The sequence below is a fragment of the Thunnus maccoyii genome, chromosome 11 (genome assembly GCF_910596095.1).
Source record: "Thunnus maccoyii chromosome 11, fThuMac1.1, whole genome shotgun sequence".
NCBI lineage: Eukaryota > Metazoa > Chordata > Actinopteri > Scombriformes > Scombridae > Thunnus > Thunnus maccoyii.
The window spans coordinates 28,459,489-28,603,667 of record NC_056543.1 but is presented as its reverse complement, the minus strand read 5'-3'; the positions used below and the strand labels follow the sequence as shown (position 1 = coordinate 28,603,667).

At 39.8% G+C, this 144,179-nt stretch overlaps 2 protein-coding genes across 4 annotated transcripts; both read left to right on the top strand.

Annotated features, from left to right (window-relative positions):
• The first annotated feature begins 37,322 nt into the window (after positions 1–37,322).
• On the top strand, positions 37,323–65,004 carry wars2 (tryptophanyl tRNA synthetase 2, mitochondrial). 2 transcript variants are annotated; one of them, XM_042427238.1, is made up of 6 exons: positions 37,323–37,452; positions 51,801–52,061; positions 56,894–56,974; positions 58,764–58,846; positions 60,049–60,167; positions 63,537–65,004. In XM_042427238.1, exons 1-6 carry the CDS (start codon positions 37,351–37,353, stop codon positions 63,983–63,985), a joined length of 1,095 nt encoding a protein of 364 aa, XP_042283172.1. In that variant the 5' UTR covers positions 37,323–37,350; the 3' UTR covers positions 63,986–65,004. The 2 variants fall into 2 exon arrangements, with proteins under 2 accessions (XP_042283172.1, XP_042283171.1); XM_042427237.1 differs by having other exon boundaries at positions 37,323–37,464.
• Positions 65,005–65,584: 580 nt separating this feature from the next.
• On the top strand, positions 65,585–109,787 carry tbx15 (T-box transcription factor 15). Of its 2 annotated transcripts, none has more exons than XM_042426582.1 (8): positions 65,585–65,643; positions 78,560–78,767; positions 82,514–82,615; positions 91,176–91,347; positions 98,330–98,497; positions 99,005–99,069; positions 104,281–104,378; positions 107,773–109,787. In XM_042426582.1, exons 2-8 carry the CDS (start codon positions 78,676–78,678, stop codon positions 108,606–108,608), a joined length of 1,533 nt encoding a protein of 510 aa, XP_042282516.1. In that variant the 5' UTR covers positions 65,585–65,643; positions 78,560–78,675; the 3' UTR covers positions 108,609–109,787. The 2 variants fall into 2 exon arrangements, with proteins under 2 accessions (XP_042282516.1, XP_042282515.1); XM_042426581.1 differs by lacking the exon at positions 65,585–65,643 and adding an exon at positions 70,801–71,265.
• Positions 109,788–144,179: the final 34,392 nt, after the last annotated feature.

Here is a 144,179-nt window from a genome sequence, read left to right as displayed (position 1 = left end):
CTGACAACTGACTAACTCTATCTTCTAATAAAGACAATGAGATGCTGCTGGATTTAGTTTTACTTACAGTACCGAAGTCATCCTGCTACAGTCACTAGCTAACCCTAGTATCTAACCATCACTGTACATAAACATGTGATAGTTGAAGGAATACAGTAATAATTTTGGAAAATGCACTTACACTACAGGTCAAAAGTTTTAAAACACACATTTTTCCAGTTTTTGTTGAAATTTAAGCAGTTCAAGTCCAATGTGTAACCTTAAATGCTACAAAGATAAGTGGTAAACTGCCATTTAGGTTTCCAAAAGAAAGATTGTGGGTAATGAAATTTCAGGGATCAAGTACTGGGCTAACAACCCATTGCTTTTGCAGCAATGGCATAAATTAAACTCTGGAAGTTGATGCAAACAATTCCAACAAGTGTCCCAACTTTAGTTGATTACTTACAAACCCTCTGTGTGTATGAAAGCATGGAGAGGGAAGCCTGATGGTCTGGGGCTCTTTTGCTGGATCCAGAGTTGGGGACTTACACAGAGTGACTGGAAAGGGCTACTGCAGCATTTTGCAGAGCCATGCAATACCATCTGGTCTACACCTAGTCAGGAGTTCTTCATACAGCAAGTTAATGAGCCAAAAGAAACCTCCAGGGTGTCACAACTACCTTAGAAGAAAAGAACAAGAGGCTTCAAATCATGAGATGGCCAGCACAATCATCGAGCTGGTTTGGGATGAACTGGACAGAGGGGTGAAAGCAAAGCAACTTATTCATGGGAACTTCTGCAACAGTGTTGGGAAGAACTTTTCCAACAATATTTGATTTCCATTGTATCTGCAAAAGGTGTCTGTTTTGATAGGGTGACCATATTTTCAACCCCCTAAACCAGGACTGTTAAGTATACCACACGTTCATGCACACACACATGTATGCATTTAGGTGGATTGGGGGACAATTATTTCAGCACTTAGCACACCTTCTGAGCACACCTTTCAACACCATGGACAGCACATCAGCAGACAAAATTATGTTTTGTCTCCCAAAATTCATCAAGGTATTTGTCAGTGTGCACAAGCGCAGGCTGCTGGCTAAATGGCTGACTGACACATTCTCTGCCAGTTATTAAAAAACAAAAAACAAAACAAGGTACAAATGTCTTTATGGCCTATAAATAACTTTATAGGCTATAAGATAAAAACAACTTTAACTTACAACTTCACAACACTATGCCACAAGCTGGTCACGAGTTTACAAAGATTAAAACACCAGAACATTAAATCACAATTGCACCCCACCAATAACAAAACCGAGAATGAGCCTTTAAAGAAAGTTACCTTTGAGAAGATTGCCGGGTTTTTTACACGTTGCAGTCTTTCTTCTTAGAGTTTCTTTTCTACAGCTCTCAGCTCTCAGGGAAACCACTGCTTATGTTTGGCCGTCTTTCCGCCGTTTCCACCGTGCGTGACTGAAAATGTACTCTTGCAATGTGTGCAGAATGCAGCAATTTCGTTGCCAGGTACTTTACGAAGGAAGGAGTAAACCTCCTGGAGCTCTTTAGAAAAGACTGGCTCTCTCTGTGGCTTGACAGCCAACCATTATCATACTGACAGGTTCTGTCAGTATGATAATGGAGCTGCAGGCGTCATAGGCTAGCAACAGCCTTGACAACAACACATTGATTGATTGACACACATACAGACAAATCAATGTTGAATTCAGACGCATGGCGCATCGTTTATGTTTTCATATTGAGTTAGGTAATAACGAGTGGAACAGAACATGATAAACGTCTACGTAAGCACTGAAATATTATAATTATTATTTTAATTGTGGTGAAAACAGGGACACTTTGGTAGTGAATGTTGAAAACTGGGACATTTTAGTCTTTCACAGATATTTGTTGGGACTTGGGACACCCAGCTTGAAACCAGACAATCCCGGACAATTCGGGATGTCTAGTCACCGTATTCTTTGATTAGTCAAAAACTTATATCAAAAAGTTTCCATGATTTCTTGTTTTTTCTCCAACTGTTCGTACACTGAGTCATTAAACTAAGTAAATTTCAATTAAAACTGAAAAACTGAGGTATTCTAAAACTTTTGACTGGTAATGTATTCACTTTCTTATTAGGACTGAGATGAGAGAATGGAATTAAGATTAGTTAGCTTAGTTTAACATAAACACTGGGAAGAAGGGGAAACATCAACTTAGCCTGGCTTTGACCAAAGAATAAATATAGCCTTAAAATTTGACTTCTTTAGCCTGTAGATGAACACAAATATAATGATTTTTTTAGTTACATGTCTCTACTGTTTCTTGACAAACAACAGTTTACGCCTTCTCCCAGCCCTCCTGTGCAGCATCTGCTATAGTGTGGGTTGTCACATATAGTTAGTGAGCACAGCTTTTGGTTTTGGTTGCTGTACAAGCACCATTGTATCAAACTTGGCAACCTCACAGTGATGACAAAACTTTGGGAACTTTGGGACTGTTGGTCGCCAAGAAATAGTTCCTGTGTGTAACTCTCTATAAAACTCAAATTTAAGTTTTTATATTTCTATTTGTGTGCAGATAAACAAACAAGATATAACACATTAATTTGTGAGCTTCTGAGGTATCCGTAGGCATATTTTGACCATACCCAAGTAAAGCTGTTTTCCCCTGTTTCAGTCTTGTATGATAGGCTTGGCTAAACATGTCCTGACTGATATTTTCATTTCACTGTTGGCAAGCAGCAGATAAGAGATAAATTTTGCAAAATGTTGAACCTTTAGCTGCCACCCATTAATACTGAAGAAATATCCTATTAACTTTTGAACCCAGAATGTTCTGTGAGTCAAACTAAAACCAAACAAACAAATGGTAATATTGGCTACAAAATAATGCAAAATAGTTTTCTAAGGGATAATGCTGTTATAGAGGCTTAAAGTTTATGGGCCTTCTGATGTTATACAGTTTTTTCTCACATTTATCCGTTTCTGTATCTCAGTTTGAGGTTTTTATGGCAAAGCTCACAAATGTGTCAGACACTGCAGCGCAGCAAAATCCCCCCAAAAACTCACATCTCCACTTCTCTGTACTGGACTCTGTTGTTCTGAAATACTGCTCCTGCTGCTCTCTCCCTCTGTTTCACACTCACGCAGTACTTCAGCCGCGTAGACACACCAGCATCCATACATCTGTACAGCAGGTTTGGTATCAGGGCTACATGTGGAACATCAATCTGCCTTAGAAGTCTGCTCCACATGTGTGAGAGATGTATCGGGTGGTGTTAATATGTGTGTATGTGTTTGTGTGTGCGTGAATAAAATTAGGTGTGTGTGTGTGTGTGTGTTGGTGTGTGAGAAAAAAGAGAGAAAGACAGGAGGGATTGTGTAAATGATGCAGATTGTCATTTAAAAATATTACCAGAACATTATGCTATGATTATGAAAGTTAGGATAAAACACCTGTTGATGCACTGTTAACGGAATGATTTTTTGTTTGTTAGTGTTTTTGCAATTCACAAAGAAGTATGTCTAATAAACAGATGATTACTGATATTTCTTCCTAGAATGGATTTGTATAATTAAAATTAATCAATTTTAAAGTCATTAATACTAAATACATAGTACATTACTGTTAACTACAAGGAGATTCAAATTATTTTCAGGCATATTATATTCAAGAAATATAGAATGCCATTTCATTCTTCAATATATTTACTTCCAAATAATTTCATTTTCATTTACAGTCATACATTTAATAATTTTTCTTAAACTCTGATTTTTAAATTTATTTATTTATTTATTTTTACAGTTTTTCATAGCAATGATAGAGCTTTCCATCTGAGATCAATAATATTATTTAATTATTACTTCATGAGTTCTTTTAATGTTAATTCAAAATACAGGAATCAAAACAATTTTCATTTATAAACTGATCCACTGCTCTTTTAGCGACGAGGGCATCAAAATTAATCAACTAATTTTCTCAACAAGGTGACTCTGTGTCAAAGAGGGCCCAGCAGAAGCAGGCTAGTAAAATAACAAACATCACTCAGTTTAGAACTAGCACACTATCACAAGTTATTTAGAAGTTATCCTCATCACACAGGACCCTTCTTTAACCCCCTTCATAACAAACTCTAACTCTTCATAACGGCTTATCAAAATACAGTCCTTTGTGAGCCACATTAAAGACAAATTCCTATCACTTTGTAATGGACAGCCAAGTTTTTCTGATTCAGATTTTAATTCACATAACTTTGTCTAAGTCATTTAAGTTGTTAAGTGTTTGTTTACATCTGTAAGTGTAGTTAATTATGATTATATAGCTGTAATTTATACAGTCAGACAAATCACTGATTGGGTCAAAACATCACTACGTGGCATTTCGATCATCAGAGAAACTGTAATATCCTGGTCTCTGTAAATACCGGTAAGACTCGCTGTCTCTCAGAATCATCTCTCTTTCTCTCTGTCAGCACAAAGACGTCAAATTAACAAGTCGGCGTATAATTTAAACCAGGAGGGAGGTCAATCTCGACTCATTTACACTGCTAAGGAGGGATAACCACCGTGAGAATCCTGGTTCCCCCTGCAGAAAAAAAAAATCTCCCCCTTGTCCTGGTCCCTGAGGGGTGGCCGCCCCAGTGAAGTGAAGAGAAATGGTGGAGATTGAAGCTGGCACCTCACACTCAGAGGGAGCTCCATGGGGAGGAGGCCCAGCCCCGGGCGGTCTGCTGCCAGCCGAGGTGAGGGATTGTGGGGGAAAGGAGACATGGCAGCTCCACTTCCTCTTAGCTCTGCAGTGCAAGCTAAATTAGAAAGAAAGAAAGAGAGAGAGAGCGGAGCTTTGCCTCATCTGTCATATGCCTCTCATCTCTCACTCTTTTTGTCTTCTTTATCTCTCTATCGCTTCCACCCTCCTCAGCCCCACACCTCCCTCCTCCTGCTCTCCTTCTACTGAATTACAGTGCAGAAATATAATCCAGATGATGGCTAACCACAGATCATTGGAGAAGAGAGGGAGACAACCAGAAATCACCAAGTCTGATAATCAGTGTGTGTGTGTGTGTGTGTGTGTGTGTCTTGATTACACTGGCTTCTAAAGTTTGTGTTGATGTTCATGGAGGAGCTCTGACTTGTGGAGTTTTGAGCCATGCAGCTCACTTTGGTTCATGGGCTGATGGTGCTGCTGACAGGTCGAACCTCTGCAATGAGTTGTGGAGTTGTGGACGTATTCCAGGCTCTTGCTTTCTTCCTCATGTTATCTCATCTTTGTCTTTTCATCATTTTCTTTTCTTTCTTTCTTTCATCCATTTCCAGTTGTGTACAAGTGCAGGATGAAAAAACTAGAGTATGAGAATATGTGCGTAGCCCTCTTATGGACTTCGCTATTGGTTTATCCTACAAGGCACCACCTTGGCACCCTGAGAAAAGATTTTTTTTACTCACCACACAATCGGGGGGTAGCAGGCGTCCAGCGTCCTCCCCCTATATAAGCCCTGCACATGTGCGACTTGTCTCCCTTTGGAAACTCAGCCGCAAAGGAACTGGGGCCAGCTGAGCTTGTAGTTAAAGGGCTACGCATGTACTCATAGTACTGGAGTTACATCCAGGTTAATACTATTTCTATGTCATACGTGTTCCGCCCTCTAATGGACATTGTTATAGGTTAAAACCTGAGGCGAAGGCTGTAGGGATAAGATGTACCCCCAGCTGTGCCTGAAACATTACCAAACCCACCCAAAAAAACGCCTCAGTGTGTTCCCGACAAGATCCCCCCAGAGAGTGCACCAAGCACTGAATGAGACACTGAACCAGCAGTCATGTCCCTGAGATACGACTGCATAAAGGTCGACATTGAGGACCAAGAGGCAGCCAGGCAGATGTCCTCCACTGAGACACCCCTGAACAATGTCATTGAAGATGCGATGCCCCTGGTAGTGTGCCCCCTCAGACTCTCTGGGGGAGGGCAACCCACCGTGTCATAACTCCCATGAACTGCATCACCGATCCAGTGAGAGAGCTGCTGTACAGATATAGAGGTTCCCTGAGTCCAACCACCATGGCAAATGAATAGCTGGTCGGTCTTCCTGAAGGCTGCTGCACGCTCCACATAACATCTGAGCATGCACACTGGACACAAATGTGAAGATGCTCCTCCTCCGCATCAGTATAAGGAGGGGGCAATAAAGCTCTCAAGTGAATAACCCTCGACCTGAATGAGGAGGTGATGACCTTAGGCCTAAAGGCCAGATTTGGTCGAAGTTCCACCGACCCCTTGGTATGGAGATCTACTGATCAATGGTCAACTCATCAGTGAAGAAAGTGACCAGGAACTTTTGATGTCTTATGCTGACAATATTTATTGAAGCTTGGCCAAGGAGAATGGAGAAATGAATGTGCATGATGCCACTTCAATTCTGAGGATTCGGTCCCCAGTGGTCAATCTTTAAACCCCGACAGATCAGGCCACAAATACTATACACCCAGAAATTGTACAACTCAATGCATCTACAGTATGCAAGGTTAGTCTATTGGCTCGTTAGTTTCTAAACAAGGAAATGTTTTTACTCATGTTAGTTCAGGTCACGTTGCATGGAGCTTCAGGTCACTGTCAGCGCATTCTGGTCTCAAGCTGCTGTTGTCTGATCAAGCCAAAGGAATCTGCACAGTCACCTATCTGTGGTGTCTAGGGAGTCACAAAGCCATCTCCTTTGACCTTGGTAACTGTGGCAATGCCAATTCACTCTTTATCAGAATGGCTCCTGCTTTCTCCAAACATCACAGACAGCTGCTCTGTGTCTCAAGGAGAGGAGTTGTCTCTTTCTGCTGAGATTTACTGCTGCCTGCAAGGCCCATGTTTGACTCAGTGTAACCCAATTTGCAGACACTTAAGATAGAAAATTCCATAACACCCCTATCATCACTGCAACACAAGCATGAGGGGTGCACCAACAATGTGCACAAGTGGCCTGCCCTCTTAGCTTAGCTTAGTTCTGATTAGCTGATGACAAGGCTAAGAGGAGCGCCATCTTGATAGACAGCATCTCTAGGTCCGTCTGATGCAGAGGTTTAAAAGGTGGACCTACTAGGCCATCCAGCACCATCTGGAGGTCCGATTGAGGAACCAAGCAATGAGTGGGGGGCCTCAGCCTGTGGACCCCTCGTAGGAAGAGCTAAGGGGTGGCTCCTGGCTGTGAAGTGATCTAGACCATCATAGCACAGCTGCCACAATCACTGCCACAAACACCCCCAGGGTGGATATAGCACAACCACTATTGAATAAATCCTGTTGGAAATCCAAGATACCCAGAACACGGCATGTACCGCAAATACCCACCAATAAGTTGAGTAAGCCCTTCAGGTGGAGGGGGCATGTGTGTTTTGAATCATGAAGTCACTCAGTCTCACCCTCTCACCCTCTCAACCTTCAGACCATGAGGTGTGAAATAATGGATCCCCCTGCTTGATGCAAAGCCATGGGCAGGTCCGGTACTGGCCACAGAGCCACGATCGCTAGTTGAGCCAAGTTTGGGAATCACCTGATGCCTGGACTGTCTGGTGCCACGACTAGCACAGACAGATGTTGCATCCGGATTCTGTAAAGCAATTGCATCATCAGACGCATTAGGGGGAAGGTGTACAGCAGGCCGGAGGGCCAAGTCGGGTGGGCTAGTACATCCATCCCCGGTGGAAGAGCGTTGATTGCCCTCAGAAAAAATTTTCTTCCGAACCGCTGCCAGATCTGTACAGCTATGTCTGGGGAAAGGCCTCACTCCTCCTGGAGTGGACCCCCCCTGGGGGTCCCGAGAGAATGTGTTGGGTTCTCAGAGAGCAGATGTGTCAATCTGCCCAGGTCAGGACAGACGCCTCCGCCCTGTGCAGGGCCAGGAATCTGACACCCCTATCTGTTGAGGTAATCTACCACAGTGGTGTTGTCTGACCTCACCATGAATTGCTTTCCCCTCAGCTGTGGGGTGAAATGGTACAGCACCTTCTCATACCACTATGAGCTCCAACAGGTTGATGTGATAGAGGGAGCTCAGCCACATGCCTTCCACCCTGGCCTAGCTGAGGGTCCCAACCCATCTGGCCAATGAGGTGTCTGTGAAGACCTGGATATAGTGAGGGTCATACCCCAGCTGCACCCAGCTGGATACAGCTAGGTGAGTCCCAGAACAACACATCTCTCTGCACCTGTGCAGGCATGTGGAGCTTGCACCTTATGTCCTGACTCAGATATTGTGCAGAGCAGCGTTTGAGATTTCTCATGTGCAGCAGCCCCAGGTGCACTACTGGTTTTGCTGCTGACATCATCCTGAGGAGCAACATGATGCTTCCCGCTGGCACTGACAATGCTGATCCAAGGCGGTGGGCCAGCTGCAGTATCACCTCCACACACTCCTCTGATAGGCATGCTGTCATGGTGTGTGAGTACAGGAGCAGCCCAAAGTAGGGCATTTGCTGGCTTGGCCACAAGGCGCTCTTGCTGTGGTTGATGGCGGTGGCTACTGCTCGCTTACATACGCAAGGAATGGTGACAAACAGCCAGCCAATGACGCATGAATATCTCCTTGGTAGACCTCTGACCCCCTGTAATCACTTGCTGAAGATACAGCTGCGGACCTCAGTTGTGGGCAGGTTGGCTCTGCAGCCTGCCATGATGCAAGAGGACCTCTTGAGTTGGGGCAATAATGCCAACCCACCACGGTGGGTCAGGACAGTGTTATTAGTGGCACCACTTGCCTGTGCCTGCCCCACCTGGGTTGAGCGTGATGCAGAGCAGCAGAGTGAGGGGGCCCTGTTTGTGATGTGGGGACCAAGGAAGAGTGGGAAGAGTGCACCCTCTTTCCCTTATTCGCCTCATCCGGGGAGGATGGAGGACCAACCTCCCCGACCCAGGTGGGACGCCTCTCATTGCTAACATGGCTAACAGTGCTAACAACATAGCTGACAGTGCTAGCATGGTAGCTACTGTAATAGTGCTAACAGTGCTAACATCATGGCTAACAGTGTTCACAAGTGATACCACCTGAGTTCCAGGGAGTGCAGTGCTGAGAATAAAGCACACACTGGGTGAGGAAAGGGGGCCGGTCCCTCCTGCCCAGGTGGAGCTAACATGGCTAGCCTGGCTAATAGTGCTAACATCTGAAACATCCTTTGTGTCAGAAGGTGTAGTGCTATGAAGGTCTCAGAGGCCATGTAATATCTACACCCTTATTAGACAAAAAATAATAAGGATACTGTACTGCCTGCCAGTGGCAGCAGGATGAGCAGGTCTGAGACCCCCACTGCAAACAGGGCGCTGGCGGTGGGCCTGTTGCTGGATCTCTCCCCAGGGCAGCAACGGCGGCTGCTCTGCTGCTGACGAGGCTGCTTTGGGTGCTGCTGCTGCTGCTGTGGGCAGAGGTGTGGGATCAGCTGCTCTGATGCCTTCTTCATGGCTTCCAGCCAGTCAATCATGGACTGGAGGTCCAACCCGTACAGCGACTCAGAGGAGAGAGGCGTTGCTCATGGTCTTTCAGGGAGGAGAGGCACAGCCAGAGGTTCCTTTGCCCAACCTGAGCAGCACACATGATCCAGCTGATGGAAGTGGAGATCACCACCTCAGTGATCTCCACTTCAATCAGTTGGGTCCTCTCATGGATGAGCTTGTCGAGAGACCCCGCCAAAAAAGCCATATTGTTTGCAAGTGCTACACCCTTAGCAGCTACGGTGTAACAACAGTTGTATATAGGTTGGCTGCGACTTTGTCCCTCTCGGACAGAAGTGACAGCGTAGCCCCTGACCAGAGGGAGGCTGATGGGAAGAGACAAACCCTGACTGAATCCTCTGTCATCGGCACACCCTTGTCCCATTCCCAGCCCTCGACAGTTGAGTATGTGCCATATGCTGCTGCCCGAGGTCTGGCAGCCAGCAGAATAGCCCACTCATGCTGCGTGAAGGAAAAAGATGGGCGCCATCTTGGGACAAACCACATGCATGCAAGATTTTCCATGGGGCTGGGTGCTGAGGCCTGGGGTGAAACTCTCGTTGGGAGCCCGAGAGGAGGAGGATGGCTGTGGCGGCAGGGGGTCGAAGCAAACAGGCTGGGTATGTTGTCCTGTGGGTAGCAATGGGCTGCCTGCTGCTTGTTGTCCTTGAAGAGAGATGTCGGGTCATAGACTTGGTGGTCATCCTCCTCATCATAGTCGGCCCAGGACCTAGGTGGAACCTTCACACCTTCTGCCGCCAGTGCCAGGCCAGGGGGAGGGCAGGAGGGCTTGATAAAAATATAGCCTTCACTTGCACTCCCTGGGGAGTGAAAGAAAGGCAGCACAGCACATATAGGGGAAGGGGCACTGGACGTCTGCTACCCCCCAACTGGATGATGAGCAAAAAAGAGCCTTTCTCAAGGTCCTGAGGCAATGCCTCGGAGGGTAAACCAATAGCAAAGCCCATTAGAGGGTTGAGCATGTACGACATAGGATGGCATTTAAAAGAAAAAGTAGGGGTTGTACGTACACTGGCATTTTCAAGCACCCCAAATTTTAATTGGTGCAACGTCTCATCTACAAGTCCAGGACAAACTCAGGGAAACCAAGCAAATTTCAGTGTGCGGACCTCTCCTTTTTGTTTTTCCTTTTTTTCTCTTGCATAATTTCTATTGATTGCACCATTTCAGTTCAGTTCAATTTCTTGAGTATGTAACCTTTTCCCCTGTTGTCAATCAAGTTAGCATCTCTTTATTAATTTGTGCACGTTTTGTTTAATTGATTAAAATTCTTATATCTTTTTGGTATTAATAAACATTTTAATAAGGGATCCTTAAATTTGGTTAGAATTGTGATAAAGATATGCACTAACAAGAACATTTTACTGTTAAAAATAAACTTTTCAGTGCTCTGTGGTGGACAAACTATGTGATGGTGACACTGTTCCTAAATGACCTTCTGCATTGCATTTTCGTGTTGCTTACTGGTCTATTTTGATACCCAAATACTTGTAAAAAGCTCTTTTTTTATTACATGTTTTAATATTTTATTTACTTTTTTTGGTAAGATGTCTTGGGAAAAAGCTGCCTCATAGCCTGTTAACAATACTACAATATTAAGTAGAAAAATGTGAATGCAACTTTTATGGAAAATTTCAAAGTTCTCTGAATAGAATCAGTAATTACTTACTTTCAACATTATGTTCTGGTACAATCTTCTCTTTATTAAAAACAAATCAAAACTTTCGTAGATTATCAAGCAGGCTAGTAAAATAACAAACCCTGTTCTAATAATAACATCTCTATACCAATTTAGTTGGATGGGAAATCACGATCATCACACACACCCTTGTTTCTTTGAAATTTTTCCATATAAGTTGCATGAATGATTTTCACCCAGCCAACTCATCTCCACTGCATGCACTCCATACTTGTATATGTATCTTCACTGCATTATCACAGGTTAGTATGCACCACCACCACTACTACTAAACCCTGACCCTGCCAGTTGAAAACAATTGGTTGTACCAACTCGCTGCTGCCTTCTTTTTCTTATTCAGATATACTCAGCCAAGTCAGTGGATTTGTCCTTTCTTGTAGTAGAAATTTTTAGTTGTTGCAGCAGGAAAAGCACAGGTGTTACTAATAATAACATTTATAATGGCTCTGTTGCAATTCACTTTAATGACAACACAGTGTATGGAATTAGTTACCATCAACATCATCACTCAGCCAAATGATTAAATTACAGCTAACACAAGGCCCCAATATTCATTAGATATTACCTTCAATATCACCACAAATACAAACACAAAAAACAACAGTTTCATCAAGTGTAAGTTGCTCAGTACTAAAAGAAATTCCAGAAACATTAGACTAATCATTTCTAGTGTCAAAAAGCTTTCATGAATTGGATAAAGTTTAAACCATGAAGAGAAAGTGTGTCAGATCAGTGTGTTACATTCTTGCATTATAACATGGAGTTGTTTTGTTCTCTATCAACATCTTTCTCCCTGCCATGTTCTCTTAAACATACACTTAGCAGCTTTACACAGTATTTTCTCTCTTATTTCTCATCTGGCAGTTTGCCTCTCTCTTCTCCATCTCTTGATGACTCGTCTTTCCTGGCGTTGACACACACATGGGGATGAGGGATTTGAGGTCCACAGCCTTCTTCAGAAATCAACACAAGCTATCTAGTCATATTATACTCTCGGGCTGGAGCCAAGATTACCTGATGACACTGTGTCAATTTTCTAACTGATGGTGCTAAATTTGTTGTTAAACAGGTACCTGATTTACTGTCTTTGGTGTTAGTGTCACTTTTTGTTATAGCACTGTTATGTTTGTAATAGTCATCATGATACCTATTATTTACAGGCAGAAATGATTTACAAAATAATAAAATAAAATGATAACCTCAGCAGACAAAATGGAAGCAAGATATGAAATATAAAAGCAAGGCGCTAAACATAATAAAATGATTGATGTTAGAGCTCAAATATAATTATCAAATTGTACGTTATGTAAAATCAAGACTATTAAAGTCACTCTAGTGGACACATGGAAACTCATTTTGGTCTCTTGCATGTCTCTTAACTATAATCTGATAACAATTATCCAGTTTTAATTAAAACAAAAACAACAAAACAAAGATGTTTCTGAAACAGAAATTGGTTAGTTGAAACATCAGGTTATCAAATACCAACTAAAATTCTGTTATACTGCAACAAAACATCAGCGTCCATTAGTTTGAATAAATCCACTAGATGGCAATATATTGCAGGCCTATACCAGCCTCTAACACATGCAATAGTTTGCCAGGCGAATGTTGGTCGCAGAAGTGCATGTTTCAGAACGGGGACGAGCCACCAGATTTGTGGTTTGGTGCCATTTTGAATGTAATTAAGTATAAAGAAAACCCCACAAAACTCAAATGCATCATAATTGCCATAATAAACATCAAAGATGTCAGAGAGAGAGTCGCCTTAAAAACAACTAAAAATACCACAGCTAGCATGATTGCAGAAAAAGTGGTGAGCCAACAGAATGTAGCAGTGTACTTTAATAAAGCTGCTGTGGTCAGTCAGCAGAGGACAAGAAGAGACAGAGGCTCCACTGCTGACAGGGTCTGTTCAACAAGCGTTGTCTGCTAGTTTTGATACAAAATACCCTTCTCACTCAGAATATTTTTTTTCCAAATTAAACTGAAATGGTATGTAAGATAAGAAAAACTAGAAACTAGAAAGTAGACCTACTTGCAATAGTATATATGTTGTATGTTTAACTTTTTTATTTAATATATAATAATAATATAATTTAATATATATGTATGTATTTTTTTCTGTTAGTTTTTTTTATCATGTGATTCAATTCTGTTATTTCCAGTGTATTGTCAGTACCAGATGTAGACAATCTGTTTTTACTATCTCTGGCTTGATGAAGATTCTGCGAGGTTGAAAGTGATCACTTTGTTAACCAATATGCCTGACTAAATAAAAACTTTACTTTTTTTTTGTTTTTTTTCGATCCCCATTAGCGGTTTCCAGTGCAACAGCTACTCTTCCTAGGGTCATTTTCTTCTGTGTGACCAAACACCTGATTTTGGAGAAGCAATAGAAATATTTGATCTTTAATCTTGACTTTTGGAATAGCCAATACCTGACTGAATATTCTTAATAGTGCTTAATAGCACTGATTACAAAATTCTGATTACACCTATCCAGTATAAAGACACATGCGATCATGACCAAAGTAACCATTCATCTGTATCTCTCTTTGCACCCATCCATCTGTCTGTCCCTCCATGCCGATAGATTTACAGCTGTGACATCACTGGTAATGATGAATGATTGGTTGACGTGACTCCTCCATTTCACACACACAACCACACACACAGACACACACACACACACACACACACACACACACACACACACACACACGCACACAGACACACACACACACACTGCAATATGTTAGGCTCATATTAACATAATTACATATACAATATTACTACCTCTAATTTCATGGCAGAGATAGTACTGGAGTAATTACTGTAACATAGCATGAAGAGATAAATGTGGAGAGAATACCAAAGGGCTGCTAAATTGTAATGGAAAAAACGCAATGCTTGTACTGGAAATGTTACACCAAGATTTTCATCAAGGTTGTTGCATTTTTATTCTTTTCCTGTTATGTGATTTCCACCTGGTGTTTTGTATTCCAGATTTTTTTTTTTATTTATTTATTATAACAATTTTACTCTGTATACAATATAGTGGATGTGAACAGGGTACTAATCTTGTTCTGCTGAACAGTGGAGGAGAAATACTACAAATACATAAGGGAGTCTTTCACATTGGCTACTGCTGTACATGAAATAGACAGGTAGGCATGGTGATGACAGAGATGAGGGGATTAGAGAGAGAGAGAGAGACTAGACTTGGGCTACAAAACACTTCAAAGCAGGAAATTAAGAAACCATACACTTCTACATCTCTCCCACTTTCTTTCACACACACACACTCACAGTTGTGAGGCGTCCTCCTGATTAGATTCTTCATATATGTTAACAATCCATCTATAATTCAGACATATTGTTTGTCCAGGCTTTATTTCTGTAATTTGGCTTTCTCAGTCTATTCTGTACACACATCTTTTGCATGTTTGTCCATCCTGGGAGAGGGATCCCTTCTGTGTTCTCTTCTTGAGGTTTCTTCCATTTTTTTTCCCTGTTAAAAGTTTTTTAGGGAGCTTTTCCTTATTCAAATCAAGGGTCTAAGGATAGAGGATGTTGTATTGCTGTACAGATTATAAAGCCCCCTGAGGCAAATTTGTGATTTGTGATATTGGTCTACAAATGAAAATTAACTTGACTTGACACAATAGCGGGAAAGACAGAGAGGTGTGCACAGTTAGTTGGGGACAATTTTGCCTTATTCGAAGGTCAAAAGTAAAGAGGTGACAGGAAACACCTCTCTGAAGTACCAACTGGGCAAAGCAGGCAACTGCTGCGGGGCCCCAAAATCCACAGGTTCATTGTGTGATAATAGTAATTCTATTACTTGCAAATTGTTTAGGGAATTTGCACCACTAAAGTACAAGGTCCTGCATTATTATGTAATCTAGCAGCCCTCTCTTATAGATGAGCCCTGTTTTAAAGGGTTAGGGACAGTTCTAACACCTTCATTATTTAGTTTATACTCACTGGTGCATTTCCTTAAATAAAGCTGTGTTCAATCAAATTACTAACTGACATATAGAAAAACTGGATCCAGGTCATATTCCAGTATAGGACTACTGGCTAATTGCTGGGTCTCTGTGCAAAATATAATGAGGCAGCCATCTATAGAGAGTTGAGTAGGGATTTGTGGCACAACTTCACCTACTTCCAAGGTGCATAGAGAATGAAAGAAGTAACACTTGTAGTATGAAGGACAACGTTTTTCTTTTTTCAAGGTGAAACTATGTATTTTGGACCAGTTTTTAAAGATAGTAGGAGTGAATGGGCTGAGTGCCACAGACAAGGTAGGGAAGTTGGAAAAGTATTGAAAAATGGACTAACACATTGTCGGTTTTGGTCTTTTCAGGTGATTTGTTGACAATAAGAAAAGAAAATAGATTAACACCAGCTTTATCCTTTACAGCTTTGGTAAACACACACACACACCGTCACACACATATTTCTTCCTTCGTCTCTCGCTGAATCAGGCTCAGGGTCTCCCTCTTCCTCTCTCACTCCAATATGTAAGTGTTTTAAAGCTATGATAAATACTGATCTGGCCTGCTTCCTCTTTCTCGCTGCACACATAGCAGAAGAGCCACGCTCCTCTCTACGGGTCTGGTTTCAATTTCTGGAAAATGAAGAGGATGTGAGAAGGAGAGAGGAAAAACCCCTGCCTTGTAAATCCATTATTGTTCAGGATATATCAGAAATCCAGCTTTAATAACACTGTTTGTGTAGGATCTACTCTCAATCCCCCACTACATAATCCTATTCGCGGACCAAGGCTTAGCTGCACAAATAAACACGGTAATGGATCCCCTCACATATAGCAAAGAGAAGAGGCAAAGACTGAGGCACCCTTCGGCCCAATCTTTTCCAGATGGCACCAATAGATCACATTATTTACATCGGCTGTGTTCGGGTTCCCAAGGCAACGCTGCTCTGTTTTACAATTGTTGGTTCAATGACCCGAATCCTTTCTTTTTTTCTCTCTTACCGAGCCTTGATTAGCGCAGGATCCGAAGAAGATGGATCTATTTCGTGGAAGGCTACGCTACTGATGCACAGATGTGGTGTCACTCCAACGCACCTTCTCGAGAGGATAAACCTCCAGTCTCCCACCTCCCCCCATATGGGTTTCCTTATGATATTCAATCCTCAAGCTGAGTGCGCATTATGCACTGATCAGCGCGCATCGTTTCCATTAGCGTAGCTCGCTCCCCTTCGTTCACCCGTGACCTGCGGTACAATCTTTGAGACTCATTACCCCTCTACTCACTCAGTGCGGTTACGGATAGTTAGCTCTGTTCATGATCCTTAATTGTTTCTCCTTGTCTTCTCTGTTCAGAGATGAGCAGCCGGCTGGTTGAGGATGTACGCTGCAAAATCTGTCCAGCAGGCGGAGACCTCTACATGAGAAAAAAAACATCTGGTTGTACACCATTTGTTGTTTGAAAGTTAACTTCCACTCTGCTGGCCTGTGCCATTTTAATCATACTAACAGTGAATCTGTTTCCAGAGGTCAGGGACATAGTGCCAACTGGTGGTAATGTAGGAACACTGACAGCAGGATCTCACATTGAGCACAAGAGGTCAAGGGACATACAACAGACAGATAAGTTTTCATTGCTGGTAGCAGGGAGGGGATTCCTGTGAGGATTTCAGCTGCCAGAAGTATCTCTTGCTTGTTTATCAAAGGTCAGTCAGCTGTGGGGTCTGGACACAGCATCTCTGAAACCTTAAAAAACAGCATGAAGGTCGTTCAGCCTCATTAGAATGCTTCAAAGCTGTCGTATTTTCCCTTCCATCTGAACTGGAAAGGTGCAGTACTGTAGTAGTTGATGCCAGTTGCCGCGGTTGTGAAGATCTCTCTGCTTCTGCCAAATCTCACTGTCTTCTCTTCCTCTGCCTCTTCCTGGCCAGGAGTCAACCCCTCAGGCTGTTCGCCTCATGCATCTTTCCATTTCTAGCAGAGAGAGAGAGACGGAGGAGGCTGGCGTCGGCTTCTGACATGACGGAAGATTAAAAAAAATACCGAAAAAACAGAGAGGTCGAGGGATGTTAAGACCTGGTTGTTCTCCAGAAAGTCTGTATTTTTTGAGTACAGCTTGTTGCCGTGTTGCTGCCAGGTACACTGTGTGCATATGTGTGTGTGTGTGTGGGCATAAACAGTTTATGTATGAAGCAGGATTTGACTGATACGGGTCTGTAAAGGCCAAGATTCCAGTGCTTTGAAAGTTAGAAGCCAAGACCTTTTTTATAGCAGCGCTTAATAGGTTGAAATTTGATGATTTAAAAAAGTATCAACAATAACACAAACTAGAAATATCGCCTCGCGGTTGTATTCCTCCGCCAAACAGTCAACTTGCAGTTTACATCCATGTCTGTCCAGACTCATATAATATTTATAGTGAAGACTTTGAAGGAATTTAATAAAAGGTATTAAGTGTACTTTCTTTGTATGTGTCCACATGCTCGGCCAATAAAGCTGATTCTGATAGAACACAAAGTTGTAGCCATAACAGTAGACGATGCTTCAGATATGAATGTTGCTGCAAGGAAGCTACAAATTCTACAATGTGGATGCTTCACAAACATCTTCAACCCGGCAGCAGAGAAGATCTAAACAATCACCACAGTTTCAAGATGGACACCCAAGATTAGTGTCACCAATTCAGTATCCAACCAAATGTGAAATATGGTCACAATCTCCCCTCCTGTTCCTGAGTTATGGTGTTGAATAATGGCCAGAAAAGTGTTTCTGCAGAACATGTCAAACTGATGTTCACCTTTGACCTTTTGCATATAAAATAAAATAATCACTTTATCATTTTATCCTATTGTGTGAAACCATGTCATAATTAGCATATAAATTCTTGAGTTCTAGCCAAAAATATGTTTTGTTAGGTCACAGTGACCTTGACCTTTGACCACCAAATTCCAACCAGTCTGTCCTTGAGTCCAACTGGGCGTTTGTACCAAATTCAAAGAAATTCCCTTAAGGTGTTCCTGAGATATTGCATTCACAGAAATGGTGTTTGGGATGCCAAGATTCCTGAATAAGGAATTTTTAAACTGCAGCTCTTCAGGATCATATTATAACCCACTGCAACACTGCAATTTAATTTATTATTTTCTTTGTCAGGGATGATGCTGATCAACAGATAAAGCCAGAGTTGACTTAGAATGCAAGCAGATGTTAAAAGACCTAAAAATCTAATTTAAATGACATTTGTTAAAGAGTTTACAAAGCAACAAACATGCACAAAATATAGAAGTTATTTTACTTCCCTAAAATTCTTAACAAAGTGAATAATGACATGAATATGTGCAAAAATATTTTTACAAATTTGAGGTGTGGACTAAAAGATGTGTTAACCAAGCAGGGAGTAGCACTATAGAAATATAGGATCAAGCATTTTTGGAGCTTGACCCATGCTAGGGACCAGAAGTAAGGATATCTCCAGCTCTGCAGCATCAAATTTGACTATTCTCTTTCAAATCTGTCTGTATGAGTCCCCGACTTTCATGAAGGTGCAATACAAAAATTGTTGGAGTACCCCTTTAATTTAAAAAATTATAAAATACATATAATAATACAGCTCAATGGATATGTGCAGGAAAGGAAGGAAGCCAAGGGGCTTCTATGAAGTCCTCCCCAACATTAAAAAAAACAAACAAACTGAGATTGAATCAATGTTGATGGGTTTTTTTGCTGTATGTATCATAGGGAAATAGACGACATATAATAAAAGGCCAGACCACATAAGCGTAATAAGCACAACTTGAGATGAACATTGATGCCTGAAGAGGACATTGAGCAAAAATTAAGGATACTCTGTCCTCATTACGCTGATATAGAGCTCCTGTGGGTTCAGAACAACTCTCACTATTGACAGATTTACAGAAGAACATGTGTTTGCAGTTTTCAGATATACAAATTAACAGTCCAGTACACGAGCAAATGTGCATCACTGGCGACCTTGCAACTAGAATTGTGAAACCTTTGACGAAGAACACACTGATGAGCCTGTGCTGAAACTCCCAGGTCAGTGAGTCAGTCCAAAACTGACCGCACAAGTGTCGTTTCCCCCCGCTCTCGCCTGGAAAAATGTACTCTGACTGTGTGTGCTCGATTCCTGGCTCGACCTGTGCTGTCATATTTCTCTCACTCCACACGTTCCTGTCTTTGCCGCGATAAAAACTAATAAAACATTGCCGAGAAGTGGCTGCCCACCTTCCCTCTTCCAAAATACTCAATTAAAACAGAGCAATGAGTAGTTTTTGCACATTATTCATTCTGGAGCTCCCTGACAGGGATAAATCATTGTCTTTAATGACATGTTGGTGCATGATTCAGGCAAATATATGAAGTGACAGTGAGTTGTTTTGAACAGATGTAAACTGAAGAAGAGGAGGAGGAAGCTGGAAATGTAATTAGAATTAATGTGGGTGGGAGGCCGGTGAGTTCAGACAATAAGCAGAGGCTCCTCAGTCTTCCCCCGGATGGTTGCGGGTGCGAATCCCTTGTTGCTGAGGCTGCTGAAGGCAGCTGTATAAACTCTGCAGAAGAATGTAAAGACTCGAAACAGGCATTAGAAATCATTAGAAGAATTCACTGTGATTTTGAGGATCTGTCTATCTATTTTCCTATCTATGCACTTATCTAGTTATTTTATGAAATTTCCACTTTCATATTTCCAACTTTTAAATTTACACTCACCATCAGTCTGTGGAATAACCACCTGTGTCTTTCAATCACATGTAAGTAACCACAATTCTGAATTAAAAAATATATTTAATAAATTAAATTGAAGAAACACTCACATAATAACTTGTTTTTTAATTGTGTTTGTTTAATTATTTTTCAATTATAATGTTATATTATAATTAAAACATACAAACAAGCGTAATTTGTCACAAAATGTATGTATGTATAGCATTTATATATGTATATATATGTATATATATTAATGCTATATATAAACAATAAAATACAAGTGAAATATTGAATAATATCAGAAAAATACCCCAATTTAAAAATGATTCTTAATTCTTAATTCTTAATAGCATAATAAGAATGATAGTCTACAATGCCAAAAATCAAAGGAGTCCTGGAGCATGCTAACACAAGCACAAGTGTATGACATGCAAGATTCCTGCATACACAAAAATTGATTTCTTCAGTCAGTCTGAGGTTAAAATCTATTAATCCACATGGGATGAAGCTGAGCTAATGTAATTCTGGAGCAGATGTTTACACAAGAAATTGGTAGTTGCTTGTTTAGCAATATTTTTCATTTAGCACCCCGAATTGAAATAGGTGATGTCGCAGCAGATGTCAGCATTCTGTTACATCCTAGAATAGTTGCCATACAACAGTCATTCAGGGAAAATCAAAAAAGAGTGCAACACCAACTGGGAGTTAAGTAGGAAGGTCTGCAATGGGAGTGCCGCCTGAGAGAAAAGAGAGACACAAATGAGAGGAAGTTCCCGGTGGACGACCTATAATTTCACAGATGAGGAGCATCTTTGTGTCACACCATCTCATATTAATCATAAACATGTCTGCTGGGAAGCACTTGTGTCTCCTCTCATGGCAGTGTGGCATTACTCTGGTCTTTTCATGTCCTCGAATGTTGTTTCCAGATGGAACCACGAGGAAAATGCCACACTGCTTGGCAAAAAAATAACTTGATATTTTTATATCTTTGATGGCTAGTTGGCCCTTCTGATCTACACACTGAAAAAATGGCATATTGCCAACAATTACTTTGAAAGATTTGCTATACTAGTGATGATTGATGGAAAGAAATCACATTGTATTATGCCTTAAATAACATGGTGATGTTTTATTTAAAATATTTATCAAATTATCACACCCTAACCGGCAGAATGTGTAACTTTCTACAACAACTAGAGCTGGTTGGGATATAGTATTCTTCAGTGTGTGCCTCCATCTGTGCGTGGCTCTGTGCTCAGTGAACCTGATCCTGACTGTGGCGCTTCATGCTCGTTAGTGTGTTTGCTGCTCCAGCAGGACTTGACCCAACATCCATCTGGGGCCAGATCCCCTCGGCCTGGTCTGCAGCTGGGGGGCATAGACACACACACACACACACAGACACACACACACACGCACACACACGCACACACACGCACACACGTGCACACACATACACACACACACACACAGACTTAGAAAGATGACAGACATACACTGGGTACACTAAGCTTCTTTCTTCTATTTAAGCTTCTTTCACCTATTTAACTTATTATGTAAAAAGTATGAGAAACTGTCTTATGATTATGAGTTATCATATTCATGATACTTTTTTATTGTAATTATGATTTTCTCATAATTTTGACATGATAAACAATGCACATTATTTTTTTTATTATGAACAGCTTTTCTAGTCATTATATGTCAAAATTGGATTTTCACAAGAAAAAACACATAATGAATGGGCTTCAATACCATACACCCACAGACAATATCACTCCAGTCCTGTTTTCACCTCTAACGTGACAATGTTGATGGTCTCTTGGACAACCTTCACCTGTACACCACTAGTCTGACTCAAGTTTCTGAAATTATGCATTTTTAACTGTTTTCCTGGTTTTATATTGAACAAATAGTGATACATTATGACCCTGTTTTACAGTATATGCTCTTTGGTGTATAAAACAGCTGTCAGATCTGGAGATTTAGTTTCCCTGATCCCAATCCAGCTCTGAAAACCAGTGGTGGAATGCACATTTACTCAAGTACTGTACTTAAGTACAATTTTGCATAATGAGTACTTTTACTTGGCGACTTTAAGTACATTTTGTTACCAGCACTTATGTACTTTTACTTAAGTAAGGTTTGGAATGCAGGACTTTTACTGTATTTTTTCGTTCTGATATTGCTACTTTTATTTACAGTACCAGTCAAAAGTTTGACACACTTTCTCATTCAAGAGAATTGGAAGGTGTGTCTAAATTTTTGAATGGTACTGTAGCTAAAAGTTCTCAGTACTACCCTACCACCACTGCTGAAAACACTATATAATTGTCCTCCTACCCCACAGAAATCAAGCAGAACCCCTGAAACACACTGCATTAGTCAACACAGTCATACTCCATATACACTCTTACATACATACATACATATATACATACATACATACACACACACATACATACATACATACATACATACATACTCATATATGAACACAAACACACAGCAGACAATCAGACAGTGAGCGAGCAAATTTTTGGATTCGCTCACTCAAAAATTTAAGCTTGAAAACACTACTTGCTGCATTTTTTCACTTTTCCACAGAGAATGAGAGGGCGGTTCGGCTGAAATGCAAATGAAAATGAGTGGGTGAGGTGGAGAGACGGAGGGTGGTTCCAGCTGTATGACTTCAGTAAAACAATCATCTGTCACACATGCAGAAGATCCGACGTGCTGACAACAGTGATGAGGTCTTGGAACAGATATTACACATCTATTACACATGTGAGCAGACACATACACATGCACTAGAACACACACACACATACATATCACTGTGCCTGTCTCTTCCTCACATATGCACGCACACATGGAGAATGCGAGGAAGAGGCTGAGGTTGGGGGTTAAAAGGAAAATGGTTTACAGTGTGTACAGCCTGTGTAAATGTATCTGATTAGAGGACTGTCAAGTTACCCATCAACCAAACAGAAAAAAACACATGACAAGAATGGATAAAGCACCAACACAGTTATCTAAAAGTTTAATACATTTTTAGTTGGGTAATTCTCAGATAGTGGCCTTTATTGAATGTATGTCAACTGCAAAGAGATATTTGAAACAGACATTTATGCCAATCATAAAATAAGAATAGCAGAAACGTCAGATAGGTTGGACCACCGTGTTTAACTATTTATCTCTAAATGTTACAGTTACAGCTGAAAATGACAACAGAAATAAACAAGTTTGCCAATTTCCCATACCTCCACAATTCAAATCAACTGCCATTTGTCTACCCAGAAGTGCCTGTTGTTGTTAGCGCAACATCACAGTGATTCGGTCTATAGATAGTAGCTTGACACCAAACTGAACGGAAAAATGGCAAAGTAGAAGTAGTGTGTTGGTAATGGTTACTGGACCTTTTGATTTGGCACGCATAAAAAATATGGACGACATGTTCCTTCATTGCAATCAATGTGGCAAATAATAGTCTTGTAACTGTATTGCTTTTTTATGCATTTTTAGTTGTTTGTTCTGTGACAGTGAGGCTATATCAGGCTATGGCTACATAGATGACACTTAGCGTCATTCAGCAGGATACATTAGTTGTTGATACTGGTGTCTTCAGAGGAAAACAAAAAATAATGCCAGTCTTGTTTTGATATATTTAATTATATTTACTTACCGTATTTCAGTCAGCCAACTCACATGGAGTAGATTATTATTTAAATGTAGAATATGTACAGCAGTACCAGCAGAGAATTGGGGGCTGTAAGATTATTTTATTTCCAGTATCATTTTCTGTTTGCTTAAAAAATGAGGCTGTTTACATTTGGTTTTAAAGTGTGTTTTGGTGATCCGAACACAAGTGGACAGCCAAGACACATCGCTATTCACACCTGTGTCTATCATGCATCTCCAAGGTGTCCAGCTGACCACTTGTGTCCAGTTTTCGTTACTGCCTACATCACTTCCGCTAGAAGGTCCAAGACCCCCATGTGTTAGTCCGTCACCAGACAAGCGCCAGATTTGTTTTGCAGGGGCTAGCTAAGAAAACAAAAATGCTTAAAGAACTAAAATACATGTACGGGCTATTCCAACTGTTGAGATTGGCAGGAAGTCATTTGGTGTTGGCTCACTGTCACCAAAACAACTACCACGTCCTGCATTGATGACATATTTTCCTGTTCTGTCCTTGATGGGGACACATCAGGATGCATTAGTGTTTACACTACAAAAGATATGTGGTCAAATGTGTCCCAGACTACCTCGGCAAGTGGTCTGAGTGATTGGATCACAATGCATCTTGGCGGTATTTTACACTTGTATTTAGTGCTGTCCACTAGTGATCCGATTGCCCAAGACGCATTTTAAAACCAAGTGTACAATGTTACAATGTTGTGGCTTACTCAGATTTGGTTTGTATTGGTCATATCAGGCAATGCAGACTTTCCATTGGAAGTTTAACTAACTAACCAACTAACTTTACTTTTAATGCTATCAAATGAAGTAATCCTCGTCATCCTAGTAACATCTTTGTACTCTCTCATGCTACAATCATTGACTGTATATAAAGATGGATGTCACGACAGCTCTCCAAAGGTGAAGCCAAAACATCTTGATCGCCCCCTGGTGGCTGGCTGCAGTATAAGTCATAAATCCTGCCCCCTCCATGTTAGTGGGTGGGACATGAGCCAAACTAAAATGTCAAAGTACACGTTAAATACATTTTTCCCAAAGACGGTTTTCTTTTTTATCACGTTGATGTTAGTCCAAGTACTCATCTTTCTGATGAGTTCGTTTTTAATTAGTTATTTGAAGATATAAAAAGGGGCTGTGACATCTGCTCTCAAACCTCCGTCAGGTGACTATACTGCGCATACTCTGGCTCTAAATGACGTCACACAAGCAAGATGGCAGCTCCTGGAGAGGAGATAATTTGGTTTCACTTTTGCATAGCGGTAGGAAGTGGAGACATGTCATTCATATTTAAATACAGTCACTGGCTACAATGCTACAGGTAATGTAAACATAGGCTCTTTTGGTCTGCGTGCCATAAATCGTTTTGTATGATTTGCTTATGTAGGTCACATAGAGGCATCAGAGGCATCATGAGACTGTTTCATAACCAGTTAAAAGTTCCTTGTAGTAACTTTAAGTACATCGCCAGGATTATAAGGATGCATCGGATACACTGTATGTTACAATGAGGGGAGTATGGCATGTGTGTGGAGCGGCAACTCGAGTTGAGCTGCCTGAACAAGCTCGCAGGCATCGATTCATTTAATCATATCATTGCTGGTTTCAAAATTCCCAATTCATAATATTTTCACAGTTGTGGGCATGAGTTGTGGAATCTCTCACCATAAAAAGAAAACAGCTGCAACAAAATGAAATGATAATAATGTAAAAATAAAAAAAATGTGTTTTTGGAACAGAGAAGCCCAATTAGCTTTTCAAAGCAGAGAGAAATATTTTTGCATCACACACACACTTGCACATATATATTGTACATATAAGATCATAGATAGCCATAAATATACAAACATATGTAAACATGCACTTATCTACATGTACCACACGAATTTCTTCCATAATCTCATGATGTCATTTAGCCTATTGATGCCTGATGATGCTCACCCAAAAGCCCCTTTTCTTTGCCCCTACACAAAAGCATTACATGTATTATGTAATATATGTATTATGTATTGTGTCGGCAACTTCACTTAGAACACTGCAGTAAAACGAAATCAATAACTGTAATATAGTAATAACTAATGTCCACACTGATACTGGGAGGTTTGACTCCCAGAGAAGTCATTTAAAAAGGGAAAGCCTTTCAGCTCTGGATTAAAACATCAAATGTCAAAAATATACTGTACATAATTACTCATGCAAAGAAGTCATGATATTGGAGCCAGTTTTACAAACAGCAGCCTGCCAGGTGTAATTTCGTCAGATGTATCCATTTGGAGCAGCTTCCTGAAACAGAATACAGAATGTTTCACATCTGTATGTAGAGCAAATAACACCGACCTCTCCTTCACTCTCTCCTGCTTTTAAATGAGAGTAAATTAGGTGTTACAATGTTGCGGCTGTTTTTAGTGGCTGCTGAGAACACACACACACACACACGCACACACACACGGACAAGCACACATATTTGCACACCCCTGCAGGATTGCTGATATTTGGACAAATAGTTTATTCAGTGTTCTAACTGTTAATCAGTCATCAAGTTCAAGGAGAAGCAGGCGATATATGCAAACACACACACACTCTCACATGCAATTGGACACGTTAACCTGATAACAAGGTCACATTTGGAAATCAGGATTTACTTTGGCCCACGTTGCTGGTCTTTAATGATTAAATCATTTATTGGTTCAGGGTTTCGTTACTCTCTGTTAGCACATATCTGTGGGTGAGGGAGTGACGCCAGCATCACCAAGACGCATATGTAGTATGTATGCCTGCAGAGGGTGTACAGTATGTGTGTGTTTATTGACATAGACAAGAAAGTCTTGATTATGTTCCATACTTCTCTGAAGTTTGGAACATGACCGTGTTTTGTAAAGAGTTATTTTGGGCGCTCCTGGTTCTGGAAGTAAAAATCCCATTCATTTTTCATACAGACAAAGTTACATGCCTCACTGTTGGAGCATTTCTACGGCTTGGACCAGCATCAGTAGAGAAGATCAACAACTGCCTTAGAAAATATCTGGTTCTATGATAAAAAGTCGAACGTACAAGACTTTGTAAATAAAAACTTCAGAGTAGAAGTTAATTGTGACTTTCAAGGCTAATTTTTGTAAGAAACAGCCAATCATCAAGCTTAAAATTCCATCACATGCACTACTAATGGCGAGCGGAAGCTAAAGATTATGGTGTTTAGAAAACAGATTTTACAATCAGTTTACAACATTGAAGTAGTCTGATTAGTGCCTCTGACTGGCTTCTACCAATGGGTGTTGTATTTTTAGCTGTCCGCCATGCCAAAATGACAGAGAAAACATGATTTCTAAAGTTAACATAATGTAAACCTATTGGATCCTTACATTATATGGGAATGTCCCGTGTATGTTAAGTAACACTGAGGACATTGTGAAACTTTTGAAATAGGAATACAGAATGGGAAAAACACTTCCAGAACCAGTGGCCCCTCCCATTTCACCATTATATTAAACTTGCCAAGTATAGCAACACTGAGCCTAAGTCTAATTAATTACTGTGTCTCAAATTGATCTTACATTGATAATGCTGGCAGATGCACAGCTTGAATTGTAAGTTTTAAAACAATGGGTCTTTCAGATACATTTATAACTGTTGATAATTGATTTTACTGGCTGAGACGTTGGCAGCAGTGTCTAACTAGCTTTACCGTCAACTCTTTGACTTTTTAACATTTTCAGCTCTGACTCTGAAATTTCCTGCAAAAGGGTCTTAAAAATACAAAATATGCATTTAATGGCTACATATATGATACCATGTGAAATGAGCACCATAATGACACAAAAGGCCACTACAGTGTGTGCACAGACGGTGTAGTGAAAACACCATGTTAGCAGAGCTGTAGTGCAGACAAAAAATGAACAAAGTAGTACAAGCACTACAAAACTACTGGACTCGACATGACTTGACTCGGCTGCTGCTGATACTGATCCCAGCACTTGTACACTTTCTGCCTCAACACTTCCTATACAAGCCAAGCTGCTGCCCATATACTGAAGAATACCAGAGAGACCACTTCGGGGCTTTGGAGCTCACCAGATTTGTGCATGTACCAGAGTCAGACAGTAAACTCGGTGCCTTTTAGTCTGTCAGCCTTGTTTGGCAAGACTCACTGCTGCAATTTGGTTGATAGTTAGGCAACCTTTAGTGCCTGTTAGTGTTCATTTGTTTTGCATTGATTTAAAAACTTCTATTGTCTCCAGTTAATTTCTTATTCCTTACACACACACACACACACACACACACACACACACACACACACACATATATATTTCATAATGTATAGGCCTTTTACAGGCTTTCTACAGTTTAATCAATTCCTTAAACTCTTTTTTTTGTGTTTTTGGTTTTGGAAAGGAAATGATCATCCCTGTGTTGTTTGTATTATTATATTTAAGTCAACAAACTAACCAAAAAACTTCTGCACATGTTTATGTTAGTGAATGCATGTCTGTGAGTCAGGTTGTATGTAGGAGTCTGTTCACTACAGTTGATGTATGCAGTATAATGTTTCTATACATGAGTGTACAAATGTGTGCATCCATGCTGATATTTATGTGTGTGTTTGCTGTACACATCCACTAATAGAATACAATACTTTTTTGTGTCTTTACAATTATAAAATTCCTAATTAAAACCAGAGAAACACACTGAAAATACATAAAAGCACTGCCTTGAATCAAAAAGAGGCAGTGTTTCTCTGCATCAATGTATAATGGGGGCATCTCATTGAAAGTGACATACATTATCTTTCACTGTTACATATTAACTGAAGATGGAAAAGATGATCAAATCAAGCAGCATCTGACTCTGGGATCAGTGCAGTCTCAAGGAATTACACTACAGGGAAAACAAGGAAAGATTGTCATCCAAATTGAGTTTGTCTGCGTGACTTCTAGTTTCTTTGGTGGGCTGTAGGGGGGGGAGCAGGGGCAGTGGGGGACAGAGGGGGGTTCATATCCAAAAAGACAGTCATTATTTTTCACTTCACAGGGAATAAATGAGTGCTGTCAGGCTGACTAATGACTGGGTCTCTGCTGTGGTAGAATCAGGAGAAAGTCTCCATCTACCGATGTCAGTCATTTTCTGATGGACCGCGGCGCTGATGGATTGTAGGATCTGGCTCTGATTACATGCTACACTGGCATCCACTCATCCCCCGATCCCTTTGTTATTTTGGAAACGGGTAATAAACACACACACCAGAAATGCATGTATTCACATGCACACACACACACACACACACACACACACACAAATACACCCCCCCCTCACACACACACACACACACTCCGCACCGCTCTGCAGTCTTCATCAGATTTGACACTTTCCTCGGGCCTCAGCTCAGTCAGAGGCCGTGTGGCGGAAACTCCTGGAACACACAGTGTGTCTGGTTCCCAGAAAACTAACACAAGGCCTTCAGTCACACTTTTTTCATGGTGCTAAATGGTCAATAATGGATTCAAAATTCATTCTAATGACAAAGACAGTAATATTGCAACATTCAGACTTGCTTTTGTTGTGACTTATTAGCAGGAGGCACATGGGAAATGTGGATGTAATTTTGAGAAACATTTACAACAGCACTGGTGTGAGATAAAAACTACGAGTGGACTTTGTTTACATGAATTATACTGTGATGTGAAATATTAGTCCATGCAGAAATACAACCCCCCCCCCCCCCCCCCCCCCCCATGTGGTATTTAACTTCTTTTGTGCAGCTCAAAACATTTAAAAATGACAAAAATGTAATGGCAACACCTCCTGCCAATAACAGTGTCCCCGTCACTCTAGATAATCCACAGACCTCGATGTGAACAGTTTTTGTGGCAAATATTTTTTTTTGGTAAAAATACTGTTATGATGAGAGTAACTGGGACATTGCTGTTTTCAGTGGGGCTGTGGTAGCAGTTTCTGGGACCAATTACATTTTTGTGTTTAAATGAATACATGGATTTTACAGTTGCTATTTCTGTAAACTGACTCACAACAAACCTGTATAGCTGTATCAGCCTTATCATTTGAGATCACCTATTGCTTGTCACCATTTATGTAGCAATTTTCCCATTTACATTTTGGCACAGAAAGGTGATGGACCCATTCTTAACCCTGCCTACAAAGCTCTGATTGGATCATTTATTTTTTACAAACAGCGGTCAATGAGCAAAACACCAGGTATATCACAATTATTGAAAAACATCAGAGATATGGGCAGCAAATTCACAGGTCTTGAACAAGACTGAGAATAATTTATACGAAACCTACATGGAATATGAAGCCTGTAGGACTGACTAATAAAGCATTTCATATAACATTTCATGTTCAGACTCTTGGTGTTTGGCTGAGTGCATGTTATTTCAATGACTATCAAAATATTGTCTTACCAAAATTACTAAACCGTATGAATAGGAGCTTTAAAACAATTATTTAAAACTCAATGAATAATAATGATAATAATATTCAAAATACTTGTACAGGACCCCTTTGATCTGTTGTAATTCTGTTTCACCCTGTCTGCCCCCCCACTTCTTGTCCTGTCAACACTACAACAGGCAATGAGACAAGGTGCTGAAACAGACTGCCTCCCTGAGGGACCCCACAACCCCCAGTGCTAACCCCGACTTTAACACGCACGCACATACACACGCACACACACACACACACTCACCGTGCATGATTGTACATCTGTACAGGACTTCTCTGCTTGTCCAGAACACACACAGTTGAATCTGATTGACAGGACACAGAGATGTCTCTAATACCAGGGAGAGAGCTGGACTAGTTAAAGAATAAAACAAAACAACAGGTCCTCCAAATTAAATGATAAAACACATTGTTGCTCCATGCCTTCCAGAACGACACATAAAAGTGTTTTCTAATCTGACGGCACTATCAACATCTCCTTTTCAAAAATGAAATGCTATGGTTACGGTTTAGGCACAAAAACAACTCGGTTAGGTCAGGGAAAGATCATGGTTTGGGTTAAAATTGGTACTTCATGAAGGTTCTGGGAACTTCATCGTCATGGTTACACTTGATTACAGTTAGGGAACGACTGCGGTCATATTTAAAAGAAACCAACGTTGACTGTCTGTGGGAAAAAAGGGAAATGAAGTCCAAAAATTTGCCGATCCATCCACCCCGACCTCCTCCCTCTTCAGACTCTGTCGCACACCACTTCCTCCTTTGCACCTACAGTCACTAGAGGGTTTTGTCACTTGAAGGTTTTTAGGCATTTCCTGACATGACTGATGATCTGATTTTTGGACAGTCTCCAGTAAAATATGATCTGCCATGTTTTGATGATGAATTATTTTTGTTAGTATGACACCTTTTATTACATCAGTAATAATCTAAAGATATTAGTGTTTATTGAAAGTCTGTGTTTTTAAGACTTTATTTATCTTGCTGCAGTATCAGTATACATTTTAAATTGTGGCTTCTTCTTCAGGCTTACCTTCACTTCAACATTGATTGTCTTTTTGAAATTCTGAAGTGGTCAAACTTTGAAAATGAGTGAATTTTTCCATCAGAATCTCGTGGTCTGGTCTGGTGTCTGGAATATTCCTGACCAGTGGACACATAAATCATTCCCCCTCTCTAAAATGAGGCCATCAGTATGTGATGGAAAAAAATGGAGAAAAGAAGAAGAGGAAGACAAGACAGAGATGCTTTCTGTGCCTCAATGTTTGCTGACGCTCTGTCGTCTCTGCTGCACGTGCTGTCAGGTGACCTCTGACATGTCAGTGACATCACATTAGCAACTCTGACACACACAGCTCACTCAGGCAGTGAACAGAGTCTCCTGCCTGACGAACCTGAAGAGAGAAATATCATAAAATGCAACACTGAAAAGCACCTAGAGTTCTCCAGAGGCCAGGGTGATGTTTTTAAATTTCTTTGTCTGATTAAAAGTCAAAAACCTCAAGATATTCACTTTACAATGATCGCAGCAAATCCTCACATTTGAGAGGACGGAACCAGCATGATACAAACTGTTGAATAATTTTATGTTTATTAACTTGACCTACCATTTCAACTTAAATCAATCTTGAATGATGATAAATGTATTATTTTTACCCTGATAATGATACACTGTATATTGAAACATACTATCACATGATATTCATCTGTTTATTTCCAGTGAATTTAAATTCCTGAAATATAAAGTTATTCATCACAATGCAACATTGCTCCATATGCTCAAACAACCCAAGGGATCAGCTCAGTAGAACCTCAATAGAAACATCATAGCAAAATCTGTACAATTCTGCCGCTCAGGGTATATGTTGGCATATCACCCAACCCAAAGCACAAACATAAGTAGGTGAGCATGTACATCTCTGACACACATGCATATAGAAATCGTATGCATATACTGTATGTAGAAATGAATGCACAGACATTACAAATACAGTCTTTCTCCAACGTTTCTCGAATGCACCATCACACAGATTAGTAATGAAATCCAGATCCTCCTTGGGGAAGCAAACATTGCTTTACACAAAATACTTTGTCCTGAATGTTTATTATGCTTGCAGAGGCTTCCCACTCTGAGAACAGCGGGCCGGTGAGGGAGTGACGCTGCAGGCTGTGTGCGGTCGGCCCGACAATTCAATCACCAGCACATTCTCTCCACTGCACAGTATCACACGTGATTATGTTTTATCCTTCCAGCCAAATTCTAACCTTCCAGCCACCTGATCATCTGTCTGTCCGTTTAGTTGCTCGTCAATCCATCCAGACTTCTGTTTTGTCTGCTTATACTTGAGTCTGATTTTTCCATCACTCATCTATTAAGCAAACACATCTTTTGTTGGTCAAGGTGTCTGTCATCCATCCATCCATCCATCCATCCATCCATCCATCCATCCATCCATCCATCCAACAATCCATCCATCCATCCATCCATCTATCCACTTGGGTGGTGGACGTCCTGTGGACACTGAATGCCTACAATGTCAGAGGGGAGATCCTGTCTTTCAGCATCAAGATCCAAAATCCAGAGAACACACACTCACTCACACACATACAGACATCTTTGGCCCCTCACTCAGCAGCCACCCACCCTCCCATCATGCCTTGCCTGGCTATATTATGACAGGTGGAGCGTCGGTCGCCACCAGCTGGACTCTCCTACCAGCGTCTCTCCTCAGCTTGGGAAGGCTGCTGCAGAGACATTGTGTGTGTGTGTGTGTGTGTATGTGTGTGTGTGTTGGTTAGAAGTTAGACGTATTATGTGTATACACATTTACATGTTTTATATGAATGTATAGTGTATATATTCATACAAAGTGAATAAGATGGAGGAAGATAAAGGGGAGAAAAAGATGGCGCAGGAAGAGGGGAGCGACATGAGGAGAAGAGGAAGATAAGAGAATGAGGAAGATGATGAGCGCAACAAAGATTAAGAGGAGGACAAGGCCAAGGAGGGGGAAGAAGACAGTGGTGACAATTAACAAGAAGGAGGTGAGAATAAGATTTAAGATGTGAAATAGGGGTGGATGAGGAGGAGGAGTAGCGGTAAGAGGTGCAGAGAGCCTGATGAGGATGAAAAATGAATCACCCTGGATTTGTGATGAAAGCACAAAGTCTTCACTCATCACCTGGCGGCCTCTCACTCCTCTCTTGAGATCAGACTGCTGAGTTTCTGTTTCTTCTTCTCTGCTTCAAACTGAGTGATGGACAGTGTTAACACTTTAATTCCCAGTGAAATAAAGAGGAAAAAAATCCCCACATTTACTAAAAAAAGGGTGTAAAGCCAGAGGGAATTATGTAAAATGACTCATGTAATTGCAGTAAGTCTTATCCTCACTAAATTAAATGCTGCAGATTCAACATGTTTGCTCAGATTTCAGGGATAGGAGGTTTCTTCTTTTGATTTTTTAAAAATATTTATTTACATTTCTATATTTCTTCAAAGTCACAATATTAATAATTATCTATGAAATAATTGTCTGACTTTGGCACCCCCAGTGGAAGGATTAAAAAAGACACTATGGATCTGTTGGCAATAAATACTGTAAACTGCTTCAATTTTCACTTAGGTTCTCTTATTGTTCTACAAACAAAACTTAATTTAGTCAGAACCATTTGAAAGATGTTGTAAAGACATGAAAGTTCACCACATAGTGACCAATTGTTTTTAGAGTTTTTAGATTCACTTTTTTTTTTTTCAGATTTTTTTTTTTTTTAGAATTTGCAGAAAATACAGTTCTCTGTGCTTTTTCTCTGTGAATAGTTTGTTGGGTATTTTTGGTTTCTGAATTCATCCTCATATTAATGTTAATTCCAGTGGACCAATGCATTGTTTTCAAGGGGTGTAACATTCATTTAGTCTCCCTCATGTACTGTAAAATTACATTTTGTGAACATATTTTGAAAAAAGTAATTCTTGTAAAAGGCAAAACAACATGCAAGAAGAGTTATATAATTGAAAATGTCTCTAGAATTTATTTGGCTTTACTGATACATTATTACATTTTAATGAACAATGACTTTAACTGCTTTTTCTGGTGGATACTTCAATCCAAACGTCACATTTAAGTGCTGTATGTTTAATTTGTTTTCATTATTGGTGACTATAGGAATTCTTCATTTGACAGAATGGAGTCTCTACCATCCTGACCTCACTGATCTCCAGCACCACACACTGTATTATTCACATATTTTACCATACAGCTCAAAGAAATAGAGAGCAGGAGAGTCCTGCTTGCCGTGATTCAAGGAAAGGAATTTCTCTTAAATGCAGAAGAAAAGAGGAGGAGGCAGAAACCAACCTCTACTGGGTGGCCAGGAAACAGGAGCTGAAGGCTTACACACACACACACACAGAGACACACACACACACATACACACACACACACACACACACACACACATACCAACAAACATACAAACCCATCTCCCACCACTCGCTCTCTGCTGCACCGACCAGATCTCCCATCACCCAGGCGTGAGAGAACATACCAGCTCAGGTCTCTAAATCTGACGCACCAAAGAGCTCGGCCTCAGTGCCTCGGGAAACAATAATGAATATGGAATGATAGTCTGTATTTTGTACTGCAAATGCAACCAGATGCAAAAGGTGGAGGGGAAAAAAAAAATCAGGAGCAGATGTTACAGAAACAAGAGGTCTCAGGGACCGTGAGTTGAGCTGTGAGTGTGCCCTGCAAACATATTGTAACCCTACCCAGCGTGTAGTATAATCACTTATAGTATATATATCGCCACTTTGTAATGAGGGGAAGTATGGAATAGAGGAGTTGTGCAGCTGCTCCATGGGAAAGTTCAGCTGTTAAGGAAGCAGCCAGGCCAGACACAACACCATCCAATTAAGATAGAGACCTCAGACAATGAGGAAACCGCACATGTCTGACACATTTCTATACTGTACATGTGGTGGTGGGAGAGTGTGTAATTGCATATCTTCCTCTTGCATATAGGCTGCACAGGACATGCATACAAAACAGTAGAGGCAGCTGGTGTACAGTTCAGCAAATAGAATAGGAGGTGATGTGTTGTTTTTTGTTGAGAGATCCAGTGGCTGAATATTGAGATCTGTGAGATCCTTGTTTTCTTGTGTTGTGATTTTAACATTAGCTCCATTTCTTTGGTGCTAAGTTTGAATTACTGTGGTGTTTTTTAACTGCTCTTCATACCGACTACTTGAGTGTTTCCAGGAAATTACAACCAGACAGCAAGTATGTAAAACAGCAAACCAAAAACTTTCAAGGAATTACTGTATATCGCACTTGTATCAGTCATAATAACATCACTGACTGAGGTCTAGTTTCATGGTGGTTGGGTTGGTGGAAAGACCAGTGGTTGTATGAGCCGGAGAAGCTTATCAAAAATAGTGTGCTGCTGTGTTGGTCGTCCCTCCACCAACCATCTCAGCTACTGATATCATGAACGCCATCACGGTTTAACATTAGCCTTGAGGTCTGAGGAGAAACACTCCGTTATCTATTATCTTAAAATAAGGAAATTGTTCCACTATACTGTTAAAAAAATAGTAAATTTATATTTAATGTGCAGTAAAATTTCACATCATTTTACACACTTCTCACGTTTTTGAAGAATATTGTTGAGTGTCTATAAATTTACAGTTAATAGCTTCTTTTTTTTTTTTTTTTTTTAGATTTTCTGCAATGAATTTACAATCAAATTCTATAATTCCTCAGTCAATTTTTCTTTTAAATATAAGTTCAACACTTGTTATTGTACAGCAAGTCTGTATTTTTCCAGGCTTTTGTTAGTAAAAACAGACCAAGAAATTAATTTTACATTCAAATTTCATAACACAGGGCTTCCTGTTACAAACAGGGCCGATGCCAGTGATCATACGACATGAATGTATTTTTACATCTGTTAAAAAAAAAAATATATTACTAGTAAATCCTTTAAGTGTCCTTTAAAAGTGTCAGGTCTTTCTTTTAAAAAATAAAATCAAGTGATGGTGATTCTACAAAATGTAGTTTTACAAGTTTATGTTAGTAGGAAATACACTGAAATTAAATTTTACTATTTAATTCCATAATGACAAAAGTGACAAGTCCTTATTTTTAAAATAATGTGAAATGATGGTGATTCTACCACATAGCTGTATTTTTTTACAACGTTGTGTTAAACCATCTAATAAATTCATTTCATTAAGTGTCTTATTTAACCAGTTCCAATTCAATGTGCATAAAAATATCAAGACTAAACATGAAATTTGTTAGTGATTACGCCTAATATATTACATGAGAGCAGCAGCAGATGTATTATATTACAAAACAACAAAAGCACAAGCAAACAAACAATCCAATCCAGATGACTAGCTTACTTAATTTATCATTTCATGCCTTGTATAATATCCCTATAAATATATATAATAGAATCGTACCTTACAGTGAGGTCATAACCTGCTTGGATTCTTGGCATGTAATTACTGACGTCAGTATAATACTTCAAAATATTTCTCTTGCAAATACTTCTCTGTCCTCAGTGTTGTAGTGTTGTCCCCACTCATCCTCCCCCGATGCACATTTAACTCAGACACTGTGCAATAACCCTGAAACACTGTAATACTCACTGTACCTACAAGTTATAGTATTTATTTTAGTTTAAAATACAAAATGTGCAATACTTTTCACTCACTACTGTATATCTGAACAGAATGTATATACTGTCTATAAAAACCTACGGTATGTATATAAAATAATAAAATATAGTCTTTTTTAACCATTTAATATTTATCTCAGCACTCTTCACTTGTTTGCACTATTTGTATCCTGTTTACAGTTCACAGACACTGTTTCACGTGTATATAGTCGTTCCCTGTTTACATGTCTGAAGATTGTTGTGTTGTTATTCTGTGTGTTATTCTGTGAGTACATTGAGTACATTGAGATCCACTGTATGTGTAAACATACTTGGCCTATAAAGATGATTTTGATTCTGATATCATTGAAGTTTGACACCATCACACTGCTATTCAGAAAGTCAGAGTAACATTTAATGAATTTAAACTCTAGATGGCAACTACCAAGAATTATTAGCATTTAATGTTTGCACTTAATGTCACATAAGCGACATAAAATGACTCACGTTTCCATCGTGTGTGTGTCTGTATGTAGCAGATATGTAGTTTTGGTGCAGCTGAAACGCGGATATCCTTTTTTGGCCTTTCAAAGCCACCGTAGTGTGAAGTCACAACGCCAAGATGGCGCTTCCCGTGCGGACAAACTTGAGACATGTCTTCAGGTTCATTCAGAAGATTAATTCTCCTAAAAGATCTCTGTGTGGAGCCTGTACGGAAAATAAGGTAGCTACTGCGGTAAGAGAAATGTTTCTTGTGTTCCCCGCTGTTTCCCTCCGCAGCACAGCCGGATCCGGCGTTAAACGACAGCAGTAATTCATATTACTATAATACTATTCTGCTGCACTTCTATTTAAATTCGTGGTGCTACTGAGGAGAAGTGACAGCAGACTACAGAGGAGAGATGTTATGTGTGATTAAAGGAGCATTAAACTGCATTTCAGCTTTTAATTACCCCAATATACACAGTATGTGTCTGTGATGCTTTGCTAGCGTTCAGTTCCAGCTCCAGTCACTACTGACAACACTTAAGATTACTGAAGGTTACTGTTTATGAGATAAAAGGACCACGACTTAATTCTGATTTGGCATTTAAAGTCTGGCTGTTCTTGGTAAACACACAACAAAGCTTTATAGAAGTATCAGATGAGCCATTCTTCTAGAAAATCGCACTTACAACTTCACTGCCAAAAAAGCAAAACATATTTAGAACAGTCACCAGTCCTTCAATTATATCATGCAATACCTGACTGTCTGTACAATATCTGACACCAAAACAATACTTTTGCGATACCTTACTCTGAGGAATAGTGACATGTATTTTTTTTACAATCTCCTTCTTCATCTATTCATTTAATAGAAGAAGACACATTTAACAAAGTACTCTCTACAATAAATCAGGAACAATCCGATAAAAGAATAAAGTAAATAAGAGTACAAATCTGAACAAGCATTTGATGTTAGCTTTCACTACAGGACAGTTTCTAATACTTAGTGTCTTACTGTTGTAACAGTAGTAAGGGTTCAATATCCTCATCATGAGCCTAAAGGTGTCTTATTAGTAGTTTTTATGTCTCCCAATAAAATGGCTTTAGTGTTTTAATGAGTTGAGATGAGCTCAGATGTCAGTAGAATCTACACATAACTGATTATATTATTTTTGTGCTTCTCATATTAATCCTCTATTAAATCACCATGGATTGTTGTGACACTAATATCAGCTTGTTTCCCCCCCAACACTCCAAAATGGGAAACCTACTGGTGCTGGCCTACAAGTCATAACATTTGTCTGAGAAAATGACACATTTTATTCAGATTGATCTTGTTCTAACCACATAGTGAAAACATTACTAAAAGTTGTCTTACTTTTAGTCAGTATTGCTGCTTTAGTTTGGTTTCTAGACATATAGTGAGGCTTGAAAGAGCAGTCTTCCTCCTCTTTTTCTACCAGTGTTACATGTACACACATAGTATTTATAGTATTTACGACATAATATAAAGACACATCTCTGTCTGTAAGAAGACTTGACACCATGATGTGCTGGTATTTGACTTTAATGGCAGTGTCCATTGGATGCAGTACACAGTCCTAGTCCTTCATCTGTTCTCTGTACTGCCCGGCTTCACAATCAGCACTGTGTCACCAGTTTATAGCAGACTGGACATCTGTTCTGCTCATTACTGCTTCTGTAAATAACTGTGCTGAGTATGTTTTACATGTTCACGTTAATGCTTGGACTGTTTTAAGGAGAATTCTCAGTGATCTGACACATAAGGACAGTCAGGTTCTTTGGTCAGATCAATTAGAATGAATATGTAATGTCACTGTCTGATAAACTAATCATCAGTGGTTGGTCAGTCTCAAACATTAGTCAGATTTGGCCCCAGCATCACATTATCATGACGTGATACAGTTACAGCCATTCTGAGGAGTCAACCAGCAGGAGCTGAATCATCAACAGTTCCTCTTAAGCAGGGGACAAAGTTCAGCAGCTGTTCAGCACATATGCAATAAAAACAATGTATTTTATTTGTAACATAAGGAATTGTGTACAAGGGGGATTTAGTCCTCAAATTTTACTTATTTAAAATAGTATCAAAAAATGTAAACAGAAAATGAAAATGCTTTCACAGTTGGGGCCAGATGTTATTTTCAGTAATTGCATTTAGTTTGACCACAGAAAATGTTTCAGAGACATAATATGATTAGTCAGTTAATTGATCAGTTGCTAACTATTAAATTAATCAACAACTATTTTGAATCAATTAATTGTTTTGAGTCTTTTTTTAAGAGAAAAATGTCCAGATTCGATGATTTCAGCCTCTTAAATGTTTTAGTCCTTATTATAGTGAACTGAATATCTTGTGGACTGTTGTGGACAAAATGAGACGTGACCTTGGGAAACAGTGTTCAGCATGTTTCACCATTTTCTGACATTTTATAGACCAAACAACTAATTGATTAAACGAGAAAATAATCAACAGATGAATGAATAATGAAAATAATCATTAGTTGCAGCCCTACAGTGAATATCAGCTTTGGTGTCAGTTGCTCAGAATCAAAGAGTGACAGCTTTTTTTTTCTGGAGTTCAGATGAAAGCAAACATGGTTACACCCTCAGTCCCTGGGGGAAAGGCATTCTGGGAAACGGCGGAAATCACAAACTGAAGTTGAAGTAAAGAAGGCCAGCTGAGGAAAAATGTGGTTCAACATAAAACCAAATCACAACATGTCATCACAAAATCTAACAGTGCAAAATCTGGATTTTCTGTAATATATTGATTATATCTGACTTTGGCTAGTTGAGGATTCACAAAGACCCAAAATAATATTCTTATTATATGATATGTAGGATTTTTCTTTGGCTTTATGGTTCCTGCAGGAGTTTAAATGACACCGTTTGGATATTTTGAGCATGTTCTTTATCCCAAATTGTTGTCTTTAACTGTAGCAGCTTTCATGTACAGTATGTGACTAAAAGGTTTTTTTTTCTTGTCTATCTTGAGTTTATTCGGTTCAGTTTCGTTTCCTAGTCTGGCATGTGACACTACATCCTCAGTAGCGCTCCTTGAGTGTACCTTTTTTTACTTCAGTTGATTCAAGAAACGCGCCGACTATAACTCAGCTTAGGGTTTCCTATCATTGCACGGCTGCCTTGGAGAAGCAAATGGGGTGTTAAGCCAAACAACGAGTCCCCTGACACGCGTAAGAATAACCAGTGCATTTCAGTACAACAGAGATGCTAATTATTGAGCTGTTCTTGCATTACGGTGCAGTTAAAAACCCTCACCCATCTGCCCAAAGCCCTGTTGCCGGTTGATGTATGAGCTGTAATACAGTATGCGCGTTCACCGCCGTCCCGTCTGTATTTTGTTAAGTCGAAGTCTCTGGAGAGGCCGCAGAGGTGTGCGACGAGAGGGGAGGAAGGGCTGGAAACGGGGGGGACTCAAAAAGCATCACAGCAGTGCTTCATTACCAGCAATAACATCAGAAATGAAGTGTTGGTTTTCATTTGTTTTAATTTTCTCCAAATGTGGACGGCTGAGCGCAAACACCAGTGTGCTCACAATGCCCCGAGGTGTGATGTGCGTCAAACAAGACACTTTTATGCACTGGAAAATGTGTATTTAAAAAGTCACTGAACCTTAACAGACTGATACAAAGATGAAGTGTGATCTTGTGAATTTTGATAGAAATGTTTGTGAGACAGCTGTGGTTTGCATCTCTTTTATTTATTTATTTTTTTTAAATCTTGTCTCTCGTAGTATAAATTTGTAGTGATAGTTGTGTTCATACTAACAAATAACCTGCAACCTGCATTTGAGAGGAAGAGAAAAAGTAACACGAGCAGAGTTCCTCCTCTGCAGTGCGTGCTGCTATTTTTTGCTTCCCTGACGAAGTGACACTAAGCTTGTTTTCAGATTAAATGATACATTACATGGCCAAAAGTATACAGACACCTGAACAACACTGGGCATTAATCTGCCTCCACTCTTCTGATTTCATGCTCACCAGCAGCTGCCGAGATTTGCTCCCATTCAGCCTGAAGAGCATCAGAGTCGTCTAGCTAACAGTCGGTGCTCTGTCTAAACACGTCTTAAACGATGGAGTCTAAACTCAACTTTTTTTAACTTAATGTTTTACATGTTGAATTGAATTTTAAAGTCTAACAAAAGTAGTTGTTTCTTGATCCTTCTAAGAGTCTCAGTAATGTTTTTAACTTTGTTTCTTTAATTAAATTGATTCTTTCCCCATTAGAGAGCAAATGATTAGCTGCTTAACTGATGAGTTCATTGACAAATATATTAAGTAAGTATCTTGAGTGATAGTTTGAAGTCATTTATCAAGCAAAAATCCCAAACAGTCAGTAGATCCAGCTTCTCAGTTGTGAGGATTATCAGCTTTTCTTTAAATATGATATTATATTTTGTGTAAATTGAAAATCTTTTTAGTTTTGGATCATTAGTTGAATAAAACAAGCAGTTTGATGACATCATCTTTGGGTTTAGGAAATTGTGTTTGGCAGATTTCACTATTTTCTAACATTTTATCGACCAACCAATTATTTGAGAAAGTAATAGACAGATTAATTGATGATGAAAATAATCTTAAATTGAAGCCATATACCTTGTTCATTCTCTTTGCCATGTTAATGATAACAAAACAAGCAGCTAAATAAAGAACAGTTAGCATTCAAGAAACTATAACGAGGAAATAATGATTTTTCAGAATCATAATTGTTAACTTCTTCTGTTACCGTCTGATTAATTGACTATCTCATTATCTAATCACTTTAATTAATCTGACCTAAATAGTGAAGTCAGTTGTTAGTATTTGGTTAGACTTGACATGTGTGCACCTTCTATAACCCTTCAGCCACACTCCAGCCTCACGTCAGCTGTAAATACAGTGAAAACACGTCCAGCCGTCCCTTGCCTGTGGTCCTGTTATTGGCTGATATCAGTCATGTCAGCCCCGGGCTCCAGGAAAGAGGAAGTGACTTCTAATTTGCCTCTCTGTTCTCCTCTGCTCCGAATTCGCTTACTCGGGTGTCAGCTAAAACCATTAGAGCGGCTCCCGCACCACATGGGAGATTCCGGCGAGAGCGAGGAAACATGGCCTCCCCTTTGAGGATGTTCATTAACTGCCCTATTTATTTTCAACTGTCAGAAAAGCCCGCTAATTCTCAGCAGTCCCCTCTGCGTTATTTGCTCTGTTGTAGCCGTCCTCCAGCTCGGGCCTTCGCTCAGGCGCTTTGCTCATTATCCATTTCTTAAAACTATACCATATGTCAACATATTCCTTTTTTAAAAAAAAATTCATATCGAGTTGTCGAATTACAGAATCGGTTTATAGCCGTGCGCGTACACTGGTGTCTGGGGAATCATACTAGTTTTACTCGGTGCCTGATCCAGCATCTTTCGCTGAGCATCTGACACTTTTAATTAAAACGTAGCAAGTATCTGGTATCATGCCTTTGAGCTGCACTCAGCAACAGACGCCGCCTGTGCAGGAGGAAATAACCGGACTCTGCTGCTGCTGCTGGTGGAGGTTTTCCTTTAATGTCACCATAATTACATATTGATAAATTTATGAAGTGTGTGCCGGTTATTTTTTGCTGTGTTGTGACTTTTATGTTTTTTTCGGGATATTATTAGCTCTCCTGTCACTCATTTGTTTCCTGCGTGAGAAATAAAATTAAACATCTCCATTGTCAACATTAGAAAGAAAAAGGAAGTGGTTTATTGAAACGGTGTGGAGGGACCCGCTGCGTGGAAACAAGTTGATCCGGCATGAATGTGTTTATCTAACGGCAAAAAAAGAGTAACATATAAATTAGGCTAGTCTTGGCTTTTCCCAGCTGCACCCAGCTGCTCTACATGTGATCATGGACATATTGTAGAAAAGCTATGTTGGTTTTCAACAAGCCTGCACTTCCAGTACAGTTTAACTCCGTCATACTGGTTATTATCTTCTTAGACTTTTGCAAGATAGTTAATAAAACTGCTGCGATTAATACTAGTGTTTATCAGGCCTGGTTTGTGACTTGCTGATTTTAGATGTTAGTCAGTCACTATCCAGGGACGGGTGTTTGGAAATTATTTTCAACTATCCAGCAAACATTCGAGTTCTCGGCCAGACGTTTATGAAACCACTTTGTTGACACAGTGCGAGTGCCAACAAAGAGAAGTTGGACAAAAAAAGGCTTGATTGTCTGTGAAAAAGTTGAACTTGGTTCAATTTAAGGCAACGTTATTGGAATCAATGACACACAAGCTCACATTTCTTGCACTTCACTTATCAACGTGTACGTTGTAATCCTGTTGTTTAGATTGTGAACATTGCAAAGGAGAATATGGCTGCAACCAATGATTATTGAATTAATCTGATGATTATTTTCTTGATTAATTGTTCGGTCGATAAAATGTCCGCAAAGGGTGAAAAAGGTCAAACAAAGGTCAAGGTGAAGTCCTCTCTCCAGTCCACAACCCAAAGATATTTAGTTTTCTATCATATAAGACTAAATAATTTGGACATTGTTTTTAAAAAATGACTCAAAACCATTAATTGATTATCTAAATAGTTGGCGATTAATATTCTGTTGATGGACTAATCAGTTCGTCGACTAATCGTTGCAGCTCTAATAGAGAATAAATTATTTCTGGTGTAAAATCCTGTCTCATAGTATCACCAGTGTGCAGTGTGTTTTGTGTTTTGGCATCTGGAAATTCTTCAAACTAAATGGATCTATGGCTCAAACTGGACATCCTGGATTATACAGTCCTGACCGAAGTCAGAGAACTAGTTACTAAATCACTTTTAGTAGTTTCACATTGCGTAACGTTTGTACTTTGGGTCGAACGTCTTGTGCCTGTCACTTGTTGTGTATAATTACACCAGCAGGTCATATAATACTATAGTTGGTACAATATCAGTTGTATGTTGTGTCGTTTGTCACTTCACATAAACTAGAAAAGTCATTAAACGTTGAGTTTCTAATGAGCCAGATTACAGTTTCCTGTCTTGAGTAGGCACTGCTCCTCGTGGTTATCTCCCCCCAGGCTGTCTTGAAGTCTGGATCCTTCAGAAGCTGCAGCCTGTTAGGGCCGCGGGCCGGGGCTGCCTCCCCTGCCTGGTTATTTTTGGAGCACCGTTGGGCCCTGTCTGCGGGGAGTGCTGTTTTTGAAGGGCCTCCAGTCCCATTAATCAGCCTGGGGACCCCACGGCGCGAGCGGGCCCCGAGCCCTGGCCCGCCACACTGCAGCGTTCTGTTCCTGTACCCCCGCTCTCTGCACAGTGTGAAGCTCAGAGGAACCTCATCAATCTCACCTGTCCCACACGTCAACCGCAGATTTAATCAAACGCTCCTTTTGGGCCTTCCCCTTTACTCCCCCTCTAACACCCTCTCTGGGAGGAAAAAAAGAAAAAACTGTCCAAGTTTTGACTCAGCTTAGTCACTCTTTTATTCTTATTTATTTTTCTACTAAGTTGCCTCCTCCATCACTTTCTTTTCTCTTTTTTTTCTGCTTTATCCACCACTCCATTGCTCAGTTTTCTTGCCTGTGTGTGCTTTATTATATTGACGTGTCTGCGTGTTTTCTCTGTGGTCATATGCACTTTGTTTCAAGCTGTGGTGTGTTCCCAAATTGGCTGAACACACACACATGCTTTAGGGAGAAGGGGGGGGGGGGGGGTTAATACAGTAAAGCCCATTTCCTGTTCGATACCTTACTGAAGTGCAGCTCTGTTGGTCGCCTGCGTTAACAGGTCCCAAAGTGAGAGGAAGACAGAGATGAAGTGAAGATACAGAGGAGCGGGGGGAAGGTGTGTCAAGGTGCATTTCAGCATGATGCCGGTGTTAATGAGGTGCCTGGGGCACCCGGGACAGAAGAGGAACACTGGATCTTGTATGTCGGACACACAGCGGGAGGGCCGGCTGGCAACGAGAGGTAAATCCTCCATCAGAAGGGCCATCTCGGTGCAGTCTTTGTAAGATCTGGAGCTCCTTCACGGCTCACAATGAACTGATGGTAACTCACAGCGGGGCGAGCGGCGGCGATCCCAGAGGTGGTTTTCAAACGTGTTGAAATTGGCGCGGTAAAACGGCGGTGACCGTCGGACTCGCTCATCAGCCCCTCGGTGAGAGAGATGTCAGTGGGCCACTCCAGGGCTCCCAGGCTCTGATATGATGTATGAGCCTGAAAAACAGCCCAGAGCAGATCTGAGAAGAGGAATGCACAGTTTTGCAAATCCTAGCTCAACCAAAATCATGGCTGTGATTAATAACATCGACTATTGCGAGGATGTAGGCCCGCACATGCTGGAAACTACAACTGCTCAATAATGAGAGTGGCCGATATTTGGCCTATTGTTAATGCTTTCTCCTCTCACAGCATGCTTGAGCAACAACTTGAATGCAGACATTTCTAGAAGTGACCCCAACTATTGAAATAAAGCAGCGTTTTCCCCAGCAGACTGTGAGATACAGTTCAGGAGCCATATGCACAAAACCATCCATATGCCATCTCCACACATAAACTGGTATTTATTAAAGAACATACTGTGCGAATGTGTGCACCTTATGCATATACATACCAGGCGTTCACAAGGTTCACAAGGTTGAGCTGAGCGTAAAAGTAAAGTAGAGTGGAAATGGAAAAATGAGATCAGGGAATTTAATTTAAGTTTTAGGTTGTTAGTCTGTTACTGTGCACATTTTTGTTGCAGTTACACACCGGCTATTTAACTGATGCTTGGCACATTATAAACCTTTTTCTCAGGGCCGTTTTGGGATAATTATATCTCTTTGATTTAACATGATTTATTGAAATGTTGTGTATTTTTTTCCCCTGTGTTTATATGTTTGTTACCATTTAAACTTTTATTGTTGAGCACTCATAAACTCTTTTTGGACACTCCTTCTCATCTTCTTGAATGAGAAAGTGTGTCCAACTTTTGCTCGGTACAGTAGTTTGATGATGCTGCTCGAGTATAATATCACCGCAGATGATAGTTTACAGGTGTGTGTGTGATATATAAAGACACTATGGGTACTACAGGTAGTTGCAGTGGTGGGTAACAGCTGTGCTGACACTTTTGGAAGACCTTGCCAGTGCTTTTCAGTAAAATTGCGCTTTTTATCGTTCTTTTTCAATCCAACCCCAAGTTGGTTGTCTCAGACTAATTTTATGATTGGGCTGAATTTCTGCCATTCGCCTTTTTTGGTCAGCTGTGTTGCAGTTTTAGCAGTTCCATGATTCGATTTGATCCGCTATAAACAGACAACAGCTTGTCTGCTTCCTCTCAGCCATCCATATTTGATTTAACTGTTCAGTGTGAGCACAGCGAGTCGTATGTTTTGGCCGTACAGAAAACATGATTAAATGTGTAGTGTGATTTAATTTCATGTACAAGATTAATAAAATCTTAGTGTCCAGATGAACTGTGGTAGTTGAAAGCATGAGGATGCACAGCTTTAAAAATCTGATGAAAAGAATGTGTGTGTGTGTGTGTGTGCATATTTCTGCCTGTGTGCTTACAGTCTTGAATCTACGCAGGGTTTTATGCATCTGGCTCTAGGACTATCTGTCATCTTTACACATTCCTCCGCAAGGATGTCATTTGGTTGTGACTTGCTCTCACTGATAAATCCAACATTTGTCATCCGTATCCCACCATGCAGTTGTTCCAGAGCTCTGGAAGACATTGGAGAGAAAAGGGAAATGTTGTTTCCATGAAATCCTGGAAATGGATCTCCTCTGGAATTCTGGGAAAGCCGATGTTCATTCCAAGAGAGGACTGTCTTTCTGTCCTCAAATGAAGTGAATCAGCTCCAGTTGACCATTGTTTTCCATTTTATAGTTGCAGCAGGATCTGGTCATGATATTGTTGTTTTGATGAGCTGTCCTCTTTTTTTCTTTCCAACAGTGTTGATCCTTAATGTGAGCTGTCAAAGTCTGATGGACAGACACCTTCACAGCTTCACCGCTTGTTGATGTAGGAAAAGACTACGACACGTGTGGACGTATGTCTGTGTTTGCACACGACCTCTATCCCTACGGATATTACCACACACGTATACACACACAGACAAATGAACACATATTCCCGGAAAAGTACTGCAAGTGTGAAAACATGGCCTTTAAGTGTATGTAACCTTCGAGCTGTTGGCGTTAATGTCACACACACGGTGCATAATGCATTCAGCATATGGCAGACGTGGATGAAGAAAGCTTTCGTCACCTTAGCAACAATGTAGTACGACAGAGCCGTTCCTGTCAGTGTAAAATATGAGGAGAGAGCAACCAGCGTTTTCTGCGTCTGCTACGTGTCATCAACAGGCTTCCAACGACTGTGAGACAAAAAGTTAAAGAAAGGCAAGTTAGGAGATAATAGGGTAGATGATGTTGTTATTCATTGCTTTATTCTTTTATGCAACTGTAATTGGACTAGAAGCGATTAGTCTATTTGTTTATATTGAGGTTAGTGTTCCTGTTAGGCAATCATGTCTGCTTCTAATCAGTGTTTTTGTAAAAAAAAAAAAAAAAAAAAGTGTTGTGGGTCTATGAATGTTCTTTTGTTGTCCGCTACTTAATATCTCAACAACTAGAGGATGGAATACCATGAAATTTTGTACTGACATTAATGGTCCCCAGTGGATGAATCTTCTTGACTTTGATGATCACAGTGAGTTTGACATTTTTGGCTTTTAGTGAAATGTTTTGACAGTCATTGAATGGACTGCCGTGAAATTCGTCGCAGACATTCATGTTCCCTTCAGGATGAGCTGTAATAACTGGTGAAGTTTTTATTTGGCGCAATCATCAGATCAACATTTTTAATTTGAATAATACTTTGGTTTATGGCCAAATACCTGCAAAACATTCCCATTAGCCACAGCTTTACTTTCTTTTTAGTGCTAATTAGCAAACGATAGCATGCTAACACACTAAAATAAGATGATGAACATGTTAAACAATACTCGCTAAACGTCAGCATATTCTCATTGTCGTTGTTAGCATGTTAGCGTGCTGACATTAATATTTAGCTCAAAGCACCACTGCTAGTGCTGCTAGTATGGCTGTAGATCAGTCTTATTACTGTGTTTAAGTTCAATTCAACATTGACTCACAGGACAGAAAACTGCTTCTGCACTCGACTGAAATGTTCATGTAGCACCTCTGGCCACACCCTAACCTGTGATGTCACAGCAGGTGTTCATCATCGGCTGTCAAAGGCAAAACCCCTGCTGTGACATCACTGACAGGGGTGTGGCCAAAAGCACAACATGCTTTGGATATTTCAACCATAGATATGATTTCAACCCACAGAGAGCAGTGTGTCAACAGCTCCCTGCTCTGTCATTCACTTTGAATTACTCATCTCAACTTTATTTATGTAATGTAGCACTTCAAACACAACATAGTTGATCCAAAAAAACACAACATAGTTGATCCAAAGTGCTGCACAGCACAGACAGAAAGAAACAAAAGAAAGGAAGACGGTTTTAATTAAATAAAAAGCACAAGTAAAATAAAATTTCCCTTGATTTTCAGAGTTCCTTTTTGCATGTATTTACAGCCACATTTTTCAGTTATTTGAACCCTGTGAAGTTCATTTGATTTATCTTACTAGTAATTTTTAACAAGCCACAGAACTCCATAATATGAAATCAAATACTCTACGAGTATTTAAATGTTGAAATGAATTTAGTCGCACAACTTAATGTAGTCCATTGCAAAGGTATGTGAGATGATAATATTTTATAACTGTTGGCTCTGCAGCGCCGTATTCATTACAAACATTAATTGCTTTACAACATTTGCTGTCTCCTCTGTCATCATGCAGTACTTGATTTACATCTTTGTGTAACCTACTTTCTCTTCCAACGACTATAGAGGCACATGTTTAAAGACACTTTCCCTTGACCAAAAGTAACACAGAGGTGTCTGGCGAAGTAGCGTGATGCGTGATAGCCGCTGATTGCCCAGTGGCTGGTTAGCTGTGGCGTTGACTCACATTTGACACTCGATTGGCTCAAATGACACCATTACCATGTCTGCATGGCTAATGGCTTCCCTTGGGGGCTGGAGCAGAGGGGGAACATGCGTTTGGCGTGTCAGCTCGAGGTGAGAACACACATGAGCCAGACTCTGGGCCCCGTCCGCACCCAAATCAATCCTGACACCTCTTAAGAGGCTCTCAGCATCAATGGCACTCCAGTGCAATTACCCCGTCGGTAATGACATAAGCACCCAGTTCCTTCCTGCCTCTCTCTTGCTGGGTAGCAACCCGCTCCCTCAGGCCAGTAGACAGAGGCTTTGTGGACAGTGCTGGTCTCAGAGCAGTTGTTATTCGATCCCTCAGGGCTGTGAGTTAGAGAGGCTCTGGGCCAAGCTGGTAACAGAGCAGCTGTTACCTGATCTCAGGGGCTGTGCCGAGCCTGTCCCTCAGTCAGATTGAATGTGATGTAGCTCAGCAAGCTGTCGAGATAACTGACTTCTCAGCAGCGACCGAAGAGGATATCCTCTGAAAGCTTGGGGTTTTAATGATTAGTTATGATAACCTTGAAGAGTGCAGCCGGGGAACATATGATCGCCAGTCAGATTTCAGGTGATAACACAGAGATCCTGAGGGTTTTGTGGAGGTAAAAGTTTTAAAAATGAGCTTTTCTGTTGAAATGTCCAGTGCTGCTGTTTACAACCCATCAACACATCTCCCATTGAGCTGAAACAAACCTAATCTCATAATTGTGCGTCATTTTGTTTGAAAGTGATTGTAAGGTTATTACAGTATCAACCTTGACATATAAATTTGGATGGTTTGTCGAATCAGAAAACTGAACAAAAGTTTCAATAGTAATAGTAGTTGATGAATATAATGTTTACTTATGATACTAACATTAAGTTTTTGCCCTTTGATATACACCGCATGTCTTCTTTGTTGGGTCTTGCATAAATTACTTTCTAAAACAAGTTTCAATAAACCAATTTGACCAAATTTTATCCCATTATTTTGTCTGCTTGTTCTTTTGATTCAAGGCATCACAGACATTTTCTAGAATATAGGCAATGCAGAAAACCTGAGCCTTCTTAAAGTGTAACACTCCATTGTGAACTAGTTTTTAAACTTGTTGAACCCCATCCCTTTTTTTTATCTTCCCAATTTATTCAGTACTAACTTGTAGGGCCTGTTCAAACCCAAACACAAAGGATGCAGGTTCCTCATTCATCTCAGTAAGACCAGTGTATTGGCACAGTGAAAGTCTAAGTGCAGAAGGCTCTGCCCCCCCAAAAAACCAGGTCTTCCAGCAAAAACAACGCTGGCCCTTGCATTTTTAAATGCAGTGCTATTTTCTGCCTTAACAAGTTCTTAGTATTTAGAAAAGCACCTGGTGGTTTTGGCCTTGTTACCCAGGAGGTTGTAGCGCTCATGAGTTATCCTAATCTTAGTGCAAGTGGAAGTTCATGTTAGCTCTACCACATATTCCACATATAATGTAATCCCTCACCACCTTCTCACCTGTGAGTTGGAGCGTCCAGCCAAACCACAGCTGTGCACCTCAGCCGGCATTTGAACATTGGTCTCCATGGTAGGTGGATGAATGTGTGTCACCCAGGCGCCAAACACTGTGTCATTCTCACTTCCCAACAAAAACACAAAGCTCCAGCCTGTGTCTTTGTGTTTCTCTGCTCTGCCAAAGCTAATCTACTATGTTACGGCACTGGTGAAGAAGTCCCGATTTTGGGTAACAGCGCGGTTTCATGTCTCATGACAGGTGCTGCTCTGCTTGCCCTCTAATTGTATCATGTGGTGCTCGCTGCCACAGGCAGTGGTTAAGACTCTTCCAGCAGGCCCAATTGAAAGCCAAGGTTCAGTGGAGCAGGTCGGTGCCAGAAGAAATGAGGTGGTCATTCCCGGCCAGGCTCTGCAGAAACAGAAACACTGTGTTTGCCCAGGGATACAAACAAAACGAGTGATCTCTGTCTTTTCCTTTAAAGGAGGGCCCGCTGTTGTCCCAGCTCCAGTTTTATAAAATACGGCCCTTGTTTTAATGTTGGTGATATGGTGGGCTGCATGTTGTATGGTACATCTGATATATTCCTGTGGTTCTGCCTCCCCCTCCACCTCCAGCGTCCTTCCCCATTGTGGTAACAGCGGCCTTGAAGTTGGTTGGACAGATGTTAAGTGTTATCGTTGGCCAGCGAGGTGATGCATTCTTTGTGCTGGATGTGTTTGGGAGAGAACAGAAGTGCTAGCCATGGAGTTAGCATCTTGGTAATACAAGCATGACCGCTGTTGGCGTCCAACCTGCCAATAGTTTAAGGCTGACACTTTAGTCTCTGCAGGCTTCTTTCTAGTTGTGACTTTCTCACCTTTTCACCTCTCTCTCATACTGATACTGCCCTTCTCTTCTCTTCTCTTCTCTTCTCTTCTCTTCTCTTCTCTTCTCTTCTCTTCTCTTCTCTTCTCTTCTGAGACTGACAGTATATTAGTCTGTCAGTTTCTATGCTGGATTTTTGTTGTGTGAAATAAAAGCTACCCTAAGTGTATTCCTCTTCTTCTTCTTTAGGAGCCTCCAGGAGGTGGGCGTGTATTCTCTGGGATCCAGCCAACAGGGGTGCCCCACCTGGGTAACTACTTGGGTGCTCTGGAGAACTGGGTGTCCCTGCAGAACCAGTACCCATCAGTGCTTTACAGCATTGTGGACCTGCACTCCATAACACAGCCTCAGGACCCAGCCCAGCTCAGGAGCAACATTGTGGACATGGCAGCCAGCCTGCTGGCTTGCGGCATCGACCCAGAGAGGGCGATACTCTTCCAACAGTCTCAGGTCAGCTGGAGAGGAGGGATAGATGGATGATGGAAAGTTGGAATTCAGATCTAACCAGCAGGCCCAGTGCTAAAATGGCAACATCAAGGAGCTAATTATCATAATATGGGCACATAAGATGTCTATACATTTACCTATTATTATTTTAGGGCTGCAACCAATGATTTTTTTCATTATAAGTTAATCTGCTGAGTATTTACACAATTAATGACTTCATTGTTTTGTCTACAAAAGGTCACAAAAATAATGAAATGCCTTGTATAATTTCCATATGCCCAAGGAAATGTCTTCAAATGTTGAAGTCTGTGACGCTGACCATGTTTTGTCCAACCAACAGATCACAACCCAAAGATCTTTAATTTACAGTGATATGAAACGACAATGAATCAATTCTCAAAACAGTTGCAGATACTTGACACTTGACTAATCAATGAATTGTTTCAGCACTATTTTAATGAATATTTTGAATGTAAATGTTTTACCATTACTATGCAGGTGCTATGATATATTTAAGATCATGTTACTGGAAATCTGGTGTCTTTCAAGATTGTAGGAAAAAGTTTTGACAAAAGATTGTTGACAAAAGTAATGTTGTATAGCCACCATGTTGACATTGTGTCAGATAATTCGTCTTAAAAATGGTTCTACTCCAAATTATTACTTCTAGGGCTATTAATTTTTCTCAGGAGGATCATAGACCCTGGAATGCAGCACTGTGATGTCAGATCTAGTCCTAAATATCTACTCAAAGTACCAGAAAAGTACTACTCAGCTGGGTCACATATGAAGCCGTTCTGCCTGACAGCTTTCACACAAGTACTGTGGTAAACTACTAGAACTTCAGACAAAATCAGTGCTGCAGCACACAAGTGTGAGAGTATGTCAGTGTGTGCTTATGACGTGTGTGTCCTTTTTATGCCTCTGTGCTGGTGACAGCCGTGGCTGGAGGCATTATGTTTTCCCTGTTGTCCGTCCGTCTGTCCGTCCCATTCTCATGAACGTGATATCTCAGGAACGCATTGAGGGAATTTCTTCAAATTTGGCACAAACGTCCACTTGGGCTCAAGGATGAACTGATTAGATTTTAGTGGTCAGAGGTCAAAGGTCACTGTGACCTCACAAATATGTTTTTGGTCACGGGTCAAGAATTCATATGCTAATTATGACGTGAAGTTTCACACAAATGTCTAATAAGATAAAATTATGAAGTGATGACATTTTATATCCAGATAGTCTCTAAGTGAAGACAGTATGTTTCTCACTGCAAATTATTCACTGGAATCATACATGTCAATATAGTGATATCTTCCATTATGCCAGAAAATCTACTCAAAACCTTTTATTATATTCCTTCAAAGTCTTCAATACAAATATTATATGGGTCTGGACAGACATGGATGTAAACTCCAACTTCACTGGTTGGCGGAGACATACAACCGCGAGGCGTATTTCTAGTTTAAAGACAGCCTCTAGTCTCTTTCCAAGTTTGTCATCGAGACAGTCAGCCGTCTTTGACAGTTTATTTTACTTCTGTCGACTCTGTAATGTTTACCTGCTGACATGCTGGCCAGCCCCAAATGCTTATTTGATCGCTCTTGATTCTTATCTCCCCTACATACACACACTCTTTCACAGAGACGACGGAAAGACACACAACCATAAACCACTAATACGTCCTGCTCGGGCCACATGAAGGAATCAAGAAGGAAAATGACAGATTTAACAATTGCAGCACTTCAACAGATTCCAGATTTCAGGTTTAAATTCACAGTGACGACAAAGAGGGAAATCAGCACAGCTGTTATGTTCTCCCTTGATACTGGTGAGTTTTCGTTTCCTAGGATAGCGACGGAATGTTCTTCAAAGACCCGCCCCTACTCTGCCTCTGATTGGCTCTGACCCTGATACTCTTACCCTAACCATCTCACTCCTCATGCCTAAGCCTAACCAACCTAACCAATGAAGGCAGCAAGTACTAGCCAATCAGAGGCAAAGTAGGGCGGGTCTTCACTGAAGATTCTGTCGCCATCCTAGGAAACGAAAATCTTCTCCATACTCTGTGTGTGTGTGTATGTGTGTGAATGTGTGTGTGTTTTCTTCCTCACAAGTTAAGAATTTGAAATGTGTGCAAAAGAAAGAGTGTTTGAGATAGTGAAGTTCAGTCCATCTGTATTTCTCTTCCACCCTCTTGCCACACACACACACACACACACACACACACAAAAACACACAGTCCTATTTTTATTCCCGTTTAGCTTCATGCCACATAACTTGGCAGCGAGGTGACCCTCCTAAACACGCCTGCTCCACATGTAAAAATACGAAGGCTGCCCAAAGAAAATACTTGACTTCATTGAAAAAAGAACAGAACTGGTGACGGGCCGGAGTCCGTGGTATCAGAATGAAGTTAATGAATCAGCAGATCCACAAACCCCCCTGGGGTTTCTAAAAGTATTGTGGAGAAAAGTATGTTTATTCTAAAAAGCCAACTGTTAGCTGTTCTCCAAAATCCCCTCTTTATAATCTGAAGGAGCTGTTGCCACGGCTGTATAATTCACTATCAGTGTAATGCCCATATGATCCATGACATTAGCATATCTGTCTTGGCGGTGCATTCTTGCCATGCAGCATGAATGGAGGCCTTGTTCTCCCTCAAGACTTTAAATATCAGAATTTTATTGCACTTCAAAACCATATCCATCCTCTTCTGTGCTGTCATCAACATCTGTCCCATCTCTTGTTTGTCTGCAGTGTGTAATGAATACCGTCCCCCTACATGTTAGCCTGAAATCCTGGTTTATGTCCCCGCTGTCTGGCGTTGACGTCACGCTCCCCAGAATGCTTTTCAAGCAACAAGTGAGAGAGAGGATGCCAATATAGCCAATGTCTATAAACTTTAATTTGCTGAAGCAGAAGAATATTTCCTGCATCCCCCATACACACGCACTCACACACACACACACACACACACACACACACACACACACACACACACACACACACAGAGTCATGTTTCCATCACTTCAGAGGACATTACATTGACTTACATTCATTTCCTGGAGATTTATCCTAACGTTAACCATAACCTACTACATGCCTAAACCTAACCCTACCCTAACCTTAACATAACCTTAAACTAACCTTAACTTTAAACCAAGTCTTCACCCCAAAATTAATAATTTACATTAAGGGGATTTGCTCTTTGTCCCCGTAAGGGAGGCAAGTCCCCACAACATGACTGTGCAAATAGATTTATGTCTCGACAACATGAGGAATATCTGGACCACACAAACACGCACACACACACACACACGCACACACAAACACACACGCACACACAAACACACACGCCATTTTCACATTCAGGACTCTGTGAAAGAGGATAGGTTGGAATTAATTGCACTACCAGATGCACTGGATCACTCCATTACACTGCTATTAATATTCATTTATTTTAGCACATGCAAAACAGTTGAGGTTTTTAAAGTTAATTTAAGCTTGATGATGACTGATAGACCTATCACCAATAACTAGAGCACAACTAAACTCAAGCTTAAAGGGCAAATGCACTAAACAACAACAATAAAAATACAGTGTGTTAAAAGTAAAGTGAAGCTTTGATTTCTATGCTTCTGAGAGAACTGTTTACTGCGGCATGCACACATTCATATGTGCACATACACTGTGATCTACTGTAATTTTACAGCTGAGACTCTTGAAAAAGAGAACTTGATCTTGTGAGGCTAACTGGCAAAATAATAATAATAATAATAAAAAAAAGAAATGTTTTATTGATGTCTGAACTCGATGTCTGGGGTCAATAGAGTTTTAGTTTAATAATGATTATTAGATTATTGGAACATTTGATCTCCCCTAAATAATCAACATCAGTTACTTACATTAATAAGGTCCAAAGTGACCACAGCTGATTTGAATCCAGGATTGTTCCACTCAAATTAATATGTAGAAGAAATGTTTTTTTTTTTTGATAAACCATATTTCCTACTTTTCCATTGTAAATGTTCTCGCTCTGTTTGCATTCATAGTTAACAAGTAGTCTATGGAAAACAAATCTTCATTCTTATGGCTTATTCTCTTTTTGAGATGTACAAAATAAAAGAACATCTAATACAAATAGCGAAGAAAAAGATTGAATCAACTCAGTTCATAGCAGAAATGTGTCTATCTTAGTCTTATCTTCATTGGTGGAGCACAGGTGTGACCTGGTGCAGGAGTGAAGGTCAGGTTGAGAGAAGAGTAGGCGTCAGTACACTTCTCTGCCACAAGGAGGCGCTAGGGAGTTGCCCTCCTGCATCATTGCTGTCCCATAGCAGAGCTCTCCTCATTCATCTGTTTGTTTAATCTGTCTGCTTAATTTATTTCCTCTTTTTATCTCAACAGTGCTTCTCTGTAGTTGCAAGCATTTCTTTATAATTGAACTTAAGACAGTATGATGCACAAACACAGATAGAATGCATGTGTAAGTAGATTTATACTACCGCTTTATAGATGTTTTTTGTATATTATAGCAGGACTACACCGACATATGTAACACACTGAAACCAAGTTATTATATCTACCAGACATAAAGAATTCACATTATCTTTACAGCCAACTTATGTATGTCTAGAAGTCTTTGTCTGTGTGACTGAACTGAATCATTCTGTGCCAGATGGAAAAGATGAATCGCAGGGATGTGATGTTGATATACTGTATGTGTGTGAGCTGAATACAGCCGGTTACAACAGGTGTTTTTTTCCCCCCTAAATAGATAAAAGAATTGACATTGTCCTGTGGTGTGTGTGCTGTCTCTCTCTGTCCTTCACCTGCAGGTGTCCGAGCACGCCGAGCTCTCCTGGATCCTCGGCTGTCTGACCAGCATGCCTCGCCTCCGACACCTGCCGCAGTGGAAGGTTGGAATTTCAACAAAACAAAATTGTATTCTTCCACCGTTAAAAAAGGCAAAAGGCACATACAGATGCATACGATGCAAATTTCTATACAGTGGCCTTTTTGAAACTACCAACAATTAAAATGTTGTTTGGGGAATATTTATGATTTATAATCATGTGTGACATTTTTGATTGATTTTATGATAACTTGTTATTATCTGTGTGTATAATCCTGCCCCTGTTGCTACAGTGCAGCATTACAAGTTCAAACTGATATAAAGTTAATTCATAAATCGATTCAACATTATTTTAAAAATTCTCTGTTATAGTTGTCAAATTGTCTTATTTTTACGAGCTCCTATTAACCATTTCAACGGGTTCATTACAGTGCAGTGATGCCTTTTGAACCAGTTGTAATCTATTAACATACATTAACTACAGATATATACACAGCATGAAATCCTTATGATTTGTTAATAAACTACCAGAGCCTTTATACTTTAACCACAATAAACATGGAATAATTAAAATTACTTTATAAATGGATACTGAAGAAATAATCAATAAAAAGATAATAGACAGTTATTCCTAATAGATCCATTCAATATTATTTAATATACTGTTAAAAGACAAGAAGAATTGTTCATTATTCAACATCTAACAAATTAAAAGTTTAATACTGTTAAATAATTTGGGACATTTCCTCATCTGTTCTTGGAAGTTGGTGGTATGAGAGAGTGAGCTGCTTTTCAACATAATTCAGTTACAAACCCTGAAAAGCTTCACTGTCCAGCCACAAACAACAAATCTAGAAGCAGGTTAATAATGGAGATATATCAGCTGTCCACTCTCGCTGCTCTGATTAGCTATAAATTTGACAGCTTTTTACTGTTTCTGCAGTCATAGATTACTGGAAGTTTAAAAGACATACAGATTAAAAACAACTTTAATTCTTCTATCCAAAATTGACTGTCATGAGAAAACAAACTGCAGCCAAATAATATTTTGAGTCAACTGGTGCGAAATCAAATTGAGCCCGAACCTCGTATCCAGTTACTCGTTGCTGCCAGATCTTTTTTTGACCTACCATACCATCAAACTGAAGATAAAGGGTATTTATTTCTGAATATCATTAAATCGGGACAAGAATCCCGCCTTTAAATACAGGCTTGGGTTTCTCTGTGCAGCCAGCAATCACAAAAAGAAGATGGTTCCTTTTATAGTAGATTATATATCTTTTGATTATTGTGGATGTTATATGTCTATCACGTCTATTAGACCTCCTGTCCTCGTACTCCCTCACTGGTACAGAATCATGTTGCTTTAATTATCGCCACGTGGCGATCAGTTCAGTCGCAAATGAAGATCTTTCTTTTTTTCACTCCCTCTGAATTTCCAGCATTTATCCACCATCCCTACTGTCTATCATTTTTTCTCTATTCCACCTGCCAGATTTATGTCTTATGATCACTGTTAGTTTCCCAGCCACATGCAGTTTTAATGCACGTTGAGAGGAGGCAAGAGAGCCAGCGGTTCCCTGATCTGGGTCTCTGTTGCTACATAGAAAACACCTTTTGTTTACCCAACAGTTGAGTTGATCTCAAACATGGTAGAAAATGTGAACTCATCCGTGCCCCGTTTGTCTGAGAATCGATGAGTCGTAAAAGTGAAAATGGCTCTTTGTGGGTGAAAGAAAAAAGTTCACTTGAAGTCAGTCTTTCACACCGTCCTCTTTTATTTTCGCTCGTTCTTCGTTTTTTCTTCCTCCCCCTTTTCTTCCACCCTTCATTCCCTCCATCTTCTCCTCCAGATGAAGAGCAAACAAAAAAACGAAGGCAGCGTTGGTCTCTACACTTATCCAGTCCTCCAGGCTGCCGACATTCTCCTCTACAAGTGAGAACTCCATGCAAGTAGGATGTTTTGTGCGTGCGTGTGTGTGTGTGTGTGGGTGTGTGTTTGTTGCTATGTTCTCGTTCTTGGCTATTGCCTTTTAAAGTCATATTGTACTTTGTTGTTTTACTGCATTTTAAAGTCTTATCACTAAATCCTAAAGGACGGGTTCCTCGGTTTTCAACCGGAACTCATTAAAATGTTTTTCCGATCATTTATATGTGTGGCATAGCTGAGAAAAATAGAGTCAATGCATCCTTAGAGAGGATGGTTTGCAGACATATTTTATTGTTACATACAGACACTATATTCCAGTGTAGTCTGGGTTGATAAAAGAATAATAAACCCTTTTAATATTTATAATCTAATGCATTTGTTATTTTTCATGTTTTTTTTAGTGGAGATAAACCATCTCATCTGAGAGCAAAGATCGCCTCCACTAACATCATAAAAAATGAATATAATTCTATTAAAATAAAACCTTAACTTTCAAAGAGCAAAAGTGCTATTTTATACAGTAAATGCCAATTGTGTGACTATTGTTAGGGCCATTTCACCTAAACTAGAAAACTGATCATTCAAAAGCTGGGAAGATAAAACCAGAGTTATCTTGTAGACAGGTATACTACTTAGAAAGACTGTATGATTTTATATAAGTTGTGTGAACCAGCCCTTTAACACTCCTTAGTATATTTAAAGGTAATTTAAAAGTAAAAGCTTTTTTATCATGTTTCTGACATTTAAGTCTTAGTATCACATCATCGTCAAGTGAAAGTCTGCTAGTGCTGCATCACTATGTTTTGTTAATGATTACATCAGTTGGTTGAATTATTGTAACTTTAGTTTTTTCCGCTGTGAAAATGAATACTTATATTTCTAAACAAATTTAGAAGATATCTCTGCAGCCATGCTGTTTCCACTTGAACCATCAAAAAGCCAAAAGCTAATTTCCTGTGAATAAGGGAAGCACAGCAGAGAAAATCGCATCTCTAATGCTCTCCGGATTTTATTAAAGAGGAAATGAATGGATTGCTTCCTCCCGAGTGACGGTTACAAAGTTGATAAACCAGCGCTGAAGACGGCTCCAGCAGTGACTTCAAGTGTCTCCAATTTGTTCTAACATCTTGCTGTGTATTTGAGCTCCTCTGCTATTACTGTGTGCAGTTGTATAGGAAGCTCACGTTGAGTTCTGGATTGTCACTCAGGTCCACACACGTCCCCGTGGGAGAGGATCAGGTCCAGCATTTGGAGCTGGCTCAGGATCTCGCTCGCATCTTCAACAACCGCTACGGAGACCTGTTCCCTGAACTTTGCGCTCTAATGAGTAAGAACACACGTACAAGCATGACTGCACACACATACATTACAACACAACAACAGATATAGGCTAAACAAGTCAAATAACGTCTGTTTTCCATTTTTAGTTTTATACAATTCATTTGTTCTTGTCAGAGTGGAAAAACCTCTGAAACAACATTAAGAACATCATGGGACATTAAACTCACTATTGAAATGCACACTGATGAAATTCTTTTAGTGTCAACATCTGTTTGAGATATCATCCTTTGACGTGGAAGAAGTACTCAGATCCTTTACTTAAGTAAAAGTACCAATACAGCAATGTAAAAATATTCCATTACAAGTAAAAGTCCAACATGTAAATCCTACTTAAGTAGTAAAAGTACATAAGTATTATCAGCTTGATGTAGTTCAAGTGTTTGGAGTTTTGCAGTAAAAGTAGTGGTTTGGTCCCTCTGACTGATATATTATTATATATGACATCATTAGATTATTAATAGTGAAGCATCAGTGTTAGAGCAGCATGTTACTGTTGTAGCTGCTGGAGGTGGAGCTAGTTTACACTACTTTATATACAGTTAGCTAGTTTAGTCCAGTGGTTCCCAACCTAGCGGTCGGGCCCCTCTTAAGGGTCACCAGATAAATCTGAGGGGTCGTGAGATGATTAATGGGAGAGGAAAGAAGAAAAAACAAAGTTCTGATACACAAATCTGTTTTCAGTTTTTGGAATTTTTCTCCAATCTTTGATTTTCGGTGAAATATTTGATCATTTGAACATTTATTGAAATGAAAGCATGTGAGAAGTTTAGAGGAAAAAATCACTATTTGGTGGAACTGTTAACAACTCATAGACATGTGAAATGTGACCCCGACTACACACTGCTTTTTGTAAGACGTCAAAAGTCAAAAAGGTTGGAAACCACTGGTTTCATCTTTAACAATGTGTTGGATTTTAAAAGCTTGTTATATTATCCATTGTGTCAAATCTTCATCTGAAAAGTGACTAAAGCTGTCAAATAAATGTAGTGGAGTAGAAAGTACAATATTTCCCTCTGAAATGTAGCTTAGTGGAAGTATAAAGTAAAACGAAATGGAAATACTCAAATAAAGTGCAAGTACCTCAAAAATGTAGTTTTTAGTTACTTTCCACCAATGTTTGCACCTCTCTTACACTGAAGGTAGAATTAATACTCATATAATTACCATGTACGAATATAAACTTGTAACATTTCAGCTGCAATTTGTTAGTTTTGTTTTTTCCACTTGAGAAAAAGTGACAAACAAATCTTCATCAGTCTAATTGTCATTTCTGTTTCTAACTGAGTCCCAAAAACTTTTTTTTTTCTTAAGACAAGTGAAAAGATCTGCAGGTACAGTAAGAATATTCCAACCAGTTTTATAGAAATCAACTTTTTCCAGAATTTTCTAGAAATGCTGTTACTGTTGCTATGCTACGATCAAGGAAAATGTAACATGATTCTCAGAAAATACCAGAAACATAATAATTGCATTGGAAACAGGATTACATTTGCTTACTTCACTGATTTAAAAAAAACAAAAACAAATAAAAAAAACCAATTGATTTGATTTGAAGTGTTTTTGCAGTGCAGATTACATCACATCTTGTTGCTATGTTGCATTGTCACTGAGTATTTGCTTTTGTGCGTGTATAAAATCATCTCTGCTGTCCCACTGAACTATTATTTTCCTGAATGAAATTGTTGAACAAAACGGCAGCTTTAGAAAGAAGATGTTGTGTTTAAATTTGGAATGAATGACACCAGTGATTTCTCACGTTACTGAAATCATTTCTACTATCAAACCCTGCTTCTAGTTGTTCCTAATGATGAGATCACATCATTAATGGTAGTCCAGCAAAAAACTGCAAAATAAAGCAAACAAAGTCAATAGCTGTTTGTTTTTTTCAAAGCATGATTTTGGGTTAATTTTAATAAAATTCTGGGTAAACATCTTTCCTATTTTTACAAAATCATTTCACAGATAATTTGACAATAGTTACCTCAGATGATGGGATGCATACTTGCTGTCTGTCACTATCTCTTGGACAAAGTAGGAAAGAAAGTCTTCATGTTTTCTGCTCCAGCCGTTTGTAGTTTTCTCCGCTCGTAGCTCTTTTTGGCCTTTTGATGATTATTGTCTGTTAGTATATAGTATTGTTTTCTGTTTGACTGATTTTGTAATGTTTTGACTGCAGCTTTTTATGCCGCCATGTCGGCCAGATCTCCCTCACAAAAGAAGGCTCCGACGTCATTGAGACTTACATCAGTAAATAAAGGTTCAATTAAAAAACAAAAGACCGAGTGACCCCCTCCCCACATATCACACACTGAGGGGACATTCAGGAAAATAATGGACCATTCAACAAAGAATTAACATGCAATAAAGCACTGCTGAGACTATTTTATTTCAAAATGATTACTCTATGCTTTCCAAGATTACTCACAGTTTACACACACATGGTCAACATGTTCAGAGATCCCACCAACCTCCTAGTTTCATTCTTCTTGATTATCAGTATCATAAAAGCATAAGACGGAGTCAGTCATGTGTGCAATGCAGCTTTGATTAAAGAAATATTTTCTTCCTCTTGTATCAGAATAATAGAGTGATAATAGATTTGGGGGATGCCCTTGATATGACTTCAGGGACGGGGCTTTGCATGTGTGTGTCTTTGCGTGTGTGTGTGTGTAAGCAGCCAACGAGGTCAACAGCATTTGGCTCAGCCCGGTGGATCCTATCCTCATCTCTTGTCTTGTCTTGGCAAAGCAGAGTTGCCATTCACCACCTTCTATTTGAAACCAAATCAAACCCTCCCTGTCTCTTTTAATATTCTCTGTTTGATTTACTCAGTAAAATCTCTCTAAAGTGTTCTCTACTCGTCCAGTCAAGAAGAAAAAAAGCTCAGAGTTGATCAAAATGTTGATACGCTCATTTAGTTCACCTTCGGTTATTGCGGTGCTCTCCCAGCTTTCAGTAAGCTATCACAACAGCAGTGATTGCCTTGGGTTTCCCCTTCTAGGCTACATATAAGCTGCCTAGTCCTTTGGTGGAGATTATTGGAGCTGCACACAGCCTGAAAGGGAAATTTTTCTGACACTAGTCCTGGCTCTGCATGAAGAGCAGAGCGTTGTTGTTTGAAGATTTTGTAATTGCAGCCTCGTCCCTCACTCTCTCTCTCTCTCTCTCTCTTACAGCAGAGTTCTCTGAGTTTAGTCTGACTCCTAATAAACGTTCTCTGATCTGATACGTGTGTCGTACCTTGATGCAACAAGTAATTTTGCAATGTGTCAGTCTTCAAATGCTCATATTGAAATTAATATATTATTTTTTTCTCATCATATAACGGGCTTCTCTGTCTGCTTTCCTTCCACAGGCTCTACACGAAAGATAAAATCCCTCCGCGACCCCTCAGCTAAAATGTCCAAGTCTGACCCCCAAACGATGGCGACGATTACCATCACAGACTCTCCCGATGACATCGCCCTCAAGGTCCGCCGCGCCGTCACCGACTTCACCTCTGGGGTCACCTTCGACCCGGAGACACGGCCAGGTGTATCCAACCTGGTGACGATCCATGCCGCCATGGCGATGATCAGCGTAGAGGAGGCGGTGTCCGAGGCCAGAGGGTTGGACACGGGAGCATATAAGAAGCTGGTAGCAGAGGCTGTGATCCAGAGGCTAACGCCCATCAGAGAGGAGATCGAGAGGCTGAGGTCGGACCGGGCTCACCTGGAGAGAGTGCTAGCCCAGGGGACCCAAAGGGCTCGAGAACTGGCCGCACCTGTGCTCAGAGAGGTCCGACAGCGAGTTGGATTCTGCTGAAAAGCAGCTGGGTTGGAAAACGATGGTCATGTTTGCACTGCAGGCCTTTAACACTGAATGCTGCAGATATCAAATTCTATTAATGACTGTTTACATCTATTCTAGGATGTAACTGTGTTATTATCAACATGTGTTGAGAGCAATGTGGAAAAGACCCAACTGAAGAGAAATAGAAGAAAAGAGAAACAGAAGAAAGTCACTTATTGTTTTTATATATGTTCTTTTCAAACTTGTTCTCAGCATATCAGTGTTGTTGTAGGTGCCTTTGACTTTTGGCTGTATTAAAGGGAAAATCCACTTAATTACAAGTTGGAGCTTTTCATTGGTTTGGCCATTGTTTCTATTCACCAAGTTGATTGCTGAGATCTCAGAATGCTGCAACATTGCTAAGAAGAAGTGAGACGAAGGCAAGAAACACAAGCAGATGTTTAAACCCCCACTATGATCATATTTATTTAGAAGGAGAGAAGAAAGGTGAATGGTATTGTCTGTTGTAAACATCCATCACACTTCACAGAATCACTTTCACTTTGACATATCTCACATACTGTAGTTTTTTTTTTTAGTTTTTCCTTGAAATAAAGTGCTTATGATATTCCGGCTAAACTGGCGGCTTATTGGACTTTGTCATAGTGATGTCACCTTGTTCCAAGATTCCAGCAATTACTGGTGAGTACAATGTTATCATAACTAATAGAAACAATGGCCAAAAACATTAAAAATAAGATTCAAGTTTTATTAAACCAGAATGATCCTTCAATGTGTTTCCATGCAGGAAATATTTTTAGTTTTTTCCAGTTTTGAGTCTTGTCCATGTTCAGCTGATCTGCTGCGCCACCATAATTATAATAACGACAACTTCCTAACGGGTTTGCATGTGTTGTCATGATGGTCACATGAAGTCTGGACTGACAAAAAAGAAAAAATCTTGCTAATTTGGTTTGATACATCTACAGCTGTGAAATTTAATGCAATCTGATACAACAGACCTACAATAAACCATTTGTGAAGCACCTCAATTTTAGTTTTGTTGACAAAAGTTTTAAGAGTCGTCTTTTCATTTTTTACCTCATAGTTATGATGATGTGATGTTGTACTGGACTGCTTTATTGTTGACCAATATTCTGCCCCGTCATGTGTTGTGTGTTAACAGGACTGGACAAAACACTAGAAAATGTCCTTTGATATGCACATAGATATTTGAATATTTATAATATACATATAATATAAAATATTTGAATGATGAAACTGACACTGGAGATCATTTGAGGTTTTTTTTTTATTATTATTTCTTATTTTTATTGTTGGTCAGTCACTACATGAGTCATTACATTCAGTGTGTTATAAGAAGACAGGCAGTGAAAGTCACTGTGGAGTATCACCTTTTCCAAAACTAGTGACTAACAAGCTTTAAAGTGTTTGACTCTTTATCGCTTCCTCTTTTTTTTTTTTTTTTTTACAGTGCAGTATGACATCATTTACCAGGTACAAAACCAGTATAGGCTACATTATGCACAACACAACACACTAACAACAGACGTTTTTTGACAAATCATCACTTCGGTAACTAAATAACTGTCTTATCATCCTATCTGCTGATTTACAGGGAAACTGTCTCACCTTCATCACACATCATGGCGCCTAAAAAGGAGTCAGAGGTAAAGACTTGAACACTGAGCACTGACACTGAGGTGATGGGAGTGTGTGTGTGTGTGTGTGTTCTGCTTGTATGTTGTTGTTGACATTAGTCTATTTTCCTGTATTTAAAAATACACACAGACATGACATTTTGTACATTTACAGCTCAGCAGGTTTTTTTTTCCTTCTCTGTCTTCATAATGATGGTAAGTTTTTGACATTTTGAGAAACATGAATATCATGAGTATATATATATACACACACACACAGTCGTACACTTTCTGAATGAACACAAACTCTGTCTTTTCACTGTTGGACTTCATTAGCAGCCACACACACACACAAACCACACACTCTTACTGCACACACATGCACACTACAGTGTTTTCTTTCTCTCTTTCTCATCCCTTTTTCTTTCCTTCTTCCCTTCTCTTATTTTCCTTCATTCTTTTTCTATATTTCTTCTTCTTTGATTTTTTTTCTCGTTTTTCCCTTTTTCAAAATTTGATGATCATCCCTTCTTGTCCTTACTACTCTCTGTAGAGTTTGTCCTCCTTCTGCCATTTCTACTTTTACAGTTTTTCTGTTCTCTGCCATTTCACTTCTTCTAATTGAAAACGCACTTTTTTAGTACTCTAATATTCCTTTGGGGACTCACACCCCATGCACAGGGACCCCTGCGCGCGACACGACACACACACACACACACACACACACACACACACACACACACACACACACACACACACACACACACACACTTTGGACTGTGCTGTGGTTTTTCCATCTCGGTGTTTACCTGGGAACGGAGCGTATCCTTGCTCAGTTTATTTCCCTTTGGTCCTTTTTTTCTGTTGGCATAAGCAGCTGACAGAATATAAATAAAAATATATGGACTACATATACACACAGCACCAGGCTGTAAATCACAGCGACCTGTTAGCATTGTGACAAATGCGTGTTGCTGATATCGGTGTGGTGTAATAAGTAGCCTGTTTTAATATGAAAGCGAGACCGTAACTGAACCGTTTTATGCGCAGAAATAAAAACTTTAATAGAGTCGTTATAAATGTTACTTTTTAAAGAAATCTTGCTAAATGGAAATGGTGTCACATGGAAACAGTCTGGGTAGAAAAATAAAAATAAATACGAGACATTTTACTGATGTTGACCTTAGAAGGTGTGCATGCAGTCAGCAGTGCAGGAAACCAGTAAACCTGAAGCCTCTCAATCTTCTCTGATCTGAACCTACTGATCTAACACACACAGTCATTACTCCATCAAATATGTCTTTATTGCGTTATTACACACTGAGACGCGATATATTTCATGTGGAATATGATCATGCGCATTTTTCCTCTGAATTAATAAAGAATATCTATAAAATGTGCGTGCATTTGTGTGTAGGACATATCTGGAGTTGTATCTCTTTCTGCTATTTTTGACTTTAAATATTCCTAAAGAGACTTCAGCTGTCGTTAATTAATCTTTTTTTTATATAATTTGTATAATTTGATTAAAGGATCATTTCGGTTCTTGCGGATTCAGGAGCTGAGAGGCGGAGATGTTCAATTTAAATCACGTTTCTCAGCACGCAGCTCAGTGAACTTGAAGATAGCTCGTCATGGACACTTGTCTTTTGTCATTTTTAATTGTATGTGGTAGTTTTTTTTTTTTTTTTTTTTTTTACGGTGTAGGCTCTAGCTGCATTATATTTTGATGACATCTGCTTCGCATCGGTTTAAAGTTTATTTGGCTTCGCAAAATTAAAGAAATGCACATACTCGGAAATCATTTTCATTCATGGTGGAAAATCGTAAAGATTCGTGTCTTATTAAAGGTTTTTTCCCCCCCCTTCCTGACATACTAGATTGGTCTGGAGTGCTTTGAATTAAAATATATTCAGTTGTAAAAACGTCTTTATAAAAATCTGTTTAATGGTGTAAGAAAAACTCGCTGATAAACAAAACATATGCACACTCATTTCTTTGCGCATATGATTGTTATTTCCTGCTTTGATGTTTGTTTTTTTGTCTTCTTCGTGTTTTTACCCCCCGGCTCGCTAACCCTTGAGGAAAGTGTCCTGGTAAAACAAAGCAGCCTCTTTATGTATAAACGCGTTATCCCCTCTCCTTTCAATACACACATGTGAGGTGTAAAAGGTGAACTATGACCTCATCACACAGCAGCACAATTTCTTCTTTTAAACGCGCAAACAGCCGCACTATAGACCAACCGGATTTTGCATTGTACAAGTAAAAATGAGAGTCAGGTGTAGGATCTGTGCACACGGGCCTCTAACATCCTCACCTCTTCAGTCAGTGTGTGCGGCTCCTGCAGTTGCTCTCCACACTATATTTAGAGCGTTTATTCCTGCGTGCAGAGGAATCGGTATCCTTGGCCCGGGGCTGAAGGCGCTGAAACAACCCAAGAGCCGCTGTCAGTTCGGATGCTTTACTGCTCGCTGCATGCTTTATTTCCAGGGGTCAGGCGAGGTCAAGAGCTTTCTTTTACTAATTGAATATTAACGGCGCGTTTCGGCGTTTCCGCCCATCTTCCACGTGTCTGTCTGCTAGGTTGGAGTCAGAAAACAAAGTGGTTCCTGAGACGGATTTGAATCCAAGCAGTCCTCGGTTTGGGGAAAAAAAAAGTAACTAACAAAAAAAAAAAAAAAAAGAAAAAACAGACAGTTAGAGGAGAAATTGCATTTTTTGACTGTCAGAGGAATAGAGGAAGAGGAAGGAGTTTGTGAGAAAATATTCGAAGGAGTTGAAGCCGATGTAAAAGTTTCTATACAAGCCTCTGGAGATATTTTTTCTCATTTTGGAAAACAAGAGAATCCACCCGTTCAGAAGTGGCCTTCATGCTTCAGTTTTAGGTGAATAAGATGCCTTCGGTGCTATAATTGGGATCTAAACAGCAAACAGTTGGTTTTAGTTTTTACTGCTTGTGTTTAACGAGTTTCCTCCCACAGGGATTTAACAACCCCCCCCTCCACACACCCCCCCACACCCCCATATATACTGTACACATAGGCTACACACACCAGCACCAAGATTATTTACCACTTGTTTACCTCGCCAGAACTTTACGAACAACAAAACCATTCACATTTTGTAAAAGATAATTATTGTAGTATAATAAACTTCAAATCAAATTGTATTCAAATCATTTTAAACTGCCAGCGTCGTCCGTAATTAGTCCCAAAGATTTACAGTTCGTCTGATTGGCGACTGAATAATTGTTAGTCGATGTCAAATATATTTCAGTCTCAGCGAGCAGTGACATTATTTCCATTAAATCTTCAGCAGAATGATGGAAGGTAACAGTGTTAACCTTCAGAGGCTTCCACTTATGAAAAGTCAGCATATAATCCACTTATTGTGTGAAGGTTGCCCTGATGACGGAAAGTGTCAGTACTTTACCACCACACAGCGCATTTCAGAGACCTGAACGCTCCTACAGCATATTTCTAAATATGATTCCAGCCGGTAAAATATTCCAACAATATTCCAGCTATAAAAGTGTTTTTGTACGTGTATATTTCTCTCTCCTGTAGCGTAAATTGTTACTATGTTTTTAAATTTATTCCAGCGGTTTTTTTTTTTTCCCGTCTTTGCTGAGTCATAATCCAGATGGTCAATATTCATTTCATTCTCATTTGACAAATGAACAGCAGTGACCTTTACAGAGTTTCATTTTGCGGTGACGCAGGTTGAGTTGAGGCCTGCTCGGTGCAGACAGCAGCCTTCACCTCCCTCTGTCGGATCATCCTCTGCTCTTCTCTCCCGATCAGCTTCCTCTTCCTCAGCATCAGGCCTGATGGCTTCACTGACCGAAGGCTCACTGAAGCGCCTCCGATATTTGTGAAAAGCGATATTTGAAAAGCGATAATGTTTAAGAGTTTGATCAAAACCTGTTGCAACAATAACACCTGACATTATTATTATTACTGAGAGTTTTAGTAGTAGTGTTATTATTAGTAGAATTATGTTACATCAGAGCTGACAATGCTATTACAATATCAAAAATCATCTTTGCCTTTGATCCAAATCCAAATATTTCGTTCTTACTCAGCCAAAACAACATCAAGCACAAAAATGTATTTAGATTTTTTCATAGTGTCATTGATTATTAATTAATCGAATAACTGCACTCTGACTCTATATGTTATTTCAAGGTCATTTTTTCTCCGTTAGTAGTTTCGTCGATGTACAATGATCGAGTAAAATGCACGACTAATAAATAATAACCGATGCAATTAATGAGTATACAGCTGACAGAACCTTAGTAGAATTATAAATTATAGAATTATACACCGAGCGTTTCTATACTTGAAGCTAATTTGATAATATCCATATAAACGCTCTAAACGCACCATTTTAATGTTTTCTGTTACCGACCTGCAGATCTGCTGAAATAAGTGCTCAACAAGCCGAGCAAAGCCAAACCATTTCACTTGCTAATCTTCTCGTTCATTTTTGCGTCCCACCGTGCAGCTCTCAGATCAGCCCACCTGTCCTGCTGCAGCTCTGCTGTGGCTCCTCAGCTGTCGGGTGACACAATGAAGCTGTAATGTGACTTTTCCTCCAATCCCTGGTAATGATGGAATCAGCGGCTCAGGCATACTTTGTGAAAAGACACATTAAAATGACTTTGGGGTGTTCGCCATGAGGTGCAGGCCTCGCATGCACCGGCCATGGCTGACAGTCCAAGACCTTAATGATCCACCTTCAGTGAAGAAGTGAAGCGAAGCTTCAGGATCAGAGTGTCACAGAGGAGATACAACAAGGCTGGTGAGGTCGTGAATTATGCATTTATTTCATAATTCAACTCAAACGGACACTATTTTATTATTTTATGATGCTGTTTGCAGACACATTCTGCATTTGTAGCAGATGTTTAATGAGAATAAGATAATAAGCTAATGTATTTTTCTATATGCTAGCCTATATTATAGAGATACTTCTTTTAGTCTGCAATCTGGGTGACGGTTCCTCTTCCAGGACGCGCGTCTCCCTCAGCTGCCATTGGTCCAAACACTTTGTCTCGCTGTCTTTCCTAACTTCTCATTGGACGCGCAGGTTTGACGGGGAGCAGGAGGGCCGCCCTCTGCGCCTGGAAAAATACTCCTCCAGAAGTGAGTATCAATCAGAGAGAAGTTGGAGGGACAGAAAGAGAAAAAGAAAGACGCGGAGTGGAAGGACGGAGAGACGCGCAAAGCGGCAGACCGCATCAAAACTGTTGATCTCATGCGCAGCCAGGATGGCACAGTCTGCCTTCAAAAGTTTGACGCGGCGTTTCTAGTCACAGTTGGGATTACTTTGGACACTCGGTGAGTTTGTGCCCCGCTGTAAACACTGACGTGTGCCTTATTTATTGTTTTGCTTCGCTGCGTTGGACGGACGGAGCGGGTTTTTCGCCGCGTCCCCCCCTTCGGGTGGATTTGAGAGAAATGAGTGAGAGGAGGCGATCTGCCGCAGCTCTGAGCTCTAGAGCCCACGCTTTTTCCGTGGAAGCCCTGATCGGCTCCAACAAGAAGAGGAAGCTCCGGGGCTGGGAGGAGAAGGAGCTGGAGTTGTCCATGGAGAGCCTCGCCACGGACGGAGAGGACCCGGCGCACTGTCTGGATATGGACCCGGGTCAGTGCGCAGACATGCACCACATCGCTCAAATGTCCGGATCTCCGTTATATCACTGCAGCGCAAAGCAAACCCACGAGTCCTGAGTCAAAACATGGCTCCACGTTCAATGACCCAACCCACGACGGTTCATGTAGGCTCCATGTGTATATGGAGTCTTTCTTCTTTAAACCAAGTGAGAGATTCTGTTCAGTGATTCAGCTCAGCTGCAGCGCTGTTAAGAAGAAAAAGTTTTACTGTTGTAGATGTAGCATATAAACCTGATGCATGCAGGCCTGTAGGGAAAGTCAGTCGTGCTGCTCTGCTGTAGGAATATGATACTGAATATGAATCAAGAAAATTAAAAGGAGATAATTTGCTTCTGAGCCAAATCCAACCATCAAAACAGCTTTCAAAAATAATTTGAGGCTCCACATTAGACCAGATGACGTAAACGTGTCTTTTTTGTCATGGTGGGTTGGCTTCTCCAAGTTTTGACTCAGGACTGGTGGATTATAATAAGATAAAGAAATATGATATATACGACATGATGAAAACACTTTAACGAGTCAAGGGGTCAAGTTGTGTTGCTGCTCACTTTCAGCATGAGTTTGGCTGCAGGCCTGCAGACAGGCCTCGTCTTGTTGTACGGAGGCACAGAGTCAAATAAATGATCTAATCTGATTCGTTCATCTTCAAAGAGGAGTAAACCTTAGATAATATTTAGAAAGATATCCTCTCACTGCTAAATAATAAACTCCAGGCCTCACGCGGCCTCGGAAGTAGATGCGTGCGGAGTAGAAGCGTCCGTCTTGCTCCACAGAATCTCCAATATTTTCAAGGTATGAACGCGCTCTAAGAACTTCTAGGTAAAATTCAAGTCTTTATTCATGAGGAATATATATTTAGAGTTTGAGAGATATGAGACAAAGTAAAACTGTACTCCAGTAAATCAACGATGAGCCAAACAAGGCCTCTGCGTAAAATATGTTTAGATTAGACACAGTAATACCTTCTTTAAATACACAGTGTGTAAAAAAAAAAAGACATACAAGAAATCACATAAAGTTAAATTAAGTGAAATAATTTAGCAGGAAAAAAACGAGGAATTTAAGGGTTTTTGTTTACTGGGTTGATGTGGAAGAAATGACCCATCGTGAAAAACAAGATAAGTGGTGCCATGTTGTTTAAGCAGTTTTAAAATTCATTTAGACTATAACAAACATGCACATATGAAAACCGGCAATTTTCGGGCAAAACTGCATTTTTTATGTGAGCATTTCATTTATATTTTGTGGCAATTTTAGAATTCACGGCTTATTTGCATCACCATGAACGTAATAAAATGTTTTAGCATGTAGGGTTCAGTATTACTGACATTTGTGAAATTAATCAACTACAGGTGTAATCCAATATTCAAGCTTGGCTCTTTCATCATAAACTACTTGGATTTGAGTGTTTGGAGATGATATTGAGATATTCTTTGGACTCATACTGAGATTCACATATAAACCTGCTGCGCCGCTGAGAAGTAACATCAGACCTGACGTGACTTTTAACCTCGATGCTTCTTCGCTTTGAGCTCAGACACTTTGGCTTCTTCTTAAACTGACAGATACACAGCTGCACGTCCTGCTTGACACACAGTTTAGAGCATTTTGGACATTATTCTTTTTTAAAAATTCAATATAATTCAGTCCAAACAATGTTCGAGGACGATCTGAGTTCGGTGCTCTACATTTTTGATTTAAAGAAACTTGAATCATCACTTTAGGGATCATGTACCCAAATGAGATCAGTTCTTATTTATTAAATATATTTGTCTTGAAATATACTAATCATATTATCTTGTACATCATAGGTCACCAAATATTTGTAGAAATGTAGAAACAGGCAGAGATGAATCCTCCCTGTGTCTGTGTGCTGCAGTCTCAGGCCGGCGCTAAATCCCGCTGCCTGCTGCAATCTGACCTCCGGGGCGCAGCGTCTTTACGCACGGCTCCACTCCGGTCTGAAAAGTCCTGTAACTGATTTAAAAGTCAAACTGTAAATAATGAAAAAAAGAAGGATAAATCATTAGGCGAAGTGTGTGAGGAGGGGGATTTTGTAGCAGGGAGTCCCATGGGAAGATTGTTATTGTTGGTATTAAAGTGCAGAACTGTCTCTGTTGGAGTTAAATGGGGGAGATGAAACCAAACCTTGATTACAATGTTGCCAATGGCAAACAGCTTGTTTGTGCGTGCTTTAAAAGGTCAAAATAATTAACAATAATTAAGGCTTAGACATCATTAAACAACCCCTCAGTCATTTTATATTCTTTTTTGGTTGTGTGGGGCAGAAAAGTCATTCTATTCATCTTCTCCCAGGATTCGTCCTGTGTAGTTTCAGAGTTCTTGGCTGAATTAATAACCCAGTTCCCGGCTCCTCGCTCCCCCCCTCCCAAACCCCCCACCCCCGGTTCCACTCATTAGCAGTCGGGTTCTTGGCAGGTTCAGCGGGTCCTGCTCGGGTCCTAAAGCCTCCGCTTTGGCGCGTCGGGCGGCGGTGACCGAGAACAGCGAGTCTCTGTGGTCAGATTGTGTGGTTTAGAGGAATCCTTAACAGAGTGATTTTATTTTTACTCAACTCCAGGCTAGGTTGGAAGCCGGCTGGTCGTATAACACGTTTATTAGCCTTAAAGACAAGGGCAGGACTGAGACATGCACAGGCTCTGAACTGAGTTCGCATTTAATGGTCTGCCTGTAAGAGCTGAACAGTTCAGTAAGCACAGAAAATGTAATAGTTTTGTTAGACTTCACAAAACTACTACAACCACATTTCCATAATAGTTATCCTTAAAGACAAAAATTAATAAGTTAAACTACATTCAATATAACTCTATATTTAATGCCACCGATCAAAGGCCTGACACATTTACAAGGTGACATTTTTCGCTTTTACGCACAGATTACGCACAGAACTAATTCACTACAAACACCTGATGTTTCACCAGGCAGGTGCTAATTAAAATCTGTTAAGATTACAGCATAATATCAGTTTAAATTCAATTAAAAGCTGATTCTTTCACTTCTGTAAAGACTCGTTATTCGGTCCATTTTGAGCATGCAGGCTGATAAAAGAGATGCTTATATGAGCGGGACTGAAGCTTTTACTTCTTCCTTCGTGCCTGAGTCTCCATCAGTGCAGAGGGAACAGGTGCGTTCACTGAGTGGATTGGGTTACTCCCTGATTTCATGGTTGGCAGGTTGCTACTGTCCCCTTCAGAAAAGGTGTTGCAACTTCATTAAATACATCAACTCCCCTAATTAGATGCATGGAGAAACATTTCACTACAAAAGCTAAAACTTCTTAGCAGCAGTCAATTAAAACTATAACTTGAACCTCTAATTTGTTAATCTATTAACTCTTAATTTTACCCTTAAAGTTAAAAATAAAATACTGTTTCAACAGCATATAACAGGATCTCATATACTGTACGCTCTGTTTCTGCTCTCCATTGAATGTATATGATGCTGACTCAAATATTAAAACTTTTTTTATTGGTGCATCACTGCATCATTTATGATGTGAGCATCATTTTATACACACTTCCCCAAATTATATTTGGTAAATTTGTATAAAATACAATTTTAACCTGACATATTTGGTATCTTAACTGGAAGTAAAAATCAAGTGAACAATATTTAGCCGTACAGCTTGTTTGGAAAGCCACCGGCACGTTTAAGACCTCATTTCGCTTTATTAAAAGGCATCTCAAAAGAAATTTAATATTCTGAAACAGATGTGGAATTTCTGCCTGCTACCAAAATAAAAACGGTCATGACTGCATGTCAGACTTAATAATAGATAGCACAAATGTCTGCCTGCTACTAGTTTAAAAACTCTGCTACATCATCAAAACCGTCTACTCGGTAGAGGCATATAAGGTACACATAGACAACTATTAACCTATAAGTGTAAAATGTATAATTGCTCCCCAATTCAAAATAGTTACAACTTCATAAAATACTAATCTAATTCACAAATGCGTGCCAGCAATAAACATTTCTACCTACTTCCTAATTAAAAGCCTTCTGTTTTTGCTTAATGTACATGTATATGTGCATTACATCCATTTTTCAGTAAATCTCGGCCCTTCTCCAGCTGTCTGTTAGCTAGTGTGTGTGACTGGATGTGTACTGTGACACAGAGGACATCGGTTGTGATGTACAGCACGGACTTGGTTGAATTCAGACCAATTAGTGGCCTGCAATGGATGTCAGCCTCACTTTAATGAGGCCTGGCATGAGCTGATTGGAAGCCTTTAACCGCAAGATACAGGGCCCGAGTGTGTGTGTGTGTATGTGTGTGTGAAGCTAACCACAGCAGATGTCAGAGCAACGTTCTGCTGAGTGGACAAATTTTTGTTCATCAGTAAATGTCACTTTTTATTCATTCTGCTTACAAAAAAACCTCAGCTGAAGCTCTAACTTAGAAACTGAAATTAAAGTTTTATATAAAGTTGATTCTGTGTCATACTGGACCAAAACTATTGTCCTGTATTTCCAGTTTGGCTATTTTTTGATGATTATATTCTCAGTGTTTGAACTTTGGAAATGAACTGGCTTTAGGCCTGATGTTTGATTCCACATGAACATATAAACAAACACATGCATATAGCTGCTACTAGGTGGTGTGTTTGTCTGCATAAATCCAGCTTTTGGGTTGGAATGGTGTGTGTGTGTGTGTGTGTGAGTGTTGGTGAGTGGAGGAGGACAGGTCCTTGAGCCTGATGACAGGGCGGCCGGGCGGAGTCAACAGACTCCTGCTTGGCCAACGTTTTTCTCCCCCGCATCTCGGAGGAGCTCCTGCCAAATTATCTGATTTGATCGGGCCGCCTCGCTCTCTGGAATGCGTCTCTTTCCTCTAGACGCCTCCGTTTCACACACTAACATCCAGTCTGAGATGCTTATAGCAGATATGGGGGCGCTGAATGTGGCTTTTCAGCCTGTGTTTGTTGCAAATATTCAAGGAACTCTCAGTTTTTATGACTGAAAGTTTACTTTTTTATTTTGTAAACTAGATTGACAATCTTTTAGACTTATCACCTTATTCAGTGGTAATAGAGGAGGTGCTTTAAGTATTTAAATTGACAATAAATTCAAAATGAAACATTGGAGAACATCAAATTATAAAAATGAAATGCCACTGAATATCAAAACTTTTTGTTTGGTGATTTGATCAGGAAGGAGCATCCATCATAATAAAAGTGGATGACACTGATGACACAACTGATATTTGATTAAAACCTGATGGTGACAAAATTTTAGCAAAACTTTGTTGGGAGTTTGTGCAAAGCAGCTCTAAGCTGAAATAATTGGATCCTTGTTGCCGTGTCAGTGCAGCAGACACTAGAGCAGCAACATAATTATAACAATTCATGGAAACATCAAATGTTCTGTAAAAATTGGCAACATTGAAACAAATGACCAGAAAAGACCAGTAACCTCAGGTTGCAGTAGTATTAGTCCAACACTCTTTAATCAATATGTATATCAGTGTATTAGCAAAATCTCCCTCTGCTAAGTACTCAAATTAAATACCTTCAGTTTGTATGATCTAATCTCACTGGTCCCATCTGAAGAAGCTTTACAACAGCGAGGACTAGTAGTTGCTTTTTCTTTTATTTTTGCTGGAATTTGAACTATCCCTTTAATTCTAACAGTATGAGTCACAAGTGTGTTTATAAAGAGTGATTGACTGGCTGAGAGTATATCTGCATGTGTGTGAGCAGTTGAAGGGAAAGAAGTGGAGAGTAATGCGCGACAGTCTTCACTGGCTGCAGTGACACTGAAAGGATCTCCCAAGAAGATGATGGAAAGTCTCTCTCTGTCTCATTACACCCCCCCCCACCCCCCACCACCCCACCTCCACTCCTCCCCCTGCACTCCTCCCCTCCTCCCCTCCTCCCTCTGCTCTTCCTATCTCCATCCCTCCTCTCAGTGCTCTTGTTTCCAGCGGGGTTGGCTCGGCTTGCGCTGCGGTGGTTTCGCCTGGGACGCTGTCCAGTCTCTCAGCAGCTCTGCATTTGCATAACCATATTTGTGTGCCCTTAGTCTGCCAAGTCAACCTCCTCGTGTCGGGCCTCAATAAATAATACATTATTAGATTCTTTTTTTTTTTTTTTTTTTTTTTTGGATGGTGATGGTAGTGTTGGAGGGGGTGTAGGATATTCAGCTGTAAACTATTTCTGAGAAAAGTGAAATAAGAGCTAGCATGTGTTGATCTTATGAGGATTTTATCTGGGTAAAGTGCAGCTCTGAGGTGTTGTGCGTTAAAGATTTGACATCCCGGCTGCAAAAAAAGATGATGCATTTTGATATTTAACCCCAAAAGATTTTCATTTTACTTTTAAATAACAGCACACACATAGGCTTTAGGTAACATTTAAAAGTTGGAGTCAGGCATAATAATTCATCGTTGGGAAATTCTGCATTACTCTTTAAGTGAAGTGGATTTTTGATGTAAAATCCACATTGGATTTAGAGTCTGGTATAATTTATAATTTCCTGTTTCACTTTAAATAACTAATTCTGTTTAGGGGAGATTTGAGATTAAATAATACAGTAAAGATAACGGTGAAAATGTAAGTAGTGGACAAAATAAAATGAATACCTTATGATGAATTTTGATGCAGCAAAAGTGCAGCTGTCGCAAAGGTCGTGCAAGCTTCTTGGATGGCCTATGATCGTCTAGGTGTTCTTGTTATTTTGTCCACCCCGCCGTGACCGGGACAGTTGAGGATTTTGATTTAAAATAAAGTGAGTGTGACGAATGTAAAGGAGACTGAGGTCATCTGTGTCGAGGAGGCTGAGACCGATGGAAAGCTCTCCTGTAGGTCTGGATCTTTGTCAGCATGGAGGGAACGTTTTTATCCGCTTTAACATTGTGACCGTGTTGATGACTTTTAATGGTCAGTCTGTAAAACTTGTTCCAGAAGGAGCACTGGGGGGAAAACTTCATTTGCCGAACGCTTCCCATCGGAATTCTTCATTGTGTGGCCCAATTTGAGATTGAATATTTTCCACATCGCATTTCAAAGGCTTTGCGCAGCATTTATTCTGCTTTTGACATCAACCCAGAACTCCATGACGAGTTGAGCCAGCGAGCCAAACTCGGCCGCTTCTCTCCAAGCTGCAGACGGCAGGTGATTTGGATTCAGCAGTGAGCCGCTGTACTTTCTCAGCGTGCCAAGTTTCCTGCGTAAAGCCTAAATCGTATTAATTCAACTGTTTCAGAGCTGCTTTCTCATTCATCTCATTCATTTCTCCCTCAGACTCGGAGGCGAGTCCCGGCTCAGACGGAGAGGGTCTGGCCGAGAGGACGTCGTGCTCCTTCGGCTCACCTGCCGACCTTGCCCCCGGCCCCTGCGACCCGTCGCCCCCGGCTTCCATGGAGGAGATCCAGGTGGAGCTGCAGTGCGCAGACCTGTGGAAGCGCTTCCATGACATCGGCACTGAAATGATCATCACCAAGGCTGGAAGGTAGGCCACACACACACACACACACACACACACACACACACACACACACACACACACACACACACACACACACACACACACACACACACACACACACACACACCTAGGGAGTTTATGCGCAGCTCCGCGGCAGATCCATGGCGCAGGCGGATTGTGGCCAAAAAGTGCGTAAAAGACCATTTGCGAATTTTTACTCACATAAAAGTTATCCCTCAATTATTTGGCCGAGTGAGTTTCTATTCAATTCTATTATGAGTCATCTTTTGGAGAGGGAATTATTTCTTATGAGGTCAGATTATTACAACTCATTCTGAGGTCGACACACACGCAAACACAGAGGTTTATCAAATGTGCAGGCCTGAAATCCGCAGACTCTATAAGAAAACACACACACACACACACGCACACACGCGCGCGCACACACACACACACACACACACCTCTGAGCTCTGTTTGGAGGGTGTTAATGTGTTGCACGTGCAGGCCGCTCTGCTGCGTTCAGGCCTTCATAACGCGGCAGGTTATTCCTGATGTCGGAGAAAAAGCGGAGCTGGTTCTAATTAATTTCTATATAACATGTTCCGGGTTTCCTCGCTCTCTCGGGCCAACAGTCCAAACCCAGAGCAAGAGCAGAAGTTGACCTATAGGAATCCTCAGGGAGAACATGTCCCTGCTCTCTGCTCTGCTCCCCGCGCCCGGGGCGACGCACATTTCCACCTACATTTCCCCATCTGTTCAGATCAGTCGGCATGACTGATAACTGGGTTTATTATTGCTTCACCTTCACTACATTATGTCTGACTTTAACAAGATCTTTATGATCGTGTTGACTATTTAAAGCTGTTTGTTCTTCAATCAGGCGGAAACTCCGTCAGTGAGGTGAGATAATTTCCTGCGAAAATGTTTGTACGAAAAAATATTTATTTTAAATTTTTCGTTAGTCTGGTGCAGAGTTGTAACTTATCCAAGACTTTGTTGCGTTGTGTGGACACCCGAATCATCTATGTCGTTGTTATCTTTTAATTTAAAATAAACGCTATAATCAAGTTTAAGGATTTGAGCAAATAGATTTTTGTGGTTGAACAAATATGGAGTAATTAGACCCTTAAAACGATCCACTTCTGCATTATTAAATGGCGAATAATATGCAGTATATGTAAAATATTTTTCTTACGCAATGGTTGAAAATATATATAGGCTACATGAATTCAAGAGTATGAACAGGTCAGTCTTATTATTGGAGGATTTATTTATAAGGGCGGAAAATGACCTTAGAGGACTAAACGCGTCTATCGGTCGTATCTGAGACCAAATAAGAATAAAAAAAAATCACAGAATTATTTGTGTGTTTTTCATATTTTTTGTAATATATAAAATAGCTATTTTAGATTTATTTATTTCACTCCAGTTTATGAAAGCAGCTGTTTTATTTTGTTTACAGGCTAAACTTTTGAGATCAGAGTTTTTATTTTTGGCTGCTTGACTTCAATGAGACCAGAGCTGTTTCAGCTCCTCCTCTCTGTTCTGAGACTGAAATCAACTCTAACGTCGTCCTCCTCTCCTCGTTACAGACTACAGCGAGCCTGTTTTCATGAATTGGGTCTAAACTGGTACTCAGCTCATAAATAGAGCAACAATCAGTTTGCGCTGAGGCAGAGTGAAGGCGCACACGACCGTCGCCGTGTGTATTTCACGGCCTGCTCATAATAAGCCCATAAATCCAGAAGAGAAGGGAAGCAAGAAAACAGCCCTCTTTTCTCATTAGTCAGGCCCGGATTTACGACCTTTAAATGAAAAGGGAAAAATGCAGCGTTTGAAGTGCAAAATGAGGAATTAAGTTAAAATCTCTCCCCTCCGTACACAGACAGTTATTTAATATACGTGCATTTTTATCCGTTTTATAAATTGTAATTTTCGTGATTGTTGCATCAGTAAGCCTTCAGATTTAGACTGCAGTTACAAAGTGGAAGGAACTGGATGCTAAAATATTTTATAACACAGAAATACATTTACTTGCATATAAATTACATCCCCAATTTGACTTAGATTATAAAGTGTTATCCTAAAAAAGACTCAAGTACAGCAGAGGAATAATATTCCAGGATTGGTAATTTTACAGGAAACAATAAGAAAGAGGTGCAAAGGTCAGAGGTCAGACTGGTATGACAGTATTGAACAAAATATTTTCATTTTACACTAAAATAGTAGAAATATGCAAGAAGAAGAAAATAGTCAAGTAGAGACAGAAGAGATTTTTCACTTTACAAAAACAGTGAGTGACATTATTTTTTAAATTTGGCGAGTCAGAGTGAAGACTGAAATCTGATCATATTCAGGATAATTGTGTTCAAGATGTTTTCAAAATGTGATTTTATTGAATAAATGTGAAGACTGTGTGTCCTTGAAATACAGAACTCTGGCCAACAAGTCTGCTTCCCTTAATTCAAATTTGGTAAATCTGCTGCTTACTTTATAAGCTGCAAACTGGTCTGATGGATGGATTTAATTCATTCCTCAGTTAGAGGGGCCAATCATTATTAATCACATTTATGATGTTTTTCTCAATCTAGCCTGAAAAAAGTAGCGATCTTTGAAAATAAATTTGAATTTAAACAGAATAAAATCGTAACATGTTTGATGTTTGTTTTTAGGAATATTTTTGGATTTCCAAGGAACAGTTTTAATGAACAGTGTGATCAGTCTAAACGTGTGTCTGCTTGCCGACTGATGTTTACTCTCAACTGCACAAATATCACAGTGTTGAAGTTTAAATGATTGCAGACACCAGGCTGGAGAACAGTCATTTCTCCTCATTTCATCCATTAAATGCTAATAAATCATCAAGAGATTCATGCTGAGAGAAAAGAAAAAACTCTGTGAATTCAAAAACTACTTTCATATTTTTGTAAAATGATTCTCGCTGGTTTGATTTTCGATTACTTTTCTCCCGTGAATTCAGTGAACGTGACACAGCTACTGTTAAGTTTAGTTCAGTAGTTGTATTTTGTGAAGAAGTTATGTAACAGTCTATCTGTAGCTCACATGCTCAAATGTGAAATGATGTGTGCTCAGTGCCGGACTGCACAAGCATTTACAATAAACAACAATATTACAGCGTCATGAAAATCACAAGCTCTCAGAGTGTTCAGCGTATAATTGCATTTTTGGATGTTGTCACTTCAGCGTGCTCCTGTTTTTATCGATTTGTTAAACTTGTTACACGTTCTTATTAATTCTTTCTAGGATGAAGTGCTTTTTAATATCAGGTGATCTCAAATGAACAGGCCTATATGCAACCTTCTCTCAGTCTTACAAACATTATCGGTCCCGTTAGTCCTCATTTAGTTAGATCAGATTTTTATTAGATTTTCCCTCTCAGATCAGGTCACGTCACTCAGTTGAAGTGATCATTCTTCACATTTTATTTGATTTATTTTGCCTCTGTGAGCTGTTTTTAATTTTCTTTTTCTTTACAAGTGTATTTCTCAGCAATTTTATGTCAGTTTTTCTCAAAACATCTTTTCTGACAAGAAGGAAAAACACCTGCTTATATATAATAATCTACATCAGGCTTCTCTCTGATCCCATCTGCAGAAAAACTGACATGAAATCAGATTTTCATATAAAGCAGTGTGTTCTCTTTTTCTTTGTTTAAACTGTAAATGTGATTTCAGGACTTTTTTTAGTTTTCAGACTTACTGTTACTCCATCAGATTAATCAGTATGTGTTGCTTTTCCCACTTCAGGAGGATGTTTCCTGCCATGCGAGTAAAGATAGCAGGCCTGGACCCTCATCAGCAGTATTACATCGCCATGGACATCGTACCTGTGGACAACAAGAGATACAGGTACCCTCCTGACACACACAGATACCACCAAGTCCTCCAAATTAAATGACCACATAGGTTGTTTGTACCTGCACTACAGAACAACTCATTGGAGCGTTAATATGCTGCTTTCCAAAACAAATCACTATTAAAAAATAATGATGTTTCATGATGTGACAACACTGTGGTTATAGTCTGGTTAGGTTAAGGCACAAAAAACACTTGATTAGGGTTAGGGAAAGATCATGGTTTGGGTTAAAATGTTCACTCGAAACATGATTACTATTTCCTTAAAGTTAGGCAACCTTCATTGTCATGGCAACAGTAAACATCACGTTACGGTTTTAAAAAAAATGCCCCGACTCGTGGTTGGAAACATGACACTGGCGGTTGGAAGCGGGAAGTGAATAGCGGTCTCCTGCAGCAGAGTCCACTTTCTGCCATCTAAATAACTATGTAGCCATCCACACAAGCCGTCTCCTTCTAATAAGGAAGTCACCTTATATAGACGTCATCTGAACTGCGACACTCCTCAGGGTCATAATTACTAAGGCTGCTGGATCCGTCACTCAAATGTAACTATAGGTCGTTTTTGGCAACTGAATTTATGATCTATAGGAACCATCCTGACACACGCACATTCATGCAAGTGAATGCCTGTGCAGACATATCAGACATATCAGCTAGTCAGTGTCACCCAGAACAAAGGTTCCTCTCTGAACACAGTTACAGAAAACAGTGTAAAACCTATATGCAATTTAATTATCTTTGCACATTTTATTTATGTACCTTGTCATTTTACTCTCCATCCAAGTACAGAAATGTATCCCAAAGTTTCTCCACATAGCTGCTGTTAAACCAAAATAATTTAATTCTTTTGGGTTTCAGTGGGGAGGTTAATGCCCCATGATGGTCTAAAGTCTGTTTCAGATGCTTTTCAACCATGAAAAGAATGAAACTGCAGAGGAAAAGCTGAGCAATGATATTTTTTCATAGGCATAAAAAAATATCAAGCATATACATAAGCACAAAAGAGCATCTCTGTAAATAGTAGGATCAGCCTTCATACATGAGTTAATAAATGCACAGCTGTATATAATATGCGCACGCACAGTCATATCTGCATGTGCAAATGCATGAGCAAGCCTGCACTCCTGCACCCCCGCTAGCTGGACACAAAACTGTATTTTCCTGGATGATTCTCAAAAGTCAGACCGAGCATAAACCTTTGGACCTAGTTGGATTGTTCTAATCTTGATGTCATTTCTCATGTTAGAGTTGTACGTAACAGGATTTGGGCTGGATATTCCAGCCTTTTTCATTTTTCAAATTTCTCATAACTGCAATGAGAGGTGTCCCTGTCTTCTACTCGACAATACAAAAAAAAGTAGTTACTCAAATCACTGACATCATTGAAGTGAAGCAAAAGTGATTAAAGTGTGCATGTGCTGGAGGAAGGCTTGTATATGACGGATCTCTCTGGATATGCAATAAGACTGATATCCTGGCCCACAGTACTAGTCCCTGAAGTCAGAGCCAGAGAGAGGAGATTGAAATGTATTCATCTTCCCACTAGCTGAGCTGCAGAGCCAGAGGCTGCCTGCAAATAGGATAACTCTCAGCATTCAGGTCTAATGATGGGGAAAAATGAGGTAAAGATGGAAAGAAAATTTGTGATGCTGGGTATACCTGTTGCTGGAGTGAAAGACGCTGCAGGTTTTACTTTTATGTCTCAGTATCCTTTTTCAGGTATCATGACAGAAACAAGGAAGTGAGATGAAGATGAAGAGAAAAATGTGTGAAGCTTACCTGCGCATGGTTTTATAGATGCTGACACTTCATACAAGCTGTGGTGTGATGAACTGATAATGTGGAAATTAACCTAGAGCTGTCAGTACATCTGAATAAGAGTTTGAGCAGTATGACGTTGCTGTTTTTGTATCAAGGCTGCCAGTAGACTGTTGAGGGTTAAAATTACTGTGACCTTTTTTAGTGTTTCAGCCAAAATCGCCCCCAAAACAGCATTTAGACGATCATCAGACAATTAGACAAACTGATGAACCTCATTTAGTCACAGGTGGAAATTAACTGATGCAGTCAATATTCTATAATTTTGTTATTGACAACAAAGCCTATGAAAAGACGTAAAACAACAGTGTATTTGTCTGTATAGATTCCAACATCCACAGCCTAACTGTGGCTCTCAGCCTCAAAAGAACTGGTTCCTACTGAACATGTAAAATCTTTGAAAACAGTTCACAAATATATACTTTCTATTTCTAGAAAAGGTGCAATAATTTTTGAAAACAGCTGGAAATTGTAGTTTGTAGTTTTTAGCAAACATTACTCAAACAGGAGTAAATAGTACCTTTGTTGGGACTATTTTTTGTTGGGGAATAATACACATTTGGTGCAGTACGGCAGCAGGATAATGTAGATGCGTTTGATTCAAAGTAAACTACAGTGCCCATGTTCATGTGAATGAAAGCTGTGGCTCATTGATTGTTTTTAATGGTTTGTGGACAACAATGGGGACGCTATGGCATAGAAAAATGTAGAAAAATTCAATATCTCCAGACTTATCCATCAAGGCCAAATGTAAGAGGATACTCATACTTAATCCAAATGCAAACAAAAGTATCAGCCTATAATCAAAATTCAGATCAGGGTTATATACTTGACGTAGACGAACACAGTAGTAAAATAAGTCCATATTTTATATGGACTTATTTTATTTTATGAATGAATTGAAATACACAAAATAATTACTTTTCATTTCAATTATTTTGTGAAAATACCTGAAATTCATATGATCCAAAAATAATTTATAGCATCTTGAAGTATATTTGAATTCAGGTTTTTACTTGAAGTGTAGTTTTTTTTTTCTCATTGTGATATTGTTTCTTAAGTAAATCATTTTTCCACACTGTCTTTTAATGGTGAGAAAATTGTAGCAGCACCTTAAAGATATTTCAACTCTGTGGCACATGGAATCTTTAAATGAATAATACATTTACAAAATGTTTATTTAAACTCAGAAAATTAAATAAATAGCTAAATCCAACCACGAAGCCCATTGGAACCTGATCCAGTATATCCATCCACCCCTAGAAAAAAACATATACTCTAAAAAAATTATTAAAATAATTCACTATGAGAAGAAATAAAGAGACATGTTCTTAAACGCATCTGTGAAACAAGTTCAGTTTGTGTGTTCTCAATAGTGCATAAAGTGTATCAACAGTGTTTTAGAAGCCTACATAGCTTTCTTGGCAGCTGCTGAGCATATTTTAAAGCAGAAAGTTCAATGGCATAAAACATGTTTATAGGGAGTTAGTTTTGTTTTCAAGCGTTGCTATGCGAGGGTGAATATTTGATTAAAGGCTGAGCGTGCTGCTGATATGTTCCCTCTCCCTGTGCAAAACAAAACCATGTCATCTCAAACGGAACTGGAGGGAGGTTCATATCCCTTGTGTCTAGTTATGTCAGATTCATTTAAACAGGTTACAAGTCTGCATAAAAAAGTGATGAATAAAAACAAAGTAAGCTCTTTGATCTGTGCACTGCACACATTTGATTCGAGCGTCATTCTTCATTTCATATTGTTGTTTATTAATGTAAAGTTTTCCATCGAAGCGCAGCGGACGTTCTGCCCTGCCGCCTCTCTCCGCTCTCCCACCAGCGAACCAAGACATCGTGGAGGATTTTAGAGGCCAGAAGATCTTGTAAAATTAAATAGGATTTTCTTCCTGGCTGGGGAATTTACCACAGGGCTTTGCAAACTGAGCTGGGAGCTGTCACTGGTGTGTCTGAGAGTCGTGGAGAGGTTGGGGTCTGGAAATTCGATCTTTATTGGAATCGACTTACTTTACTTGGGCTCCCTGCCCCTCTTTAGGAACGTCTCATTGGTACCACGCTCATTAAATCTCCATATATTACAGCTCTTTTATGTGGACAGTCGGTTGGTTTGTGCTGAGCTCAAGCTGCTGAGCGTGGGTCTGTCTGGCTCCTCAAACATACCTCGTCCCTTCAACTGTGTCAGAGCATGTTGCATTCTGTGTTAACACACACACGCACACACACACTCATATAGGTACCCATATACAATCAGAAACACATTCAAAAAGAATCAAATACACAGTAACGTATCTGCAGACATTTATGTTTCTACGCATGAGAACAGTCACTGAATACAGTCGTACCTCAACCCCGATTCTGAAGGTAACTCTAACCTGACATTAACCCCAGACCCACGTTGTTCCCCCCACACAAACTTAACCTGTATTGACACATAATCCTATAAACTTTAATACAATAAACCCAGGTTATAATCTAAAACTGGCTCCATGTAGAGCTGAAGAGTAGAACAATTAATTTTCATTTGGTCTTCACAAAGACAAAAAAGTATAGAAATAGAAAACACTCACTCACTCAGAAGTATGACCGGTTCTAAAACAATAATACACACACACAGGCATTTAGGTTAATATACTTGTGAGGATATTAATTGAATATAATTCGTCCCCTCAAACACGATTTCTAATTTAACCTATTTCTATCCTATTTATCTGAATTTGGATTAATACTTAATCCTAAATCTAACCTTAATCTAATTTCAAACTGGCACCATGTAGATGAGAGGACTGGCAAAATGTTGTCACTTTGAAAAATTTGTCATGGACACACACACACACACACACACACACACACACACACACACACACACACACACACACACACACACACACACACACACACACACAAACAAACATACACACACACCTAGGTATTTGTGCTGCATCAGAAACACACAAATTGTACATTTGAAGGCATCTGAAGTATGTTATTGTACTTGTGAGGAGTCATTGAATGCACTTATTCCCTAACACAAGTCTAAACTAAAGCTGTTAAGTCAAGTAAAGTCAATTTGATTTCATTTTATTTATATAGCCTAAATGAATAAATCACAAATTTGCCTCAAAGGGCTGATCTGTACAGCATCCATAATGTATGACATGAATGTCATAATTTATTTGTTTTTGTGAGGATGTTTGGTTCTCAGTAGAGACATAGAAGATCACTCACACTCATACATAAATCAAAACAAGTTTTAAAGTGATAAAACACACTAGAAACCATTAACAGTCAGGTTTTTTACTCTACTCATTAGGACCACAATTAACCCTAAACCCAATTTGATAACCCTAATTAAAAAAAACCCAACAATTTTGTAACCTTTATCCTTTAAACATTCATTCTTATCTGAAACTTCCCTGTGTAGAAGTAGGGACTAGCAAAATGTCATCATTTATCTATCTTTGCGAGGACATTTGGCCATCATAACTATAGAAATTTAAGGACACACACACATGCTCAAACAGAGCTGTTGGTCTTCTCCTACAAATTCAGAACACACATGCAAGTCAACCCTGAATGATAATTCAATAGCAATATTTACTCTGTCAGTACAGTAACCCAATATACAGTCTGGGTTTGGCAAGTGTGTAAATGTGTGTGTGTGTGTTTATGTGCATGCCTGCCTGTGTTTGAATATATTCATGATGAGCTGGGAACGCACACACACACATGTATTTGCTTTTTGTTGGGTTTATGTCTTTGTGTGTGTGTGTTTTATGTCTTAACATGCATGTGTGTTTATCCCAGTGGGTATAATTTTGTGTGTGTGCGTGAGAGAGGAGGAAAGAGAGAATTTTAGAGTATGCATTGCAGTTCGGTTTTGTCAGCTGTATGGTTTGGTGTTGGCTGAGAAGGGAAAAGACTCCTCCTCCCTTCGCCCCCATCTGTCCAGTAAGAGTGTCACATAAAGTCCAGTCTTTATTGATCGTGCCGGTGCCAGATGGCAGATTTATGGAAGATGAAAGCGGGGGGACTAATCAGATTTCCAGTTCTGTTTGGGGCTAAAGTTTCCTCGTTCCTTAACACTTTCCCTGCTACGCTGAGCGTAACCCTAAACAGCACTCCAAACAGGAAATTACAGAAACACCTGGCACCCTTTTGTGTGTGTGTGTGTGTGTGTGTGTTAAGGTCAAATGTCAGAGCTGTGTGTGGAGGTGTGTGCTTGGTATGACATATAGTAAAAACACAAAACAGGTAGTTAAAATGATCCCTTTCTGTAGTTCATTACATCCATATTTCACTATTTAACAGTAAGCAATGGCATTTTTACATAAATAAATGTCAGTTCATGTTTTGACTGATACACCACTATAGTAACAGGAATTAGCTGGCCGGCTCTTAAAACTAAACTTAAGTGTGTGTTTCTCATTTCCACATTGTTTGAAATAAAGCATGAGCACCTTCCATGGCTGAAAAGACAAATAAACGCAACTTAAAATAAAAGGAAGAAGACATCTCCACATCATTTAGCTGACCGATTTGTGGGAAGTGTTGAAACATCACACCAGTGTAGGCTTGGTTAAGATCACTGACTAGAAACATACTTCCAATAGGGGAGACTGATTCGTGTCACAGAACTCACAGAAACCTCATCTAGCTCAATCATGGAGGTCGAGTGAAAACAGGATCTCAGTGATGGCTGTGTGATGGTGGTTCTTTTAGATTCTCCATCTCCAAACTATAGTTTGGAAAACCACTAACCAGTAAAAAAAAAATCAGGTGGGTGTTAACTGGCCTCACATTCAACTTCCATTGGGATTATAACAACTCTCTGCACAGGTGGTATGTGTTTATCATTTTTATGGCAGCAAGGTACATAAAGAGCATACAAATATGAATAAAGAGATCAACCTGGGCCACACATCGCAAGCCCCACAATGCAATGTGTCAGATTTTATAAATGAAAAAGTTAGTAGAGTGACACTACACCTGCTGTCATGATACAAAATGATTCATAAGAGTCTAAAAACTAAGTGTCTATTATATAGGAAGTAGTGAATGACTGAACAAAGTAGTGATGTCGGACACAGACTCCAACAATAAGCTTTTTAAATGTGTGCACGTATTGTTGTGCATTTGAATTGTGCTGTGTTTTGTACTTATAAATAGGCGTGTGTGTGTGTGTATGTGTGTGTGCGTGTGCATGTGCATGTGATGGGGTGGTGCAGCCCTTGGAGGCAATAACAAAAGGACCAAATGAGAGTTTTGTCCATGTTTCAGGAGTGAGTGATGACTTTGGCAGAGACACTTCAGATAAAACACTTTCAACTGAGTGCAGGGCCAGAACTAAAGGCAAACAGCTGTTAGACTCTCTCCCCCCACTTATTCTCTACCTCGCTTTCCCATTATGTGTTTCTCTCTTTCCTCTCCTTCTTCCTCTATCACTCTACCTTCATTCATTTCTCTCGTATGCTTCTTTTTCTCTATATACACTTTCTCTCTCTGTTCTTTACTTTCCTTTTCTTTTTTGAAACAGCGTGATATATATATCATTTTGACCAGTGGTTGGTGGACATGTTTTAATAATGAAAAAAAAAAAACAGTCTTTCTTTCTTTCTTTCTTTCTTGTTTTCTCTCTCTCCCTCTCCCTTTCTCTCTCTCTCCCTCTCCTCCCTGCTGTTTAATGGGTGATACACCCCATTGTACCCAAAGTCAAACACATCATCAAATATTGTGGCTGAGCTTAATTGAAACTATGCCGCTTGACTGTGTGACTGCATATGGAATATTTTATGTCGCTCTTGTTAGAAATTTCAAGCACAATGAAGAAACAACAGATGAGTTTTAAAAGCCGGTGTTGTGGCAACGTGGCCAAGTGTTTGGAGTTTGTTTTCCAGCTAAGTGAAAGAAGCAGAGGCGCTCCAGCCTTTTAGAAATCCAAACAGGCTTTATAATAACCCTGAAGTAACCTCAGCGCTTCAGATGAATTTTCAAAACAGTGAAGTGATGAGAGAATATTAGTGCTGGGGATTCCTCTAACCTTCTGAGGAACAAAAATATGATTGGCAAATGTGTTTGAAAGCATGAGAAGTACAAGTGATGCATGCAGAAAAAGTGAATGAAAATGTTGTAAACAGTAATTACATTTTCAGGTTTGCATTAACATTTGAAGTAACTAAACTGACATGTTTTGGGGATGCAAAGGATAGTTGAGCCTGGACTTTCTGCATCTCAAATATATTGTGTGTGTACTAAAGCAGGCAGGTTCTTTAATGAGATAAGAAAAAAAAGATTAAAATGACCACCATTTTGCAGAAAAAGATTTTTCCCATGCCTTAACAAAAATCATTTAAACTGATCCCAAGTAACAAAAACTGACCAATAACATCACCAAAATACGTGTTAAAGATTTGTGAATTACCACATTTCCAAATGATCTGAAATAGTGATATTTCATGCATCACACAAAAAACAGCACAACTTTTCATGTCATGTCATGTGAGGGTCCTCCTTCATTCATTTATGGTGGATCTATCCTCCATAATACAGTAGACAGAACTTCTTTGAATGTGAATCATCACACAAATATGTACAGTGTCAAAAAAGATTTGTAACATCAACTGCTTATATTGACCTCCATTTCCTGTGTCTGGAAAGAACGACAATTGTACTTTGTCTGTGTGTCTGCTGGTGCTGAAGGCAGTTTCCCTGTGTTGTCCTTCAGGTATGTGTACCACAGCTCCAAGTGGATGGTGGCAGGAAACGCCGACTCCCCGGTACCACCGCGGGTCTACATCCACCCGGACTCTCTGGCCTCAGGAGACACCTGGATGAGGCAGGTGGTCAGCTTCGACAAGTTAAAACTCACCAACAACGAGCTGGACGACCAGGGACATGTAAGGAAAAACCCTTTCTCTGCCTCTGTTTTTACATATTGCAATGGTTAGTGTTAGTTAAGGCATTTTTGCGTCTGTAGGCAAAGACCAATACATATTTAAAGCATGGTGCTATAAAAAGACCCATATAATTAATGAAAAATATGTTCATACTTCCCCTGACAGGGGGAACAAACATAATAAATTACACATTACTTATATTACTTTTCACTTAATAAATTGATTGAGCTGTAACTCATCAAAAGTATTCAATAAGCTACATCATGGGAAAATCCCTGCGCCCACACATCAATCAGACTTTAATGTGTTTTTTTTAAAATCGCTGGCAATGAATGCAATCCTGCAACAAAGATGATAGCTTTTGCAGCTGAAACACTTTGGTTTTAAATGTTGAAGCTGTGATTCATTAGTTTCATTTGTGATTTAAGTTTCATCTTATTTCATGGTAGAAATGGATGCACTCTTGGAGCCGTGAGGCAGTTTTTGGATAGAAATGTTTTTGATGCGTTTGCTTGAAAGGAAAGTTGACACGGTTCTTCATGCACTGGGTGAATTTCATGACTCACAGAGCCATGAGACTTCAGAATTGATTTTCTGCAATACGTGACAGTCTGCTCCACCACATACTGCCCTCCCACACTCACACTGTTCTTTTTGAAGATGTTCCACCCTGACCGAATATTATTAGGTTTGTGGATTAGCATGGAGAGATATTAGAGGCCTGGGATTTGAACTGTTGCCCATGTTTAAATATATAATATTCATTTCCTCCATGGCTCTGTAAAGCATTTTGTAATGAAACAGTTTCGTTAAAGGCACTTAATGATTGGATTTGATTTGTAGTACACTCCATCAGCCGCATTGAGCTAAAATTTAAGTCTGACCACAATCTGTCTGATTTACTGCCCTGCTCGTATCCGGTCAGTAACAGAGGTGGTGAGCTAAAGTAAGTCTCTTATTGGTTCTTGGCTGCTCTAAATGTGTAATGTGGGTTTCATAGGTGAAATATTTAACTGTAATGCAATAAGTTAGACCACAATTTGTTTGATTTACTGCCGTCCTTATGTATGATCAGCAAGTGGGCAGCAAGCTAAAGTGAGTCCCTTATTTGCACCGTACAGTTAGAAAGGAGTTTCATGGGAAAGGGACAATATTAAGTAGAAGGAAACTAGGTTAGCCTTTCATTACTAGCTTTGATTGGCCCCTTATGTTTAAATCTGCAATGAGCGCAAAGAAAATACAAAATGACAAAACTGTACAATAAGAGTCTGCAAGCAGCACTGCAAGATAATAGTGTGTCAATTATGAGAACACACAGTGTTCACACTTAAGTGTCTCTACATAATGAATCCTGAAGGGCCCTTAAAAAATAAATTACACGTGTGCAGTATAACTCTCTAAGATCATAAAAATCTGAATAATGGAAACTGGAAGTACCTTTAGTATCTTTTCTGCAAAACGTGTAAAACTACTTAGAGCATCAATTTAATTTCATAGTTTTGTGGATATTTGTGGAAATAAAGGCAGATTTAATTAATAGCAAATCCAGGAGTGTCTCAGCTATTTGTGTATATTTAATGTGTTGATGGAGATTGGTACAAACAGGAGAGGATCTGCTGTCTCCTTTCACCTGATCTGAATGAGAAAAGAGTTGAAGTTTTTATAAAGTGGTTCCTGTTGTGACGATCAAGCCATTTTAGAGCAGAGAATTTGACTGCTGTGCTCTGATATACTGTTGAAAACGGCGTGAGGAGCTGCTACAAATCAATTTCTCCTTCAACTTACCATTGACGCCGAGATGCCAGGTGATACGATGATTAGAAAAGCAGCATGGATACACCGCCATGACAGAGAGGTTTCCAGTGCTACGACAAAATGGCGGTGTCCAGTTTTTCGTAGCGAGCTGCGTGTTGCTGGCAGGTTCCTGCTCTGTCACAGCTCTGCAGATGATCACATCAGCTCAGTGGTGACAAATGTAATAACATATGGGTGATAGTGGGCGAGGATTCACATGCAGTGCTGTGTCGGAGTGAGGAGAGGTTGTCTTTCCTCTCCCGCTGCTCAGTTTAAGGGCTTTGTTTCCCTGAAGGAGTTTCGAGGCCAACGGAAATTCATTTCGGAGCTTCCTGTGTGGGAAACCTCACCACTTCTCACTCATCCTCTTGACTTGTGGTGTCGTGAAATGTCTGCCTCATCAGAAACAGACACCATCATGAATCATTAGACGTCACAGTGCACAACAGAAGCACATTCTGTAAGAAGAAAAAAAAATTATTATGTCTCACACAGACAAACAGTGCCCCCACGAGTTTATAATTTTGAGATGAGATTTGCAGGTTTGGCTGATGGTTGCATTTGTACCATATCAAGACTAGGTCAAAACCTAGTATGTGGCTGGACCGCGTAGGGTCAGTGTGTTAAATTATGGCCAGTTTATTACAGGGATAATCACTGGTAGTGTCTATAATGTGAATTCCTGGATATCAAATGTTAATCAGCAATTTTCTTCAGTGGTCCCAGTAATATTTCCTGGTAAAGAGTACTGAAGTAGCATATCACACTACGTTTGAGTCAAAAAAAAAATAGTATAAATGCAGTTGCAAGAATAATACTTTCCTTTCATATCTTGGGATATTTGATTTGAAAGGGAACTTATTTTAATTTTAATTATAACTATTCTAATTATCTGTTAACTCCCCCTGCTCTTTCATCTGTTTCTATCTGCGGATGTCTGTAAACATATGGTCTCATCCATATGATTAGCATGCTAGGCTAACAGTCCGTCAGCTGTGTGACTTTATGTCCACACCATGACGTCTCTCAGAACACATAAACACCATAAACACACCTGTCAGCTGTCCAACACAGTGCTGTTAAATTGGAAACATCGCGGCTACATATTATTTTTATACCGTCTATGGGCTACACACAGCATGGCAAGGCTATGCTAATGATGCTAGTCATGCTGACTAGCTGTTAGCCGCTGTGCAGGCTGGTAAAATGGATGCGTTGTGTCTCTTTGTATCTGCAGGTTGGTGCTCCTGTCAGTGTCGGAGCCTCTGTGTGAGACGCTTTGGTCGGTAAATGTGTTTTTTTTAAAACTTATTTCGGGGGTCCGCTGTAAACGCCCCAAACTCCAACACCAGGCCAGCTGACCAATGGTGTAACTTAATCACTCAATCAGTCAGTCAGTGACAGACAGACATTTGGGGTTATGGGCTGGTCCGTGATTGGTCTAGCCAAAAACCTTTGTACCTACAAAGACAAGAGTGACAATTTTACTAGTTAAACAACAGTTCTAAACAAAGCATTTCTCAAGAAGATAATTGTATCTTTGCTCTCTCCTCTATTTAAAAAACAAACAAAAAATAAACACAGTGTGCGAAGATAAATTTACTTGAACTACTGTACAATTTAGAGGTACTTGTACTCTACTTAATGCTACTTCATACTTCCATTCCACTACATTTCAAAGATAAATATTATATATTTAACTATATGTACTAATGACTTACTTGTTTTAAATACAAAACATACTGTATGATTGTTGTATAAAATATGACACTTGCTTCATGATTGATGATTTTAATATACTATAAAACCACAATAAAGCCTGATGTCTAATTTCCATTGTGGTCAGTGGTGAAAGAAATATCTAGATCCTTCACTTAAGTAAAAGTACCATCGCAACAAGATTTAAAAAAAAGCAAGAGTCAATGTAATATGTTACAGAAGAAGAACATAAGTATTATCAACAAATGCACTTAAAGTAAAAATACTCATTACGCAGTTTATATCTTATATTATAATGCTGGATTGTTATTACTGATGCATTACTTTGCCATTTTCATTTTAATGTTGCAGCTGGGTAAGGGGGAGCTGATATTAACTACTCATACTGTTGAGCAGTTTAATGTATAACATTGCATAATATTCTGTAAACTGATCATATTTTTCGTATGTTAAATCTTAATCTGCAAAATAACTTTATATATATAACTAACTATTATAAATAGCTGCCAAATAAATGTAGAGTAAAATGTACATTTACCTCTGAAATGTAGATGAGTATAACATACAGTAGATACATATAAATTCAGTATAAAAAAGAAAAAAGTTCACAGGCAGCTGAAAAATGGGACTTTTTTTGTTTCCTACAACATTTACAGTACAACCTTTTGTTCTCTTTTATATATCTACAGAAAAGCAATGAAGGCAGCACCGCACTTCAGTAACACCAAAGTTTTTCTGACATCATAGCATCATGGCCAAAGTTGTCGCAATCTGCACAGTTCAGCACTTTGGTGTCATGTGAATAGAGAGGACATTACGGTACTGTAAGCTACAGTAACAGCTTTTTGAAAGTTTTTGTCTCTGGGACCCCTCAGTGCCTGGCTGGACTCGTTAGCCTCAGGCTTCGTCCTCATGGGTTTAGATCATGCTGTCACTCTCGCCTGTCGTCTATTTCCTGTCTGTCCTCGCCGGTCTATGGGAAAACCTAATAAAATGCTGAAGCAGGCTGGACTGGCCAAAAGATTTTTTTCTTTAACTTTTCTTTTGTTTCATAGTTGCTTTGTTGTTAATGATCCATTGCACTATAATGTATCAATGCTGTTGTGTGAGTTCGTAACTTTAAAACTCCACTGAAGAAATTTCTAACTTCACAGTGCGCTCGGAAAATGCGTCTGTTTTCATTCAATCCAATGAAGCGGATCTTTCAGAGCTGCAAGCTTTTCATAGGACAGCAGTATTGAGTGTGATGCATTGTAGCCCTGCTTATATACATTCAATACTGTCACTACTGGTGACCTAAAGCAGAAAACTTTATTGTACTTGGCTGTGCTTGTGATTTCACAGGTGAAATTTTAACACTGGTTTAATGAGTACATAAACCATTGCTTAGATCACACTCTTTGGCTATTCAACTATGTTTGAAAATCAATTTAGGCCACAATGTTTTTTTAAAATGTGCTTTATAAACCAAATTTAATTGACTTTTTTGAGATACATACATAACATCTGTTATGTGCAAGATGTGTTGCTGTTTTTCTGGTGTGCATTTCCAGAGGATTTTCAAAGAACGTCATTACCTACCATGAAAATGAAAACATTACTTATTTAGCTTAATTGTATTTGAGCGTGAACAACTGTCAGCTGATGTCCTCTGGCTGCTCTCTCAGTCGTTTGTTCTGAGTTCAGCGTGTCGATGTGTGATCCGCTCTGACTTTACATCACCTCAGGCTGGCTGGGGACTAGAAGCATGACTCCTCTGGGCAATAAGGCAGCTGTGTGTGTGTGTGTGTGTGTGTGAGTGAGTGAGTGTGTGTCTATTTTGAAATAATCTGTATTGCTGAAAGATGACTGCGGTTTAACCCTTTGTCCAGTTCATGAAAGCTTTTTTCTTTTGCAGTTTTAACACCTGTTGTCTTTGGGGAGAAAAAATCTTCTGATGCACACAAAGTGAAATGTTTTATTTTTACCCCCAGAGCAGCAAAGGATTGAAATAAATTGAAGAAGAAATGGGTTTAGCTATCATGGCTGAACAGATATTAAAGAGGTGTGGTGAAGATCTCTGTCCTTTAAAAAATGCAGCAGTATCCCCTTATATAATCCTGCTGACAGTGAAACAAAGAGATAGATCACATGCAAGCTTATTCAAACAAAACTGTTACATTTGATTGGCTACTTTAATTTTTCAAATGCTGTTTTACTGTTTGACAAACAACCCACAGAATTTGAAAGTATTTCTTTCCTAATGTGAAACTTACGGCGAGACAGAGAAAACATTTTTTTCATTGGGAAAACACAATTTTGCGCAACATCTACTGAGCACCGGAGGAAATAGACACCACAGCACCGCCCACGCGGTTTGATTGACAGGTGATCTCTGGGCAGAGCGTGCCGAAAAACCACAGAAATAAACGCTGAGCAACACAGATGGAGACAGAATTTAAGAAATGAGGATTGCAGATTAGATCATGCCTCTGTATGTGTGTCTATGCAGCAACCCAGTCATAATTTGTGGGTGCGAGTGTGTGTCTGTGTGTGTGTGATTTGATGCCTAGAATATTGACTATAGTGTTTCTGAGACTCTGCTGTCTCCCCTCTGGTTTGAAATGACCCTCTCTGTTGTAGTATAAAGGAGGGGCGCAGGCTGTTTGGCTCTGGGGAGGTTTTCTCACCCTCAGATTAATCAAGAGCAGACTGAGGCCCTGAGGCGAGGCTGGGGCCGACACCGTCTGACGCCTCCGCTCTGCTGTGAAATAATCCTCAGCCCTCCTGCGAGCGTCACTGCAGTGTGAACTCGGTTTCCGCTTAATGTCGTGTTGCCTTGATAGAGATTCAGCTGAGCTAATTGATGTAATGGAGGAGGTTTATGTATTGTGAACTTGTGGAGAGGACAATTAAAGGCTGAGAGTTCACGTTTTTCACATGCACATGCAGATTTTGATATGTTACTAAACTCGCAAGGGCCGTCATTCACCAAATTCACCTCTTAATCCTTCATAACTACATGCATAACCCTCACAGAAACTGATGCATTACGAACAAAAACAGATTCATACAAATTGAAAATGGGGTGTTTGGTTTTGCCTGCAGTAACAACAACTGGACTTGTAAAATGTTTTCAATTTGGACGATTTCCCTCAATTTTCTCCTTTATTTTCCAAATGTTCTCATAAAGACAGAATCAAGGAAATTACTAACACACTTATTCACAGACGCACACATGCACGCATACAAGCCATATTTACTGCTTTATATATGCAGCATACTGTATATCACTGCGGCAGTTGAGTCAAAAAAAGTTATGGTAATGTTTTTTAGTTTTTGAATAAAAATGAGTGTGATATGAATTCAACTTTCTCCAGAAATCGTTCCACCTGAATGATCGTGATAAGCGTTTACAGACCGCACCGTCACTGCTAAAAATTCTAGTGATATTGGCTGCATTTCACCTTATTTCCCTCCATATTTTCAGATCATCCTCCACTCCATGCACAAGTACCAGCCTCGTGTTCATGTCATCAGGAAGGACTTCAGCAGCGAACTGTCGCCCAACAAGCCAGTGCCCAGCGGGGAGGGAGTCAAGACCTTCAGCTTCCCTGAGACGGTCTTCACTACTGTCACTGCTTACCAGAACCAGCAGGTATGCTATTACATCACAGGATAAGTGCATTTATTTTGGCAGCCAGGAGTTCACATCCTTGCCATTTAAATAATTAAGGAAAATTCAACTAAGCTTTTAAATATTTTGGGCATCTCTTGTTCTTTTTCAAATTTTTTTTGCATTAAATAGTTAAATTGAAAGAACATCTGCTAATTTTATCAATTACTGCAGGTTTTGACATTAAAATATTCCAATTCAGAACTATTTTTATTTCCTTATAACTACAGTTGGCTCGTGTATCGTTCTGATCGAGCTTCACAAATTGACCATTTTTTAAATTTACCAGAAGTGAACCATTTCTAATTTAATTCCTAAAACAAAACATTTTGATCATTGGCCCAGGCAATGCTTTATACTGTAGGATGGTAGACACCCAGTAAAGTTTCCTTACAGACTTGTTAAGGGAAAAAAACAAATAACATTACTACTGTTTATTAAAAAATGTCACAAAAATAGCTGCAAATTTTCTCATATTCTTGCTTGCAGATCACCAGACTAAAGATCGACCGAAACCCGTTTGCCAAGGGGTTCCGGGACTCGGGCAGAAACAGGTATGTTATCACAACATCTGTTTACTCATTGGCAGCCATACAGCCTGTTGGGTGTTTGCCATGCTGCCCCACAAAAAATCCATTCTCTCTTTTTTTTTTTAATATGTTGCCTTTAATATGGAAATAATCCTCTGTAGATAACACTTAGTACCATATGTTGCTCCATATAAAAACAGCTGCTATATCTGCTGCCAAGAGGAACACTTCAGATCTGCAACACAAAGAGAGAGAGGAGAGAGAGAGAGAGTTGTTGGTAGATTGGGACACTTGTACGCCCCACCTTTCTCTCTGTCTCTATCATTGTCTCATTCATCTCCAGAAATGCTCATGAAGTCTCAAAATTCTCAGAATGCAAATGACACTGTTCAAGCATGAAAATGTAGAAGCGAGAAGCAGTCCGATCTTGAATCAGCGTGGTGGAAAGAAAAACTGTTAAGGTCGGCAAAGAGTTTCCCTATTTAACCTCGGTGTTTAGTTGCTTCCAAATGTATTTATGCTTCTGCAACAAGGAGTATGATGATCCTGCTGGAGATCCCTTCAGTGTAGGAATTAATTATAGATCAGTGTCAGATTTCACCTGTTGATTTGTTGTTTACAACAGTGGACAGATGTGTTACAGATGTGTTGTACATTATCAGGCTATTTTGTGCTCTAATTACATAACCGCAGAGTAATTGTCTGTGCATTCTTTCAATTACTGTGCTATAACAGGATGATAGTGGCCAGCGGCAGGTTTGCAGTCAACTTGCTTGATGTTGTTTTCACTGTCAACATTTTGTTTTTTACCAGCATTGGAGACTTATAGGAGAAAACTAACAAATCACAGTTCTTCCACATGGTATCTCCATAGCCACTGTAGTCCCAGCTTGTAGTTACTTCTTTGAGGGTGTGCACCTCAGCCACAGTACGTGCCATTACTATGCTGTAACCCCTCTGATACTCAATTTGTAGTTAGGACCTGCTTTAAACTGACACACATTAAAATGCTGCTGAAACAATGGTATTATGTAACCTAGACGTCTAAAGCACACTTCAGCCTAGACGTCAAGACATCTTTTAACCTGCAAATCACCATATGAATGCTTACTGGACTACACATCATACGATTCAGTGAGTCAGGCATCATCAATCATTATAAGAGTATACCAGGATTTTTTCCAGAGATATGAAAACATCACAAAGACAGGAAGCTACATATACACAGCCCACACAACACACCACACAAACACAGCACGCAGGGAGACACAGAAAAAAAAAAGGGCGTAACGCTATTTTCTGTGACGGTTAAAATGTGTGACACAGACAAAACTCGACCAGTCTGATCCTTCCTCCGCTCTTTCAGCTGTTGCATCAGCTGTGTTGTCATTGTGTGCTGATGTCAGCCAGAGAGAGCGCTCCTATTGGTTGCTGACACTGTAAGAATCATGAATCATTTTACTGATCATCACATAGCATTTGACCAAGCTAATATTATTAAACAAGTTTGACTTGAGGACGCTCCCTCGCCTTCTCTTCTTAACTCGCTCTGCTGCTTCCCTGGAGTTTCCGTCTCACTCTCCTTCTTTCCTTCCTTCCTCCCTCTCTCTGTCCCGTCTCACTTGCTCTCTCAGTCTCTGAATTATCATATATAACATTTGTGGAGGAGGGGAGGAGGGGGTGCACTGAACCACCAGACCCCTCCGCACATGAAAGCAGCCCCCTCATCTGGTCCGCATTTCTTGGCACACAGATATTTGAGACATCTTTTTTCGTTTTTCAAACAATAGACTGTTTGATTTATGAACTGGCATTAGAATTTCATTGCAGAAAAGCTACAGATGAAAAGATAACGGCGAATGAGATATTTGTCCGGGGAAAGAGAAAATGAATTTATCCTCACGTACTGCTCGTGATTCCTTCTCCTCTTCCCTTTTGGGATATATTGTGTTCAGATCAGCCTCAGATCATTTAGAGAAGAGAACTCGGCTTCTGTCACCTTAAAAACGGAGTTGTTCTGAATTTCTCGCTTCATGTCGAGCTGCTTTTTATCTTTGATCAGTCATGAATATTGTTAATGATCTGCAGCTCTGAACCTTGACCTCTGCACTGCTGGATTTGCATTATTTTGGTGATTTAGGAGTTTAATTGCTCACATACCATAAGTGACTACCAAGACTGTCTGCTACACATAAAATGTAGACGACAGATTGTTTTTTAGTTCCTCGTACCGTTTTATTTGTTTTTTTACACCACAGCTGGAATTTGTCATGTTTTCCATATTATCACTTAAATCAGGAGAAACTATTTTGTGGATATAAATGATGATTACATTTGGCACAAATTCTATCTTGGATAATGGGAAGAAGCTCCATATTTTGGCATTAATAATAACAATAACAACAATAATAATAATAATAATTATTATTATAATAATAATAATGATGTATTTACATCACACATTTCATGCAAAAATGCAATGTAACATGCTTTACAGTAAATTAAAAAAACAGATATACAAATTGTGAGCATTAACAACCAAGTATAAAAACGATAAAAATAAGTAACAACAAATATAAAAGACATTTCAAGCAAATAATCAGCAACATAAACCCCCAGACTACTATAATCACTGATATTGATGGAGACTTTTATTAAACCAACAGGTGCAGTTGGTTTAATAAAGGGGAATCTGTTTTGTGATTGGCTCCTAAAGGTGTGGTCACACCAACATTCGCTCTCTTTTCATGTCATACTCCTTTTTTGGTGTCTTTGCAATGCTTCTGCTTTGTTTGCTTCCTTTTTTTCCCCCCGAGTCTATGCTGATTTTGGCAGCGAGGTCTCATAGGATTGAGTACTTGTTTTAATATGTTGTGCTTACTTCAGCTATCCTGTTCAGTTTTGGTGTATGCCAATATAACAAGTCAATCAATTATAAACTCATAGGATCATTGTGTGAAACATGAAGATATGTGAGCAGACAGGAGCCAAGAGCTGTGGCTGAAAGGAGAAATGAATGATGGAGAAAGAATGTCATCTTCGTGACTCAACTCTCACTGAGCTCCATTTATGATCTGCTCTGTGTGCTCCAGCTACTTCGCTTTTTAATCACGCATTAGCTATTTTAAGCCATTTCCTTCATTTTCCTTGAAGTGAGGTAAAAAATAAAATGAAGAAATGTTCCACCCTGTCAGACAGCATCATACTGTATCCTGCTGGTTTTGTTTCATTGAAGTAACACATTAATATAACTACAGTCATTACAAAGAAACACAAAAGATACATATGACGTAACGAAAGAGAGCACATGTTGAAATTCCAACAGAATATGAATTTCCTGTTGCCATAACAACAAATAATACCTGTCATTTACCAGCTGTGATCACTTTGATACCATTTAAGTTTTGGTCAACTTGACCCAACATGGTAAAACATCCCCTTTAACAAAATAGGAAAAACTGTAATATATTGTGTTAAATCTGATTATGAGATTATACCATTTATTTAGATATAGTTTCCACAGCAAAGACTGTAGACCTTTAACTAATTCAATGTAATAAAAAAGATATTTGCAGTTTTAATTTTGTCTTTCTTAGTGATAGGTTTGGTTCTTGAAATAAGCAAATACAGGTTTTCTCTTAGTAGATATCTGGGATATGTGTGTGTGTGACAACCACTGAGTCGACATTTAAGACTTGTTTCTTGTCACCTCGCAGAAACAAAAGAGACTCAACATCCCACAAACAAAAATCAAGACCACTTACATTTCCATTAGAAGTTTAGTTATCTAATGGAAATGTATGAGAAAAAATTAAAGGATCCTATAATAAGATACTTTTTATTTTCTTGAATGCAAACATGGAAGGCACGTACTGCAACTGAAAAAGTTGAAAACAAGAAGATACAAACACAAGAGCAGGTGTGACATTTTTTGTTATTGTTGCTCTGTCACTCGTGTCTTTTAAGCATTACTCATTCTATATTAGTATTGGATATGAGTAACGTTAACAGCCATCCAAAAACACCAGATACAGTATGGTTTGAATTTTAGCAGTAAAGTGACTGCAGTGTGAATGCAGCCTGTTTGCTGTGCAACATGACCAACTAGTTCCACATTCAGAGGAAATTTAAAATTAACAGAATGGGCAAGTCTGCACTGCTAATTCTCAAATTAAGTACCAACTTGTTTTCCTTTTTCAGATTTTTTAGTAGTCTCTTAAAATAGAACTCTCCCAAGCTCTAAGTTGTGGTGTCGTCAGTTGTGTCTGGTGACCGGCCTTTATGGCCCAGCGGAGGGATACAGCTCATTTGTTGGGTTTTGGTCCAGCAGCATGAGTGTATGAATGAGTGCAGTTATGGCGAGGGCCGGCCCGATTAGCGTGGTGCACTAACGAGCTGCCATGGCCAGGGAATTAGTGGCCCTAAAATAACATGGCGAGCAGCGGCGGGCGCTGGTTTCTCTGGGACGGGGCTGAGCGCCGCGTGGGGAAGTAAATCAAGCAGGAAGGAGAACCATGTACAGATTCAAGATGAAACGTCACCCAGATTTATGTGCACAGTAAAAACCTGCCCCTTTTTAATGGCTCCAGTTTCCTCTGAGCAGGACTCCAGTTTCTCCACCCCCCTTCTCTCTCTCTCTCTCTCTCTCTCTTTCTCTCTCTCTCTCTCTCTCTCTCTCTCTCTCTCTCTCTTAGTCTGGCTCATTCACAATCAACCTCTCTCAATACACACAAAAATACACAGCAATACACTTCCTCTCTCTCTGCAGCTGATCTCTGCAATACTGTTTGCTCTTTCTCACTGATATTTTCTCTTTGTGTCACACCAACATCCCTCTTTCTCCTTAAACATTTACACGCACAAACACACACACACACACACACACACACACACACACACACACACACACTGACATGCAATCTTAAGTCATTGTTGAAATTCTTGATATTTTATGACTATTAATATAAAAGTAACTTTTATTTATATAGCCATGAGATTAAGAGGTGTTGAGGAGGGATTCTTGACAGGCAGGTCCACAGCTGAGGGACCCGTTAGTGACAAAACAACTTAGAATCAATTTTAAGACAAATAATATCGATCAGTCTCTGTCCCGCTCCGTCTCTGTTCATGTCATCAGTCTTTTCCCCTTTTTTCTCTCCTGCTGTTTCTGTGTCTGTTGTTTTGCTTTATGTTGAAATAAAACTGGCTCTCTCTGTGTGTCTGTCTGTTTGTCAGGACCGGCCTGGAGGCGATCATGGAGACCTATGCTTTCTGGAGACCTCCTGTGAGGACACTCACGTTTGAAGATTTCACCAATATGCAGAAACAGCAAGGTGTGTAAATGCACATTGTCTCTCTGTGCAGGAGAAAGTGCCACGTCAAACTCCACACATACATTTTCTTCTTGAAAATCCCCCGTCAACCTCAGTCCCCTTAATCTACTTCTAATTCAACTAACAATTTGCTCATTTTTCCTTGAGACTTTATTTGTGGATATAGAGATTTAGAGCAGGATAGTTAAAATGAAAAACATTTTTTAAGTCAGGGGAGACCCTTGGTCTTGAAAGTAGGAATTCATCTCTTTGTGTCCTATATGTATGTCTACATTGTATTATTTTTGAATATTGATGCAAAATTGCAGCTCTATAAGAATTCCACCTAACTGATGATTTAACCTTAAACCTGACAACACTGCTGTTTGACCACATGCCTTCAGGTTTTTACCCACCGGGGGAAAAAAAGGAAAAAACACCAGCAAACAGAAGAAATTATCGCAGATATTCAGGAAGCATTGCTACAGTAATAGCGTTGTTGAAGTGATTTTTAAAGTGCCTTCCTTGCTCACAGTCTGACACCTGACAACAGAAGACTTTTCCGAAACAGAGAACGTGTCAAACAGACACATTAGAGCTCACTGACCCCATCTGATCATCTTTTTCCTCCAAATAAACCACCTCATATAGGAAAATCTTTCTGCTTGAGTTGTAGCACTATCTGCTCTTGACATGCAGGAATGAACGTAAAGTGAAACCCATGATTGGAACATTCACTGATTGGGATCTTTTTCAGTGAACTGGATGATAGAGAGATTAAACTATTCCTCATTTTGCATGCACTGTGAATCAGAGACCACTTTGAGAACCACTGTGGTATTAATGCACTTTTGTAACACTTTGCACTAAGATCACTGTTTTGTGCTGACGAGTTGATGCATTCTTAATTTATGGTAATTCTTTTAAGTTATTACATCTCTTTGTGTCAGTCCTTAAATTTTATTTAAATCTGTTTAATTTTTGTTGCAGAAAAAAAAAACATAATCCAGTTTCCTGCTAACTAAGAAAGTTACTCTCAAAAAGGACTGATTTTACATCATAAATAGAGACTTTTTTAAGTTAATTAACGATTTTAAGCAATCCATTACTGTATAATGGACTTTCTCAAACACTGAGTATAATGTACAGTGGTAATTACATGACCTTGGTGCATGTGCTGTCCCAACCTGAACTCTCTTGCTGCATACTTTCCCTGCATATATCACCACACACTGCATCAGCTATGGTTGTCCTTCATTTGAGCTTGGCCATATGCTACTCCTGGCAGGTCCGCTTGTGTCTGTTGAACTTTTCACATCACGCGCAGCCCTTGAAAATAAAATCGTTAAACAATCCCTGTGGCTCTTGGACGGCTTCACGACACGAGTTAGCGTCAGTCGGGCCACCTCCCTTTGTCTCTGCTCCAGCATCGGCACAAGATCTTAGTCATGGCTCATATCAAGGGCCTTGCCGCTTTAAAGCAACTCGGTTTCCTCAGTGACCCTATCTCGGTTACCTCTGGAGGTCAGCATGACGTGATGCTCCGTATTTTGTCTGAGCAGGCGGACATGTGTTTGTTATCATTAAACTCCTCCAAAGTGATTAGGATTTAATTAAAGTCCTTGCGCCGCCAATGAACCCTGTGTCACCCTGAGAGGACATTGTGTATGTGTGCTGTGTGTAGTGACTATATATATGTGTGTGTATGTGTGTGTGTAGCTTTGCCCTTATGGCACCAGACACCCCTTTTCCCTTCAAGTAATCAACTATTCCCCCTCGGCACTGAAGCACCTCGAGCCCTTCTAACCAAAGGAAAACATGACATCACCAAACTATAGTCCTCTCCTCTCTTCTCTACCTTGCTTTCTCTCTCTCTCTCTCTCTCTCTCTCTCTCTCCTCTTTTTCTTTATTTCTGCAAGCCCCCCCCTCATCTCCTCAAGCAGAGCGCTGTAGCGATATTATCGAAGGCATATGGTGCAAAATCAGAACCCCAGCCAAGCGAGTCCTGGATTATTTAGTTATGCCTCCTCCTCATTCTGGTTTCAAACTGAATTTCTCCAGCAGCAAGATGAACCCTGGCCAAATTCTCATTAATAGAGAAATATGCGATTGATATCCCACAGCTATCATTTCACTCTGAAAGGCTTGACTTAGCGGACACAGTTTGTGCCAACAGCATTTATTTTTTTGTCATATCTATATTTCTCTTTCCCCTCTTCATCTGAATCATTGCAGTACATGTCTAAACTCAGAGCTTGTGGTTTTTTATTGAGGGAAGGACTGGGGCAGCTCTGTTGACCAGACATGGTCATATTTTACTATATGGTTCATGATCTCGTATTCCAGCGCAGTTTCAAAGGGTGCAATTAGTCTGAGGGTAAGAGTCTGAAGAAGACCAAAGAGATCAAAGCGGTAGTATATCAAATTTGGTGACAGGTGAATTCATAATTTTGCTACTACTTACTTTATTAGTATGACTCAGTGCATGTGGACCATTGGGAAATGCTCCCACAGGTCAACTACGGCGTTCTGCTTCCTTCTGGACAGTGTATGTTCAAGGTAACACATGCTAATGGTAAAAAAGAAAAAAAAAAGACACTTTACATAGAGAGGAAAATTCAATGTTTCAACCACTTGTGGCAGACTCCTGTTTCTCCTGCACTGCCACAGGTTATAGAGGATGTGGAGGTCTGGCACTGAGAAATTAATACTAATAGTTCCCCACAGGAAAATATTCTGTTTCCTCCACAGAGAGGTCAGAGGTCAGAGGTGGGCATTCAGGGATTCATGTCACTTTCCCATCATATCAAATTTTAGAAAAAAATAAAAAACAATTATAGTGTGGGAAAATCATGGCAAACCACTTTCCTTAGCAGTATGAGGGGAAAGAAATTGAAGAACATATCACGTCCAACAGTGTATTCACTATAAAGCATCCAGCTTGTACAGTTTAGTGTATGAACTTTCTATGAACATTTGAATGCTTACGATTTTTTAAATGAGATGTCCACTCACTTACCTGCTTCTTCCATTATGACCTGAGCAACACTGCCTTGCTCATCACTGCTTAAGCAAAGAAGAATCTTTATAGTTTAAGGACTTGGATTCGTAATTTTACATGTAAATAACCATTTTGCCATTATTAATTGTGTTACCTTGAACAGGTGCTGCACATGAACAATACCACATATTGTGCTTTTCTTGACTTATCTGTGTCTCAGCCACTATTGGATGAGTCACCCCAGCAACACCTCAACTGATTGCATAAATAATCAAACTTCAGCGCATTCATTAATTTGATTTTAAAGGTTTTAGTTTCAGAGAACATCTTCTCTCTCGACCAAGATGGTAAGAAGATGAAAGCAGCTGTCAAATGGCACTCTATTTCACTGTCCTTGTTTGTGTGTTTTCCAGGTGGAAGCACAGGTACTTCTCCCACAACCTCCAGCACAGGGACCCCGTCCCCCTCTGGTGCGGCACACCTCCTGTCCCCTTCCTGCTCCCCTCCAACCTTCCACCTGGCCCCCAACACTTTTAATGTAGGCTGCAGGGAGAGCCAGCTCTGCAACCTGGGGCTGTCTGAGTACCCAGCTTGTGCTCGTAGCAACATGGCGGCCCTGCAGGGCTACGGCGGCCTGGCCGACAGTTCCTACGGACGCCTCCAGGCTGCAGGGGGTGCTGTGGCCTCTGCTCAGCCCTCTGAATCCTTCCTGCCACAGAGGACTTCATCCTTGATTGCTGCTGGCATGCAGGGCGGCGCGCATGCCTCCCTGACCAGCGGTGGCGGCGGCGGCAGCGGCACCGGAGGCAAGATGGATGCCTACAGCGGTCAACTGGGCTCCTTCCCGGCCTCGCAGCTTCAGTACGTGATGCAGGCGGGAGGTAGCTCCAGCTCTGCCTCATCCTCTTCATCCGGATCCTCACCTTCCTCTGCTCACATGTTCAGCGGGAGCCACCACCACGTACAGCAGGGCTCCTATAATGCTTTCTCCCTGCACAACCCTTACAACCTGTACGGATACAACTTCCCCACCTCTCCTCGCTTGGCCGCCAGCCCCGAGAAGCCCCAGGGAGGGTTGCTCTGCTCCTCCTCTCCTGCCGGGGCTTTTGCTGAACGCCAGTATCTGTCCAATGGAGGCATGGACACTATGCACATGATTGGCAACACCACCAGCGGTCAGCAGGGCAGCAGCTCCTGTGATGGCCGTCAGTATGGTTCCACCTCTCAGATGTCAATGCACATGGTGTAGAAACAGGGACCGACCCTCACAGTTCTCCATGTCCAAAGTCTTTCAGCTGAAAAGCAAATCTATAATCTATGAACCCGGTGTGAAGACAACAATGTTTTATGGTGTTGATGTTGAACCGGAGTTTTTACATGAAGTGTTAAAGAACTGAGGTACAAAACAAACCTTTCAGAAAAGGATATCATCTCATGTTTTAGTTTTTGAAGACACTCCTCCACTTAAAAAGCATTATAGAAGGAGTCAAAACTATTATTTAATTTTCTTTTATTAATAAAGAGAAAAATTGGGACAGCAACCTGTTTCTCTAACTGACTCTGAGAAGAAAAACCCCAAAACAAACTCAGATGAGTGTAAGAAGGTTAAGGAGCCCACATGCTCTGGTTCAGAAGGGCTTATCAACCTGAGAATCTGTAATGGTGCAATAGTAGCAACAGCCCTCTTTGAGTGACTCATTCTTGATTTTTCGGGACTCAAAGGCCATCCGGACATGACATCACCAAAGAACCAAAGAATCTTCACTTTGAGCCAGAAGTTTTTACTTCACAAAGCACTTGTGCCTTGTCATTTTAGAAATGTCAGGGGGTCAGTGGTTCGCCATCAGGGTCTGAAGTTTTGGTTGGAATGAAAGGGACAACTGGACAAGATCACAGAGTGACTCACTGCTCCACATACATGCAGGAGATGAAGTATCTGGACGCTGTGGTGGTTGGTTGATGTGTCAAACAGGGTGAACACAATGCATGGACGCAGTAAGCCAAATAACTGGAGGTCAGGTTAACTGAGAAACTCTGTCTTCATCCTGAAAACTGGTTCAGGAAACCACCACACAACTGTCATCATCATCCGTTTTCCTCATAGACTGGAATGGCTTCACTATTTTTGAGTGGATTATGTTTTTAAGCATATATATATAAGATGGAGAATGCAATCAATAACATAAGCTTAAAAGTTGTTGTGTGAAAAGTTATAAAAGAAGCAATAGCAAAACAGAGTAATTAAAGTAAGTTTTGGTGTGTTGTAGAGATGTGTATTTAAGTGCTGAGCAATATAACAATTTTACAGGCCAATCTGTTATAAAAATGTGTGAAAAAAGGGAAATAGCAAAATAATTTTTGGAGGCATTTAAAAAAATGTAAATACAGGTGCCAAGCACATAAAAAGCTCAATAAACGTTTTAATTCATGTACATGGTTTTGATTTTTTTCTCTTTGTTAGAAGGTGATTTTAATAAACTTGATATTAAAGAGCAATTATTCTAGAAATGGAGAAGAACATGCTATGTTTTCCAACTCAAATCACCAGGAAAATATGTTTTTATTGGTGATGTGCCATGGAAAAATTATCCCCAAAACACTAGGAAACAGGAGTTGCACACACAAAATAATTTGCAGCACATGTACAAAACAGATTATGGTGTTTACAGAAGGTAATCAACAAAATAGTGATGCTTTCACACACTTGATGGTCTACACTACACAGCTATTTACTGATTAATTTATTTATTGACAAATGATATGGCCTTTTGGAGTAGAGTTTGAGATTATAACTGGGAGTTGAGTCAGTCACATCCTCTAGGCTACAATAACTACGAGTGACATGATTATTAATCACACAAGAGAGTGTTCTCTGCATATAAAACACACACATCTGCTCTCCTCCACATCACAGGCACGGGCTTCAAACGCTGACGCAATGCATCGATCATAAACCAAACTGGAAGAAAAAGACCCAAAAAAAGACAAATTTTCTCCCTGCTGGTTCTGTTTATTACGAGAATGAAGAATAAAGCTTTTGTGCCAACTGCACTCAGCTGCATTGCTGTTGTGCTTGATGCACGTAAATATGGCACCTGTTTAAAGAGCCAGAGAAATCCCCTTGTAATCATTCGAACCTCCAAGACAGGGAAAACATGCAGCATTTAGGATAATTCCTGCTCCAGCTTTGTGGTTCCCCTCTTGTTACACAGGCACAGACTCCAGGGATTTAGCCGGGGCCAATCAGCATCCATTACACGGATGTCTTCAGAACGGCTCTCCCCAATCACTTCCTATCAAGTGTATGGCTCCAGCCATGAAATATCATATCTGAACCATCATCAGAAAATGAAGGGGGTGCAGGACCGTGGAGACAGCGACCCAGTATTGGAAACACCTGTTTTTCCAAGCATGACTTCAAATAATGAGCCGGGTGATGTACTGGAGAGAAGCGCATGATTTCATAATTTGGCTCCTCTCCATCTATCTGGACATTATTTCCAATAATTATTCACGTTATTTGTCTGATATATATAAACCCCCCCCATGCTCCCACCCGACTTCACCGCAAATTTACCTCAGGGTCTGTTAAATTAGGAGATGTATTTGTAAAGAGGAGCAGTGCACATGGGTCTACAGAGCTGCGGTATGACATAATGCACAGGTCTGTTTTTATACTGTAAAATATCCATCAGGTCTTTAAGTGGAAAAGAATGGCCAGGCTTGAGTAACAGCCACTCTCAGCCTTTCATCGTGCCGTCTTTCATTAGAAACAAAATATGCAAACGATCTCATTGATTGATTAATGGCAGAGTGCAGCCAGCTTGCCATAAAACATGAAACTGCAACAATTGTAGATACAGAACCGGGTATTTTAATGAGGTCCTCTGACAGAGATGAGAGGGATCTGGTGCCTAATCTGCTGCTTTGAGCCCATTTTGAGTGACAGCACGCTGACTGGAGGGTATCCCATAATCCCCACCGTTGCAGCCATTGATCTTTCCCTCCAAACACGTTTTGGACATTTTAACAGGCTCAGAATTGCTCTCTGGGGAACTCTACTGGATGCGAGTCCAGCCGAGGGGGGTCAGTGGCCATATGCAGAAGAGAGGAAAAACATCCCTTTAATTTCTGGGAGCTGTGGATCTGGTTTTGATACAGAGTGCATCACAATCAGAAATTCCTGGTAAACTGTTGCCCTCTTGTGTTTATTCCCGTCTTATGCCTGAGATTCCTCAGCTTGACTCATCTCCACTGTAAATCATTGCTGACAGGAGACGTTGATCCACTTCTTTGAGGTGTTACAGTGCGCCTGACATGTGTATTGAACCACTAAATCACTGCTCTTTCACAAAGGGCTTTTGCATACCTTCAGCCGTCTTACGCCAGTGCTCTTCCCCCTCAAGGAACATCTTGAAACTATTTTAGGATTGATAAAGTCATGATACAGATGTCAAGCTTAAAAAAAGAAACATACAGGCTCTGGTGATGTGGCCAATGTTTTTACAGTCACAGACGACGGATGTCTAAAACAAGGTTGTGTCGGTTCATCGTAATGATTCAGAAAGTAAAAAGTTTATGAGCCGCTCTGATGTGCTACAGCGCTGTACATATCCATGCCTGCAGTCATATTAACTCCCAATATTGTAACGTAAATATTATTGATGAAATAAAAGCTGTTTAGAGAAGAGAGAACATTGTAAGTTTTCTCATGATGACTATTTTTGTGAGATTGTCTTGTAATCTTTAGATAAAAATGCTGAATTTCATGAGGGGATTTGTCAGTGACTGCCCTCTGCCTGCTGATAATAGAAAACATTACAATATAAAAAACACGTTTTTTATCAAATGATCATAAGAAAACCACAAAAGATTATTTTTTGGTCATTACATAAATGTTTCATGGTCACAAGATGAACAAAAAAGTTTTAGGTGGAGACAAAAAACATTATTTTGTGATTAGGAGAAAATCACACCCATGTTAGGAACTCACACTGATAGTCACAAAATAAATCTTGTCTTCAGCATTTTATTTGCTTCAGTGCACTATGAGTTGGAGCAGGAACACTATTGGTAACATCTTTGCATCCTGTTTTGCACTGAAATCTAATAATCATCACAAAGGTGTCAGAGATTTGGCAGCTTCTAAAATATACGCGCACAACAGACTCAAAATACAAGAATGCATTTTGATCCATATTGAACTTTGCTGTGATGTCTGCAATGATTTGTTGGAAATGATGTTGATGTTGTCGGCAAACAAACACCAGCAGTGAAGCACTACATCCTCCCTGACACAGACTTTATTCACACTAGAACAAGAAAAAGTGAAAAATATGTTCCAGTCCAAGTCAGATCTTCTCACTGCAGATCAAAACATTTGAAACCAAAAAAAGAAAATCAAACAGTTGCCAAGTGTTAAACTTTTGTTCTTCTCTACGTACATTCTTTTTCTCCCTTCTCTGGATGGCAGGAAGATGAACAGTAGAGGAAAACTAGATTTAGAACAGATTTGAAAAGGACAGAGTGGGAAATCTGGAAAGAGATTCACAGTTTCCTGTATCTTACCAGTCTGTGATAAAATGTACCAATGAAAAAAAAGAAGCAAAAATCACTTGCTTATGGATATGATTATAACCTCATTTTCAACATAAATTAATTTACATTCTTACCAAAGCAAAATAACACAATTCTGGGCAAAAACATGCTGCAGGATAAACAAGCTGTGAAATGTTATTTTTTTTATAGTTAAAGGTGTGTCATGAATGCAGGTAGCTATGATATAGGTGGGACTGACTGATCATTATATCATGCATTATATGTATAATAGTTGAACATAAGGATTGAAAATACTTTTTTTTATCAATTTACAATTCATCCAGTGACAATAAAATCACAAATTAAATTAGATCAAATTAAAAAAGCTATATGATGCTGATATTGAGTAAAATATTCAAACCCCAGCAATGCTTGGCCTCGGTACGTGCATTTATAATAAAGGAGCCACCAGTGTATTTAACAGATGCTAATAAACTGCATAATCTACTGTATCACTGGCTGCAAAGATGCATTTGTTCGCTTACACCTGAACATAATTTTACCTTGTACATAGTAAACCTCAACCTGTTTTCTCAGTCACAAACAAGTCTTAATCTAGATTTAACCCTGAACTCAAACTTTAAACCAACAACAATCCTAGATTTAACTAACATCGAACCAAAACCTAAAACAGATCTAAGAACAAATGACTGGCTACAATGCTTTCTGGGGGACAATGTTCCTTATTTAAGAGACATGTATGCGCAGTCACACACACACACACACACACACACACACACACACACACACACACACACACACACACACACAGTAATAAAACACACATATTCTCACACTCAGAGAACAGTCTCAGTAATGGCATGCAGGTCAACAGGAAACAGTCTAAATGATTTTTCTTCTTCCTCAGGAGGGAAAAGAGATGTTAGAGATATGGTCAACCCCCACAGGCAGGTGGTTCTGATAAAGACCCGGGCCCAGATGGAGACAGACCCGGCCCAGGCTGTCCCATGGAGCCGTGCCTGCTGAGTACAAAGACGCCCCACTGGGAAGCCGCCGTGTCTAAATGAGAGAGGTCCGGTGCTGTATGGCAGTTTGCAGTCAGGTCCTCAGAGATCCAGCGGATAGTGTGACTGACCGGGCAGGTGACCCGGATATTGAAACCCCCGTCGAGGGTTGATTTTAGAGTGTGAGAACTGGAGTGCTGGCATGTGAGAAGGGTGTGCAGTTGTAAAGGTAGGCTGAGTGGAGCAGTGCTGAAATGATTAGTGGACTGACAGAAAATGAATCAACGACCATTTTGATAGTGGATTCATTGTTTGAGGGAGTTTTAATGCATGAATGCCAAACATTTGCTGGTTCTAGATTTTCAAATGTGAGCATTTGCTGCTTTTCTTTTGAATTTTGAATGATTAGTCAGACAAAACAAGCAAATTGAAGACCACAACTTGGGCTCTGGTGAACTATAAAGGGCATTCCAGTGAGCATTCATTTGTTCATTTGCAGATCAAAAGGCGTTTAGCTGTCTAGTTAAAACTAAGCTCAGTTTAGTTGAAAGATTTAAGTTTATTAGATGTCTAGTTTACATGTTTCAACAGCATTTCAGTAACTAGTACATTTCAGTATGAAGCAAATCTTGACTACACATAGAAAAATAGTAATAAAATAGTAACTGACTGCTGTTGAAACAATGGTTAAACTTAGCTCCATTTAAACCTACACATCTAAATGTCTTGACATAGATTATTCACTACTTTTTGGAAATTTTACAGAAAAAATATCCCAAAAAAATTACCGGATAATGAGAAGATTTGTTATTTGCATCCCTAAAGTGGAAGCAACAATGGTGATGAAATAGATTTTAAACTCTTTTTATAAACAACTTTCTTAATTACACCTATTGATGAGGCTGCATCATTCTGAGTGATGTGATCTTTATAGTCATTAGTTCTTTTTATTTTTATGATATTAATATTTTGATGCCTGTAACACTTTACTTCAAGTCCCCCTATTTATCATTTATAAGCAGTATATAAGCATGTAATAAAGGTTTATAAGTAACTGTAATGTAGTTATAAGTAGATATAAGACATATTTAAGTGTTTATTGATGTACAGTATTTGTCAACAATTATAACTTCTCCATGAAAAATTTATAACTGTTATGTTTTATATTATTTCTGAGTTTACTATATTGTCATTCATTATCTGTTTATACACCAACCAGTTGTTGACAGCGACATAAACAAAAACTTACATCTGCTTACACCTGCATTATAGTGTGTTATAAACCATTTATGAACTGTTTATATTCTGCTTATAAATGGTAAATATGGGGACTGAAAGTGAAGAGTTGCCTTGATGTGTTTGTGATAGCTGTGTTCTCTGTATCTGTTGGTTACTTTGTTATATGATGCAATATTGTTTATTGTTTCAGCCCCGATGAAGACCCTGTGAGCTTGAAACCCATCTGCATATTAAAAAAGATGCCCGACTAAATAAAAGCTTTTAATATAACTCCTCTCTTTGCTCTGCTTTAGAACTTTTTCTTTTCTGTAACCATTTTTTTCATCTTCAAGAGCATCTTAAGTGACCTTAAGTTACCTTATTTTTTCCTTGTAACACACTCTATGTGTTAGCACGGGTACAGTAAAAGCTAATGATGTAGTAATGTAAGACATTTTCATGCAAATAAACATCAATTTCCCTGCTCTCCATCATCAACAACACAACAGTGACTGATTTTAAATCATGTTATCTTCTATAATAAAACACACACATATACACACCATTCCCTTTGTTAAGTGTGTTTGTGTGATTGGCTTTGAGGAAACTTGCACTTGAGTATCAGGGGACCCGATGTTGGGAGTGAGACCAACACCAGGAGGAGGGGTGATGGCAGGGAACAGAGGGTGATGGGTGGAACAGCACACAGATGTGGTGTGTTGGGTGGGTGGCTGTGGTGGGGTGAAGGGAGAGAGAGCTGGTTGAGTTGTGGGCTCAGATACAGTGAAACAGGTGTCGCCATGCAGGCCTCAAGCCGGAGGAATGAAAATTAGGAACGGCGGCTCGTTTTCTCCCGTCTGACTTTATCTGACTCTGACGACTGGTGGCAATAAAATATGAGAGCTTTGGATTTCCCACTTCTTTAACATGACAGCTATCTCTGGGTCTATATGTGTGATATACTTTGTTTCTTAATTTTGTTTTTGTTTTCTGATACCCTTTGAAAAGTTACAGGTCTGTAATAAATAAAAGAACTGGCTAGTTAACATGATCAGTTCCAGCCACTGAAAAAAAGTTTTATAAACACTGAAAGTAGTTACAGTTACAACTAGAGATTACATGACACTTCAGATGCAGGGACCTTGATCAGTGGTGGAAAGTAACTAAATACATTTACCCAAGTACTGTACTTAAGTACAATTTTGAGGTAGTTGTACTTTACTTGAGTATTTCCATTGTATGCTACTTTATACTTCCACTCAGCTACATTTCAGAGGGAAATATTGTACTTTCTACTCCACTACATTTATCTGAAGCCTTAGTTTTTTTTGACACAATGGATAACATAACAAGCTTTTAAAATGCAACACATTGTTAAAGATGAAACCAGTGGTTTCCAACCTTTTTGGCTTTTGACATCTTACAAAAAGCAGTGTGTAGTCGGGGTCACGTTTCAGATGTCTATGAGTTGTTAACAGCTCCACCAAACAGTGATTTTTCCCTTTAAACTTCTTACATGGTTTAATTTAAATAAATGTTCAAATGATCCAATAGTAATAATGCAGTTTATTCACAGGTTGACACAAGAAATGACAGAAAGTGTTTGAAAGTCAGTTGAGTAAAACTCGTTGTGAATGACAACTCAAGCTGTCTTCACTAAGCCCCACTTGCTGGTTCTGCAGGCGTACACAACACGTCAAAGCTATGAACTGTTTGCAAGCACTATTTAGTCCAAGTCTGCTCTAAATTAAATGATACAAAAGAGAACAAGCCAGAGGTCAGTGCCATACATAAAAGGACATCTTATAAAAACAACAATGTTTCTAAGTGTGTGCTCACAACAGTGTGCATCCCTTGTCCTTGTCAGGCCTTCTGAGAAGGCCTTCAGAGTTTTCCATTTGCTACGGTCATTATGTTCACAGGAAGTTTGTTTAACGGTCAATGTAGGGACGATGCGAACAACCAGGCAAATTTGAAAATGCAGACCTAATACCCCCAGCTAAATATTCTGGAAAATATTCAGTCCAACACACATGCGTTCTATAAATCACCTTTATAATGCTTGTCACATAAAATGTTACTACGACTGTGGGCTTGAGAGCGTGTCCGCTGTGTTAAAGCTGGCCTGATTTCAGGACAGCCACGCAGCCCGCGGTCCCCCCCCCGCCACCATCAATCTATCTATGGGGGCCATACATGCCTGCTGGTGCGTGTCTGAATGCAAGTTTGAGGGTGGCAGCTGCTTTCTCCCATGGACCTCACCTGCACTGGCTGGGCAGAGGCCAGGGACAGATTCACAGAAATTTCACGGTGACATTTCTGAAGCCGTCAGTGAGCGAAGTATCTGACTTATTACACTGATAAAACAACATTCTATTGTGGTCCGGATAACACTATTAAACAACATTGGAGTAATCCCCAGTAACAGGCCTGTTGAAAGCTGAATCACACCCGCACTCATTGTGCTGTCCAGCAGCTTGACTGGGGTCGCATTGCGACGTGCACTGAGAGGGGAAAACAGGAAGCTGGGGTCCTCTCTCTTTCCTCTGGTGGAATTTGGAGTGGCTGCACATGTTCAGGGAGCTCCTGAAACCTGTGTCAAAACACACACTGACCAACTGCTTGAACTCTGCCAAACCTTCTTTTAAGTCCCTGAAATGCACAGCTGGAAGACAAAGGCAGGCTGTTGATGTGTGTGCTGTCTATGACTTAGAGTGCTTCAGTAGACAAACAGAAGCAGAAACAGAACATTAGAGTAAGAGTATATCATTCATAGGAGTTGAGTGTCATCAGTGTATAAATCAAGGATGACCTCTTCACTTACTTGATCAGAATTCATTACTTGTGGGTGTTTCATTGGTGTATCTGGGGTCAGTATTATTTACAGACACTTATTCATATTATTGAATTAATTTTGCCTAAATATAATCCAAACTCATATGTCTGCAAGCTTATTATTGCAAGCCAACCTGTTTACCAATTACGTCTACATTGAAGAGATTGGATAGGTTAGCCTTATTCTCTGGAAGAACCACATCATGCTGAATAAGACTTTAATTTAGAGCAGGTGTAGTGGCAAATTCTGAGATTGATATTGACAACTTTTATTTACATTGCTTCCAGTGTTTCTTCTTTTGTCCTTATTATTATAAAACTTTATTTGTATACATATATTAATCATGCTATTAGCAAACCTCTGCTGACTCACATTGCATTGCTGCACCAGTTATTATTTTGAAGGAACAGTAGAGGGTATGGAGGATAAATGGTGCGCACCATTTCCAAATAAATGTCTATATTTTAACAAATCTTTTATTAAAATACTTAGTTAGATTAGGAACATCAATGTCATGATTATGTAAACATATTTTTGTCTAAATCATTCTCATCACACAGACAAATATCTCTGTTTGCATAATATCAAGAATTTTCAACTTTTTTTTGCTGCACTGCTGGCCTGGTTTGTGAAACTCTCCCACCATGTTGAGCATACGGATGTATTCAGTTCTTATGGACAATTAATGGAAGCTAAAGCTGGCATTATAGAGACACACACAGCTGTGATCCAGGCTTTTCAGGTGTTCATTATGTGGATGCTCAGACAGGCGGGTGCCCAGCATCCATCTGCAGCTTTCCCCTCATGGTCAAAGGACTTTTAAAAGAAACTGTAAAGGTTTCAACAGGCAGGAGGTCTTCACCAGCAGCACTTCTCATTATAGGCAACAGCTGGTGAGGGAGCAAGAAGTTGAATGAATTTTGATACACATCTTTTGAGCTCTATCCATTTGTATGCATAACTACGATCTATCATTCCTACTCTTCTTCTGCAGGGTAAAACATTCCTTTTGTCATTGTGCTGCCCAGTTGTCGATTTCTCTGTAAATGTCTTTTAATGTCTGCATAGTGCAATGTATGTATAGCCTCTTCTGCTGTTCACACACATCAAGTGTGTGAATCAATCTGTGTGTGGAAGAGTTCAAGTTCAGATGTCTCACAACATGTACAGTTTGTGAACACTCCGTCCCCCCATCCCCTCCCCCCCAAGCCTAATCCCTCACACCTGCTGCACAAAGGAATGCCAAGTTAAATTTACAACCACGACTAAAGACCCAGTGGAAAGAAGATTTTAATTGAGGATGGCTCTATGACGTTTGGGCTGCATAACACAGTTGTATGAATTACTTTGACAGTTTATTGCTGTAACCTGCACGCTCCTTTTCAAATCGAGTCTTAACTGCAGGAGCCTAATTAAAAAATGTTGTGAACTATCATGAAGTCTCAAAATAAAGGCACTGTGCATGGTTAATCATCACATTGACTGCATGGCTAACAAATCTGAATAGGTCCGTTTTTATTATAGTTAGCTAGCATTTGTTAGCTAATTAATATGTTAGTAGGCTAACTTAAAGGGTCAGTTCACTCAAATTACTAAAAGACATATTTTTCTGTCTTGTCTTAGTGGTAGAAGGCCATCCAGAAAGTTTTGGGTTTTACATCAAAGAGCTTTCTGCTGCCACCCACAATGGAGGCTAATCAATTTTCTTTTGTGGTGCTCAAACAATCAAAAATGAAAAAAAAATTTGAAATGTTCAACAACATTTCTTTCCAGAAATATCCTGCTTACTCTATGTAATCCACAGACCTCAGCTTAGTGTCAACAAGTTTCACTAGAACCATATTCAGCTGAACATTTACTTGTGCTAAAAGGGAAAACAGGATATAACATAAACAGTCAGCCAAAATCCTAAATATGGCTATTGTAGAACTGTTTTTCCTGATAACTTGCATGTACCAATTTTTTCTAGCTCTATGTGAAGCTGATTCCTTGTGATATAGTGCATTGAAATCACTGTACAGCATTGGCATCAAATTATTTACTGCCAAACATTATGACTATTTATGAATCTTTGAAAAATATATTATATATATTATAACTCTATACATAATAGCTCTTAAACAGTAGCTAAACAAAGAGGTTTCTATGTGACACCCAGGTAGTGATAAAAATTTACATTGTTATGGTCACAGGTGTGTGCTTATTAGGTATTTTACAAAGTCTTCTAATGTGAGGAAGAAGAGAGGACTGGAGCAATATGTTCTATAATAAACAGTGACTGGGAAACATGCTGCGAGCAGCCGTGTCTGTCGTCCAGATTGAGACCTCACGCTCAGTCATGGCCTAGGCAACAGGTTGTGTTTGGACTGCACATCTCTGACCAGAGCTGTTTTGTCCTGCCTGGCACTTAATCCACTTAAAGCCAATTACAAGACTATTACTGTGATCGCCTTCCAGAAAATGACAATGGAGCCTGTGGTGGAGAGAGCAAGGGAGCAGAACAAGCCCTCAGCTTTGGTCCTCTCCCTGCATGTCTCTAGCAGCTCTGGACTTAATTCTTTCCCTCTCACGTCGCTGTTATCTCCATTATGTGCAGCAGCGGCAATTAATATAATGATTGTTTTGGCTACAGAGACGAAAGGTGTTGACGGATGAGTTCCTACTTTGGTGAATGAGATTTAGAAAGTGTTTTGTTGGGCTGCTTTAAGGTCAAAGGGCAGATGGCCAGACACATCAATCCCTGCCACATGTTGACATTAATTATTTTAAACACATATCAGTACACACTGGATTTGTGTTTAGCTGCTGTCACAGGAAAACATGTTTTGTTTCACTGTCTATAAGGTAATAAACATCCTCCTCACTGTTAAAAAAGCATAACTTAATAAAACAAAACTTGCTGTTGAGGTGGAGTTCTGTGGGATCCACAATAGTTGTCTTCCTTTTAGTGTCATCATACCTCATATGCAAATGCAAGAATTTTAGAGAGCTACAGTGAAGGTTCAATAGTCAAGTTCAATATTATGTTTCATTATTTAAAGACAACAGAAAAAGCAACAATAAAGATGAACTGATCTGATCAAACTGTCTGTTACAAGTAGATGAGAAAACATTTTAGTATTGCTTTCTTATTTAGGTAAAATATTCTTGGTTGTATTCTTATACATACATACATACATACAGTATGTGTGTTTACATATGTAAGCTAAGTACCTACTTTTTAAAAGTTACAGCATTCGGTTGTGAAATTCAGCTTTGTCACTCTTAAAGAATGTCTCAGATTGTTTTCATCTAAAGCCAAATGCAAACAACTACAGAGGATCTTTCTTCCCAGTATTATCAACAGCGGTCAATAAATCCAGCAGCTGGATGTGAACGTTCAGTGGTCTTCATTAAGAGATATGGAAACTGTTTAATGTTCACTCATAGAACACATTCAAGTGTGTGTGTGAAGTACAGTAGACAGACAGAGAGTGTGTCATCATACATATGGTGAGCAAAAACACAGGCGTTCTCCAGCATCACATACAGTACAGCACGTTGATTTAATTACATAGGAAGTAGGCCTTGTGACATTCTTCTTTTTATTTATGATGTGTTGCAGCCTTTTACTTCGAAACCAACCAAGGGGGAAACCCAGGGCAGCAGTTAGTCAGGAATTTAAACCACTTGTGTCCGGAAAACACTCTGTTACAGTAAATGCTTATTATCAAAACAAAACAAATGCATTGAGGATCAACATATTTGTGATTTTAGTGGTGAACTCCTTCGTATTCAAAGATGACATTAAAACAGTTTTTCAGCAATAAATAAGCAAGCAATATTGCATAAGATATACAAAATTAACTGACTTGATTTGGAGTGTGTTGCTGGACTTAAACAATGGCCACTTACCACAGACAAAAACATTTTTTAAAGTTCTTTTTTTGTGTAACGAGAACTTTGACGACTAGAGTCATATCTTCCACATCTTGTTTGTAATAATCAAAGCGCAAGTCATGAATATATTGGGACACGTCCTAATGTATGAAAAACATAATTCTGAAGATACAGCTGTGTTATCCTTAAATGTGCACCAAGCCGTTGATAGGATAAAGTAGGGCTATCTTTTCAATGTTCTTCTGAGATTTGGGATTGGTATACATTTTTTGAAGTGGATCCAACAGAGACCCAACTGCTGAGATGCTGACCAGTAAGAAAGTTTCTCAACCATTTAACCTCCAACATTTTACCAGACAAGGGTGTCCCTTTTCACCTTTTGTATTAGCCACTGAGCCTTTAGCTATGGCCATAAGAGCTCATGAAGGCATCCCCATCGATAGCTATTGGTGGTCATGAACACCACATATCTTTGTATGCAGATGACGTCATAGTTTTTCTAACAAATTTAAAGGATAGTATTCCTCACCTCATAAATTTAATCAAGACTTTTGGAGGTATCTCAGGGTATAAAATAAACCAAGACAGCATTAATGTTTTTGCACAAAGATGAAAGATTACAACATATGATACATACACCTTTCACAGCTAATAAGGAAGATTTTACATACCCTGGGGTTAAAATTAGCCCTCACATTAAACAAATGATTTCCATAAATTATGACCCCTTGGTAGATATAGTAAAGGAGATGAGAGTGAGAAATATGGTATTTGTAAAAAAACATTTCATTAAATACTTACAGCTGAAACATTTTATCCTATCCACACATAAGCAACTGTTGTCTGTACCTCCATTGTCTAAAATTGAGGAGCTAACTCTCACCCATATGACTGGTAAAGGTCAGTTCTCTTTCTTTTATTACACATTCAAAAGATTCATCTTCCAAAAAGCTAGAGGCATGGAGGATAGATAAAAGGGAGGATATTCATGAAGCACATTGGGAAACGGTATGCTTTAAGGCCCAGACCAGGTCCATTAATACAAAATTTGAGTTATTACAATACAAATGATTAATGCAAACTTATTTTGCACCTGCCAGGTTAAGTCATGTTTCCAGATATTCCACATATTTGTGTGAAGTGCAGGGGGGAAAAAGGTACATTGATTCATCGTTTATGGGAGTGTACAAAGTCGCCGCTCATTGACTTTGGACTTTTACAAGCCAGAAAGATAATTGCACTATTATGAAAGATTCTATGGGAATGTGGACAAAGGAACTGGCAGCCTGCCTAGCTTTGGAGAGACTAACTTATATTGTAAAAAGGAAAGACAAGAACTTACAGATATACACACTTTTATTTTTGATAGCTTGTTGAGTTTTATGTTACAACTCAATAAAAAATGAATAAATAGATAAATAAATATAAGTATTTTTTGTCAGTTTAAAGGCATGGTCACGCATTTAAAACAGCAAAAAGAATTTCCACAAGTTCAATATATTTAAAATCACAGCAATCTGTCGATTCGCTTGCTGGGGCAAAGTAAATCCACACAAATATTTTGTGTCAAATTTGGTGAAATTTGACATGCAAATTCGACACAACTGACCAATGACAGGCGGTCCTGACAGTGCAATTCATGCTTTCTGCATGTCCGTGAGGTCTGCATGGACCCCTCTGTGGATGTCCATGTGCAGCCCAAAATCTGTGACCACGCAGCCTATAGCAAGCATGTCAACTGCACATGTGCTAGAAAAGCAAACAAGAAAGCCTGTCTCATCTACTGTATGTATGTACTGTATTCCTATTCTTATTAAGCTGTCGGTCTTATTTTTTTTACTTTTCCTTGTTGTTCAGCAACATATAGGAACTCTTCAGCTGCATTCAGACTGAAAACAGTCGTGTGTAAAACACTATAAGGGGCGGTGTTGGTGTGGTTGTATTGTTTAAAGTGCCGGTTAGACAATGAAATACAATCCAGCAAGTCCAGTTGGAGTGACAGATTATTACGTTTAAAGACTGAAAGCTATAATAGTTTATCAGCTGTGTTGCTCCATCCACTTCTATTTAACTCTCTTATGTTGAAGCATAAACTGCTCTATGAAAGACGAATGGTTTCAAAGAGAGTTATGGGACAAGTGTCAATGATACAAATATGTCTTTTGAACTTGTTGTTGCATTAGCAACCTAGCTTGCTAACTGACAGCTAATGCTAATTAAACTAAGTTAGCTGTTGAAATTAACGATGCCACTTTCTGGCATGACTGGGCCTTAAAAAATAGTGTATTGCTGTTTCACCAGTCAGAGTTAGCATACAGTAACAACTGTTAGCAAGTAGCAACTGCAGCACTGTTGCAATGGTTACTCGCTGTTTAATGTTTCATGTAAGCTAATTCAGAATGGAAGTTGTTGATTAGAACTATGTTTCAGGTGCACTCTACACCAAGGCTACTATTTTAACAGACGCTGCCAGCAGATTAGAATTTCAACCATTTAATCAGTGTTAGGGAGTAGAAATACAACATCCAGCAAAACTACTGCTTTCACTATATTTCCCATTACTTAATTCTTTCCACATGACCAAATTATACTTGCTAAATTTTCTTTTCTTTTGGAGAAACCTCCAAAATGATTGAAATGTTGCTCCATCACTTGTGCAGATTCTGCATATGTATTTCCTTGTCCTCTGAAAATCAAACAAGCCGGCTGGTTTGATGGTGTGATGCTGCTTTTTCTGAGTAGCTTGTACTCTAGCGCACTACCTTCAATAAAAGTGTAGTGTTGTCATAGCAGCTGTTGCTTTTATACTCAGCAAGTAGACACAGTATAACATTAGGATCCTGTTGGAGTCATATTTCTGGCCACATGATGAATGAATCCAATATTCACTCAGCTCTTATTTCTGGCCAGGTAGCAAATGTGCACTGGAAACAGCTGCAAAGTAGTTATTGTGAACATGTGAAACACCAAATGCGATATTGCGTCATAACTCATCGGATGACCATCCGCCATCTTACCTGGGAATTGTTTACAATTGCCACCTATGGGCAGCAACTATGGTTGTCAGCTGTGCAGCACCTAGTTGCTTTATTAAAAGGATTAAAGAGACCAGGGAGGCTGGCATCACTTTCCACACATCAGTATAGAGTAGATGAGAGATTTATTTTTTACATATACAACTAAAACTACAAGAAGTTAGTGAACTAGGTAACTTTACCGTTAGTTCCTTTCCAGGCAGGAGTGCTTGTGCTATCCTCCCTGCCTCAGGTGAGATCATGTGACTCCTAGATGGGGACTTCTTACCAGCCACCCCCAAAACGGATGTTTTGAAACACAGAATCCACATTAATTATTGTCCTTGATTGCAAGGAGAGGTATTAGCCATGCAACTGGATGGAGGCAAGTTTGTTCTTTTACTTTGATCTCGCCTGTCCTCACACGGCCGTCTGTTCCAGGGTAGGTCTGTGTCACTTTTCCAACAGGCCATAAGGAGTGAGGAAGTTGGGGATCATGATCATAACAATTTGTCCCTGTTTTAGGTTCTCCTTGTCTGTGTTCTATTTTGGTCTTGGTTGCAGGTCTTGGGGGTGATGCCTGATAAAGCTTGCCCAGAAGTGGCCAGCCAGGATTTGAGTATGATGCTGCAGTGTCTTTTCCCAATCAGCTGGCTGATCAGCCTGGGGAAGTGAAGCATCCTGCTAACCCATCAAAAGCAAATATGGGGTTACAGGGTCGAGATCTGCAACATCTGAGGAGACATATCCAAGAGGCTTTGAATTCAGGATCCCTTCCATTCTCCATCAGGACATAACACAGGACTGCTGCAGGTACAGATTAGCTGCTCACGACCACCCTCAGAGCATCATTAACAGACTTCATCTCCCAGGTACTGCCAAAGTATGGAGAGCTGTAGGGATTGAAAGTGATCTGTTGTTGTTGCAGCTGCTCCTAAAGCGCAGGGGCCATGTCACGGAATGTCCTTTTTAGCTCAACATATCCTCCCTCGAAATTGGTACCACAGGCTGCCAAGATTTCGTAGGGTTTACCCCTCCTTGCCACAAAATGCCGGAAGACCATCAGGAATGCATCCAAGTCCAGATCTTGACAGGACTGTTGGTGTTGACAGATTGCTCTGCCTCAGCTCCACAAAAAGTCATTTAGGTCCTGGGTGGAGGAGTTTCTCATCATACTGCTGGATCAGAAGTTTTGCAATAGGGTGACTGGAGTCTAACACAATTTGATGTCTAATGTCAGGGTCAAGATCCTCAGATCTCCTGAGCCTTCTTTCAACTTTGATAATGCTAAGAACCTAATCTAGATCTGGTTCCAGAGAGGGAAGAGGCTTGTCTGATTGGAGCACTAATAGATCTGCTGGAAAATGGCCTGTTTGGGCCTTTTTCAAGAGAAGGATCTCAGCTTCATGCTGTAGTTGAGAGGCTGGATTGGGGGCTAGTAGAGGGATAGCTGTGGCAACTGCATCCTTCCAAGTGCTGCACTGGGAAACATCCCAGGTGCTTGGGACAGTGGATACAGAGATGCTTAGGAGTCTGGGAGGCTTTTTAACCTTCACAGAGTGTAGCAGGAAGGCATGGCCACTGGGAACTGGCAAGGAGAAGGAAGGATGGCCCCAAACTCCATCTCTGTGGTTGTGTCAGTTGGAAGAGTATTTTGCCTCTGATGAGGTCATCAGCATGGTTAAGTGAACTCTCCACATACCTCCAATCCTCTGCATTTGTCAGTTCCTGGGTCTCTGTGATTTGTGTGCCAACAAAGACTTTATAGTGGCAAGAGTCAGAATGAAGCCACTGCAGCACTGTGGTTGGAGTCACTCCAAGAGGTGATCTTGTGTATTGGCAGGGTGATTTCTTGTCTGACCATTGTAGCCAACTGTGCACTGCTAAGAGCAGCACACAGTTCAAGCCATGGCATGGAGATTTGTTTTCTCGGTACCACCCTGGATGTAGCCATAATGAAAGCAATGGATACCTGGCCATGCTGGTCTTCAGAGCGAAGGTAAGCCACTGAGCTATAAGCTTTCTCGGAGGCATCGCAAAACACATGCAATTCTCTGTTAATGCGCTGCAGGTCAAGAGAGGATGGGTCATAACATCTGAGAAGTGTCACCCAGATGTTGTGACTCACATATGATAATTAAATATTATTGATATGTGAACACCTTAAAATAAATAAATAAAAAATAAAGGCTATACATTAATAAATGCAACCTAATAGGCAGGGTGATTAAAGATGTTATAAACCTATTGTTATTTTACACAAGTTTATGTTTTTGTTCCATTCTGTTATTGAAGCTTCCACAAACATGTATAACAAACAAAACAATAACAAAACATTAATAACATTAATAAATATATGAATATATTACAGTGGGTGTGTTTCTCTAAAATGAATGAAGGAATCCTTGAAGAAACCCGGACTCGACTGATCCTCTTGAAGTTCTGTTGCTGTGTGGGCATATCAACAAAACACCAAGGAAGGAGGATGCCCACATGATGACCCCAATTAAGCATTTACCCCTACCCCAATTCAAAGATATGATTGCTGATTATAAAATGGGACTGTAAAACTAAGTCCTATGAGCTCAACTCAACAGTATTTCTGCGTATACCAAACACCAAAAATACCAATAATATCAAAGACAGTTCTTACATATTAAGTTCAGGCAAAATTGAAAAAATAAAATCATTGTCTGCAATATAAATGCACAATTATGAGATTATCCTCAAGACTGAAAGCATGATTTGTTCTCTTGGAGCTATAATAATCAAAACTGTAACAGAATCTGTTTTTCTGCTTCATTCAAGACATGCGCAGTTGTCTTTGAATAAAAAACAGTATTGGTGTATTGGTTGAACAATACAAGGATCACCATAGGTTCCATTTATAGCAAGTTTAAAACTGAACCCATTTAAGATGGCTGCCATATGGTTCCATCCCAGAATGGCAAGTCATTATGACATGTTGCATTTAGTGTTTTATATCCATGTTAATATGAATGTGCAGTATTAAAAATTTTGCCATTAGCTGCTAATATTTTGCAAAGAAATTCAGAACTGGGTGTTAATGCTTAAATGATTACATACCATATGTATCATAAACATACCTGATGCAGTATGGACTTTGTTCTGTTTTGTCCAGAACATGACATATGAGATTAGGATTAATTCAAACCACTGACAAAGCACTTTGAGGTAAAATATCTGGATGCAGCATTTTTTCAAATCAGGAACATTTCTATTGATAAAACATTTTTATTTGTATGTATGTTGGCAGGACTCAGCAAAGACTTCACAGGTGCTAATACATCCTGAAGATCCCTGTGCTATAAAGCAGCAAAGGGTCTCATCTTGCTGTAGGTTAAAGTTAATGCAACAGTTTTGGAACAGTGAGACATGCTCCTCAGATGCCTGGATGTCCCAGTGTAATTTTATACTATTTCTTTTTTTTATCTCTACTGAGTGAGTTGCCAGCTTTAGTTGTATAGGTTACAGAGCAGGCACACTGGGAGCTATCTAGTTACCACTGGCTCTCTCTCTGTGTGTGTGTGTGTGTGTGTGTGTGTGTGTGTGTGTGTGTGTGTGTGTATGTGTGCGTTCGTGTGTGTGTGTGTGTACATATGTGAGTGTGGTGAGGAGGAGGGGGTAGAGGGGGGTGAAGGGGGTTGGTGGAGCGTTTGTTGAGTGGAAAATGGCCTCTAAAGCTCCTCTACTCACCTTTCGCAGTGACAACATTTAGCACGGTGTGCCGACCCCCCACTCCCCTCTCTCACCCACTCACCACCCCCTACCCCTGGCCCCTACCTCTCTCTCCCTTCACCCATATTTCCCTTTTTAAGGCTTCACAACCTGTTTTTGGAGTGGTAGAAGGATAAAGTGATTTTGCAGGAGTAAATGCCCTTCAACAGATGGTCAGACATGATAGGAGATAGTGTGTGGTGGTGGTGGTGGTGGGGGGGGGGTTACAGTTGGGGTCCTGGTCCAGCCCCCACTGTGGCCGAATGTGACAAAATGCAAAGTGGAATTTGCCGGCCCCTCCAGTCCAGAATTGGCCCACAGAAAGAGCATGTGAGAGGCACGATGGCATGTCCTTCGCAGTCCAGGCGAGTTTGGGTGACAGCTGCGATGTTTATAGGCCAGCTTCGATGACAGTCAGGGGGGGGCGGCTCGGCTCTTTTCAGACAGGAATTAGTTTTGTCATCAGATTCTAAAATCCCCCTGATTTATGACATTTCCACTCCTGTTTTCCCCTCTACCACTTTGACCCCCACCGACAAACGCCCAGCGGGGAGATGATGACATTTGGCAAAATTGTTTGTTTGTTTACCTCTTACTTTCACCACAAAGGATCGATTTCCCACCCACACCATGCACCATGACAAAAAAAATAAAGTCTAACCACAAGAAACCCCTTTCATACACCATCTAGCCTTTAGTCAGATGTAGATCTTTGACAAGTCAAATGTTTAAAGCTGTTTCAACCTAAAAAGCAAAGAAACACTGGGTGTGAAAAATGATTTCAGTTTCCTGACATTACCTTTTTGCGTTATCAATAAAAAATTCTGAATTGTGTTAAAAACCTATATGAAGATTATAATAGTCAAGGTCAGTTATGTCTATCATTAATTGACTTAATATCAAATTTTCTATGTTTTATATTAAAAAATATCCAGTCTCATGGCACTTTTTGTAAAATAAACTGTTTGTTAAACATCTGTTCTGCTTTATTTCTGTGCTAATTGGAAATAAATTGAGCCTTTGAACAAGGAAATGAAGGAAAACTTTGAAGTGAAATAGTAAAATCAGCATGAAGCCCTGGTTCTGCTAAACATCACCACCAGCTGTTTCCATGCCAACAGCTAAACTGATGTGCATAGTGTCTGTAGGGTGATGTTGCTCACCCAGGTAGACTTTCTGAGTCAGCCTTCAGCATCAGGGAACAACTTCTACCTACAGCAGTTTTAACTAAAGTTTTGCTGACTGTGATGCAGCACAGGCCTGTCTCATGATAGGTGAACTGGGCAGTTGTCTAGAGCACCACTAGCTAGAACAGGCACCAAACAAGATGGAGAAAAACATTTGTATTAATTTGTCCAATACCCAGTCCATAAATGTCCATTAAAGTAAAATTGTGAATAACAGCAGCAGGCCTGACAGAGGTGCATTGTGGGTGTGGGAGATGGTTAAAACTAGAATATTGTTGACTACATTTTCTGAATTATGAAAAGACTGTTACCCTCAAGACTGCTATACAAAACAACAGGAAAGAATGTGAGAGTGGATGAGAGGATGAGAGTGAACTAAAGAGGGATAGTCCTAATTGATTGCAAGTTTGATGGCAGGTACTCTAATGGATATTGAGTTGGGATGTCTTGAACTTATCTACAAGATCAGTTCTGGGACTGATTTTTTTAGATTCATAATGAAGCTTTTAGCACAAGTTCAAGCAGGAAGACATCTGTCAGCCTATTTTGTCATCACACTGCCTCTTGACTATTATCCAATTATTTCACTGGGCTTTGCGCACAGTCTTTTATATCATCCAGTGATCATCTTAGCTGAAGAATATTTAAAGCACTTTACCTGTTTTGTCTCTCTCTGCTGTCATTGCAGTCTATGCCACATCACCGCTACACCCCTCCACCACCCTACCGCCACCAGTGTCAAGGCCCTGTCTGTGGCTCCCCTGTGGGGGATCTCCAATTAATTGCTATTTATAGGGCTCCATCCCTATATATCCATTTAATTGACGGGGTAATCGCGTCAAAGACTATCGAATAAAGCTTTTGAATGCATGTCAACTTGTGTCTTCCCCGATTGAACTGTAATCGCCAACTGCTCTACCTCCCACCATCATTGTACAACTAAAAATATGATAGGCAAAATTGGAAGAGAGATACTCATGTGAGAAAAAGTATTTGTGAGTAAAGGTCATAGAATTGAACACTGTGTTAATGTCAGAGAATCAACGTGTTGAGGCCAAGTTTGTTCTTTAAAAATCCATTCCTCTTTCCATAAGAAGATATGGACTATGCCTTTGTTAAGATAGTTTATTTGCACTAGATTTTACACTAATGTAGTGCAATTATAAAACAAGTATGAATATAAAGCCATATTTGAACTTTGCTGGAATTGTTCACAGTCAATGTTGCACAAAATCTGTTAGCTGGGAAGTTTGCAGACATTTTCATTGGCAGTGGCTTAGCTTTATCTTAAACCTTCAACTCTCTCTGCAAATGTACATTTGATCCCAGAAAAGAAATGATATTGTTTAATAGGGATCCAGTGTCATGCTCAAGGACACTGGACAGATGTTTGTCTAAGTTTGAACCTGCTAGGTGCTCTTAGTCAACATGAGGTAAAAGTCATCAAAAGGTGATACATTTTGTACCCCGCTCATGCGAGCATGCACAAGTGAAGATTTTAACTAAATCGAGCATTGCAGGTGTCAGGTTTTAATCCTGCCATGATCTCAGAGCAAGGTTTCCTTTTCACTGGCCCCTGATCTCACTGATCCACTCAAACCCCATCCCTATCCTGGCCAGTCCAATTAATGAAGATTATCCGAACCTATCATGTACATAGAAACTCTTCTGAACAACAGACTGATTTAGATATTACATGTAGAGCAATGTCTCACTTGACCAGCGAATGAAATAACAAATATCTCGCCTGACAACCAATTAATGAGGAGATTATATGTGGAACATCTCTTTTAATAGCAGAGTATCATCAATATCTGGAAGGCTGTGTGGTAGTGCAGTTATGCAGGGAGGCTGTTATACAGGAGTCACCCAGGCAGATCACCAGCAGGAGGGTGGAGGTTATTTTGGGAGGTAGCATTGGGAAATAACTGTGAAATTTTTTTGTTTCACAATACAAAGCCAAGGCCAGGACCATGTGTACAGTTTTTTCCTGCCTAATGTCATGTTGAATCATCAGGTTGATTTTCTGTTTTTTGTCGAATCATTGTAATATTTCAGGCTTTACAATGTGCATGTATCTAAAGTTAAACTATTTGTGATTAAGTAAAATATTCATGCTTTTACATAATTCCTTTTCTATGATTATTGGCCAGAAGATACTCCAAATAATGTTTCATAGTAAAGTTAGTAAACTATAAATTTAACCATAGCAAACATAGTAAATTTTGATACTTAAAGATTCCCTCTAGACATGTTTTAAAACATATAAAAATACCCTGTTTTGAATAATAATTTGTGTCTGATATGTTATTTTTCATTTCAAAAGTTTCACTGCTGGACACAAGATGTCTCCTACCTTACTGAAAAGTCCATTCTCAGTGTATGTGCACTCTAGGCTTCACACCACAACTGTGTAAGTTGCATACTGAACCACAGTTAGTTTCCAAACTAGTTGTAATATCACAAATCATACTCATAGGTACACGTGTTGAACTTAGATTTGCAGTGAACACAGAGAAACTTCCCACTTTCAGCAGATGAATGTGAAAACAGCCTTCTAGTGTCAAACTCTGCACATACATCATTCTGTACAGTGAAGCTCAAACATCCAATTTAAGTGTCAATAAAAAATAATAATAACAATAAGAATAACAATAAACAGTTTTGATTGGAGAGAGACTACATTTTTAAGAAGCAACTCTAGTTAATGAGACAGATTGGTAAGGAGCAGACAGGAAGTAAGGAGTGAATTTGATTTGCCATTGACAGCTGATGATCGCATAATGTTCCACCATTTCCAACTACGTCAATAAAAGTTTATGCAGTATGAGAATCTTATCACCATTTTCAGTGTTGCTGTATTTCAAAAGGAAATCAAACTGGGTGGCATTTCTCACAGCTTAAAAAAATGACACCCAGCTATGTGACACTTCCCCTCTCCTTATCGTGAGAATTTATAAGTTCTCCTCTGCGCCAGGTGCTCCAACTAGGGAAAGCAAACATGCACACGGACATGCATGCGTACACACGCACACACACCACACACACACACACACACACACACACACACACAGATATACACTTACAGTACTGACATATGTCATTCACATGAATCTTCAAATTAAAACACATATGTACAGCCTCAGACATGTTACACACACAAATGCACACAAATACACACACACACACACTTACACATAACCCGACCCCCCCCCCCCCCCCCCACACACACACACACACACACAGTATGGAATGCACATAATTGTATATATGTACAGTGCACAAATCCATGCCCCAGTGGAGAGGTCCATTGTTCCTTCAGCTCCCACCAGCCTGCTTCTCCGTTCTCCGTCGTCCTGCTGTTAACGGAGAGTATTTCACAAGCTGTAAATTCAGAGTAGATATATAAATCACTGAGGGCACTGTGGGCACAGGGGGGCCTGTGACGGGATCCGCAGACTTTTGCCCCAGGGGTCAATGATGCTATTCCAAACCCAGTCGAGCCACTCAACCACTGATGGGAAGACAAGGAGGGTGGGGGGTTTAGGAGGAGGACGAGTGTGCAACTGTACTGAGGTGGAGAGTAAAGACCCCCTATTTGTGAGGGAAATTTCTGGCTTTGACAATTGTTTCTTCATGGCTGTGAGGTAGACCGGGTCGTACACTGATCGGAAGATCGGCGGTTCAATCCCCGGTTCCTCCAGTCCGTGTGTTGAAGTGTCTTTGGGCAAGATAATGAACCACAAATTGCTCCTGATGGCTGCACCAGCAGTGTGTGATTGTGTGTGTGAATGTGCATTAGATTAACTCCTGATGAGCAGGTTGGCACCTTGTATGGCAGCCTCTGCCATCAGCATATGAATGTGTGTGTGAATGGATGAATGTTGACATGTATTGTAAAGCGCTTTGAGTGATCGGAAGACTAGAAAGGTGCCATATAAATGCAGCCCATTTACCATTTACTAACTAGTTTCTAACCTTGTCAGGCAGCATACAGCTGATTTATCAGAGTTTTTATGTAAAAAAGAGAAAAAAAGCAGCTTGATGCTGCTGAAAATGGGTTTCATGGGTGCGGTGGGACTGAACCAAACAGTAAATGTCTAAAGAACATTAACTTAAAGCTTCAGTCTATAACTTTCTTCATGTTAAACTACAGCAAAGATGATGGAGCATCTATAGTGTGGTGTCTGTGATTTCATTCATTCAGGAAACATGACTCAAACATCAAACAAACCTCAGTGCATCAATGTTTATTGTTGTCTTATTGGTCAGTTAATATCTATTAATAATACAGTTGTATTACACATGTTTTAGCCTCAAAGAAGTGTAGCTTTTGCTACCATAATTTATCTCAAAATGGTTATATAGAGTCATTTTGATTGAGTCAAACAGATGTCTATTTAATTAACATATCACTAAAACCAGATACATTCATTCCACACAATTTCGAATTTACTTTGAGGAAATCGATAAAACCATATTTATCAGACAACCACATCTGTCATCTCACTCATAACTGCAGACAGTAACAACATTTACAATATAAAGTAATGCCAACCAGACATCTGCCATTGCTATTGACCTAATATGGTGCAGTCTCACCACTGCATTAAGGAATTGCCTCTACACAGATATGACTGTCTACAATAACTGAGCACCTGCCTCTGTGCGTAGAAAGCACAGACACACACACTCACCTTCATCCTGGGGTCACAGTCACATTCTTTGGACAGAGACAGATTGCCTGTCGCACAGGTGTTCTTCCCACTCACCCCCCACCAACAACCCCAGCCCCCCACAGACACACACACATAACCACACATGCATGCCATCACAAACGTCACTGTCCTTGTGCTCTCCAAACTACAGATGAGCATTCATCATTGCAGTGCAGAAGAGACACAGTATCTGGTAATACTCTTTATTAAAGGAAACTGTAACGTATTTATATTTTGCTTCTTCACAGATCAGCAGCTGTGGTCAGCTTGAATTCATGCCTGTTACAACAGATTGCAGTAGTCAGGTCAGATTTCTAGAACAACTCCTTCAGCATAATCCCCATCTGTGTTGAACTATTTTTCCAAAATACAACTAAAAACATGACTGCCATGTTCCGCTATCACCCTCCCCAAAGTTTAAGGATATTTCATACAGTTTTCAATAGTCAATTGACATATTTTGGCTTGAATATCATTTTAAAACAAATTACATAGAGCAGGAGGTGATTTGGGGGATGAAAGGACTAATCATCATTATTATTAGCAAATTAATATAATTTTAGAAAATCATTTTGAGATTTAGAAAAGAGATTTAGATTTAGAAAATCACAAACACTATACTTAATTACACTTCTTATTATTTTGGGTGTTTTTGTAAATGTTGAGGGCGTCACAATTCAGATACTGATATCATTTCAAAAGGAACTTCCCTTAACATTCCAACAATCCTAAAAAATCCTCTCAGCTGAAGTCCACTCTTCTCTTGCCCCACCTTCCTAAACAGTTAATTAGCAAAGTAGACATTTCCAACCAAGACATCACGCTCCAGCGGCACCCCTTGGCGTGGAGAATCAAGGTGTTAAAATGGGGAACTGATTTATTAAGTTCTAATTGTTGGTGTGGATGTCTCTCCGTCAGACAGGGGCTGAGGTTACTGACAGACTCCGCTGAGTGCTAACTTTTGTCAGCTGGCAGATTCATGGCGGACTGAAACCTCCCGCTGGGGAAAGAATATTTTTGAAAAGTCGCAAAGTTGTTGCCACCACTTGAAAATTGCCCCTTGTGTCCTAGAGGGGGTACTGTTTGTTTTTTTCACCTCCAGCGGGCAGATGATTAATGACGAGGGGGGGGGGGGCGAGGTAGCATGAAGAGGGAGAAACAGGAGAAAGAGAGAGGAAGACAGACAGAGGGAGAGCCGGGGGCCTAAAATATCCTGGTGTGGGGGGTCGGCAAGGGCAGCAATGGGGGTTGCTGTGCTCGCCTGCAGGCCGAGTTTGTTCACAGACCAGCACACATAACGCATGACTTACTGTAGATAGCAGGAGATTGCAGAGGCTCAAAAAAGTGAGGCTTGTCTGGCTGGGCTATTTGTGGAGCAGAAATTCAGTTACGGACACATACTGTCATCCGATGATGGATCAGTGGGAGAGGAGCAGATCAGATGGGGAGGAGGACAGGGCATCTTGTTGCAACACAGACGTTTTGGGGAAAACAAACCTCAGCCGTCAAGCTATGTGTCCAGCCATAACAAACCTTGGACAATGACAAACTTCTGCTGGGGTCTGATCATAGCTACAATTTGTTTTCTTTGGTCTGAACCACCATTGAAAGGCTTACTGTGTATTTGTATTTGTGTTTGGTTCCACATGGACTTACAAACAACTTGTTGATTCGTCAGAGTTATAGTTGACTGTCATCCGGCCAGGTTAGAGAGTCAAACCAAATCTGACTCCAGACCTGTAACTTTGTTAAACCTGATGGTCTTGTCTGCACACTTCTCCGTAATTGACCATCTCTGGTGTTTAAGCAATATTAGCACAGAAGACTGTATTAAGTCAGTATTTACATCAATCACCTAGTGAGCAGAGTCTGTAAATTACCTTAACAATTCATCCATATCAAGCCACGAGCCATTCTTACCACTTAGCTTACTTCCCCTCAGTCTGTCACTTTATATATTTGTCAAGCAGAATGTTCTTATAATGTCCAAAGCCCTGGAATATGTGAGGTGGGTGGAGATACACACAATGCACATAAAAACATGCATAGAAACACTTTAGCTATATAATCATAGATCATATAGCCACCTTGGTTTTGTGTCTTTTGTCTCTCAGAAAGTTGACTTACAGGACTTTTCAGTTGTTCTGGGATTGTGGACAGTTTAATATACACACCAATAATGCAATTACTTAGAATAATCAGTGTAAAGCTCCATTAATGAATTGTGTTTTTCTTATATTAACAATTATTCAAAAGACTATGTATAATGTAAATTTGGTTGTTCATTGTGACAAACCCACAGAGAATTATTACCAAACTCTGTTTATTATTGTTTGCAAGCACTTTAGAATTTCTTGTTTCTAGCCATCAATACACAAGCCTAAAATACATAATTAGTTTTGTAATGAAAACAAATAGAGCTAATTTTAAGATATTGTATGTTCATGTTTTAATGCCAGTAGGGTTCCATTAATATGACAACGACACTTCACACATCAACTGACTATCTTGGCCGACGTCACCACCCATCTAATTTTTTATTAGCTTAAATGTTTGGTTGACTGCTACAACATTAGAAGGTCTAGTGAAACTTAAACCCCCTCCCAAACATCACCTCTCGTTGTCACTTGGTATGCTCTGGATGGTCAAGTGGAACATTCCTGCAGACTACATTTCACTCAGTTGGCTCAGATCTGCTTTAATCACCTCAGCAATGGCTGAGCGGCAGATATAGAGTTACAGTAAGAGAGAGAGAGGGGGGGTAGGGGGGACCTCAGAATTACTTTTCCATCATTGGTCCAAGCAAGGTTTCACAGGGTCAGAGCATGTTCATACATACATCACTTTAGCGATTCACAATTGCAATCACAACAGGCTACATTCACTATACAACGAATTCACCAAACTCAATGAAAAAAAGAGGTAATTTATAATTTCCTTCCAAGATTATCCAATTGAGCTAGGCTATTTCAAATGTGATACCCTCATGGTAAGGACAAAATCATTTGTCAGTGTTTCCCAAAACTGACTGTTACAAAAATGATTAACATGACTTCCAATCTGCCACCTCTTTGGTTAAGGATTGGTTGGGTCTAGGCAGTTAAAAGAGGTTAGAAAATTATTGTGGTCATGGTTAAAAAGAAATCAACATTAACAGTTTGTGATGCACTCTTTGTCGACCCAACCTAACATCCTCCCAAAGCAGTTTTGTGGTCACGTTACACTACTTCACTTTTGCTCCTGACAGAATAGTGCCGATAGTAGTTTGTTCTGCTGAATGGGTTTCTGGAATTTATTGCTGGACCTCTTGATAACCACTAACCAGACATTTTTTACCATCACGTCGGGCATTTTAGTGCTGTTAACTGAGACATTTTTATCACATTTTACTTAACCATAATCTTTCCCTTACCCTAACCAAGTGGTTATTGTGCCTCAACTAACCATTTTAATACAAACCATACAAAGGATACGCCATTAGCGTAACACCTGCAAGCAAAAACATTCCTCCATTTTGAAGCAGTTTGAATTTGATCTTGTGATCATGCACAATCAATATGAATATGCATGAGTAATAATTCCATACCAACAATAAATTGACTATTGACACAGAGGAATCTGTACCAATAGCCACTTCCATTTAACAAACAATCAATAATGTTGTTTTATAACTTGCCTTCCATAACAGCTGATTAAGTCAGAGTGAGGACCTGTTAGACCACATGACAAGACTAAGACAGCCATGCTAGTAGCTCTGTGAGGTTGTACTCAGACACAGTGGTGCTTTGAGCTAAAAACTTCAGCATGTTAATACCCTCAAAATGACAATGCTGAAATATTGATGTTTAGTAGGTACAATGTTTGCTATGGTTACCATTGTAGGTTAGCATGTTAGCATACTAACATTCGCTATTTAGCACCTACTCAAAGCACAACTGAGGCTGATGGGAATTACATTAATTTTGTAGGTATTTGGTCATTAACTAAAGTATTGGACAAATTAGAATTTTGACCTGGTGCTAGGTGGAAAGCAAAAAGATTACTAATCCAGGACAATCCATACAGTAGATGTGGAACTATTTCAATGGATAAATGACAATTTTGACATTTTACTTAAACCAAAAGTGTCACCCCGGTGGCACTAGAGGGAAGAAGTCAATGGATCACCAAAGGCAGTAAGTGTCAGCCTTTGGGGACCAACATTATGTACAAATTTACATGACAATTCATTCAATAGTTGTTGAGATATTTCAGTCTGGACCAAAGTGGTGCCTGAAATTGCCCTTCCCAGAGCCATTCTGATTCAAAAAAATTACTCCTCATGATTTCCTACATTTGTATCTACAGCACAATGATGTAATCTGTGCTGTTTAGCAAACAACACCAACAAAAAATGTGAATGCATGTGTTTTCTGCATAAGAAGCACAGTGATATGAATAGCATGTTGGCTAGCTGTGCTTGGCTTTCATTCAGCCAAAGCTCCATGTGCTGCTCAACCTAAATTCTAACCACAACAGGACGTCCTCACATTTGAGGACAGATCTCATCCATCTATAGTGGATCATGTGCCTGTTGGTGCTGTTAAACTAGTCTTCTGTGCATATAATGTAATATTATACACTATCCCCCCCCACCCCCCTGTCATGGTGCCATGAACCTGATCGTTTACACTGCTCATACTGTGTGTCACCAGGTCGTTACGTTTATTTCAGACGACCACCAATTAGCTGGCTTCTAATTAATCAGCACTTTCCTTGATTCCACATGTCACACAAGTTCAATCCATCACCACGGTGGAGCTGGACCTGTGGCTTTATGATCGTCAACTAAAGAGCATGTGATTTATCTTTGTTCATTTGGATAGTGTCCTAATGGGGTTAGCTGTGTTGCAATGCTATACTCTCTCTTCCTGTTGGTGTTTATTTCATGCTCCATATTATATATAGTATTTTTTAAAACTATACTATTACTACTATTGCACTTTTCTCCTGCTGTTACATTCTAAGTTTCCTGCGTGGAGAAAAAATTAAGTTTATTTCTCATTAATGTTTAAGCTTATTCCATGTATGATGGCATCATTTCCATTACTATTTTTCTAAAATTAAGCACATTACAACTTCCATGTTGCATTGTAACAAATCACTTTTTGGAGTAACACATCCTGTGGAGGTCTGCAGCTCTTAAGCAACACAACTAGTGTCTGTTTTCATTTTAATGGGGAGCTTATTCCATTAAAGGAACTGAAAACCATACATTGTCAGTCAGCTTCAGTGAATGAGTAAATTGGATTTTTGTACACCAATCACAATTTAGCAACATTTAAATCAAAATGTGATTTCAGTTGTAGGGGTGTTTGCTTATGCTGCCGTGCATACAATAGGAGAGCCACTTCTATCGTGAAACATCAAAATCCACCCTAACCATTAAGTAAATCTGCCTACTAATTTGTCATCTCATGATGATATGTAATACAGCCAATACAATTTATATTAAAAACTGGCTTACATTAATACTGGGATGAGCAGAATCAGGCATGCATTTCCTTGACTTTCTTCATGTTATATCTGTAGTTTGTTGTTGCAGTCCTTGTGAATTATGTGTATTGGCTGCATTATCATAATTATTAGCTGCTATGTGAGCTGTCAATTAAAAATTTGAGCCACACAATGAGTAACACTGTTCTAAAATTAATGGATGACATTTCAATCTAAGTTGGATTTTCTCTGTCGGGTCAAAATGCTGCCAGGCCACTGTCAATAAAATCACCCACACAGCCCTGATAAAGCAGATTAGTTGAGTTTTTGAACCTTAAAAATAAATAAAACTTCCCTAACTTCTTAGTTCTTCTCAGTAACATAAGTTTTATTGTTACTTTTTAAGTCTTAATGTTATAGAGAAATACAGACGGGTGACAAATTAAAGGAAAAACCAACATAAAGTGTCTTAGTAAGGTGTTGGGCCACCACGTGCCGCCAGAACAACTTCAGTGCACCTTGGCATTGATTCTACAAGTCTCTGAACTCTACTGAAGGGATGAACACCATTCTTCAAAAAGTGTGTTTTGACGATGGTGGTGGAGAGCCCTGTCTAACATGTTGGTCCAAAATCATCTCCCATAGGTGTTCAATTGGGTTGAGATCTGGTGACTGCAAAGGTTATAGCATATGATTCACATCATTTTCATACTCATCAAACCATTCAGTGACCCCTCGTGCCCTGTGAATTGGAGCATTGTCATCCTGGAAGAGACCGCTCCCATCAGGATAGAAATGTTTCATTATAGGATAAAGGTGATGACTCAGAACAACTTTGTATTGATTTGCAGTGACCCTTCCCTCTAAGGGGACAAGTGGATCCAAACCATGCCAGCAAAATGCGCCCCAAAGCATAACAGAGCTGCCGGATCCCCTCACTGTAGGGGTCAAGAAGGAAGATGCACTTCCATTTTTCTTTACATATTGCACTAATGCACAAGCATCACGGTCATCAAACGTGCACTGACAACCACAATTTCTGACTCTATTTACTGATGTCTTTCCCATAGATCTAAATGCAGATTTCACTTTAGTCACTGTTCCTATTGAAACACCAGCCAGCTGAGCAGTCTTTGTGACTGAAGCTCTGCCATCTGTGCCCCAACAATGAACCCTCTTTCAAAGTCACTTAGATCTTTTCTTCTTGACATCTTAAGAATCAACTGGACCTGCTCATAATTTTTATACATGCCACAGAGCATGATTGGATGTTAATTGCTTAATTGTACCATGCAGTGCATCTTTTTGGAAGCATCTGCATTTGTTCTAATTTATTTGGGTTTTTCCTTTAATTTGTCTGTAGGTCAGATTTGAAACTAAGTTTAATACATCTCATTGAGTTCATAAGAGGTTGTGTCACAAGGTCTTAGCAGAGATGTGATTGGATGTTTTCTGTCATATCCGTAGTCAGTTTTTACATCAAACATTTTAAACAATTGGCATGTTCCAAATCCACTCATTACTATTTCACTATTATGGTAAAAAATAAAACTATGATTGAGTATTGCATTGAGTAAGCACTAAGATAGCCTCACTCATAAGAAACCAAACATACATTACATTACATTAAGTAAGTAATTGAAACTACAGAGTTCTTTTTAATTTTAAAAATTGTGTCTAGGTAGCCTAATTCTGATGTGGTGTTGTTATGATAAACAGTTAACAGGTATTACAGACTGTTATGTTATTGCATAACATAGGCTATTTTTTTATCCATGAAGATAGATTATTAGATTAGCATTATACTCATTTCTAATCCTGGTAGATTCAGAAATTTCAATACCTTGCTGTACACAATGAGCTACTGTATATGTATTAACACATAGTAATAATAATTGTAAACGTGAATGAACACTTGGCTCATCATTCCAATGTACATAAGTGTTTGAACCTAGATGAAAGAGAAGAAGACCAAAGTAGTTCATGATTTGATCACTCCATCAGTGAAAATAGCTTGCTATGCTAATCATTTCAGAAGACATGATATGAGCCCATGCTGACTGATGAATAGTGTTGTCTGTAATTATACCTAAATTGATTTATGGGGATACATTTCCAGAACACTTTGGCTGCGTGTAAGGTTGCACCTGTTCTACCAGATGGAGATATAGATAGACCACAAGGTACAGGGCATATGTACAATACACATGGTATATAAATAGTAAGCCTGCATAGTAATACAGCTTGCAGTTGAAATGGAAAATGAAAGATTATTTGTGTGACCATTTATTCTGTACATTCAATATAAATAAAAAACACACATCAAGTATTGTTATCTTTAGTCATATATTGGATCTTACTATTGATGGCAGTTCATTGAATTATTGCTATATAAGTAATTGTTTCTATATCAGTCATCTTATTCTATTAATATTATATTTCAGATACACATTTCAGTGAAGCAACCTGTAAACTGATAAAAGATGAACTGTCCTGACTTGGCATATTCCAGGATGGGTGGATGGATTGCAGTTGCATTATAGTTTATGTTACTACATTCCCAGTCAGTAGCATTTTAATACTGCACTGTTGTGGCTGCTAACAGGGTCAGTGCAACCTTTTTCGTCATTGGGTCTCTTCTCGGTTTTAGCGGAGCGCAAATTACAGCAGGGTGGGCTTTTCACATTAAAGGCCAGTGGAAATCTAAAAGCAGGACGGGGAGCTACCCCCTGGCATGTGGGTGGGCAGCCGCTGCAAGTTCCAGATATCGTCACATCACATGAAGATTCCTCACTGCACACATCAATCTCTCACCAGGGTGACTTACCGTGACCCGTGACACATCCGCCAGTGTGTGTTCTTATATTGGGTGGTACAGTGTGTGTAAGCTGGAGGGTGTGTGTGAGTGTGCTTGGAACTGACATTGGGCTCTGATTGATGAACAAGTAGATAAAGAACTGCATTAAAAGTATTTTTTGTGGTGCAATAGCTGCAATAGACAAATATTTAAACACACCTGTTCCATTAGTCCAAATATAGCTCAACTAAAGTTAAATCGAGAAGACTACTATATACTGTATACAGTATATGCTACTCTCTCTTAAATGCTTTTTCTTTTCAGCTCCTACTGACTGACTGGGTGTAAGCATTTTGTCAACTTATGCCAATTTGATTTTACCTCTGTTAAACAGTTATCTTGTTGCTGGCACAATTTAAAAAAACTGTGATGCTGTCAGCTTTTATTTTAGTGCTCAAATGACGTGACACATCATCTCCAGTGTTCATCAGAGCCAGGACACATTCAGCTGTAATCCTACTCCAGGTCCAGTTCAGAGCTCATTAGGTATCAGTTTACATTGATTGGTGACAAATTAAAGGGAAAACAAGAATAAATCAGCAGATAAACATAAAAAACTTAGATGGTTACATACAGGTCATGAGAGGTCATTGAATGGTTTGATGAGTATGAAAATGATGTGAATCATATGCTAAGGCCTTTGCAGTTACCTGATATCAACCCAATTGAGATTTAGGACTGACTTCTAGACAGCGATCCCTACCACCATCATCAAAATACCAAATGATGGAATATCGTTTGGAAGAATGGTGTTCATCCCTTATTTTGTTCCTCTTAACTTGTCACCCATCTGTACATTCAGCTCTGGTGTTTGGCTGGTGTTCAGAGCTGCCGGAGTATTGAGTTACTTATAGGAGCACCTACTTCACAATCTCCTCCCTTCTTCACATTCACACAATTGCACACATTCACACCTGAGAGCTACCCAGTACAGCCACAGTGTTCCTCTGTTAGCCTCAGAGCCACTGCGGGTCCATTCATTTTCCCCATCTAGCCTGTTATCCATCGACATTTCTGAGGATTTGAACTGTTGGCCCTTTGGTCACAAGCCTGCTTCTCTAACCTCTAGGCTACTGCTGCCCCCAACTTTTCAATCTCAGTGAGCCACAGCGTAGGAATGTGAAAGCCAAATAAAAGTGCTGAGGAATCAGAGAGGTCTGGTTTGTGGGAGGAGGTGTGTAAAAATGAGCGGTACCAAAGTTCACCCTGTTTTGGCCAAAGATACACTCAGAGATATCCAGCGCCAGAGATTACATCTTTTTCAAAGTAAATAAATGGAATTATGATGTTTTTCTTGGCCCTCCACATTGTTTATAAAAAAGCAGAGAGAGCAGT

Excerpts from the sequence above, each read along its gene's own strand:
- wars2 (XM_042427237.1), top strand. The coding sequence starts at position 37,351 with ATGGCGCTTCCCGTGCGGACAAACTTGAGACATGTCTTCAGGTTCATT. Across the intron at positions 58,847-60,048 it reads GCCGACATTCTCCTCTACAA|GTCCACACACGTCCCCGTGG; the intron begins GTGAGAACTCCA and ends ATTGTCACTCAG. Across the intron at positions 60,168-63,536 it reads TGAACTTTGCGCTCTAATGA|GCTCTACACGAAAGATAAAA; the intron begins GTAAGAACACAC and ends TTCCTTCCACAG.
- tbx15 (XM_042426581.1), top strand. The coding sequence starts at position 71,079 with ATGAGTGAGAGGAGGCGATCTGCCGCAGCTCTGAGCTCTAGAGCCCAC. Across the intron at positions 71,266-78,559 it reads CTGTCTGGATATGGACCCGG|ACTCGGAGGCGAGTCCCGGC; the intron begins GTCAGTGCGCAG and ends TTTCTCCCTCAG. Across the intron at positions 104,379-107,772 it reads CAATATGCAGAAACAGCAAG|GTGGAAGCACAGGTACTTCT; the intron begins GTGTGTAAATGC and ends TGTGTTTTCCAG.